At 52.7% G+C, this 110,659-nt stretch overlaps 4 protein-coding genes, 1 long non-coding RNA gene and 1 other non-coding gene across 16 annotated transcripts; 3 read left to right on the plus strand and 3 right to left on the minus strand.

The window, feature by feature from the left end:
- Positions 1–750: 750 nt before the first annotated feature.
- Niban2 (niban apoptosis regulator 2) lies at positions 751–50,474 on the plus strand. 2 transcript variants are annotated; one of them, XR_015683155.1, is made up of 15 exons: positions 770–997; positions 31,350–31,480; positions 35,289–35,417; positions 36,714–36,819; positions 37,788–37,955; positions 44,016–44,131; positions 44,548–44,652; positions 44,755–44,917; positions 46,047–46,234; positions 47,196–47,351; positions 47,712–47,828; positions 48,013–48,120; positions 48,203–48,314; positions 48,642–49,952; positions 50,088–50,474. XR_015683155.1 is itself a non-coding variant. In NM_001109885.1 (14 exon segments), coding segments are annotated over 14 exon segments (2,244 nt in total). In that variant the 5' UTR covers positions 751–942; the 3' UTR covers positions 49,232–50,474.
- LOC148006413 (uncharacterized) lies at positions 23,912–34,038 on the minus strand. Its single transcript, XR_015684251.1, has 3 exons — positions 33,802–34,038; positions 30,541–30,612; positions 23,912–24,765 (listed from the first exon to the last, which is right to left on the minus strand). It is a non-coding gene; the product is annotated as an uncharacterized LOC148006413 (long non-coding RNA).
- On the minus strand, positions 50,435–89,894 carry Lrsam1 (leucine rich repeat and sterile alpha motif containing 1). Of its 7 annotated transcripts, none has more exon segments than NM_001434259.1 (27): positions 50,435–52,082; positions 53,405–53,550; positions 54,053–54,134; positions 55,088–55,219; positions 56,860–56,958; positions 58,738–58,833; positions 60,092–60,172; positions 61,545–61,619; positions 65,860–65,947; positions 67,181–67,280; positions 68,574–68,644; positions 71,932–71,976; positions 72,717–72,856; positions 73,115–73,237; positions 73,350–73,379; positions 74,903–75,033; positions 78,040–78,130; positions 80,557–80,678; positions 81,278–81,362; positions 82,330–82,398; positions 84,492–84,546; positions 84,549–84,562; positions 85,760–85,804; positions 86,691–86,747; positions 87,889–87,985; positions 89,383–89,495; positions 89,823–89,894. In NM_001434259.1, coding segments are annotated over 25 exon segments (2,175 nt in total). In that variant the 5' UTR covers positions 87,961–87,985; positions 89,383–89,495; positions 89,823–89,894; the 3' UTR covers positions 50,435–51,956.
- A 73-nt stretch (positions 89,895–89,967) lies between these two features.
- On the plus strand, positions 89,968–92,342 carry Rpl12 (ribosomal protein L12). Its single transcript, NM_001109198.1, is given in 7 exon segments — positions 89,968–90,092; positions 90,335–90,408; positions 90,845–90,943; positions 91,221–91,302; positions 91,709–91,795; positions 91,938–92,050; positions 92,199–92,342. Coding segments are annotated over 7 exon segments (498 nt in total). The 5' UTR covers positions 89,968–90,055; the 3' UTR covers positions 92,205–92,342.
- Snora65 (small nucleolar RNA, H/ACA box 65) lies at positions 91,500–91,629 on the plus strand. The gene has a single exon (XR_015685111.1). It is a non-coding gene; the product is annotated as a small nucleolar RNA SNORA65 (small nucleolar RNA).
- An 8,492-nt stretch (positions 92,343–100,834) lies between the features above and the next one.
- Positions 100,835–110,190, minus strand: Slc2a8 (solute carrier family 2 member 8). Of its 4 annotated transcripts, NM_053494.3 has the most exon segments (10): positions 100,835–101,595; positions 102,660–102,805; positions 103,131–103,304; positions 103,749–103,857; positions 103,966–104,109; positions 104,864–105,063; positions 108,380–108,479; positions 109,496–109,702; positions 109,855–110,017; positions 110,092–110,190. In NM_053494.3, coding segments are annotated over 10 exon segments (1,437 nt in total). In that variant the 5' UTR covers positions 110,148–110,190; the 3' UTR covers positions 100,835–101,457.
- Positions 110,191–110,659: the final 469 nt, after the last annotated feature.

Raw genomic sequence — 110,659 nt, forward strand, 5'->3', positions numbered from 1 at the left:
ACCAGTTGGTCTCCACCGGCTTGGGAGGTCCAGAAACCGAAACACTTTCTGTTAGTGACCCACCCATGCCCAGCCCTACTGTCCAAGTACCCAAAGTCCGAGATCCCCGCTTTTCATTTCAGGCAGTCTTTTGCAAACTGTAAAGAGCCTTCCTGCTTTGCTTTGTCCGGCAAGCCGCCTTCGAATGAAACGCCCACAGTCCGGGCCAGAGGAATGACCTCCTGGGGCTGGGCCCTGATATCTTTGGGCTCCAACCATGCTCCCCCTCGCTCCCCTCCCATGTCCCTCCGTCCATTTCCCCTCCACATCTACTCCTATCTATTGTGAAAGACGGGCTGGCACACCTTCTAGGACAGGTCTGATCAAGGCTAGGGGACTTTCCCAGTGCAGGCAGCTGTGGGCGAGATTGGGGGCAGGGGACAGGAGGAAAGGGGCTGGAGGAATGCTGAATTCCCTCACGTCCGTCCAGGCGTCCCCTTGCAGCCCCTACATTGTCCTCGGCGTGAGAAGCGGAGACGCTTAGGCAACAGTCCCAAGGGCGCTCCATTTTCTGCGATACCCCCATCAGCCTATTCTTCGCTGCTATCTGAATGTGGAGCACACCAGGCTAGTCCGTCCCGGGTCTCCCTTCCGGGGATCTTCTCTTTGTCTAAGTCTCCCTGCTGTCTGGAGGTCCCCTCCCGCCTTGGACTGGAGAGGAAGGCGTGGCTCCGAGGGGCGTGGCCTGGCCTGTCGGGGCGGGGAGGGCGCGGGAGCCTGGGCGCGGGCTAGAGAGGCAGCAGCGCCGGCGGGAGGGACGCAGCGGGGATCTCGGTACCAGCGCAGAGGAGCCTAGGCGGCAGCCGGGCTACGGGGCGGCGGGAGCGGGGCCTGCGGACTCCATGGCGCCAGCGGCGTCCGTCTGAGTAGCGGTGGGCGGATCCGGCTTGGCTTCTTCTCGCCATGGGAGACGTACTGTCCACACACCTGGATGACGCGCGGCGCCAGAACATCGCAGGTGAGGACCGCTCAGCGCCCCGCCGGCCTGGGGCTGCACCGGGCACTCCGAGCCACGCCTCCGACCTCGCAGGGCGGGGGAGGGGGTCCCCGAGAGTCAAGGCCCGAGTCGCGGCGGGAACCGGTCAGACCCTTACTCTTCCTCTGAACTTGTTCCCTCTCGGTCTGGACGGCCCTTCCAGGCCCTTCCGTGTGCTCCCTTCCCCCTTTGAGGAGCCAGGGACCCAATTTCTCTACTGGAACTTGCTCCCCTTGGAGCCCAGCCTGGCCAGAACCCTACACTTATAGCTTAGATCGCGTAGCGAAGGGGTCGCGCCCCCATCCTTCCCAGCAACGTCCCAAGCCTAACCTCTACTCCGGACTCTGCCCCACACAGTCAGACCTTCCAGACTCCCCCCTCAGCTGCCTTGTCCCATCTCGCCCTGGTTTTAGCTCGGGTACACGTGGCTGAAGCTTACAGGGGGGTGGGCCCTTGGAGAGCTGGGACCGAACGTGCAGATTGGGGCAAAGGAGAGATGGGGTGCCCTTGAAGGGGCGGGTCCCTGACTTTTGGCTCTAACTGAGCAGAGTGCTGGTACTACAGCCTAGGTTTGTTTGTGGCCAGAGCTTGCTCCCTCAGAGCCGGAGTCCAGTCTCCCAGTACCTTCCTTCAGACAGCTTTGCTCTCAGCCTGTCACTGCATGGTGGACACTTCTCAAGTCTGTGGAGGAGCCCAGGATCCTGGGTTCATTGTGGGGAGTGGGAGATGGGGCGAGAATCCCAGGAGTCCTAAAGCTCAGCTTGGGCTGACTGACCGCAGGCAAGTCAGGCCAGGCAGTCCTGACTGTAATTTCGTTGTTTTTTTTTGTTTTTTGTTTTTTTTTCCCCAAGTGTGTGATCTTGAGCCAGTCAGCCTCTTTTGTTTTTGTTTTCCCAGCCAGGGTCTCCTATGTAGCTCTGGCTACCCTGGAACTAGCTCTGTAGATCTGGCTGTCTTCGAACTCCTAGAGAACTACTTGCCTTTGCCTTCCAAGTGCTGGGATTAAAGGCCTGGGCCACCATTGCCCTGCTTGAACCAGCCTCAGTGTCCAAGGGCTTCAGTGTTATCTTTGAAAGGGGTGGGTGTTGCCTTCTTAGGATGTTTGCTGGGAGAGCTGAGTGAGCCTTACTTAGTACAGGAGGCACTGAGACTTGGGGTGCCAGCCAGTCGGGTTTGTCAGAGCACATGAAGAGGAGACAGTTCCCTTGGTTCTGTTTGTCTCCCTATTCATTGAGTGTGGTGTCCCTACATTATCTTGGTGTCCTGTTGACACCAAGCTATATTTCCTTTGTAGCTATATTTCCCTTGATAGCAGAGACCCTAGAGCAAGGCAGGTGCCCCTTACTCTCCCCCACTTCCAGAGCTCTACTGTAGCAGGGCACAGAGAAGGCACCAGAGAAGGACTGTCCAGTCACTGGGCCAGGCCTGGAGTTGGGCCCAGGAGGGGGTGATTTAGACCATGTCTCACCTCTGAACAGTCAGGGGTTAAGTCCTGGGAGGCCTCCTTGTAGGACAAGGCCTGGGCTCAGGAAGGGCAGGGCGGAGTCTTCCTGTCCCTTCCCTGTTGGTGGCAACCTCCTGGGGTTCTGTAACAGTCTCTCCATTCAGGGCCTCCTCTCTGGGCTCTCAGCAAGCATGGGTGGGGTGTGCCCTACTTCAGTGGGTTTTTTCCTTTCCCCACATCCAGATCTCCCACCTTCCCAAGTGTTAGTCTGAAAACCCACCCCTGCCCTCTTGGCCAATTTCCTGAGTGGAGCAGGAGCCAGGGATGGTAAAGTGGCCCCTTCTGGAGAGGGCTGAGTTTGTTTTGTGGATGCAGGCTGGGGAAAATAGGGTTGTGCCCACTCAGAACCTGCTTACCTTTTCTCCAAACACTTGAAGTGCTATTAATAACCCTCTTCAGATGCCCTAGATCCCGTGGCAGGCTCACCTGAGGAGGGAGGCTTCTGAAGTGTAGGGGCGGGTGGGTGGAGTAGTGGTTAGTCCAACACTGGGAGAACAAACTTCCTTAGGAATCTGTTGGAGGGAAAGGGCTTGTGTCTTTGCCACCTCCAGCCTCCATTCAGTCGCCTCACCCCACCCAACAGGTACATGATTCAAATTCCAGAGCCCTTCCTACCTGTGGAAGTGTCAGCTGTGAGAACACCCCTCCCACAGGGCCCTAAGCTCCCAGTCCTGTTAGGGTTCTAAGGCTGGGCTGGCCACTTTCCACCCTCCCTTAGCAGGTGAGCAGGTGAATACCAGCTTGCAAGTCCTGGCAAAGGTCAGGCGTGCTCGTACCCAGGGTGCTGTTTTGCTGCCCCGGCATCTTTCATCCTGAGATTTCAAAGCCTCTGGCAAGCATGGGCTTGTTCCAACCCAGCTCTGGAGATACTGGTAGCTGGGTGGTTTCTGCACATTTGGTACAGAAGGGGCCTGAGAGCAATTGAGCCTCTGTCATCTAGGGGCTGCTTGTTTCCCCTAGATCTCAGTTTCCCTAGATATGAACGGAATGGGCGTGGCACCCTTCTAGCTACAAGGGCCACCTTTAACTGGAGCAAAGTGTTAGCTGGCTGATCTTGGGCCAGCATCTCTTTTTTAGACTTAATAATTTAATTTTATATGCATGAATGTTTTGCTCTCATGTATGTCTGCGCATGGAATATGTTCCTGGTTAGAGGAGGATGGGCCCTCAGATCCCCTGTCGCTGGAGTTACAGGTGGTTGTGAGCTGAGCTGCTGTGTGGGTGCCGGGAACCGAACCCATGACCTCAGCAAGAACAACTGCTCTTAACCACCGGGCTCTCTCTCCAGCCCACCCGCCCCCTTCTCTTTGTAAGCTATCCACCACTGAGCTACGTCACCTCAAGACTTTTTTATATCGCTTATTTCGGGATAGTTTTACTACGTTGCCTTGAGCTCAGTTTGTAGCCCAGGCAGACTTGAATCTGAGCTCCTTTTGTTTGTCCCTCGGACTCCTGACTAGCTGAAACTACAGTCCTGTGCCACCAAACCCTTCCGCCCCCGAGATTTACTGAGGACTGGATCTCAGTTTTCTCATCAGTGAGATGGGAGTCACAATGGTAGCTAGGCACTGCTGCTTAAAGCAGAGAAGGTTCTGCCCAGCCTAGTCTTGGGCAGCAGTGCTCAGCAAACATCGGATGATTGCGACTGTAATTGGCTTCCCTCTAGTGTTGGAGTTCAAAGGGTTGGGCAGTGGTTCTCCTGGGTTTGTCCTGACTCTGGAGACCGTGTGGCAAGTTTCCTGAGCATAAAGCAGAGTCTTTAGAAGCTTTGATTCCTTCCCAGTTTCCTTCTGCTGTGGTGGTTGGTTATGTGTGATGGCTGTGGGCTGTCTGGTGTGGGTTGAGTAACTGGTGACGGAGACAGTGTAGAAGGAGCCAGAAGACAGACCCGTGACTGAGCTGAGCCAGTCCACCTCTTCTTTCCATAAGGTAGGGGACAGGACTCTCATATGGCTTCTGAGCACTTTGGGGGGATTTTATGCAAATGACTAGAACCTCAAAACCAAGATGCTACAAGTGAGGGGCAGGGCCTGGAGCCTGAGCTGTCAGTGGGAGGGCTGGCGTTGGCTGTGATGGGGGAAATCACCTTTCTCCAGGACATCCCCACCCACCACTGTGGATCACCCCTCAGTCAAGGCACATGAATGCTCCCACAGAGGGCAGACTGTCCCAGCACCTCTGATCAGCTCCACCCACCCATCCTGCTCTCCCTTCTGGCTAAAACAACAGCTTTACTGAGACCCAGTTCCACACCCTGTACCACCCACCCACAGAAAAGGGTTTTCCGTGTATTGGCTGAGATGTGTAACCACCTCCATACATCTGAGGATGTTTTCAGTCCACTTAAAATAGACCCGGGACACATCAGCAGCTACCCACCCACCCTTGTCAGTCCTCTCAATTCTAGGCAATGCTGGCCGAACTGCCAAAGCGATGTGTGCCTGGACACCTCGGGAGGGGAAGTCTATAGAAATCATATCTCCCCCCCCCCCCCGCCTTTCTTTCTCAGCCATCGCTTGCAGCAGAAATCATTTGTATGGTGGCCTCTTCCAAACCAGTGTTCACTCCTCTAGTGGGCCTGCTCCTTTTTTTTTTTTTTTTTTTTGGTTCTTTTTTTTTCCGGAGCTGGGGACCGAACCCAGGGCCTTGCGCTTCCTAGGCAAGCGCTCTACCACTGAGCTAAATCCCCAACCCCGGGCCTGCTCCTTCTATCGAAGGTGCTTTTCTGTACCTGATGCAATGTTATTTGTCTAGAGCCCTGGTAATGGCTGCTTGGTTTTTTTTACTGACATCTGGCTAGTCCGGGCTGTGCTGCTCAGACCTCCCTGTATATATCTTGTGCTAGGAGCTGATATTAGAGGCTTCAAGGAGAACTTTGGGGACTATATCCATGCATAGCCTTTGGAAGGCGGCATACATTTCATACCCCTCGCCAAGACCTACTTCATCTTTGAGGTTATCACCTTCCTGATAACTGGGTATGAAAATGGGATCATGTTTATTTGTGGAGAAAAGCAAATAATACCTGAAAATTGATCTTAACCCTCTGCACCCGTTTACCCCTCCCCTTCTAGAAGTGGTTGCAGGTGCAGGAGTAAAGGGGGCGTGTCCTACAAGAGTAAAGGGGGAGGGTTCTACAGGAGTAAGGGGGGGGAGTTCCACTGGAGTAAAGGGGGTGAGTCCTACAAGAGTAAAGGGGGGGGTCCACAGGAGTAAAGGTGGGGAGTTCCACTGGAGTAAAGGGAAGGTGTTCCACAGGAGTAAGGGGGGGTGTCCCACAAGAGTAAAGGGGTGTGTTTCATAGAGTAAGGGGGGTTGTTCCGGGGTTGGGGATTTAGCTCAGTGGTAGAGCATTTGCCTAGCAAGCGCAAGGCCCTGGGTTCGGTCCCCAGCTCCGAAAAAAAGAAAAAAGAAAAAGAAAAAAAAAAAAAGAAAAAAGGGGGGAGGGTTGTTCCACAGGAGTAAAGGGGGGGTGTTCCACAGAAATAAGGGGGGGGTATTCTGCTGTCACCCTCTCTTTGCTTTGCTGAGCAGGGCTTTGCCAAGGGACTAGGCAGGCCAGATGCTTGACCAGGCTTGGGTCAGCCTCTGGGGGTGAAGCTGTCTGGGGACTTTGCTATCTCTGGTGTCGAGTCTTACATAATGTGCTTTTGTTGGCTTTGACCCTGCTCTCCCCTCCCCCCAACCTCTAGTCTTCTATTGGGTCCTCTCCCACCCTTTAGCCTGTGCTCTGGCCTCCTGGGGGCCTCCCACCTCACCCTCCAGGCCTTCCCACACTGGCTGCCAAAAGAGACCTTTCTAATCCCAAACTGGGCCACAGCCCTCCCTCCCTGCCTCCTGCCGCCTGAGGAATGAAGCTGAAAGACAAGAAGGGCCACTCACCCACCCCTGCCTGACCATGCTGCCCTTTTGTAGTGTTCACCCGCCTGTCCCTGTTTATTGTCATAGGTTGCCGGCATTGTGACTGGACACTGTGTTTTGCTTCTTTTTCTAAACCATTTGCAACAGTCATCTCTTCCAAAGGCCGCATGTCCTTCCAGGCGAGGACACACAGACATTTTTTAGGCTTCCTCCAAAAGTTGGCCTTTGGGTTGCTTCTGCTGTGTAGGCTTTTGGAGCACACAGAGTCTGCTGTGTGTGAGCCCTCCCTGACTGTGTTTGGCTTTCCTGCTGAAGACAGACTCATCTTACAGTCATACCCTTCTCCTACCCCGCCTGCTTTGATTCATCAGGACATGTCTGGGAAGGGTCCCTTTTGGGAGCCCAGGGGACCCCTTTGCATTAGAGGCTAGTACCCTTGAAGCCACTGCCATGAGTTGGTAGCGTGGACTGAAATCTGTGGCCTCGGGACATGTGACCACACAGTAACTGCTCCCTTGGCCTGCTGCCCACAGGGACTGGTCCATTTCCTGTCTGAGAATGGCGGGTGACAGAGAAGGGAGGGGCAGTTCTCAGACTGTGAATGCTAAAATAGGTATTTTTAAAAAAAGATGGTCTCCTGTAAGCTGGCTGGCCTCACACTCATTGTGTAGATGAAGATGATTTTAGTCAGGAATCTGGCCCAGGGCCTCATACGTGCTCTAGGCAAGAACTCAACTGACTGAGCTATAGCTCAGTTGAGCTTTTATTTTTATTTAAAGATTTATTTATTTTATGTACGTGAGTACACTGTAGCTGTCGTCAGACACACCAGAAGAGGGCATCAGATCCCATTACAGATGGTTGTGAGCCACCATGTGGTTTCTGGGAATTGAACTGAGGACCTCTGGAAGAGCAGTCAGTACTATTAACCACCGAGCCATCTCTCCAGCCCCCAGACCAAATCTTTTAACTGAGCACTTATTAACAGTGCCACACCATCCTCTGCTTGGATTAGCTCACAGAACTACCTCCACTGCGGGCAGGAGGCAGGGAGAGCAAGGCCTTAGCCACTAGGCCCAAACCCTACTGTGACTGCATAGGATGGACAGGGAGACAGTATGGGAAAGGCCCCAGAGAGACCCCTGCAGGGGACAACGGGCAGGGCGTGGGAGTGGGAGGAAATGAGTGGGGACTCTGCACAGATACATCCCACCCCGTAGTCATTACTCAGTCTGAGGCTCACAGTCTGCCTTTGAGCAACCACCCCTCTGCCTACCCCCCCCCCCCCCATCCTCCCCAGCTCTTGACTCAACCACTCACTGTCGCAGAAGCATCATCCTGCGGTTACAGATTCCTGCGCTGCCTTTTCCTTTCCGGGCCCCACCCCCACCCACTTCCCTGCCTGGGGAAGCAGGGCTTTCTGAAGCCCGGAGTGGGGAGCAAAGCCTCATTCCGCTCTTGGTGAAGTTTCAGGGCCTGAGTCACTGAGGAGGCTGGATCATGAAACTGGGAGAACCGGAAGTGCTGCCCTTTCAGTGCCTTGCCCACCTAGGACCCGGCTCCATTAGGAAGTGCGCTGGTTCCCGCAGGCTCGTCCTGAGCACCTACTCTCCACCCCCACCCCACCCCAGCAAGATTTTTGTGTGTGTGGGCTTGGACCCAAGTCTTGGCTCTGCCGCTATATGAGTTGGGTCTCCGGGCACACTGATCTGTTTCTGAGCGTCATGGCTCTTTGTAAAGAGAGGAATTGTTGGGCTACCACAGGGCAGCCGGGAGGATCCCGGATGTAATCTTTGGATAGTGCAGTGTATGGTAGGTGGGTGGTAACAGGACAGCAAGTGACAGCTGCTTTGTTTGTTTGTTGTTTAGAGACAGGCTCTCATGTATCCCAGGTTGGCCTTGAACTTGCTCTATAGCCAAGCATGACCTAGGACCTCCTGATCCTCTTGTCTCCACCATGTGATGGCATCACAGATAGGGGACACCGTGCCCTGTTTGTGTGGTGCTGGGACTGGACTGTAGCATTTCCTAATGAGCACCAACTGAGCTGTGCCGCCATCTTGAACAGTAGCTCAAATTTTTGTTTCTTTTTTTCGAGACAGAGTTTCCTAGTGAAGCCCTGGCTGTCCAGGAAGTCACTCTGTAGACCAGGCTGTCCTCTGCCTCCTGAGAGCTGGGATCAAGGTGTGAGCGTTCACATACTGTTTTTTTTTTTTTTTTAAGATTTTATTTATTCATTTTATATATGACAAGTACACTGTCACTGTCTTCAGACACACCAGAAGAGGGCATTGGATCTCGTTACAGATGGTTGTGAGCCACCATGTGGTTGCTGGGATTTGAACTCATGACCTCTGGAAGAGCAGTCAGTGCTCTTAACCGCTGAGCCATCTCTCCAGCCCTCATATACTGTTTTTAATCTTCTTTCTTTCTCTCTTTCTTTCTTTCTTTCTTTCTTTCTTTCTTTCTTTCTTTCTTTCTTGGCTCTGTATATGTGATGGATGTGTATGGCGCACGTGTGTCACTTTGCCATGTTTATGTGGCAAGGGCTTTTAAAATGTCTGGGCTTGTCCACCCCAGGTGACGGTTTTTTGGCTGTCACTCCTCTGGGCTCGTTTGACATCTCTGGAGACATGGCAGATTTGTCTGCCCCCTTTGAATGGCTGGCTTTGTATTCCAGGAAGCATGTGTGTCCCAGCCCGAGTTAACCCACCAGCCTTTGGTTCAGGATGCCTGAGCTATTTCAGCCTGTGTGTGCAGAGCTGTGAGATAGGACTGTGGTTCCCCAGCATGGACCACTCAGTGTCTGCCATGAGGTAGGACACAGAGGATAAAACCACTGTGTGTCTGGAATTAGACTTATGAGTCTGAACCTGGTTCTCTTGACTATTTGCTGTGTGATCCTGGACAGTGGCTGTGCCTATCTGATTGTTCTAGTGTGTGATCTCAAGATCTAAATCTTCTTTTGAGAAGTCCCTGGCTTTGAAAACCCTTTCCAGGGGTCTCAAGGTGCAGGACCACATAGGTTACTATGTGGAAATAGGGGAGCATGCCTGAGGCCTTCTAAAGGTGATGTGCACTGGCCCAAGACACATCTGGTCATTCTCTCCTTTATTCAATAGTTATGGAATTTCATCTGGGCTTTATGGTGCCTGCCTGTAACCCCAGCACTCAGGAAGCTGGAGAAGGAGGGTCATCCTAGGCTCCATAACCGTTTGGACGTCAGCCTGGGTTACATAAGACCCTGTCTCAAAGCAACAGCAAAGCAGTAGTTATGAGGACCCGTGAGTGGCCCAGCAGGTGCCACACCCACCGTGCAAGCCTAGCCCCCGAGTTCACTCCTGGAACCTACAGTGGAGGGAAAGAATGGCCACGGAGCTGTCTTCCCCACAAGTGCTGTGGTACTCTTGAGGGTCTCCACCCCCAAATACTCACATACAATTTAAAAAAAAAGTTTCGGTGTTTCAAACCAGTGGTAGAGTACTCACGTTTAAAAGGAAGCAAAGAAACGGTTACAATGCCCTTCCGGTGCTGGGACAGGCTAACCATAATTCTCAGTGGTCGCTGATTGCCTGGCCTTCCTGGCTGGCTGTGTTCTCACCCGGGAGGGGAGGAGAGGGGAGTGGGGCGGGGTGGAAGGAGCCAGGAGTATTGACCTTGGAGGGGAGGGGCCTTGTCCAGAGAGACCTGGGATAGCCTTGGGTCATTTCCAGGTGGAAGTGACTCCCAGGCGTGGTGGTAGGCAGAGCACAGATGGGGAAGGTGGCTAGAGGTGGGTGCAGTCAGAGCGTGAGTCCCTGTAGGGGGTGTGGCCAAGCTCTCTGACTATGACTGGAGCTTCCTGCTGTGCACCAGTTTTGGCCCTGCTGGGTTGAGGGAACCTTTGCAGGGCTGCCATCCTGCAGATTGTTGGGCTGAGAGAGTGACCTCCCCTTGTCCCTTAGCCTCTGCTTCTACCCTTCTGATGTCAGGAGGCTCACTCTGTTCCCTGCAGCTCCGAGTCTGAGAATTGGGCATCAGAGTACCTACCCAGCCCTGTTGTGTCCTCACACAGGGGCAGAGAGGCTGTGGCAGGGTTTCCTGGGGTCTTGGCTACTGTTGCAACCTAGAGACTCTTGTTCAGGAAGTCCCTCCTCTCAAGAGGAAGTGCAGGGCAGGGGGCCAGTGAGATGGTTCGGCAGGTAAAGGAGCCTGTCACCAAGCCTGGTGGCCTGGTGACCTGACTTTGATCCCGCACACACTGGAAGGAAAGAACCAACTGTTGCCAGTTGTCCTTTGACCGGTGTGTGTGTGAGTGTGTGTGTGTGTGTGTGTGTGTGTGTGTGTGTGTGTGTGTGTCCTCCCCAGACACATAAAATAAATAAAATATAAAAAGAAACAAAATAACTGGGTGGTAGAGGTGGCACAGGCCTTTAATCTCAGCACTCAGGAGGCAGAGGCAGGTGGATCTCTGAATTAGAAGGCAGCCTGGTCTACAGAGTGAGTTCCAGGATAGCCAGGGCTATACAAAGAAATCAGAGAGAAGGGAGGGGGAGGGAGGAAGAGGGAGAGGGAGAATAAAGTTGAGATCAGGATTTGTGTGTAGGACATGGTTGGGGATGCTCTAGCAGGTTCCTGAGCACCCGGGAGGAAGAAGAAGAAACAGTGGCTTGTACAGTGTGAACCCCACTGACCCTTTCCCCCATAGGGTACAGACCAGGAGCAGGCCACACAGTCTGAGTGCCAAGAGACGTTTGTCCAGTCTTTCCTCTTGTCTGTGCCCCATCTGTGTCCCTTCCTCTCTTGGCCTGCCCGCTCATCGGTCACTGGGCCCGAGTTGAGAGCTCAACCGTGACGAAGCACAGAATAGTCGTGGTGGATGTTAGTTGCACAAAGATCTTGCTGAGGGAGGTAGAACTTGTTTAGAAAGCCGTCGTGGACCCAGCATAAACCGTACACTGGAGACGAGGCTGTGACATAGCTTTGATTTCGGGGAACTCTTGTGCAGGCCAAAGGGGTTCCAACAAGCACTGTGGTTCGTGTAACAGGCAGCGTGTGTTTGCGCCTTTCTAAGTATCTGGCATTGAGAACTCCGTCTGCCGTTTTTATGTCTGCCTGTGATGAGGCGGTAGTAGGCTAATCCGAGGGACAAAGTTGTGTGGCTTTGGTCATGGCACTCTCCTTGGAGCCTCAGGTGACAGTAAGGTTGGGAACACTGACCCTATTTCTTGCCTGTGGGGTATCTACAGGTGCTGAGAGATGCCCTATAGAGTGCCTGGCTTATGCCGTGCTCATGTGATGACAGTCTAGCCAGATGACTCTAAGCTTCTGGTTCTTGTATTTTACTCTCTGTGCTGGGAACACAGGCATAGGCACACATCCCATTTCCTGGTGCTCAGCACCTTGTGCAAGCTCTGCAAGCAAGCATTCCACCAACTGAGGCACGCATGCCCTTAGCATTGAGGTTCTGTTTGGAGACCGAGTATCACTCTGTAATCTAGACTGGCCTTGAACTTGCAGCATTCTTCCTGCCTCAGCCTACCTCAACTTTCCACTCAAATTTCCTGAAATTTACGCTAGTCTATGTAGCTGGGCTTGTCGTAGAAATCACTATGTAGACCAGGCTATCCTTGATCATAGCGATCTTCCTGCCTTTGCCTCCTGGGTGCTGGGATTTAAAGGTAGGAGCCACCACACTCAGCTGTGTGTGTGTGTGTGTGTGTGTGTGTGTGTGTGTATGTGTGTGTGTGTGCGTGCATGTGAGTGTGTGTGTGTCTGAGTATGTGTGAGTGTGTGCATGTGTGTGTGTGAGTATGAATATGAATGTATGTGAGTGAGTGTGTGTCTGAGTATGTATGTGAGTGTATGTGAGTATGAATATGAGTGTGTGTGTGTGAGTGTGTGTGTGTGTGTGTGTGTAAGTGTGAGTGTATGTGGAATGAAGGGTGTGTGGGGTGAGCTTAAGCTTTGGGGACCCATGTCCTATTGGACTCAGGAAAATTTGCTCACAGTTGACTTGACTGGCACCAAAAGTCCCCTATCTTGATCTTGAGGTTTCTGGTGGGTATTGGATGACTTTTTTTTCCCTCTAGCCTGGATTCTAACGAGTCTCAGGTGGGAAGACTGAAATGATCTGAATGCCAGGAGGCCAGGAGGGTCACAAGGTCAGGGCCAGCCTGGAGTACATAGGCCCTGTCAAAGGAAGGAAGGAAGGAAGGAGAGGGGGGAAGGAGGGAGGGAAGAAGAACAAAAGGAAATACTTAACCAGTCTTATCCTTCATTTTTTTTCACTGAGGAAACTGGGGCTCTGAGAGGGAAGAGAGGAGCCCACAATCTCAGAGGCTGCAGAGCTGGACCCAGGGTGCCTGACTGCCCTCTGTACTGTGGCCCAGCCCAGAAGCAGCCAGGAAGGGTGGCTGGGCCCAGCCAGGCTGCAGAGGTTATAATTTTGAAAACTGAGTAAATAAATAAGTCTTCAGCAAGTAAGGCAGGTCCTGTGCAGCGCCACAGACGGGCCTGTGTCTGAGGACGGCCTGGGCTCGTCCACTCAGACAGAAAACTGCATCTGGTTAAAAATAGCCAAAGCACCACTCTCCACCCACCCCCACCCCGTATTTAAGGCTGCCAGGAAAAGGGGAGGGGGACAGATGGAGTTGGTCCAGGTCCCTGGGAACGACCATAGGACAGCTCTCCAGGCTTTGCCCAGGACAGTCATCGTGTGACTTTGGTCAAGTCTCCTCGTGTTTCTGGGCCTCAGTTTCCCCTTCTTTAAAGTGGTGGTGATCCCATTTCATGGTGACAAGATGATGTGTGCACACAGCAGACCTTTTGTGTATCTCTGACCCGGCTGGGGCCTCAAAGGCTGGTCTTTTACTCTTGGCCTGAGGTGGGGGCTTCAGCACTGAGCTGTTGTTTTCTTACCGCCCAGGGACTCCCCTCATCCTCAGAGGCCAAATCTCCTTCCAGGCAGAGCTGTTGCAGGCAGCACTGTTTAGCTTTCCTGTTTGCCTGTGGAGGTTGTCATCGTTGTGGAATCCAAGACTGGCTACTTGGGGTCCTGCCCTGCTGGCCTGGGCTCCTCCACCCAACATAGGGCCCTGCAGACTTCTGTGCAATTAGGGGCCGCCACATCCCCTCACCCCCACCAAGTCACATGAACAGCTTTTAAGAGGCCAGCTCCGCATATTAAGAGGCCAATCAGCAATAGACGCACTGAGAGCTCTGTGGTGCCTGGGACTATACCTCCCTCCAATCTGAGCCTTTCTCCCCATAATACCTTCTCTAGACCCTTCTAGGCTCTTCTGTACCTTGGGGTTATGTTATAGATACTAAATGACACTACAGGACTCTTGGCTTCATTCTGTAGTCCCCTGTGCTTGGGCTGGGGCCCTTGGCTGCCCTGGTGGCCATCCTTACTAACTTATTTGTAGCATTTGAGGGTGGCTTCTCTGGGCTCCCCCTGGGCTTCCCTGGGTGGATAGTGGCTTTGGTGATGACACCCTGCTCTTCCAGCTACTGGCCAAGCACCTTTAGGCCAGTAAGTTTCCTTTGCTGTAAAGGATGTCACTGATCCTTAATGGTTGTAAAAGTTGTGAATTTGTGTGCGGCTGGGAGTCATTGCTCCGGTGATGGTGGATACCATGGTGCTAGATAGTTGGGAATAAAAAGATGCCACTTGGAGCTGGAGAGATGGTTCAGGGTTAAGTGCACTTGTTCTTGCAAAGGATCCAGGTCCCATTGCCAGCCCCCATGTGGTGGCTCACAGTCATCCCCAACTCCAGATGGAAGGGAGCCAAAGCTCTCTTCGGACTTCGGCAGTTGTGCAGCTAGCTCTTGTACGCATGTACACACAGGCAAAACGTTCATGCAGACAAAACAAAAACATAAATACACAGAGAGAGATAGAGAGAGAGATAGAGAGAGAGAGAGAGAGACAGAGAGAGACAGAGACAGAGAGACAGAGACAGAGAGACAGAGACAGAGACAGAGAGACAGAGACAGAGACAGAGAGACAGAGAGAGAGACAGAGAGACAGAGAGACAGAGAGACAGAGAGAGAGAGGTGCCACTCTCCAACCTGGATGCATAGGGACCTGGGAACCCTCTGCATGAGCCTGGGGTTTGTGGTGCACAAGGGTGGGCAAGGGTGGAGGGCATGGGTTTCCCTGATTTCGGGTGCAGCAGAGCCCAGGCTTTCTCTCTGTCCCCCTTGGAAGGAGCACTCTGGGCCTATTGTGTTTGAGGCCATAGGCACAAGGTGCGTGCATCCACACAGGGCTTCCTTCCTGCCTCACTCCCCTTAACGTGACTAACTGGCGATCACATCTTTGTTCTTGTTCCGGAGGGTAAGGCTAGGGATTTGGACAGCCTGGTCCTCCTCCTGGCCTCCTGACCTCTGTCTCTGGACTTGGCTGAACTCTTAGTGTGACAGGCAGGGGCAAGGCAGACTCTCAGTCCCATTCGAGACCCTTGTGTACTGGGCACTGAGCTGGTGGCTACCAAACCCAGACCCTAGGTCCTGCTTGTACGAAGGCATGTCCAGTTGACTGCTGTGAAGTCGACGCCTTTCCTTGAGAGCTTGCTTCTGTCCCGTGGGATAATTATTGTCACTTGCTCTCCTGTCACAGATGGAACAGCTTCCTAATGGCCTGGGGTCCCCTGAGTGGGTTCAAGCTCAAGGCAAACATTTTTACCCTCTTAGTGACTTTATTCTTTGTTACCTACCTTAGGGAGGCATAGTAACGGGGGCCCTGTTGCTGCTTTCACAAAGCGCTGAGGTGGGGGGAGCTAGGAGTTTATGTCCCTACGGCAGAAAGATAAGTGCTGAAGTTGCTGTGACTGGAGCCCTGGGGACTTCTAAAGGTTAGGCAGAAGTGGTTACCTGAAGAGATTGGGTTAAACCTATGTAGCCACTGTACAAGGAGACTTAACCCTAGTTTAGTTTGTAGCCAAATGGTATCACAGGATAAGGCAGAGGGAAGTGAAACAATGTATCAGTAGGTATAATCCAGCAGTGTAACATGTAGCTGGACATGTAACATGAGAAGGGAAAGATTTGTAGATCAGGCTGGCCTTAAACTCAGAGATCTGTCTGCTTCTGCCTCCCAAGTCCTAGGATTAAAGGCATGCACCTCCCGCCCCTGCCTGCCGCCCCCTGCCTGCCGCCCCCTGCCTGCCGCCACCCGGGTCTCTCCCAGCTTTAACCCGGATGCTAGAGATCCGAACTCAGGTTGTCCTTGCATAGCTAGCATTTCAGCTGCTGAGCCATCTCCCTATATTTTTTCCTGATTTTTTTTCTAAAACAGTAAACATGTCAAATTAAAAAGAATATTGTGATCCTGTTGGTTATATTTCTTGGAGAACAATTCTAGGTCTTTCTCTCTGACTCCAAAGTCAGTGTCACCCCAGTCTGACAAGAGCCAAAGGTAAGTTGCAGGCATAGGGCAGGGTCTAGAGAAGAGGAGGAGGAGGGAGGAACATTCTGGGAAGAGGCTGGTGTTATCTGTCTGTAAGGTGGGCATGATTTAACTACTCATTGTAGTACTGGGAGCTCCACGAGGGATGCTGTGATTGGCACACAGTGACCACTCTGGAAAATGAGCTGAGCTCCCTGGTCTCCACTGTCTGAGCCCCTGAGGCTTTGGAGGAGGGGCCTCTGAGATAGGGCATGAAGGATGGATGGAGGAGAAGAGGTCCCAAGTACCGGTAAAGGAAAACCTTCTAGGAAGGTTGTATGTTTTTGCTGGCCACAGCCACAACAACAGCTCTGTGTACAGGACACTTGATAGTTGTTTTGCAAAGTGCCATCACGTGTCCCTGGGAGGGGCCAGGCAAGTGGACTGCTGTGCCTGCCCAGGTGAGTGGCTGCCAACCCCAGCCTTTCAGTGTTGGGGAGACATTGCTTGTAGATCTGTTCTGCTGCAGTCTCCCAGGTTCTTCAGGTTTAGGAGCCCTCGACAGTAACGGATCAGGAAGAGGAAACAGAGGTCTGGGCTTAGGTGACAGTTTTAGTTGGCATGCCTGGGTGGTGACCTTTTCTACCATTGATGTGTGACCTAGGGCTGGCCTGGGTATGTGCAGCCAGGGCCCTACCTTTTAGGCAGTACTGGAACTGTCTGTCAGACTCTCAATTAATCTAATCCCAGAGGCTGGGCAGGGGCTGTCCAAGAGCTAGAGTTAAGCTTTCTGGGAAAACTCAATTGTCTTTCTGTATCTTAGGGTTTCTGGGAGAGGGGATTGTGGAGCTCTGGTGTGGCCTCATGTAGTAAGAGAACAGATAAATATGTCTTCGAGATGGCTTAGCACTTAAAGCTGTTTGCTCTGTAAGCCTGGTGACCTGAGCTCGATCCCTGAAGCTCACATATGCCTGGAGGGAAAGCCAAACATGGAGGCACACCTTTAACCCCAGCTCTCTGGAGGCAAAGGTTAACCTCAGCTACAGAGTGAGTTCTAGGACAGCCAGGGCTACACAGAAAAACCTTTTTGGGAGGGCCTGGACCCTCCCCAAAGTATGGAAGACAATGGCTGTCCCTTCCCATGACAGTGGCAGGCCCAAGGGATCACTTGATCAAGTTGATCCCGAGTTCTATTCATCACGTAGGGTGCAGAAAGGGCCCTGCCCTTGACTGTTACCAGCCCCTTACTCAGGACAGAGGCCTGACCAATCATGAATACAACTTGACTTATTTTATTCATTTTGTTTTGTGGTAGGCTCTTCATGTGGGGCTCTGGCTAGCCTCGAACTTGTGATCCTCCTGCCTCAGCCTCCTGAGTAGCTGGTACTACAGCTTCGAGCCACCATACATGGCCTTCTATCTGTATGAATGTCTTTGTGCCTGACACCACAGCTTGGGGCTGAGTTTCTGTCAACTCAGCTGCAAGCACGCACAGGCGTTGTGCTGGCTTTTCTTCCTGTCTCCTTCGTTCCCCTGAGTCTTCTTCCTCCGTGGCTCGGAGAAAGCAGCATTCTTCTCTTGGCTCCATGCTGTCAGCTCTCAGGACCTTGGGATCTGTTTGAAAGCTGTAGAGAACAGTGAGTGAGTGAGTGCGTGCGTGTGTGCATGCGTGCGTGTGTGTGTGTGTGCGTGATGGGGGTGTGGGGGGGAGGGGCCTGACATTTCCAGGCAGCTTGGGAAGAAACCAGGCAGGCATGGACAGTAGTGTTATAGGGAACTGGCAGATACATGGCCGGGGCCTGTGGTCCGTCCTGTTGGGGCTGAAGTAACTGGAACTTTCTATTTATTGATTCCTATCAGACCAGCACTGGCACCTATGGGCTGTCCCTGTCAAACAAACAGGGTGCCAAGCGCTCCTGGCACATCTCACTGGGTCCTTGCAACTCGCTTTGTTGTTGGGACAGGGTTTTTGTTATGTAGCCCAGGCTGACCTTGGATTTGTAATTTTCCAGCCTCACCCTTTCTGGTGCTGAGACTAGAGATGTGCTGGCGCTGCACCTGTGTCGGTGGTCATATTTTTAAGTAAAAATGCTTGGGTTTCTTTTGGAGACAAGATTCTCCGTTATGTAACTCTGGCTGTCTGGTAACCCTCTAGGTAGATCAGGCTGGTCTTACACTCACAGAGATCCACCTGCCTCTGCCTCCCCAGTGCTGGGATCGAAGCGGGCGCCACCACTCCTGTCTGGAAGTTTTTTATTTTTTATTTTTCTGTTGTAGAAGTATTTATTTTATGTGTGAGTGTTTTATCTGAGTGTATGTGTGTGCACTACATCTATGCTTGACGTCTGAGGGAGTCTGAAGGACATTTATTGGAGCCTCAGATGGTTGTGAGCCATGGTATGGGTGCTGGGAATTGAACCCAGGTCCTCTGCAAGAGCACAAATGCTCTTAACTCTGAGCCACCTCTCCAGCCCCTGAATTACATTTTTTTTTTTGAGACAATGTCTCTCTGGCGGTCCTGGAACTCACTCTGTAGACCAGACTGGTCTCAAATTTGCTGAGATCCAACGGTTTCTGGCTCCAGAGTGCCATTAACCCAGGCTGGACCGTTTTTCATGCTCATTTTATGGAGAGAAAGAGACTCAGAATGCTACAGCTGGTGGTGGAGCTGGGCGTGTGCGGTCCAGAAGCCTGAACTGTCTCTACCTCCCCCTTGGGGCAGAGTCTTCTGCCTCTGGTGGCGGGGAGCTCCCTCTCCCTCTGCAGGTCACCTGCCCGTTCTGGTCATCAGGTGTAGGTAGAGCCTTCGCCAAGGCCCTGGGGGCTGTCTGTGTTCACCTGCAATCTGGCTTCAGTCTGGTAGGGTCACACTTTTTCCAGGGAACTTCCCAGCCTCTGTGATTGCTCATGACATCCAAGCATGGCCCTTCTTCCTGTCTCCTGAGCTTGCCCACTAGGAGACCACCCACAGAGAGGAGCTTAGACAGAAAGATAGACAGATAAGGAGCTAGCCTGGGGCACAATGGACAGATGATCAAACTCTTGAGGATTCTTGGATTCCCAGCTGGTGCTGTCTCTAGGGATGATGACCCAGCATCTCTGGTGACTGATGCTGGGTCTGGGATGTGGTGTGTGTGAGGTGCCCCCCCCCGCCCCATCCACAGTGCTGTGGGACTAGGGCTGTGGTTGGATGAGGTCTGCTGGCTGTTTTCTGTTGGGCCCACTTCCTTTTTCTGATTAATTAACCTTTGAATGACAAGGCTCTAGAAAAAGTAGAACCTAAACATGTCATGTCTCCTATGTCTGTCTGTCTATTTGTCTGTCTGTCTGTCTGGATTAGACAAGATGTGTCTAGAGATCCACCTGCCTCTGCCTTCCAAGTGCTGTCTTTAAAGATGTGCACCGCCATGCCCAGCACGTTCCCATCTCTTTCTTTTGCTTTTTTTTAAGACAGGGTTTCTCTGTGTAGCCCTGACTGTCCTGGAACTTGCTTTGTAGACCAGGCTGGCCTTAAACTCAGAGATTTGTCTGTCTCTGCCCTTCAAGTTCTGGGATCAAAGGTGTGTGCCACCCTGCTGTCTTCCATTTCTCCAGAAGGGCTGGGCAGCCACTGCTCCTTGACAGGAGCCTTACCCTGGCTATTAGTGTCGGGCAGATGAAACGGGCTCCTTTCAACCCTTCAAACCCTGCTGCAAATGGCAGTGTCAACTCCCGATTGTTCAGGCTCTGTGGGGTCACTCATTTCATTTAATTCTTCTGACACTCGGAGAGGTGGGGACTGCTTCAAATGTACAGCAGGGGAAACTGAGGTTCAGACAGAATGAAGCTACATGCTCAGTCTCCTGGACTCAGGGAGAGGTGGGCTTATCTGACATTGCCATCTAAGTCTGGAGCTTGCTGCGCATGGAAAGCGCTTGGTCTACACAGGGGCGGGATAACCATGTCTTGCTTCCTGTGTGTCTGCTGGGCCGGCAGACTTGTGATTCTCAGCTCCCTGCTTCACAGGGACGAGATGCCCTGGACCCCTCAGCCTGTGTCTTTTGTCCTCTGGGTTCCGAGTCAGGGTGGTTACCCGTTGTGGGGTCGGTTTTACACGTTATGTGTCAGGAGATAACTTGTGGGAGTTAGTGCCTCTTCTACCCTGTGGGGCCCTGATTGTACTGAGGTCATAAGCCTTGGCTGTGGTGCTGAGCCAGACATCATTTCGTTGCTGTTGCTATTTCATTTAAAATGTATGATACTTATTTTATGTGGTCCAATGTGTGTGTACCACATGCATGCCTCACACCCATGGAGTCCGGAAGAAGGTGTCCGATCTCCTGGAACTAGAGTTCTGACCAGTTGTGAGCACCACTGCGGTTCCTGGGAACAGAACCCAGGTCCTCTTCAAAACCAGCACGTGCCCTAAACCATTGAGCTACCTCGCCAGCACCACTGTGGTTTTCACTGACAGTCAATCTCCTTCATTAGCTTCCTAGAGCTCATCCCTGGAGACACACAGAGAGCTTGGAGGGTGGGCATGATGCCAGCCCCGTGACAGGCCTGGGGTAGGCTTTCCTGCTGTGGGTTGATGCTGCTGCTAGAAGCCTGGGCCTCCTCTCTCTGTCTGCTCCTCCACATGCAGGACGTCCGTGTCCCGGCCTCCTAGAGCCGGCTGCCAGCTGGAGGCTGTAGGCACAGAGCTGATGCCAGGCAAGTGGGTGGGGCCGGGAGGGATGAGAAGGCCTTTGTTTCTCCTGTTTGTGTCCAGATGGGAGCTCATTTTCCCGACAGAAGTGGAGGATGTGGAGCAGTCCCAGGTGCTCTCCCGCCCCACCCCTGGACATTTCCCCAGGCCTCCACCCCTCAGGCCCTCCTGGCTTAGCTGTTACCCTTCGTGAGACCTGTCTTGCTGAGTTCTGGTTAAATATTTGCTAACTGAGAAGTCTGCGAGGGAGGCGGCTTTGTGCGAAGTCCCGAAGTCCCGGGTGACTACTCCCGAGTCTGTCTTTGGATAAGGAGACCCAGCCCTCCTGGGCTTTCAGAGTCCTTTGCAGGTGGCCTTCTTGGCATCTGGAACTAGATAACCTTTCCCCCTGGGGGCCATTGTTTACATGCCTATTTAATGGATCGGGGAGAGAAGGCTGAGGCCAGGCACGGATCCTGGGAGCAAGGGTGGAGAAAGCCTGGAGACCTGCTTCCTAATCTCCGGGCCTTGGTCCCCATCTATCCACGGGTCAACTTTCCTGGGTCTCCGAGGGTCCCTGGTAACAAGGGGATTCGGCAGCTCAGGATTCAGTCAGCGCAGCCCACTAGATGCCTTGACCATTAAAATAGGACCTGCCTATCTCAGAGTTCTCCGTTACTGTTTGGAGTAGCAGAGGGTCTGTGTTGTCACGTCTGGTTTGCTCTCTTATGTCATGTCGGACAAGTCACCTAATATCGCTGAGCCTTGAATCCCTCATCCATAGAATGGGTCTGTCAGTTTGTCCTGGTGAGGCTTAAATAAAGTCACAGGGATGATTCTTGCTCCAGAAAGCTGCCTCAGTGCTGGCTCTGGGCAGCTGTGGCACGCATTAGCTCATGCTGCGATGATGATAATTATATGCAAATGTGTAACCAAAGAGCCTTGTCGGTGGGGAGCAGGGCAAGGAAGTCTAAGATTCTGAGCCTGGGAGCCGAGGAAGGGTGTTCTGCCAAAGGGTGTGTCGTAGGAGTGTGCAGAGTGGGGATACAATTGGTGTCATTGGGACACAGCCAGGGCAGGGGCTGGGAAGGGCACCATTCCTGAGAACCCCTACTTTGGATTCCATTCATTGCTACCGGATTGAGGACTTCAACATGTCATGACATGGGGTAGGAGCTGTGTCATTGCGGATGGGGAATCTACACTCTCCTGGGGCTGGTGAAGGCCAGCTCATCCTTAACAAAGCAAGTCACCTGATCTTCTGGGCATTTCCACAGCCCTTAGAGTCAAGGGCCTGTGGGCCTGGGGACGGTGACAGCAATGCTCCTAGAAGCTTCTGGGCTCTGGTAGGTCAGGATTTGTTACTGCTATTCTGTGACCTACATGAGAAATGCCCCAGCCAGCCTGGTGCCTCTCCACCTGTGTCTAAATAAAAAAGGACTTGTCACTTGTAGTGTCAGGGATTGAACCCAGGCCTCACTCTACCTCTATACCGTGTCCCTAGCCTTCTACATATAATAACTCTATGCATCCTTCTCTCGCAGTCTGTCCTCAGTGAGACAGCAGTCTGTCCTTAGTGAGAAGGCAGAGTCCCTAGCCATCCACCCCTTGTCACTTAAGAGTGAGTCATGTGGGGCTGGGGATTTAGCTCAGTGGTAGAGCGCTTACCTAGGAAGCGCAAGGCCCTGGGTTCGGTCCCCAGCTCCGAAAAAAAGAACAAAAAAAAAAAAAAAAAAAAAAAAAGAGTGAGTCATGTGTCTGGATACCTGGCGTCCCAGCCCACAGCAAGTATATACACAGGTACACCGTGGAGCTGTGTTCATAGGAAGGGGGTTTTCTTTGTTAATTCCTGATCTTCAGGAAAGAAGGTTAACCCAGCAGGTCTCTTCAGGACACCTGCAGTGAGAAGGGAGAGAAAGCTCATGTGACACCCACTTCCCAACAAAGAAGACCTGTGTTGGATGTGGGTTCATCCTCGGAGCCTCCGAGGCCCCAGCTTCTGCACTGCCTCTGGCGTGAGAATCTAGGGTGGGTGTGAGAGACTTCTTATAAGTGGATAAGTGGGGAGCACCCTCCCATCCTGGGGATTTCCAAAGGAAGAGAATCGGGGAGGGGGCGAAGCTGAAGTATCAGCTCTTCAGAGGAGGGGGAATATTCAGAATTTAAAAATTCAGGGTACTGTGGTTACAATAAGAGCTATACCTTTACCCTAAGGGCAGAAGGAGCCTTAGAAAGTTCGTGAGCCTGGAGGACCAGGTAACTCCCTACTGCTCCTGGTATGGGGAGGGCCAGAGGGAGTCAGGAATAAGTTTGAGGCTGAGGCAGGTGGAAGCGGTCGGGGGCAATGGGGGCTGGTGCAGGCTGAGCTGAGGTGAGTTGGCTTGTGGACTGACCTGCGTCAGCTCTCAGTTCTCATGATCTGGGGCCCAGAAGCAGGACCCCACGCACCCTCTTTCTGGAACATCTCGCCTGCATCAGCCTCTGCTCTCTGGAACAACTCCCTTCCAGACAAGGCTGACCATCAGGCTTTCTCTTCCTGGCTCTGGCTCTACAAGGTCCTGGCCTACTGGTCCCAGCTCTTTGCATGGGCCAATTTTACTCCCTCCCTCCCCCATGCTGGATGGTGAAGCCTGTCATTACCCTCCCTCCCAGCTTATACCTGATTACAGGTCCCAGGCAGGAAACCTGCATCAGCCCTCCTGACAGGGCCACCCACAGGCTGCTGCATCCTCCTCGGAGGCTGACAGTGACGGTCCTGATAGTGGGTGTGAAAATTCTTTCCCTGATTTTGTTTCCCCGTTAGACTCAAACTGTCCTGAGTCTGTGTCACGTATGTATGTATGTGCATATGTGCAGTGTATATGTGTGTGTCTACATATGTCTGTTTGGATACCTATATAGATATTTGCCAGTGCAAGTTGTGGCCGGAAGTGACTCCCACAGTCACTCTGTTCTTGTGAGACAGGGTCTCTTTCTCAATCTGGAACTCCTTGGTTCAGTTACGCTGGCCAGCTAATAAGCCCTGGGGCCTCATTGTCTCCTCACCAGGGACCTGTGTGTCTCTGCTCTGAGCACTAGAGGTAGAGAACTGGGGTGCCACGCCTGGGTATGTGGGTGCTGGGTATTTAAACTCAGGTCTTTGTGGTTTCATTACGGGCATTTTTACCATCTGAGGCGTTTCTCCAGTGTGGCTCCCACACTGCTTGCTCTCCCTTTTAGCTTCTCCCCTCCCCCATATTATTTATGTACTGTGTGCTGTCCAAGAAATCTCCGAACCTCTCAGAGCTTTTGTAAGTAAGGTCCATGCAGGGCAGGGGGCGTGGCTTAGTTGGTAGTACTCTCCTTGCAATGCTCCCCCTGTGGTGCTCCCCCTGTGGTACTCCCCTTGCAATGCTCCCCCTGTGGTGCTCCCGCTGTGGTGCTCTCCTTGCATGTGGGAGGTCCTGAGTTTGATCCTCAATTCTGTAGGGAAAAAAATGTTCATACTTTGAGATGGGTGTGGTAGCTTGTGTTTTTAATCCTAGAACTTGGGAGGGGGAGACAGAGGGCTCAGGAATTCAGACTCATTCTTGTGTTACATAAGAAGCTTGAGACCAGCCTGGGCTACATGAGACGTTATCCTGGGTGCCAAGGAGACCCAAGTGGTTAACTGCTAGAACGTGGTCAATAGTGAGAATTCAGCGAGAATTCACTGAGACCTGGTACTCCTGTCCTTATCTGTTGGGCAGTGCTGTGTGACTCCAGGAGTATGTGACTACCTCTCTGGGCCTCAGTTCTCCTGGGTGTGCCAGTCAGATAGTAAAGTTACTGATATTTGACTTCATGGCATGGGGAACCCAAGTCCCACGCCTCCTTAGTTTCCGGGGTGAGTGGGTCATCATCCTAGCCACCTCCCCCACCTCCCTATCTGGAGTCCTCCCCAGTGGTCCAAGAACCAGGCAGGCCAGTTCTGAGTCTGCCCCACCCTACAGGTGCTGTCACCTGCTAGGTTTCAGTCCCCATGAAACCCTGAAACTGGGCTGGGCCTGGTAGTGAGACTTGTTCCACAGGCCCACTGGAGGGACTGGCCAGACCAGGACAAGTTTGGCTCAGCGCCCACATCTGAGTCCAAATCAGGGCAGGGCTTTGGTGAAGTCCCTGTGGTCCACACGAAGTCCGCTGCCCTCCTGGTGGGAGATTGTCTTCTTTGTCCGAAGGCCATCGTTGTGGAAGGAGACTCAGGCACTCAGGCACGGGCTGCTGGGTCTCAGACCTGGGTTCAGCTCGGCTTTCTGACTTGTGGGAGGGGCCAGGTTCTTTGCACTGAGGCTCCTTGTGTGAAGCGTCTGACGTTAGGGTCAGTGCACCTGTGGATAGAGATCATGTGGGGTTTCTACCCGGGTGCAGCATGCCGGGGGCACACAAAGTAGAAACTGCTTAGACCAGCATTCAAGCATTTAGGGTACTGGTCCCTGACCTGTGGGTCTCTACCCCTTTGGTGGTCAAATGACCCTTTCACGGGGGTTGCATATCAGATCTCCTGAATATCAGGTACGGTTCATAACAGTAGCAAAATCACAGTTATGACATAGCAATGAAAATAACGTCATGGCTGGGGGTCAGCACTGCATGAGGAACCGTATTAAAGGGTCGCAGCATTGGGAAGGTTGAGAAGGGCTGGGTTAGGGGTCTTCCTGCAACATGTCCCCCAAAGGACCTGGTACCCCTCTCACAGCTCCCCAAGGCTTCAGGGGACTTCAGGGCACCCTGGGACCCTTGTTCTTTGTGGCTTCTGCTATCTACACAGGAACTGGTGTGATCCCCAAAACTGTCACTTTGGAAAATCGGAGATCAGCACTCTTCCGACCACTGAGCTGCTGTTAGTATCAGTCATGTGCGCTATCCTTGTGAGGGCCCCGTGCTTTCTGCTCATTGGTTTGCTGATTTCCTCATCGCCCAGTCAGGCGGGGACTGATGGAAACAGAGAGGGAAAGTGCTTTGGCCACATAGCCCTGTGGGTGGAACTGGGACTTGAACCCAGGGCCTGTGCCAGAGAGATGCCTCACCCTTGATGGAGCCCTTGTTGTGGGTTTATGTAGTCCACTTCTCAGTCCCTCTATCTAGCCCGAGCTGGCTGTGGTCAGCCCCTAGTCTGCTTGACTTACCAGGACATCAGTGCAGGTGCTGAGGCCAGTATCCTGGTTTGCTCCCAAAGCAAGGGCTGAGATTTTCATTGAGACCTTAGGTCATCTAAGGCTTACCTGCCCATTTAGCCCAGAGAGGATCAGCAAGGGAGGGGATCCCCATAGGCAGGAAGGAGCCCTGCCAGCCTTGACCACATGGCAGCAGGTAGGGAGTTAGATCAAAGGCTACTTTCTTTGATCTGACTCTCCCAGATGCGTGTGCTTGGGAATGTCTCTTGGCTTTTCTGAGCCTGGGTGTCCTCATCTGTAAAATGGGTATAGTTAAGCCCACTTTGCTTCCTCCTGGGCCTGGGTAGGGACCTAGAAAGTAAGGCTAGAGCCCCATAAAGGCACCGTGAGGCAGTGTGAAATGCCCCTGGACAGGCGTGGGGGAAGTAAGATTCAAAGCCAACTTCCTGTTGGCCTGGGAAGAAGCTCACTTGTGGCATGCTCACCTGGCATGCATGAAAGCCCTAGTCCAGGCCCTAGCAACACAAAACCAGAACAACAAAACCCCACTTCTAACTTGGTGTGGTATGCCAGTACTTGGGAGGTAGGAGAATTGTCTCAAGTCTGAGGTCAGCCTGGGCTACATAGTAAGTTCTAGGCTAATCTGGGCTACATGGTAAAACTCTCTTCACTCAACAACTCTAACTTCTCCTCCCAAAGTACCTCTTCTCTTTCCTTCCAGGCTGTGTGCCTCAGAACCACATGGGCTGAGAACCCTGTGAGTGGGCACACACAGGGAACTCTGGGAATTCTGGGCTCCATGGCAGGATTGGCTGGTGAGCCGTCTCTCTGGCTCACCCTTGACCATGGTGCAGCTCTTGATGTCTCTAGCTGCGTCAAGACTCTCATGACTCCATACTCAACTGGCTCACTTTAAGACTGAGTTCTTCAACATGAGATCGTGCGTGCGGGGGTAGGGTGGGGAGAACACTATTTGTTCTGGATCCCTGTCCAGGGAACAGCATTTTCAGAGCTCAGTGGAGTGCCCTCCCTTCTTTAGAGATGGTCTAGAGACCAATGCCTGCAGCTCTGATGCCCAGAGGCTGCCCTGACAGAACCTTCAGCCCAGTTCTGGATTTTCCAGCTGTCCTCAGGGTGAGAGAGAACCAGGCAGGAACCCTGGGATGACCCACATGGGCAATTTTGTTTTCTGTTGCCTCACAGTGGAACATTCTAACCTGAGCCTCTCCTTGTAACCTGGGAAGTGGGAATTTGTATGTAACACATTCTCCTGGGGCCAGCCGAAAAATCTGTGTGCTGGAGGCAGAGACGGGTAGCCCAGCGTCAGTGTGAGGTGAGCCCAGGTCTGAGGGATAGTGCTGGCAGAGGGGAGCAGCGATGGGGTACCCAGCCCAGGTTGGGGACGGGATCTTGAGTGTGCACACTGGGGACACACTCTACTTCCTTAACTCCCATTTTGCCTGATCTTTGGGTTTGTTTGTTTGTTTCTCTCTTTCTTTCTTCCTTTCTTTCTTTTCTTTTGTTTTTTTTTTAAGTCTTTATTGGTTTTTTTTCAAGCTATAAAAGTTATACCTGGTAATAAATAGCCCAGCCCCACCATTTGCCCTATAGTTGCACACTGAGCACTGGTATAATTAAGGCTAGTGTTTTTGGTGCCCTGGGCTGTGTGGCACTGCCTGCCGCCTGCCCCTTCTGGCCCTGTGAAGCGGCTCTGGGATGCATGGTTTCTAAATGAAGAACTTGAGGGTCTAAGAGAACTGGGCAGCCCCCACCTCACTCTCACCTGGCAGCTGGCAGCTAGAAGGCGGGCCCATCAGTTTGCAGGTCCCACTGCTCCTCCAGCAACAGTGTCTAGGGCTGAGTCAGTGCACGAGGGTGGATGGAAATATACAACCTGGGCAGGTGAGGCCAGCCCACGCCCACAGACTGCCCCACCCAAGCATCTATAGCGTTGAACTAGCCTCTAGGTTCTGGGCCCAGGGTCCCTGAGGTTGGCCACAACTTGCCTCTCCACTGCCCTCTGAGGTTCTGTGGGCAGTGGGCAGAGCCCACTCAGATCCTAACTGCCCCCATCTTCTGTGGTCTGGTGAGCCCGTCACCCTTTCTGGTTCAGAGTGGCGAGCCTTGGCCTTGGAAACCCTACTTAGTGTCTACCTCAAACCCATGCACTGGGATGTCTCCAGAGGCCGTGAGGAGACTTGAAGCTGATGTGGGCGGGTGTGGAGAGAGGTCTGCCCAGAGCTCTAGGTGGTACCTGCAGGTACCTAGGTTGGATGCTGAGTCAGAGTCCTGGCAGCCCCCTGGAGCTTGTGCAACAGGGGAACAAAAGTAGAAGCTGTGACAGCTGCTTGTGACCCCAATAGGGTGGAGCAGATTGCTATGGATTACAGGCCATCCTGGGCTACACAGTGAGTTTCAGGCCAACCTGGAGTATACAGTTAGACACTTTCTCTAAAGGGTTACTAAGTAGCATTTGTGGGATTGCTACTGTGAAGGGCCCCTAAGGAAAGGGGACTGCCTGGGCTTGGGTTACAGAGCCCAGTAGACAGGAAGAGAAGGCATTTTGTAGGCCCATGGTACCTACTCAAGTCTCCTATGTGCCCATGAGAGGCTTAAGTCTAGGTTAGAACCCCATGGAGTGCTGCTGACCTTTGGGGCCTCCTTTGTCCCCCAAATCCTGATTCTTTACCCTTTGTGTTTTGGGAGCACTTCCTTGACCCGTCAGCCGAGTGGCAGTTCTTTTCTGTCTGACTGGCACATCTCTCCAGAGTGTGCCTGTGGCCTTCCGTGCCAAGCCTCTTTCGTGATTCTGTCCACCACTGTCATCCTCTGCCAGCTCTTCCTGGGGTGGTGCCAGCTCACAGATTATCACGCTTCCTGCCACTTGCCTGGCATTGCCCGTGGGTCCTGTTGCTGCCCCCCAACCTCCCACGCCCACACATTCTTATCTTTGCTCCATAACCATTAGCCATTAGTGCACTCCCTGCGGTCCTTTCCCTTAGTTAAGCTCCTGTTATGCGGCCCCGCCCCTCCCACCACCACCCGTGTGAGGTTTGTACATTAGCTGCCATCGTACCCTGCCCCATCCCATCCCATCTGCTTCAGAACTGAAAGCAGACATGTAGTGAGCGGGTCCTGCCCCTCACGTATTGGTTGGTTCTGGAAGATCAGCTTGCAAAAGGGTTTGCCAGATTCGGGTCCAGTTCACTCTGGTTCCTGAGGTCAAATTGTGGGGAGTGCAGAGTAGGCTTGCAGTCAGGTGCGGGGTTCCGGGCTAGCACTCTGTTCTTGGGTACATGAGCCCTCTTTCCTCACATCATTTAATGGGGATGTGTCCCCGCCCCCATTCTACTCTTTCCTTGGACCCCGTGGTTTCCCCTCTCCTCTACTGAGCTTACTTGGGTAACTTATGCTCACTTTTGTGTGGACAGACAGACTGCCTTTCATCCCAGGCCCGTGGGTGGTCCTGGCTACTCGAGCCCAGTCAGTGCCTTGGTCTAGGGAGCTGAGATGCAGCCTCTTGCTGGCTTCCATTTGTCATGGTTCTTCTGATGCTTCTAGAACCTTCTTCGACTGCACACCCTTGTCTCAGACACCCTGGATGGGGTGGTGGGACGTGACTGATCTTCACCTGGCTCATCTTCACTCTCCTTGCTTCCCTCACAGGTCAGCCCAGTATGCCCTTTGGAGCACAGCTCTCCCTAGACATTCGCCCAGTAGCTGAGAGTTGCCCTGTGCGGGACAGACCCAAGTTCACGTCTTTATTTTCTCGTATATGGCAGCTTCCTCCCGAGCTTGGCCTGGCATTGGGCACACAGATTTGCCATTATTGTGACAATGCTCAGTTTGATGGTGGGCATCTGTGGCCTAGGTTGGGCCTCAGAGCTGTGGCTGAAGCTCTAAGCCGCCATGTTGGCAGGACACTCATTGCTTGCAGGAAGTCAAGGCCAAACCCTGGGCAAGGAGTGGTCGGTCCACTAAGCCTCCTTCACCTGGAACATAGTGGTACCATTTCCCGCTCTCAGGAAGCTGTGCACCGCCTGGGGTTAGCACCTGTCAGCAGTAGCCCCGGGGTTGCCTGTCCTGTGGTCATCCCCCACCCTCCCCCTTCCCCTGCGTTGTTATCCCCTCGCTCTCAGAGGGACTGTTGTTCCTCAGGGTTTTCACCAAACAGGCGCTGCGAATGCATTCCTCCCTCCCCCCAAATCAGAATCTGGCCAGACACCACCTCATTCCAGAAAAGCCTGTGTGGTGGGCTAGCTTTGTGGAGGGGCGGGTGAGCTGCCCCCAAAGCCCTTGCCCCTCTCTCCTGTCCCTGAGGTAGGCTTGGCGGTGCAGACCAGACACTGAGCATTGTAATGTCAGGGGGAGCCCTGGGTTCTCCTGGGCCACGAGCTCCTGGCTGGGTCCCAGGGTTACACCCCAGTTCCATCACCCACCCTCTGTGTGACTTTGTGCCAAAGAAGGAACCTCTCAGTTTCCTTCCATGACGTGGGCCCTGCCTCACAGACCCACTGAGAGTCCTCTCTTTGTCTTGGGCCACTGACTCTAGGGACCTGCAGATGGGCATGAGGTCCGGATGAGGGACCAGGTCTTTAGAACTTGTAATCCAAGATTGTGACAGGTTGGTCTGTCCTTGCCTCTAGCCCTCTCAGTGTGTAGAGAAACTGAGGCCCAGGGAGCGAAGCTTCATAAACCCCAGGTTGAGATTCTAGGGTGGCTTTTTAGGGCTGGGAGGTTCCTCTTCTGAGCCCTCTTGGTGTCTCAGTTTCCCCATTTGTCAACAGGAAGACGCAGGCAGGGTTAATACCAAGCCTGCTGCCTGCTGCCTGTTCTGGAGAGCACAGACCCACCCTTCTCTGTTCTGAAACCAGATAAGCAACAGCTAGGAAGGGCAAGCTGGACTGGGGCCGTAGCCCATTGTGGAATGTACTTAGCAGATCTCAGCGTTTGATCCCTGACTCATGAACAGGGCTTGGTGGCCCATACCTGGAGGATCAGGAGTTCAAAGTCATCGTCCACTGTGTAGAGAGAGGCCGACCTGACGTCATGAGATCTTGTCTCAAAGAAGGAGAAGGAGAAGGAGAAGAAGAGGTTAACTTGGTAGATAAATTCAAGATGTATTTGAATCACGAGTAAATGACTCAAATGTCTGAAAGTGAGGAGGCTTATCTGACCCCATGCCCCGAGGCCAGAGCCTGCTGCCTCTCTGTCTTTCCCTCACCAGTTCCTTTTCCCAGGTAGGAATCGTTTTTTGTTCAGAGACTGGGCTCAGCCTATGAGACTGTTACTTTCCGCAGTCATAGGGTTTGCCAGTCACTTCCAGCGTGGCCTGGCTTCTGTCCTGGGAGAACAGGTTTGTGCTGGTTGGTTCTGCACTGCACGGTTACCTGGTGCTTGCTCCACCTGCAGGGTATCCTAGGTGTGAGCACTCGGCCACCTTTGGGGCCCTGGCCGCTCTCACCACACCCCTGCCCACCCAGGAAAAATGGAGTCTTCCCCACTTGGTTCTGGTTTGGTCACTGGTGAGGCTAAATCTCTCTTAGGCCTGTTGGGTGTGGTTTTCTGTGTGCGGCCACTGACCAGCTTCCTGTCAGGAGTGGGTACCTACCTTGTGCAGACAGCTCATGACCAAAGCCCTTGTCTAGGGTGCGAGAGAACAAGGTGACCAGCCCCAATTTGGGTGAAAGGGTATTTGTGCTTTGTGTGGACGGTTTTTCCTGTGGGACTTTGCAGGCCTGATTCCCTAGCTGTCTGTCTGTGGCGACCTTACACTCTCATGCATCTTTCCTTTCCAGAGAAAACTGAGAAGATCCTGAGAGAGTTCCTTCGTTTCTATGAGGACCAGTATGGTGTCTCCCTCTTCAACAGCATGCGCCATGAGATTGAGGGCACCGGGCCTCCGCAGGCACAGCTGCTCTGGCGCAAGGTGAGAGGCATAGAGAGGGTTCAGCCTGGGTTCTGCTCCCCTTTTGCTATGGGCCTTAGTTTCCCTATGCTGCTGGTCTGGTCTCTAAGGGCCTTCATTAGTTGAGCATAACCTCCCCTTACTTGCTTCTTAGTCCCCACTTCCAGTGGCACCCTCCCCCATTGCCAGTGGCACCCTCCCCCACTGCCAGTGGCACCCTCCCCCATTGCCAGTGGCACCCTCCTCCACTGACAGTGCCTCCCTCTCCCACTGACAGTGGCACCCTCCTCCACTGACAGTGCCTCCCTCCCCCACTGACAGTGCCACCCTCCCCCACTGACAGTGCCACCCTCCCCCACTGACAGTGCCACCCTCCCCCACTGACAGTGCCACCCTCCCCCACTGACAGTGCCACCCTCCCTCACTGACAGTGTCTCCCCTCCCCCACTGACAGTGCAACCTCTTCATTGTCACAACTGCATTCTGCAGTCTTGACAGCTCAGGCTACACACCTGTCAAGAGAGATGTGACAAAGCCCTAGTCCTGCTTCCTCCCCTCCAGAGTGGAAGTGGAGTGGTCCCTGCCTCACAGAGCCATTGACACTGTCCCAGGCCACATGCTTTAGGTTCCCTCCCCTCAGGACTGTGAGAGCAGATGCTTTCCCTGACCTCATCGTTTATTGCCCTGTCATTAGCGTTAGGGTTGGGTTTGCTGAGGAAGCTACCTGGATCTACCCTGGGGTGTCAGACTGGCCTGGAGTGGGGACCCTTGTGACAGGCCTGGAGGTGACAGGCTAGGGTGGGTTTGGCTGCTGAGTTACCCAACTTGAGGCAGAGGGTAGGCAAGTGGCTGTCCTCGGGGCTCTCTGAGGAGAAGTTTTGCTGCTGACTGTGCTGGCAGCAGGGTCAGGTGCTAAGGCTACGTGGGCTTTTATAGTTCTACAAACAAACAGTCAAGGTGACAGTGAGCAGTGGCTGTTTACAGGATAAGGTGGGAGCTAGGCAGATGACTGGGCGGATCCAGACACCAGAGTCTACTGGTCTGGAGGAGGGCTGCTTCAACAAGGCCCGAGGGCTGGGAGGGGTGGACAGTGAGAAGAGAGTGACAGATAGAAGGAAGGGACTGACAGACTTAAGGCCTTCTTTCCAAAGCCCCAAACTTAACCCAGAGTTACAGGGCCAGGCTGGGGAGGCAGACAGAGCTGGCTTAGATGTCTAGCCCACCATCCTTTCTCCCCGTCTGCAGCCTGCCCTGGGAAGAGAGAAAGGTTGGGCTGTTTGTTTCTGCTCGGGGTGTCAGGACTGACTGTACAGCAGAGGTGTTTGGATGTGGCCTGGTCTCAGGCCTGGCAGCTGTGCCCCTGCCATGTAACAAGGAAAGGGGGGCTTGAGTTCAGCCCAGATGAGCAGGACCTAAGCTACTTTTCCTATCTAAAACGAAGGTCACAGGCAAGTCCAGTGTGGTGACACAGCCTGTAATCCCAGTATTTGGGGAGCTGAGGAAAGGCTAGCCTAGGCTACAGAGTAAGCACCAGGCCAAGGAGGGCTATATCCTAGGACCCTGTCTTAAAACAAGAGCAAAACCAAACAAAAACCAACAGTATAGGCAGTCCCGTTCCCAAGAGCCCAGGGCGAGTGGGAGCCGGTGTTGTGTTAAGCATTTTCTGTGTTTGACTTGTCACACTCACAGGGCTGTGTGCTCATTCCGATAAACAGGCTATGTAGCCAGAGCAATGGCCTGAAGTCGCTCAGGGTCCCTGAAAGGACCTTGGTGTCTCATGAGACTGACCACCACGTGAAGTCATGATAGAAGGGAAATGATGTCAGTCACAGAATGATCACAGTCATTTTCTAAAGAAACAGTCACAGCCGTAATAAGGGCATACTGGTCTGGGTGAGGTGGCAGCCTGTCATCCCGGCACTCAGGAGGCCGAGGCCAGCACAGCCACGTTCAGGGCCAGTCTGGGCTACACACAGTACAACAGCCGAGTCACCTCCCGCCCCAGCAAGCAGAACAGTCAATGGCTGTTTTGTGATAGACTTTTTCTCAGCCTCTTGCCCACTCCCTGCTCTAGGGGTCACTAGGATACTGAGGGGAGTCACTTCTTCAGCGGTCAGGTAGGATCTGAAATATTTTGCACCTCCTGCAGGCCTTCTGCTCAAAATAGGACCCTGTCATTTGATAAAACCTAATTTTCCCATTTTGAGATAGGGTCTGCTGTAGCCCGGGCTAACCTCAAACTCCGTTTGCAGTAGAGGACGACCTTAGGGTTTCTGGTCCCCCTGCCTCTACCTCCCTCTTGAATCTGGGATTATAGGCTTGGTTGTAACACCTCAGCTTACCTTTGAAAAAAATCTTTAAAATAAAATCTAAGCCGGCAACCAGGCAGCCTGGGGAGATGGCTCAGGATCTGGGGGCTATGCTTGGAGGAGGGGTCCAGGCTTTGCTTCTGCATTCACTGTACGGCTGTCCCTACTCCCAGGGCCTTCCGTCCCACAGATGCCCAGCTGAGCTAGCGGGGCGGGGTCTTCCCAGGGTGTTAGGAAAACCCTGGCTGCTCTTTCTAGAAAAGACAGAATGGAGGACTGGGTTTCAGAAGTCTAAATATAGACCACCAAGTGGGAGCCTTCCGACTTGGGCAAAATCCACGGTGGGGGAGGGGAGCAGACCCATTTTTTTCCTGTAAATATTTTCCTCTTGAGAGGAAGCTGGTTCTATTGTTTGAGCACAATGGGCTCTCCTTTAAGAGGGAAGCTTTCCCCTGAGGAGCAGCAGGGGGCAGCTAGGGAAAGGAGCCAGGGAAGAAGGCAGAAGGAGGGGCAAGAGCCACAGACACTGGAGGCCTGAGCCTGTGGGCTCAGAGTCACAATTTCTCCCATCGATACATCCAACACTCGGTCCGTTTTGTAACTGGCACCGTGTTTATCATAGAATAAACAGAACTTGCCCAGAACTGGAGTTCTTTCGATTCTCCTGGTTCCCATAGTCCATTGCAGCTTCTGTACCTCCCTTCCAGAAGCTTCCTTGACCTCTGTAGCTTCAGCTGGAGCTCCCACCCTTGGTGTAAACCACCCCCAACACCCCTGCCCCCGACTCAACACCCCTGCCAATGTTCAGATCAGTCCGGAAGCTGGGAGTGTGTCTCCTGCACTCTGGCACATTTCTGATGTGGCCACTGTTTGCCTGCTCCTGAGTGCTTTGCCCAGTGCCTGCCTCAGTCAGCTACACACAGATGAGGGAACAGGCCGCTGCAGTCCCCCACGTCTTTGTGGAGTTGCATAGGACCGTCAGAGCGTGTCTGCAGCCCACACGGGTTACCTCTCTGCCTGGATGCTGACCCAACATCTCTCCCTACCCAGACTCAGGGATGCTGGCTTGGCTGAGCTGGGAAGCTCTGGATACAAGTTCAAGTCTTCATTGCGCTGAGGGGAAACTGAGGGCCAGAGCTGGGCAGAGGCTTCCCCAAGCATTAGGCCTGTGGTTGTGTCCTCCAGCTAGGTGAAAGCCCTGGGTAACAGTGGCAGGTGCTCCCCAGTTCCCTCCCCAGGACCAGGAAAAAGTGGGCTCATATTGCTCTGAATAAATGTCTAGAATGGGTTCCACTCGTATCCTATTTGAACCTCAGGCCTTCTTCATCTGTGCAGTGGTACAGTGCAGCCTAGCTTTGGGGTCCTGATGAGGCCAGGGATTTAGGATTTAGTGGTGGTGGTGGTGGTGGTGGTGGTGGTGGTGTGTGTGTGTGTGTGTGCTGCATGAGGAGTTACAATGCAGGCACTGGTGGCTGTGCTCCCACCTTGTTGTGACCTCCCCTGTTCCCTCCTGCCCACAGGTGCCCCTGGATGAACGCATCATCTTCTCCGGGAACCTTTTCCAGTACCAGGAAGACAATAAGAAGTGGAGAAACCGCTTCAGCCTGGTGCCCCATAACTATGGGCTGGTGCTGTATGAGAACAAAGTGGTGAGTTCAGGGCGAGCCTGTCGCCCCCTCCAGGCTCCTTTTATTTCATGTATGTCACTGTTTTGCCTGCATGTGTGTCTGTGTGAGGGCATCAGATCCTCTGGAACTGGAGTTACAGACAGGTGTGAGTGCTTTGTGGGTGCTGGGAACTGAGCTTACGTCCTCGGGAGGAGAAGGTAGTGCTCTTAACCACTGAGCCCTCTCCAGCCCACTTACCTAGTGCTTACCCAGCAACTCCCATTCCGCCGTCTGACGCTCCAGACGCCATGCCTCCCCTTCAGGCCTACCTCAGGCTATCTCTCCCTGGACGTTCCAGGTCCAAAGCAACATCTCTGATCCTTCTGCACTTCTCCAAGTCTGCTTGGCCTTGGAGACTCTCAGTCATCTCTCATCCTACGTCCAGGCGTCCACCTCATCAACCCTTCTTGAGACCATCTCCCTCTCTGGTCACTCCCAAGACCCACCAAATCCCTCCATCACCACAGAGCCCACCCTCTGCCTGCCTCTGTCTCCCTCCTGGCTTGCCTTCCCGCCTCTCCCAGACCTGGCTCCAGTTGCTGTGCAGTCTGGCCCTCCGTCGAATCTCGGGATGGGGTTCCTGAAATCTCCCTCCCCTGCCCCCGCCCTGATGTGTCTGAGAAGAGGTGGGGACTGACTGTGACTCGCCTTTGCTTTGGGCCCCTCCAGGAAGTCCCACCTGCTTATATTACAGACTTTATTTCATCGGCCAAACATTTCTCCAGCGCCGCCCTAAAGGCGAGCCTGTCTGACCTGTTTCAGAGTAGATCTGTCTGCCCCCTAGTGGGCAGAGTTCCGGTCCCTTTGCATCAAAGAAAGCTGCCCACTCTGTGTCTCCTTTGAAACACTGTCACGCTTAGAACCTAGACATTTGGAGCCAGTAGCTCAAGGCAGTGGTCCAAGACCTTGGGTTCTGGGGACAGCCCTGGTTCATAGCCAACATCTACTTCCTGTCTGTGTGAATTGGAGAGGAGCCACCTCCCGTGAAACGAAGCATACAGTGTCCCCAGCGCAGTGTCTGATATGTAAGGGACAATGCAGACTCACCGGTCACAGAGGCGTTAGTGACAGCCGTCACAGAGGCTAACAGCTGCCCCAGCAGTGGTCCTAACATGCTAAGGCACCACGCTGAACATTTCATGTGTCTGCTCCTCCTTCATCCAGTGTCCCCCAAACCTTGAACAAGAGCTGAGTAGCCCCTGGGGCCAGCTGCAAGTGAGGTTTGTGCTTGGTTACATTCTCAACCCTGAGGTCCCATTTCTCTTGCTCTCTCTTCAGGCCTATGAGCGGCAGATACCACCCCGGGCCGTCATCAACAGTGCTGGCTACAAGGTTCTCACCTCTCTCGACCAGTACCTGGAGCTTGTGGGGAATTCCCTACCAGGTAGAGGATCAGTGGTCTCCAGCCATACTGTCCTATGGAGGCCTAAGGATTGGCCAGGGAAGGGGGTGACCTGAGCCCATTGTTTGGGCCCCATTCTGCAGGGTAACCAGCAGGACTTAGGATGCCTACAGATCTCTTGAACAACCGGAGCCCTCAAAGGGAAGGCTCTAAAGGCCCGCAACGTGGAGTTTGCTCCAGGCTGTGTATAGACCCAGACGCATGTGTGCCTGGGGACAGATGATGGTAACCTTGCAATGCAGATGCCAAGGATTTCTTCCTGTTCCTCTCAGCCTGCTGAGGCTTCCAGAGTCTTACACAGTCCCCACCTGAGGTTAATGTGGCAGAAGGTGCTGGGTAGGAGTCCAGCTTCCTGGATTCCAGGACTGATTCTCTGTCCTTTTAAGCCCCTCCTCCCCTGATATCAGGTTCCTGAGCATCAATTGAACCCTGGCGCTGAGAGGGCCTGAGGGTCCCATGTGAGCTGCCGTGAGCAGCTAGCCAATCGCAGCCACCCAGAGCTGGACCATGCATAGCTGTTACTGCCCTATTACTGACCACAGTGGTGAGCCCAGGGCCTGTTATCTGGATCTAAACTATCTGAGAGAGCCAAGGAGATAGAGAAAAATTCCTTTGTATTTATTTTGTTTGCCCACATGCCTTCCTCCTTCCCTGGATATTTAAACCACCAGCTTGGCTTCTGCCATTGAAATTTGAAGAGAAACTCAAGACGGTAGTGAGCTAGAGGCCTGACTCGTCATAGTGTCTTATACACAAGCAAGGTGGATAAAACCTACTTCTAGCTCTAGGAAGAGACTCCACACCGATGCCAGGTTTCTCAGTTACTGTGGCTGGGCCATGGAGTCAAAGGAAGGCCAGCTGCTTCCTTGCTGATGCTGTGTCCCCAGGACAGGGCGGCCATCTCTAAGCCTGAGCCTAGACCTCAGCGGCAGCTGTTCATGTCTCTACAGGGACCACGTCGAAATCAGGCTCCACCCCCATCCTTAAGTGCCCAACGCAGTTCCCTCTCATCCTGTGGCATCCGTATGCCCGGCACTATTACTTCTGCATGATGACTGAAGCGGAACAGGACAAGTGGCAGGCGGTGCTTCAGGATTGCGTCCGACACTGCAACAACGGTGAGACGCCTGCAGGCGGCAGTGCTTGCTAATGTGCTGGATGGCGACACCTAGTGGTTGGCTGCGGAATGGCGGTCCTGCTCTAGGTTCTGCTCTCATTTCCCTGCTGAGGCTGTTTATCACTCTTAAGCTTCTTCCTTGATGAAATACTTCTGTGTTGCCAAGGTAACGTTGCAGAACTGTTCTCGGAGAGCTGTGCTTATTGATTCCGTGGACCCCAATCCCAAAATCATCTTGATTTTGCCAGGCTGGCCTCGAACTTACAGAGATCCACCTGCCTCTGCCTCTGCCTCCTGAGTGCTGGGATTAAAGGCATGTGCTCCACTGCCCGGATTTTGCCACTTTCTAGCAATTGGTGTTAGGAGACTATAGTAGGTATTAGTGTTGCTGCAGAAACAAAAATACCCCCTAAAAGTAACTTAAAGTAAGAAGAGGTTTATTTTGTCTTTCATTTCAGGGTGCGTGTAGTTCACTGTGTGTGCGTGGGGGTGAGGGGTGGCATGTACATGAGCCAGCTGCTCACACTGCATTTATAGTCAGAAAGCAGAGAGGGCTGGAGGCTGCCGTCCCCTCCTTTCTCCTCATTCAGTCTGGAAGCCCAGCCCATAGGGCGCCACCCATATTAGGGTGACTCCCACCTCAGCTAGCCTACTCTAGAAACTTCCTCACAGATGTGCCCAGAGGTTTGTTCCCACCGTGATTCTAACCCCTGTCACAATTGCAACCAGGGTTAACGTGCATAGAGACTGACTTCCCTCTTGGGTTCTAACTAAAACAGTGATGAGGGTCCCTTGTGTATTTGAGGGTACTGTAGCAGGAGTCTGCTTGTGCTTGGTCAAGATTTTTTTGACAGCTGGATATAATGGTTTCTGGAGGATCTCTGAGTTCCAGGCTAGCCTGGGCTATGTAGTGATTCTAGAATAGCCTGGGCTACACTGGGATCCTCTCACATTACACATCAAAATATTTCTAACAATGTAGTTTCCTTCTTTGCACGAGCTTATCTAGAAGGTTCCTCTCTCCTTCCCTCCTTTGTAAACTTCGGCTCTGACCTTTCAGCTCACTCATGTGTCTGCTATCATTTATGGCCTCTCTTCTGAGTTTATGAAAGGGGGACAGTGCATGCACCCTGCCCACATACAGCGAGCTGTGTGATGGAGACAGAGGGGCCACAGATGAGCTACCAGGATGGTGTCCTTTGTGCTGGGCACTGGGGGATATGCGGGGGGAGGTGCTTCCCTGCGTGGAGGGAGGAGGTGAAGGGGTAGGCTCCACTGATGGGCACGGGTGGGTAAGTGCTCCCCGTAAGAGGCTGTGGCTCCCATAAAGGGTGGCTGGGAATGGGGACAGTACTCTGTGTGTGTGTGTGAGTGTGTGTGGGGGGGATAAGAAGACAGGGAGACAGATGCAGTGGGGATGTGTGAAGTGAGGCCAGAGGGGGGCCCTCAGGCCAGGTCTAGAAGGGCCTTATATAGTCCTGAGGAATTAGAAAAGTTTAGGATGGTCCCCCAGTATGAGGTAGTGAGGGTCTTTCTGCCCCTGAAGAAGGAATAGTCCTGACCTGGTGATGTGGTCTCAGAGGCAGAGGGACGCCCAGAGCAGTTTCACCTTGCTCTCTCTCAGGCACAGCTCTACCTGGTAGTGAGGGAAGCGTGGGCACCTGGGCTGAACCCAGCTCACCCCACCTCTCTAGAGAGGCTTCCACCCTCTGGCATCTGTCGGATGGGAGGCAACCAGTTCTTCAGCCAGGCCAAGCCCTGCCACCTGGGCTGGGCCCTGCCCTGCTGCCCACAAAGAGCTCCTGTTCCCAGGTCCCTGTGGCTCTGGCTCAGGTTCTGGCTGCCTGGCCTGGGACACCCTCCTTTCTTGTTGGCCCATGAGTCCTCTGCAGGTTCTCAGGTCTTACTTGCTATGGCAGAGTAGGGGACCCCAGGCCAGGTAGGGGAAGAGCCAGGACAGACTGAGTAGGGAGGAGACACCGCTCAGTTCCCTAGAGGAATAATAGAGTAGGGACTGGGAAATGGAGGTGTGGGGAGGGATCAGCTGGTTCAGACAGACCTGTGAGCCTTCAGTCTGGCACACAGCAAGCTGGAAGGTTATGTGTGTGATGGACTGGACAGGACATACAAGAATGTGACAGAAAGCCCCACCCCCAGGCCAGCTCTCTTCCCCCCTGCAGAAACTGACAAGGCTGGTTCCAGCCTTAGGCTGGTCCTTCCCTCCACCCCAGGACTGTGAGAAAGTTCTCTGCTTCCTCCCCCGTTGAGGCTGGGCCTGGAATTCGTGGAGCCTGGAATTGCTCACTCCTGGCCCTGCCAGGAAGTGGGGGTGGATGGGGCGGGGAAAGGAGGCCAAGCTGGTTGGCTGCCAGCCTAGCTAGGGCCCCCTTCACACACTGCATTCCTGGAGTGGTGGGGGTGTCAGGAGGCAGCTGGGGCACTTACTCTGTCCTGGGCTTGGAGTCCATGTCCTGCTCTGTCCTTGGCTCTGCCTAGACTAAGGAGGTCCTGGGTTCCAGCCCCATTTAACTGTCCCCTAGCTGTATGTTCTCAAGTCAGTGGTTTTGCCCATCCTAGCCTCTTTTGTGACAGAGTCTTGATACTTAACCTGGGCTGGCCTTGAACTTGCTGTGCTTGCTGTGTTCCTCCGCCTTGACCCCCCAGTGCTGGCGTGATACACACCATGAGACTCACAGTACACATGGGGTTGGAACCTCAGGTTCTTTGAGACTGAGACCAGCCCCTCACCCCACCCTGCCCCCACTGACGTTTCAGCCCAGGCCGGGGTGGCTTACACAACAGAAATGTGCATTTCTTCTAGGTCAGGAGGTTAGAGAGGACCGGGTTGGTGTCTGTAACAGGCTCATTCCTCTGCCGAGCGCCTGGTTTTGTTTTTTTTGTTTTTGTTGTTTTGTTTTGTTTTGTTTTTTGAGACGGAGTCTTGCCCAGTCTGGTCTCAAACTCGTAGGCTTGGAGTGATCATTCTGCCTCAGATCTCTGCCAATTCAAGGCCAGGACTACATAGTGAGACTGCTTCCGATGAACAATCCTTCTTTCTGGGAGAGGTATGACGGCTCAGATCTGAGCAACAGAGTGAGTTCCAGTTCATTCCGGTCTAAGGCTGTCTCAAAAGCAAGTAAGTGAGTGGAGCACAGGGCAGACTCGGCGAGGAAAGCATTTCTTGTGTGAGCCTGAGGGCCTGGGTTTGGATCCCTGGCCCCCATATCAAAGTCTGGCATAGAAGTCAGGGGCTCGATGGCCAGCCAATCCAGCTGAAATGTACTCCAGGTTCAGTGAGAGACTCTGTCTCAAAACGGAAGGTGGAGGGGCCGAGACAGCTCCGAGGTTAAGAGCACAGACTGCCTTCCAGAGGACCTGGGTTTGCTTCCCAGCACCCACATGTGGCTCACATCCAGTTTCCTACTTCTTTTTCTGGACTCCTCAGGCACCTGGTACCTAGACATACGTGCAGGCAAAATGCTCATACACATTAAATTAAATTAAATTAATAAATAAAAAAGGGAGAGTGGTACACTTCACATTGACCTTTGGCCTCAACGTGGACATACATGGATGAATGAATGCACACACATGCACTCACATACATACATACATACACACATACACACACACGGACATGTACATATACATACATACACATACATACACATGCATACATACGCATACATACATATATGCACATGTATACCTACATAGACATATATACATACACACATAGACATATACATACATACACATACATACAGACATACACACATTCACATACATACACACATACATACGCACACACTAAAAAAAAAAATAAATTTTTGGGCTGGAGAGATGGCTCGGAGGTTAAGAACACTGGTTGTTCTTCCAGAGGTCCTGAGTTCAGCTCCCAGCAACCACATGGTGGCTCACAACCATCTGTAATGGGATCTGATGCTCTTTTCTGGTGTGTCTGAAGACAGCTACTCATACATAACATAAATAAGTCTTTAAAAAAATTTTCACCAGGAGGTGGTTAAGTATGCTTTTAATCCCAGCTCTCTGGAGGCAGAGGCAGAAACAGGTGGATCTCTGTGAGTTTGAGGCCAGCCTTGTCTACAGAGTGAGTTCCAGGACAGCCTAGGCTACGCAGAGAAACCCTGTCTTGAAAAACAAAACCAAGAACCAAAAAGTAAAATAAAATAAAACTTTCCATTTTTATAAAGATACCAGTTCAACTAGATGTGAGCTCAGCCTGACCTCTCAGTTGAGCTTTGGAAAGATGAGTTGTTCACGTTGCCAGGCGAACACAGTTGGACACCAGGCAGGCTCACAAGTGGCTGGTTGTGCAGAATGGGGAAGGTCCTCAGTTGGGAGCCTCCCTACTGTTGCCCCGCCCACCGTCCCGCCCACCACGCAGCTTTCCTCTCTGGGACACCTTACCCTGCAAGCTTGAAGGGCATCTTCCTTGCTATGCGCAGAATGGGAATTCCTAGCCCTCGGGAGAGGCTGAAATTTATATATTGCCGGATTTTCCAGACAGAACTCAGACTCCAGGAGAGTGTGTCCTTCTGAAAGCCTGGCGGGGGCTTCCTCTCAGGCCCACACTGGCTGCCCTGACCTGGGTACTACTTCTGCTGAAGCACCTCCGCTCTGCCCTGGCCTAGCCCTGTGGGTCCTGAAATGAAGGATTGGGTACTGTTGGCTCCGAGTGAGGCTCTGAGTCCGGTGGTAGAAAGCACTCTGGCTCTGACACGCAGTGATTCCTCGGGCGGGCGGCGGGCTGTGGGGAAGGGAGGGGCTCTTTACCGTGGGGTGACTCAGCCCGTTGTCACTGCAGTGGGCGCTGTGGTCTGTGATGCGTAAACTGTAGTTTCCCCTTCTTGGGTTCCGGGGATACCGTGGTCAGAGGCACGTGGCTAGGGTTAGTGCATAAACCATGTTTCTCTCCCTACCCAGATCTGGCCACTTCCCACCCTCGTTTCCTCTTGTTTTCCTAGCTAGTTCCACAAGTTGTTTATTAACTCACCCTCCCTGTGACACAGGCCACCGTCACCGCCGGTAGCAACAGCAATGCAGAAAAAACATTTTCCCCTACGTGTTAGCAATGGTCACGCTTCCATTTCACTCTCGCATCCTTTCCCAGCCCAGAAACTGAACTCAGGACCTTGTGTATGTTAGACAAACTGCACTGGGCTGTACCCAGCCCTTTGTTCAGTAAAGTTCTAGTGTCTGGACATATGGTACATAGACAAGCCAGACCCGGGGCCCGGGGTGCTGGGAGAAATGGCTCTTTAGCTTCTGATAGAAAGTGTCCTTCAGGGGCTGGGCCTGGTAAAGTGTTTGCCCTAGGTCCCATCTCTAAGACCTCAAAAAACTGAAACCACACAAAATATCATTCAAGGGCCCCTGGTGCCACCCTCTGGGCTTCCTGTGGCTCACCGTGTGCCCATTGGAGCTCAGAGAGGGCCCTAGAGCATGTTGGGGGCCAGGGTAGGGCCATTGTTCCATAAGGGGAAACTGAGGCTCTTTTGGGGTTCAGTGATGTAGAGCAAGGCCCAGAAAGCAGTCCATGGATCAGGTTCCGCCCCTGGCTACTTTCGCAAGTATAAGGCAAAGAGTGCTCTGGTGTTTGCAAGCTGGGATGCTAGGTCTAGCACTGGGACACAGGTTGTATGACCTATGCAACTGGAAGTATTCACCGTCCCTCACTCGACGGGAGGGCTGCAGCACACTAATGCAGCCAGATGTGGGGAGCAGGGCTAGGATGTGTGTCCCAGGTCTCCTAGAGCCATGTTGTGCAGTCTCTAGGGCTGGACAATTTCCCAGCTTGGCTGTTCCTTACTCTTGGCTGTTCTTCTGTGGGGTAGGTTAATGGCTGTGCTGGGTCAGGATGGTGCTATCCTAGAGGACGTAGGTGATTCGGAAGGGTAGAGGGGTGGCCAGAGTGTTGCAGGGTGAAGCACAGCTCTTTCCCGCTGTGTGTTGGTCTTGGTGGCTGGTTGGTCTTGATGGACAGTCCTTTGCTGATCCCTTTCTTTCCTCCCTCTCTCCCTCCTTCTGTCTTGGTTAGGGATCCCGGAGAACTCCAAGGTGGAGGGCCCAGCATTCACAGATGCCATCCGTATGTACCGCCAGTCGAAGGAGCAGTACGGCACCTGGGAAATGCTATGTGGGAACGAGGTGCAGGTAAGGTCACAGGGCTGCTTGAGGGGTCCTTGGGAGTCCCCCTGGGCCCTAAGGAGTAAGACTGCATCAGAAGTGGGGTTCTAGGGTACAGCAGGTTTTGGGAAAGAGAGGGCAAGAGCAGATTTGGGTAAATGGGAACCCCTGTTAATCTGTCCATTCACGTCCCTGGGTCCTGGAGGGCAGGACAGCTCTGAACAAGATGGCTACAGGCCCCTTCCTCAGGAGCTTTGCCTCCGGGTGACACTAACACCACAGGCAGATAAGTGTGACCCCTGCAGGGTGTGCTGGAACAGGGTGCAGCTCCACAGAGGTGTGGAGGACGCCCAGAGGAGGGTCCCAGAGTGGCTGGAGAGATTCAGAGAAACAAGCAGACGGATGGGTGCTAACCCTGCCCCTCTCCTGTCTCCTGGTCCTAGATCCTAAGCAACCTGGTGATGGAGGAGCTGGGCCCAGCGCTGAAGACAGAGCTTGGGCCACGGCTGAAGGGAAAGCCTCAGGAGCGGCAGCGACAGTGGATCCAGGTGGGTGAGCCTGGGACCCCCTGGGCAGGGACACGGGTGTTGACAGGGAACAGCCAGCACTCAGTCCTCAGCCTGGCGCCGACACCTCCATTGTACCCGTAGATCTCGGATGCTGTGTACCGCCTGGTATTTGAACAGGCCAAGGTGCACTTTGAGGAGGTGCTGTGTAAGCTGCAGTTGGCCCGGCCAGCCATGGAGGCAGTTATCCGTACAGACATGGACCAGATCATCACCTCCAAGGAGCATCTGGCCAGCAAGATCCGAGGTAGGCGGGTCAGAAGCCACTGGCAGATGTTTACACACGGCCCTCCAGGGGCAGGCCAGCTTCTCCGTAGTGCAATCCATCACCACCTGCCTGCTATTCTACTAAATGATCAGAATCAAATCCATGACCCTTCGACTCCTGCAGATTCTTCTCTAAGTTTTATTTTTCTATGAGATTCGAATCTGTCAGTGCTGGGGATCGAACCTAGGGCTTCACCCACGCTCATCCACACTTGATGAGCACTCTGTCAGTGAGCTGCAGCTCTAGTCTCTTTTTTGCTGTTTGAGACAAAGTCTTACACATTACCTAGGCTAGAGTTGAATTTGTAATCCTCCTGCCTCAGCCTCCGGAGTTCCAAGAATGACATGCTTTTGACACTAGGCTCAGGTTTTGAATGTGGAGATTTTTGTCTTTGAGGTTCAAACCTCTGTCCGTCCTTGGTCAACTCAGGTGTGATGACGCGTCACCCTGGTGGACAGTCATGTCACCTTGGGATTACCTAGCTTTTCTGGGTGGCATACGCACACACCTTTCATTATCCACGTTGTGTTTCTTTGACACTGTGCTAGCAGGTGGTGGCTTCCTGAGGGTGGCTGTGGGTCATCCACATTCACTGGGAGCTTAGCGGGATACTGAGAGTTGATGTTTATTGTGTGTGGTAAGCATTGTCTGGGCAGAAGTGGGGTAGCCTTCAGAATACCCTCTGGGTAAAAAGTGCTGGAGTTGGAATGTTCTGAAGAACTGGCTGGAAAGAGCCAGGCCACCCTGCTCCAGGGCAGGCTCAGCTTCCACAGAGCTCACCTGTGTCACAAATCACTTCCTTTCCTCTCCCCCTCTCCCCCACCAGGCCGGCCTCAAACTTATATAGCTCTAAATATGTACATAGCAGAGTTTGGCCTTAAACTTCTAATTCTCCTGCTTCCACCTCTGGAGTGTTAGGATGGCAGTTGTATCTTTTCTGCTTTGATCTGTTGTCTTTATAGATCCCTCTCTGAGGTCGGTGAGCTAGTTCACGTCCCCAGCACCTATAACGGCAGCTTCCCTGGCATCCATGGGCTGGGTGGACAGGATGGGGTGGAGTGTGTCCCAGGCACCGCGCACCAGCAAAGTCCTCTCCCTCCCCATACAGCCTTCATCCTCCCCAAGGCAGAGGTGTGCGTGAGGAACCATGTCCAGCCCTACATCCCATCCATCCTAGAGGCTCTGATGGTGCCCACCAGCCAGGGCTTCACCGAGGTGCGGGACGTCTTCTTCAAAGAGGTCACAGACATGAATCTGAATGTCATCAACGAGGGTGGCATCGACAAGCTGGGCGAGGTGAGACCTGGGCTCGGGTCTGGTGTACCCCAGCACCTGCTGTGTGTCTCAGGGTGAGCTGCCCTTTCTCAGCATCCACAGAGACCATAGGCAGAAGCCACAGGGCAGAGCTCTCCAGGCTAACAGGGGCCTGGTGCCTAAAGGAAAGAGTGGGTCTTTTTACTCTGCACCATTAGTCTTTATGGAGTGAGATGGCTATTAAAGTAGGAAATGACTTCCACAGAGAAGGAGTGCAGGAAGGAGACGGCGGGCAAGCTTCAGGTGTGGGCTGCATCCTTTTTTTTTTTTTTTTTTTTTTTTTTGGTTCTTTTTTTCGGAGCTGGGGACCGAACCCAGGGCCTTGCGCTTTCTAGGCAAGCGCTCTACCACTGAGCTAAATCCCCAACCCCGGGCTGCATCCTTTACAAGTCACACACCCCACAAGAGCACAGTGTGTCTGTCCAAAGATCCTTTTGACCCAGCTCTCGGGGTCAGTGTCTTTCTTAATTTCTTTCTTTTTTTAAAAAATTATTTATTTATGTATGCAAGTACACTGTTGCTGTCTTCAGACACTCCAGAAGAGGGCATCGGATCTAGTTACACATGGTTGTGAGCCACCATGTGGTTGCTGGGATTTGAACTTTCTATAGTCCTTCGTTGGCTGCCTGTGCCTAGAGTCTGTCCTGAACCTTAGCCGCCTCCTTCAGACTTCAAGTTCGGAAGTCCCGGGCAATAATAATCAGAATTTGAGAACACAGAAGGACCTTAAAAACCCTAAAGAGATGTCTATTGATTTGGGGCCTAAGAGAGTGAGGGGTCTTTGCAAGGCCACTAGCACCCAGAGGGGAGGAGAGCTGTCTTCCAGTGCCTGGCCTCAATGCCTTCAGGTTCCTGCTCCCTTCTTTCTTGGGCCCTCTTTGGCTTTCTCTAATGTGGGTATGTGGTGGCCGTGTACTCACCCATGTGGCCCTGCTCCCTGCAGTACATGGAGAAGCTGTCCCAACTGGCGTACCACCCCCTGAAGATGCAGAGCTGCTACGAGAAGATGGAGCCGCTGCGGCTCGATGGGCTGCAGCAGCGCTTTGACGTGTCTAGCACTTCTGTGTTCAAGCAGCGAGCCCAGATCCACATGCGAGAGGTGTGCACCCTGAGCCTGCACCCTGCTGGCTTCCTTCCATGCCGCCCCACCCCCACACCCCCAGCCCCCCTCCCCCGGCACCAGGAGACCTCCCTCCCCATGCTTCTCAGAACACCTGTGTCTCTCACTTACCTGGCTGCCTGTTAGGTCTCCTTAGGACCTGCCCCTTCCCCCTAGTCTCTTCCTGGGATTTCTGCACTCAGGCATTCACCTGCACCTAGATACCCAGACAGCATGCAAGCTACAGACCGCCCCCGGCTCCTCGGTGACAGGCCTAGGATGGGGGGACTGGCTGAGGGTGCAGGAAGGGACCATGGCCACTCCGGAAGGGTCTCATGAACTCTGCTGTATGCCTTGTAGCAAATGGACAATGCTGTGTACACCTTCGAAACCCTCCTGCACCAAGAGCTGGGGAAGGGACCCACCAAGGAGGAGCTGTGCAAGTCCATCCAGCGGATTCTGGAGCGGGTGCTGAAGGTGAGCCAGACGCCATGGGGCTGGAGTCTGCAGGGCCAGCCAAGCCCAGAGCTGACTGGCCAGCCGCCATCCCCAGGAAGCACTGGTGCTTAGGGTGCACATGGGTGCTCTGGGCTTGGATCTGACCTGCCTGTGAGCTGAGCCCCTGACCCAGGGTCCCTCCTGCACCCACCCCTCCCTGCAGAAATACGACTATGACAGCAGTTCTGTGCGCAAGAGATTCTTCCGAGAGGCGCTGCTGCAGATCACCATTCCCTTCCTGCTCAAAAAGCTGGCCCCCACCTGCAAGTCGGTGAGTCCCCGCCTTGCCGTAGCCCCTCAGGGAGCGGCCATCTGTACAGCCTCTGACCCTTCTCTACCCGCTTCCCCGGCAGGAGCTGCCACGCTTCCAGGAGCTGATCTTTGAAGACTTTGCCAGGTTCATCCTGGTGGAGAACACATACGAGGAGGTGGTGCTGCAGACGGTCATGAAGGACATCCTGCAGGGTGAGCAGGGGGCAGGGGCAGCCCGGGAGAGACATAGGCGGCCCCAGCTAAAGGTGCACAGAGAGGCCGAGACTCCAGGAGGAGGCCGCAGCCAGGCACTGGCTTCTCTGTGCCTTAAGTTTCCTCTCTGGTTCCTGGCTTTGCTGAGAGTGATCAGTGAGGGACGTAGTGGCTGCCGGCTTGGTTTCCAGGCTTGAGTTATAGTTTTGTGGCAGGGAGACCAGGGTCCAGGCATAGATCACACTGGGGGGTGAGAAAGGGCCCGGGAGGATGTCAGGTTTGCTATGACGGTCCATGCTGAGTGCTGTCTCTCTTGGGGTCTTGCAGCTGTGAAGGAGGCGGCAGTGCAGCGCAAACATAACCTCTACCGGGACAGCGTGGTTCTGCATAACAGCGACCCCAATCTACACCTGCTGGCTGAGGGTGCACCCATTGACTGGGGCGAACAGTATGGTGACGGCGGTGACGGCAGTGACAGTGGTGGCAGCCCCTGCCCCTCCGAAGCAGCCACCCTCACAGAAAAGCGCAGGCGTGCCAAGCAGGTGGTGTCCGTGGTCCAGGACGAGGAGTCAGGGCTGCCCTTTGAGGCTGGCTCTGAACCGCCATCACCTGCATCCCCGGACAATGTCACTGAGCTCCGAGGCCTGTTGGCCCAGGATCTGCAGGCTGAAAGTTCTCCACCAGCCAGCCCCCTCCTCAATGGGGCCCCGGTCCAAGAGAGCCCCCAGCCCATGACAGTCCTAGAGGCTTCGCCACCAGCCTCACCCCTCCGGCACCTCCCACCTGGAAAAGCTGTGGACCTTGAGCCCCCTAAACCCAGTGATCAAGAGACCGGGGAGAAAGTGTCTAGCCCTGGTAGCCGTCCCCCCATCCATACCACCACCGAGGACAGCGCAGGAGTGCAGACGGAGTTCTAGGCATGGCCTCCCAGCTTCTGTTGGACTCTGCACTGGGGCGCTTCTCCTTGGGCACCGCAGCCTCATCTCTGGGGAGGGGTACTCCAGTCTGTGCCTTGTGGAGAAGGTAGCTGGGGTGGTGTGGCACCTCCAGGGGTCTGGCCTATCCAAGTCACTTTATGGGGTTTAGTACACCTGTTACTGCCTCGTTTTCTGTGGGCTGGTCTCCGATGCTAGGTCTGGTTTTGAGGGTTTCCTCTTTGTGCAAGGGGCTGGGGAGCCCCTCCATCCTGCCCTCACGCTGTTACCTGTTTCCCTCCCGGTGGTTCTTGACGGAGGTAGATGAAAGCATTGGTGCAACTCATGTCTAGGAAGCTGGAAAGCTGTCATCTCACTCTGGGGCCCCTTGCCTAAGTGGCAAGGAAGAGGCGGAGGCCTGGCCTCTGTCCTGCCCACTCCCTGCAGGTCCCAAGGTTAGACAGACACTAGAGTGCTCACTGGCCACACTTTGCGGGTTACTGGTGCGGGAGGGCGGGGCTTAGGGGTCTGGTAGGGGAGCGATGGAATGAGAAAGGCCCAGAATGTGTTAAGTCTGTGCAGGGGAAGTGTCCTGAGGGGAGGGTCTTTGGGAGGGTCGAAGGCCAGGATGGCAAAGTGAAGGTAGCTGAGGTTGCAGTCTTGGGTGCCCACTGCTGTGCATCTGTCTGGTTATCTACCCCTACTTTGGGCTGACAACTGCAGGGTTGGGTGTAGGCTGTCTCACTGCATGCCGGGAAGCTGGAGAAGCTCCACGGGAACATTGAGGGCCATGGCTTTGAGACACTGCAGAGCATCCTTGGTCTCTGTAACCCACGTCACCTAACCCTGACAATTCCAGACCCTTCTTCCATTGTCCTTGTGAACCATTTGGGCTTATCTTTCCCTCTTAGTCGCAAGGGTCAAACCAAGGGTCAGTCAAGTAGATGACTGTCACCTTGGGCCTCCCCAGACTCTGCTGCCGGGGTTGGGAGACCAAAGTAGAAACTGCCACTACAAGGCCCCAGGATGAGGTCTCTGTTCTGTGGACCTGCTCCCCAGATACAGGCCTCAGACCCATAGGACGTGGCCGGTGCTCAGGGACACCCAGTCCCCGGCCCTCACTCCATCGAGTACTGACTTCTTTCTCTAGTGCCTTGGGGGTCTCCATCCTTCCAGTTATGGTATGAAGAATCTATGCAAACTGTATAAGCTTCTGCTCACCAATAAACGCTTTATTTAAAGCTCATTTTCTTATGTGCTGCTGGGGTGGGGGAGAGCTGGGCCTAGGGTATCTAGGGATCCATTTACCTCAGCTCTCTTGGGCTCATCATATGAGCTGCCAGGTCCCTGATCTGCGTACCTGCACGTGTGTGTACAGGTACAGATTTGCATGTGCATGCAGAAGCCAAAGGATCCAGGCCATTCCGCCTTGTGGTTTGAGAGGTCGCATTAGCCTGGAACTCACTAATTCGGATTGTCTGGCTGTCTGGTGAGGGCCAGGGTCTGACTTCAGCCTCCTCAGTGCTGTGACTGCACACTGGCCTGGCCCTGTGAGTTCTGGGGATGCAGACTTCCAAATGCCAACCACTTTACTGAGGTCTCTTTCTCTAACCCGTTCTCACACTGTCCTAGAGGAGGAAACTGAGGCTCAGAGAGGAGGGGAGAGACCACAGCTTTTGGGTGACAGCCTCCTAATGGCTGATCAACTCCAGTGTCCACCATGAGGGTGGGTTCCCGGTCCATGCTAGGTGCCAATGGCTAGTCCCCGCCCCCCCCCCCAGCCTGTCAAGTGGTAGTCATTGCTGAGCTCATGCCTTAGGCCATACACTCTACTGGGAGGGGCAGAAGGGTCTCATGTCACAGGGACTCCTGTACAGCTGGTGAGGGCGGACGCCCACCTGAGCGTTAACATGCCTTCCGGGTGCTGTGGCAGCCCTCACCTAGGATAAGCACTGCAGGGAACACAACCTGCCCCATCCCCTGAGTGCAGGCTGCTTCCCAGTACTGAAGCCCGTCCCTGGCTCTGCTCCCCATGCTCTCTGTTTAAGAGGGCACTGCCTAACTCTCCACTGGGCAATGTCTCACTGCCTTACCTTTACCCAGGCACAGCAGCTCTGGCCCTTTTCCCCAGAGCTCGCCTGGACTCTGCCTACTCCTACCTCCCCCAAGTTCCCACGGACCCAGGGGTGACTCTGGGAGGGAGTCGGACTTACTGGTACTCCTGTTTTGAATCAACCTGCCTATGCGGTGCAGATATGGGAGGGCGGGTGTTCAGCATGAAGCAAAGGAGGGCCGAGGAGTCTTGCACAGCCCACTTCTTCCCAGAGACATTGCCCCACCTAAGGACAGGACGGCTGATGCATTCCATAGATAGGGACACCTCCAGGAGGGGCAGACAGCTGGCTGCAGCACTGAGGCTTGCTTGCCTAGTATCATGGATTCCTGAGTCCTGCAGGGCCACCTCCATACCCTGGATCTTGATCCTGTGCCACAAGGTTCCACCACCAGCAGATCTGCCCTGTTTCTTGTTCACTATTCGGAATAGCTATGCCTCAGGCCAGGGGCATCGGACCTGCCTGCTTAGTGCTCAGAGCAGGGGGTGTCGGGGTGGCGGGTGGTGGCTTGGCCTATGGCAGTCTTGCCCTAGTCTGGGGAATGTGGGGAATGGAAGTCCAGCAGAGGTGGAGATGGTGCTGAGGAAGGGCCAGGCTGGTGGGTGGCTGTGCGTTCAGCTGCTGTGGTAGATCCGGAGGCGCTGGGAGATCTCCTGGCGGCACAGTGGGCAGGTGCGCAGCGGCTGGCAGCACTGCTGGCAGCAGCAGACATGGCCGCAGGTGAGGAAGACCATCTGGGCCTGCGGAGAGAGCAACCATGGCTGCTCAGCTTTGGGGCCATGACCACATCACAGCCCCAGCGGGTGTGAAAACCCAGTCAGGCCTGTTGGCAGTTTTGTACCTGTTTCTCTACGGATCACAACAGCAGTCAAACATCTACAATCCAAATGCTCTTTCCTCAGTCCCTGCTAGGCCAAGTGCCTGCTACTAGGCCAAGAGCTGCCTCTACTCCCGGTTCTGGGATGCCAGGTGTGTACCGCTCCTGGCTCTCCACTGATTTGTAACTATTTTGTGTTCACACTTGCCCAAGTCTGATGCCTGGCCTAAAATGACTTCAGCCTTACAGGTCACTAGCCTTGTGTGTGTTCCCTGACTCTGCCTTAGCACAACCCCTCAGTATATATAATGTCCTGAGACGTCTCCAACTGCTTCAAAGTCATCTATCATATCAAGAAATGGGGGCTGGAGAGATGGCTCAGCGGTTAAGAGCACTGGCTGCTCTTCCAGAGGTCCTGAGTTCAATTCCAGGCAACCACATGGTGGCTCACAACCATTTATAGGGGAATCTGATGCCCTCTTCAGGCAGGTGGATGCATATGCAGCAGAGCACTCATACATTAAATAAATAAAATATAAAAATAGATTACAAAAAAAAAAAAAAGAGAGAGAGAGAGAGAGAAATTGGGAGTCCCTTTCAAAGCCTGAGGATAGGAATTTGGTTAGAGTTCTAACCACTGTGCCCTCCAGCACCCCAGGCTTCTGAAGGTCAGAGAGCCATGGAGCCAGGCAGCCTTATTTACCAATGTGCATGTTCTATTCAAGAAGTGTAGAGAGGGTGTCGACCCCCTTAGATTGTGAGCCACCTGACTTGGGTGCAGGGAACCGACCTGGGTTCCTGGAAAAGCAGCAGACACGAGCCATCCCCCCAGCCAGGGAGACAGGGTCTTGCTACACAGCCCTCAGACTCACAGGGCTCCTGCCCTTTTCACGTCTCATGAACTACGATTGCAGGCCTGTGCCACTGTGCCAGCCCTGGCTACACTGAGGTCTGATCCCTCAGTGGAGGTGAAGGAGGATCTGTGCTTTAAGCACTGGAATGTTGACTTTTTGCAATAAGTGTTAATTTTGCAACAATCTTAGAAAGGCCTGGTTAGGAGAACCATCTTCTTGCTGAGTCATGATGGGGAAATCTTCCCTAATATAGTTAATAAGCTGAGGGAAAATCCTTCCTCTGGGGGAAAATAGATTCTAGACAATGTTAGCATTGCGCATATCGGGTCATGGGACTCGGGTCATTTTGGTGTCCCATGTTTTGGGATCTGTAGCGTCTCCCCACACTTACCTCACGTTCCAGGCACACAACACACTCTGAGGTCGGCACGTCCAGTTCAGCTGGCGGGGCAGATGGTCTCACGGACTCAGGAAGCTCCTGAGGGGCTGTGGGGGGCTCAGAGACACCAAAGACCTCATTCTTGGGTGGTTTCAACTCTGAGGAAATCAGAGGAGCAGGCTAAGCCAGGGGGTCATCCCCAGATGATCCCAATCCTGGCTTGTGGGAGTGATCTGAGGGGGGGCAAAGGAGGGGGTGGCTCCAGTCCAAGAGCAGGGGAAAGCTCTTCCTCTCGGCCCCAGTCATTCCTCGTGTCCATCTGTGAGATGCGAGTGAATTCTCTACCCAGCTACTGTACACTCAGCTTGAGGACATTGTGTGCTTAGGGCCATATCGCCACCTAGTGGTGGAGCTGCAGAAGAGGACCAGTGTCTAGTGGCTGAGCTTCTCTACCAGGCTTCCCAGGAAACAGAATGGGTCCACCAGGTGATGGCACAAGGGGATGCCCCAAGGCTGCCTCCTTAGTCCGAAGTCCTCTCCCCAGCACAGCCCACTCTGTGCCTATAGCTCTGCCCTGGAGTCAGCGGCCCCTAGGCTGCCAACTGCAGCCCGATATAGCTGGGCCTCCAAACAGCTCGGGGAAGAGCCTAGCATAAGTACCTGGTTGGACCCTGGCCACATCCAGCAGGTCCCGGGCTCTTCGCAGGATTTCATGTTGCAGGCCTGCTTCTGAGACACCCACCTGTGGCCAGACAGGACAAGTAGACCAAGGGCTGAGGGAAGGGAGTCAGCTTTCCTGCACTGAGCTGCTGCACTGCCCGAGCCCATAGGACTGCCTCGGCCTCCACCTCTGGCACCTTCAGTGGAGACAGTGAAGCCAGGGCCTTGTGGTATGAGGTAAGGCAGAACCATAGCCCCGTAGGTTCTCACTCAGGCCTGGTGCGACAATCGTTGTGGCAGAAGGGAGAACTGAGCCCCCAAAGGAGGTCTGTGACACATGTGCTACTGAAAGCTTCAGAGGGCAGAGACCGCCCAGATAGTGTCACCTGCACTGAGGCTGCTCTGCATCGGGCCCCACGGTCACTGTGCTTGGTGAACTTAGGAAGGACAGAGCTCCTGAAGCTACAGTGCTGAGAAGCGGCGGTGTCTGAGCCTTACACCCCCACAGCCCAGAGCCCAGAGTGCACAGCCTACAGCTGAAGGTCATGGAGTATTTCTCAGTATGGGCCCTGCATCTGTCCCGGGTGAGGCAGGACAGCAGAATGGATGAGAGCAGGGACCCTGGGACGAGACCGCATGTGCGTATCCCAGGGAGGTGTTGACGACCGTCAGCATTGTTTTATTTTAAAGAGAAGTGGGTTAATTCCATGAATAAGGAGCTCTTATTGTGATTAGGATGTAACTGGAGCTCAGGCAGGGATGAGACTGTGTGGCACCATTGCACAAGCTGAGGCTGGCCCAGAGCCCCGCATTCAGGATCCAGAGTCCTCACTGCCAGTTAGAAGACAGGCTGAGTGCACAGGTGAGCAGAGGCAAAGGGGGCAGCGGTTCTGGCCATGAGATTCATGGAACCCTAGAGTCACCTGATCTGGACAGACCTCAACTCACTACAAACTGACCAAACATACCCCTTTGTGACACTGAGTCCAGGCCTGCTGGGCCTTCCTGACTTCCCCCAAGACAATGGCTGCCCACCTTAGCCAGATCTCCAGGACCCATCCGGCTCAGCATGTCCAGTGTGATGCGGTGGTGGGCGAAGAGGGGCAGGTAGTGCTCAGCAGACAGCTCCACCAGCAGGGCCACCAGCTGCCGCTCCATGCCTTCTTCCTGCGGGATGGCCCAGTGGGAAGGCCAAGGGTGTCAGAGTGAAGGACCCAAAGATGGGACAGTCTGCGTATAGGATACCCAAGTGCGTCTTTGACCTCTTCCCCACCGAAAGGTGTGTAAGTGCACAGAGATCCATCCACAAGGGAGCTCGCTGCTGTTCTACAGTGGAAATAGTCATTTAAACACCCACCGAAGGGAGCTGGGTAAAGCCAGGCCACACACAGGGCACAGGTGGGCACCTGAGAAAATGGGGAGAGGCATGGCCATGGGCTGGAGACTCCATCAGTAAACACGAGAGAAAAGCAAGCCACAAGAATGGTGTAAATGAGGCTCGGGCTGAGAGAGCCTCTTCTTGCAAAAGACCCAGGTTTGAGTCCCAGCACCCATATCATGTAGCTCCTAACTCTGTAATTCCAGTTCCAGGCGCCTGAGGCCCTCTGGCCTAGGGACCACCTGGTACACATGGCACACATAAGCTTACACCTAAGTAAAAAATGAATCTAGGCTGGGCTTGATGGCTCACGCCTTTAGTCCCAGCACTCAGGAGGCAGAGGCAGGTGGATCTCTGTGAGTTTGAGGCTGACCTGGTCTACAGAGAGAGTTCCAGGACAGTCGGGGTCATGCAGAAGGACCTTTTTAAATCTGTTGTTGTTTTGAGGCAAGATCTCTCAGTGAACCTGAGACTCATCAAAAAGTAAAACAAAACAAAAATCTTTTAAAAAAGTATTTGGGCTGGAGAGATGGCTCTGTGGTTAAGAGCACTGGATGCTCTTCCAGAGGACCCAGGTTGATCTCCAGCACCGACATAGTGGCTCCTAACTGTCTATAACTCCAGTCCCATGAGCTAAGCCCTCTTCTCAGCTCCAGGGTATCAGGTGTGTAAGTTGTACACAGACTCATAAGCAGGCAAAACACATACATAAAATTAAAATAAAAGACATCAACTGTGAAAACACTCGATGTCACTTCCCAGTCACTGCATGCACACACTGGCACACCAGCACACCCCTGCACACATGCACACACCTACTGCAACAGCACACACATACCAGGCACACACATAAAACACAAAAACGTAAGCCAGGCAATGGTGGCACATTCCTGTCATTCTAGCCATCAAAAAGCTGAGACAGGAGGATGGCACATTCGCAAACAGCCTGGGCTGTAAAGAAAGACTATCTCATAAAAACCCCAAATCAGGCTGTCCATGATGCCCTCTGTGAGCTCCAGTCCAGCCTGATCTACCCATCTCACACACAGTGAGACCCTGCCCAAAAACAAAAAGCAAACAAACAAAAAAATTATGTGTATTAGGCCAGGAGTGTTGGCGCACACCTTTAATCTCAGCAGGCAGAGGCAGAGAGATCTGAGTTCCAGGCTAGCCAGAGCTACATAGGGAGATGTTGTCTCAAAAGCAAACTAAAACCTGTGCATGTGTGCATGCGTGCATGTGCCCAAAGAGATCGCAGCCACGTCTGCCCTGCCCACTTGCTCAGCAGTGGCCAATGTCTCACCTCCTCTCTCATCAGAGTGAACACTCACTCACTTTCTCTGCAGGCAGCTGGCCCACTGGAGTCGCCTGTGCAGATGACCCTCTTTGGAAAGAGACCCACTAAGTTCCTGGGCCAGATGGTCCTTACCTGCAGCTTCAAGGACAAAGGCTTCTGGTTCAAAAGCCGTTGGTACTGGATGAGCCAGTAATTTTCCTGCTTCGTTTCACTCTTGGCCTCTAATTCCGCCTGCCAAGAACAGAAGCCAGCACCATTAGCTACTGGCTAACTTCTGGAAACAGAGACTACCAGACCATGGTGTTGCCTACTATGCTCCTGAAGAGTGTCTGACTTTTCACTGTCCCTGATTTAAGTCACAGGGCAAAGGCAGGAAGCCCAGCTGTGCCCAACAGCAGGGAGTGGGCGTGGGGAAGGGCAGGGAGCTGTCTAAGTCACACGTGTGGCACCGGGAGCCTGCTCCTTGCCTCCCGCACTGAGTCCCACATTCTGCTACACCTCTGAGGGACCCCCTTAGTCCATTTGTGGAACAGAAAAGTCTTGTGCAGCCATCTTTGTCCCCAACAAGGGCATGCCTACTTCTGGATGACAGCCAGCAGCTACAGGACCTCCAGGACTTCTGAGCGAGTTGTTTTGCTGGACACAGCTGACATGCCAACGGCAGGGATGTCCCCACTCTCCTATGTGGGGACCACTCATAAAGGGTTGTTCTGAGTGGGTGCTACCCAGGCTCCAGGATGAGGCAGTGAGCTAGTGATTTTGAGTGGTTATCACCATAGCAACCATCACTGTGGGCCATGCTCAGTCTTGTGTCTGACTCTTTTAATGGTTCCTCCTTGAGAGAGCCAAGAACTCCACTTTCTTTCCTTCCCTCTGTAACTACATTAACAGTGTGCATGCACTCCACCCCCGTAACACGTGTGTGGAGGTCAGAGGACAACTTGGGCGTTGGTTCTCTGCTTCCACCAAGTGTCCCCAGGAGGAACTCAGCTCATCAGGTCTGGCAACAAGCGCTCTTACTGCTGAGCTGCATGTCGCGAGACTGTCATGTCTCTGCACAATTACTCTTCTGAAAGAGTGTCTTGCTATGGCCCTGTGCTGACCTGGACATCACCATCTTCCCCATTGGGCTCTGAGGGGCTGGGATTACAGTACAGGATGTCCCTCCTGAGCCCATGGTCCCGACTGTATGCTAACCTGGGGCTTCCTCCCTTAGCCTGTGCTCATGCGCTATGGGTATTGGGTCAGTTTGGATGGGCTGTGGGTGCTTTGTAGGAGCTGGCTTCACTCTCCTCGGCTGGCCTAGGACGTTTGAGACGGTCACAGAAAGGAGTGATTCCATCTTTTCAGCCCTGGCCCTCTATGTAGGCACCCAAAAGTCTGGAGCAGTGTTTGTAAGTGGGGCTCAGCCCATCTGACATATACCGGAGTAAAAGGCAACGAGAAGGGTTAGGCTGCTCCTGCTAAAAGTAGTGGTCTGTTCTTAGTATGTCCTGTCCTGTGCTGAAGAGAAGAGTCAGAGCTGTCTCCGAATCCTGAGGCCTGGGGAGCACCGGCCCAGGGAGGACCGGCCCAGGGAGCACTGGCCCGGGGAGCACCGGCCCGGGGAGCACCACCCTGGGGAGCCCCGACCCGGGGAGTGCCACCCTGGGGAGCACTGGCACAGGGAGTACTGTGGACAGAGGCTAACACTGGCTGTATGCTCATTACACCCTACTCTTGATTCTGGAGATGCTGTGCTGTCTCAAGCTCTGTGGCTGCAGTTTCCCCACAGGAGGGACTGTAATCTCGACTGTGAGTGAAAACAAACTCTCTCCCTTATAACAAGGGTTCACAAGAAGCTAAAACAGATGCCGAGTGGCGCTGTCCCTTCCCCTTTAGCTCCCCTCTGATGAGCACCTACAGTGGAATAACAAGTGTTTCAAAAGCACAGTGAGCACGCCCAGGCCACGCACGCCAGTGTGATGCACACAGGCCCAGGGGACGTGTAGCACAAGTCCAAGAACATACCAGGATGCCATGGAGCTCCTCTTCCCGCTGCTTCTTCTCTTTGAGGAGCTGCTGGAGCAGGTTGCTGAGCGCCCAGCGCTGCTCTGAGACCATCTCCTGTAACACAGCATCCGACCCGAGACACCGTGAGCCCTCAGTGGTCCCCACCATGTAGCCTGGCAGGGCCTGGAAGCCCCACTAACTGAATTCAGGGCTCTGACTAATGCCTCAAGGCTGAGTTGAGGGACAGAGCCCAGAGGCACCCCTAACTCTGGTATGCTGCCCACTTCCACCCAAGCCCTCAACCCTCTTCTCTGTGGGCTTCAGGCCAGGATGGAACCCTAGGGATGGTGACCACAGAGGGTGAGAAATGGCACACAAAAGGAACAAGCCATGGGTCTTGATGGACCACAGCACACAGTGGAAGCAGATGGCGAGGAGGCTCATGTGGAACCTGCACGGTGAGGAGGGCACCACATACAGATGAGGGGGCTGCCACACAGGGAGACACATGCCAACTGCCCTGTGTGTGTGGCCACAAACTTATCCTCTTGTCTCTGGAAACCCCATGGCAGTTCTAACAGGGAGAGACCTGTGGCTTGAGCGAGCTTGGACAAACATGGTGGCAGCTTCCTTGAGGAAGCCAGTTCCTCATCTGTGGAAACCATCAGAGGCCACCAAGAACACTCTAATGGGCTGATAGCATAGGCTAGCCATGAAGAGCAGCCTCCGCCTTACAGAGGGGTCAAAGAGAGGCCCAGTAGGTAGGGACAATGACTCGTCTAAGGCCACCTGGCAACTTGGGTAGGCCTCGGGGCAGCAGCACTCTCAGCATCGGAAGGCCATGGGTCAACTGAGACTTGCCCTGGGCATAGCCAATGACAGATGAGCACTCTCAGAGGCCTGGCATGGACACACATCCATGTGCCATCCTACCTTGCCCCTTTGTGAGTCTGAGGGTCAGGGAAGGGAGAAGGGCACCTTTTTTCCATGTGCCAAGCTGTGCTGCCCTCGGGGTCTGTGAGCAGGACATCCGGGGCCAGTTTCTGCTCACATGCCCTTGGGACTCCAAAACTCCCTCCACGGGGAGCATCAGCCCAGAGAGTGGGACCCAAAGCCCACCTGACCACACAGCCACCAGCCCAGTCAGGGGAATGCAGAGATGGTGATGGCCCGGCAGGCCTGGCAGTGAAACCCTCCTTCCTCTGACCCTCTCGCCCTGCACAGAGCTACCTTTGCCCATGGACCACATCTGTTCTACTGGGGCTGGGCCGGCTCTCTGTGTGCCGGAGAAGCCTGTGTCTGGAGCTGAGGAGCAGCCGCCCTGGGGTCGGGAGTGGAATGAGGGTGTCGTCTGGCTGGGAGCCTCACATACCTGAAGCGTCTCTGTGTCCAGGGACTTCCTCTTTAACTCCAGCTGTGTCAGCTGCAGTAACTCAGTTTCTATTAGCCTAATCTGAACAGAAGATGAAACAGGGGCATTGATTCACAGTCACCACGGTTCCCTTATGTGCTGCTGCCTGGCCAATCAGGGACTCAGAAACCTTTGTCAGGAGGCCGGGTAGCCCGGGACAGAGTGGATCTTGCGGGCCTTGGGGCCTCACTGAGGAGAGTAGAACGGGCTACACCTCGGAACATGGACGCGCATGTCTCAGTCAACAGCACTGACCAAGAGCCCAGCATAAGCATCTCAGTGGGTGCTGGGTGAGGTCTGAACGATGGAGAGGGGCTTCCTTCTGGGTCAGCACTGAGCCCTATACCTGTGGACTACGGATTATCAGTTTCTTCATGTAGCTGTCAGGGGGCCAGAGGGTAACAAAAACGACCCAGTAATGAGCCTCAGTTATGTACTGATCACCTACTATGTGCTAGGCCTGGGCCGCAGCAGAACCATCAGCTCTGGCTCTCAGGTGTTTCTCTGCCTTCGCTTACAAGGACAAGGATACCAATGCTCAGTGTAGTTAGTAATTTGCCTAAGGACAAAGTGCAGGTATCTGAGAGACCATTTTCCTGGAATATCCCAACTCAGGGTCTGAGGTGGAACGGGGCCATTGAGAATATCTGGGGTCACCACATGCTCTCAGAGACCACAGCCAGTGACTTCTCTATCCCACGTCAGCCAATGATCCTGTGGCCTCTTCCAACCCTGAGTATCTGATGCCACCAACCCCTGGTCAGAGGAATGAGCTTCATGTCCGGCAATGTGGGATTGAAATTAAAGAAGGAGGTTTAAAAAATTAAGTTGGTTGAAGTCAAATAAGAAAGAAAAAGAAGAGAGAGCATGCAAAAAACGTGGGATTCAGTGTGTAAATATGAAGCGACGTGTGTTCCCATAGCCTGACTGTGTGCAGCGCCTCTCCACCCAGCAGGGCCTCTGCCCAAGGCTACTCCACAGGTTGGTAGTGGAGTCTGGGCTGGAGGGTGGTTTCCTCCTCCCAGGCCAGGGTCCGTCCTCAGAAGGTCTCAGGACCTGGCTTCCCAGTCAATCGGGAACTCCAACCCACCCCAAGAAGCCATGTGTCCATCAGTCATGATGACAGGCACTGGGGTCTGAGCTGGAAAGTTTCCTACAGAGTCATTCAAGTAAGTGCTGCCCTTTCTCCAGCCCAGGCATTATGGAAACACACTGCACTTGCCCAGCAGGCTTCTGGTCAGGCTCTGGGATGAAGCCACCACCTTCAGCGCTGTTCAAGGCACAAACCATCAGCCCCATTGTTGAGGGAAAGAAAGTCTCCAAAGCGGTAAGCCATGGACTTGAGTTTTAATGACTGCTGGCCCACAAGCCAGGTCTGTGTGTGGGAGCAGATGAGCACCCGGCCAGCACTCACCTGGCTCCTGATCTGCCGATGCGTGAGGTCTTTCTTTACCTGGAGAGCCTCGAATGCAGCCTTCTGCATCACACTCTGCGGGAGACAATGCACACACACTGAGAAGAGGCCACCCTCCCTGGCTCGCCAGCCACGTGGGAGCCACATCTGCCTAAAAACACCTTAGAATGTGGATCTTGGGTGGGCGGGAAAATAACTGTTCTCTCTCCCTCCTTTCAACGCAGGGTCTAGGTAGCTCAAGTTGGTTCTGAATTCAAAGCACCCTCAACCTCCTGGGCCCTGGAATTATAGCAGATACCAGCCACACACAGCTGGAGAAGTGACTTCTGATCTCCTACGTTAAATTTAAACAAACGAGGATGAACAACGGAGGTTCTGAGGTCAGACGCTCATCTGACACATCCACATGACGCTGACTGCAAACAGCCAGGTGACTGGCATTCTGAAGACGGAGAAGAGCACCCGAAACCACAGGTGGGACGAGGACAGCCCCAAACACCAGGGACAGAAGGACAAAGAGGGGCCTCCAGTCCTGGGTCCTCTGTGGGGGAAGGATACGTCACAGCCGCATCCACTCCTGTTTCCCTCCTCCCCCATCCCAGTACGAGAGACTGAGTCCCGAGAGATGTCTGCCCACTAAGGAGGCTCATATTAAGCCAGAGCTAATGCTCATTCCAAGAGACGTGTGTGTCACTGGGCACACACAGGGTACTCCAGACTCAAGGGAACACGACCGCTTCAAAGGCTCCTCACCCCCGAGTAACACGATTCAAAGTCGCCAGCAAAGAATTCAGAGTCTAACCCAAAAGAAGTCAATGTCCTTTTCAGTCAAATAGAAGATAAGAACAAGCGAATGGATGAAGGAAAGCGGCTGCTTCCAGGTCTGCATGGAAACCCACCGACCGGATGAGAAATTCAGCATGGAAAGAGAGATTTTCCAAAAACAAAAACCACAGAAATGTCTGACTTGGGAATGTCAATAAATTGACAGACACCCAGTCACCTGGATGCACACGTGGACAAATACACCACATACATATACGTCCTAAGTTAATTAATTAGTAAACTGAAACAGAAACATATGTGACCATAAAGTCAAAAATTCTGGAGCAGGAGTGAGAGACCAAATTTAAGATTCCACGAGACGGAGGACCCGAAGATAAGAACCCGGGGCACATGAGACCCCTTCAGCGAAAGTAAAGCTGACTTTCGAAGTTGAAGTTCAGCAGTGGCCAACTGACACCTTAGCTGGAGAGAGGGCTCAGTGGTTAGGACCATTGGCTGCTCTTCCAGAGGGCCCAGGGTTGGTTCCCAGCACCCACATGGTGGTTTACAATCGTCTGTGATGCCAGTTCCAGAGGATTAGAGCCCCCTGCTGGGCTGCATGGGCAGTGCATGAATGTGCTGCATAGACACACATGCAGGAAAACACACACACACAATTAAACTGCCGAGACTACAAAGCAAAACAAAATCCAGATCATAATGAAGGCAGGCAAGATGGCTCGGGAGGCAGAGGTGCCAGGGGCCCACATGGTGGAAGGGAGAACTCACACCCACAAGTTGTCCTCTGACCTCCATGACACACGCTTGTGTGCTCCTCCCCAAAGAAACAAACATAGAGTGACTGAAAACGTGAGCTCACGTAACAAAGGCAAACTGAGATCACGTCCGACTCCTGGGCAGAGCCCTCGAGGCCAGGAAAGTGTGGGATCCTCACGATACAGAGAGACTGAAGCAATTTGGGACCACGAAGCCAGCACTGCATCCGGTTCTTAAGTAAATCCTCCTTGTGCTGGAGGAGAGTTCAGAGGTTAAGAGCACTGGCTGCTCATGCAGAGGACCTGGGTTCAGTTCCCAGCACCCACATGCCAGCCAGCAACACCTGTAACTCCAGTTCCAGGAGATCCAAAACCTTCTTGTCTCTAAGGGCATAGCCCACACATGGTACACACACAGGCAGAACACTTATACACATAAAATAAAATGAATAGATCTTTAAGAAGAAAGAGAAATGACAGAGTCGAGAGATCAGGAAAGTAAACTCCAAGAGAGAAACAGACGAAGTAATGGCAGCCAGGGGGGTCACATAAAGGAGACCCCCTGAACCCCTGCTATGAGTGAGGGGGAAAGAGAAGAACAAACCCCTCGGGAAAGAGTCAGCGAGCCTCACCAACTCCACATCTAAACGAAAATGGATGGGATTCAGCTGCTGTTGCCTGTAAGAAACAGCCTTCAGCAAAGACAGGACTGGACACATCGCGTGTTTGTAATCAACTGCAAGCAGCATTCGAGCCTGACAAAGTAGACACCCAAGCCAAAAATGAGTCAAAACCGACGAGGCCCTGCCAAAGTGCTAATAAGGGGACACTCTATCGAGAATGTATCACAATTACATGTGCACCAAATACCGGTTCACTTAATTTCGTAAACAGACAGGTCCTGATAAAAAAAGTAGTGGGTGGCCTCAATAGTCTCTCTTACCAACAGAGAGAGACCATCGAAACCACCACCACCAACTGAATCAACAGAGAAACTCCAGTTACACTGAACGGACACTGACAGGCCACTGGGTGAAAGAGCTGGGTGTTCACACAGCGCTGGCTCACGCAGCCATAAAAAAAGAACTAAACTATGCTGCCTGCAGGGAGATGGCTGGAAATGGAGATCACTGTGCTAAGTGAAAGATGAATCTCATGGCTTTCTCTCACATGTGGACGCTATGCCTAAAATACATATTTATATATAATAACATTGTGTATATTATACTTATGCCTATGCATATTAAACTCACAGGCACATATATATCATATATGAATAAATAGACAATGTATATTAATACATTGGTATACATATTTCACATATGTGTATTTATGAGAGAAAGCCCTGAGGGCAGAAAGGAAGCAGGAAGGTGAAAGAGTGAATATCCGGCCTCCCTGTGCTAACGGTCATGGTAAGTCAGACCCGTCCTTTCCCAAGGGCCAACCACCATGCTCTCTGTCTGCTTCTCACGCTGTGCACTCCATCTTTTTTCTTCCCTTCGCTTTACTTATTCATTTAACTTTTTAGGGCAGGGTCTCTCTGTCTCCTTGGTTGTCTTAGAACTTGTTTTGTAGACTAGGTTGGCCCCAAACTCACAGAGATCTGCCCGTCTTTGCCTCCTTGGTGCTGGGATTGAAGGGGTGTATGCACTACAACACACAGACTTTTCTTATTTATTTTTTGAGGTGAGGTGGTCTCATGTAGCCTCATGGAGGGGTGGTCTCCCTATGTAGCTGAACTTTAAGGACGACTCTGATTTCTGGTCCTCCAGAATCCACCCTCCACACAGTAAGATTACTGCTGTGTGTTACCACACCCCTCAGGTGGTATTGGGATGGACCGGGGTCTTTGGGAATGCAAGGGAATCCCTTTACCCACCAAGCCACCTCTCTGGCTTGAACACTGCATTTCTAGAATAGATGGCATGGCTGCTTCTGCCCATTTCACAGATGAGGAACTGATGACGAATGCCGTATCTACCCAGATCCCCAGCCAGAACTTAGCCACAGGCAGGTGCCCTCTCTGAGAAACAGGGTCCTCAGCAGACATTGAATCCTCTTAGTCTGGGAGAAGATGGAGCTAGAAAGGAGGGAAAGCCGGCTGAGCAGGGCCGGGATGGGATGACTCCAAAGGCAAAGGCCACGACAAGCACAGAACTGGCTTCAGGGAAAGGCTAAGGGAGCGCAGTGGGGCCCTTGCTGGTCCACGTGGCACCTGCTAAGGCTCCGCAAAGATGAAAGCTGCAGAGAGCAGCAGTGCGAGTGGGAAACGGGAGACAGAGGCCCCGCCCCTGCAGAGAGCAGCAGTGCAGTGGGAAACAGGAGGCAGAGGCCCCGCCCCTGCAGAGAGCAGCAGTGCATGTGGGAAACGGGAGACAGAGGCCCCGCCCCTGCAGAGAGCAGCAGTGCATGTGGGAAACGGGAGACAGAGGCCCCGCCCCTGCAGAGAGCAGCAGTGCAGTGGGAAACAGGAGGCAGAGGCCCCGCCCCTGCAGAGAGCAGCAGTGCATGTGGGAAACAGGAGACAGAGGCCCCGCCCCTGCAGAGAGCAGCAGTGCGAGTGGGAAACGGGAGGCAGAGGCCCCGCCTCTGCAGAGACTGGAGACAGAGCAGGGACTGTCACTTCCAGGCACCAAGTCCTTTGGCTGGGGTCCATACTCAGGTAGGATGTTGTCCCCAAGGGGAGGGGAGGTTGCTTCTCTAGAGCCAGGGACCAGAGGGCTATCCCTGGAATCCTACAGGAGGTTGCAGTCAGGCCCCGGGCAAGGGCTCACCTCCTGAAGGATCTGGCTGATGGCTTTGTTCTGGTCCATCTGCTGCCATGACAGAATCTGCTGGAACCGCTTGTCCATTTCAGCCATGCTGCCAGAAAAACAGCACAGTTACTCACTGCGTATTTCCTGAGCACCTACTGTGTGCCCGGCACGTTGGAGGAGACAGAGATAACAACCACTCAGCGCTCCTGGCAGGGCAGTGTGTAGAATCTTGTGGACGACAAGGAGGACGGCAGGGCTTCCATTTGGCAGAGTCACCGGGCCTTGGGTCCATCGTCTCCACTGGACCTCTGCAACACACCCTGAAGTGCATGCTGGGCTCCTGCCTAACCACCTCTTGACGCCCTGGTGAGCCACTCAGCTTCTGGAATGTTCCTCTCAGCATTTCCTCACTCTGTGTATAGCCCTACAAGGCTGGTAACTGGCACAGAACCTGTAACCTCAGACTGCCCAGGTATAACACAGCCTTAACTTTCACATTAACTTAATTTTTTTATTTTTTGGCTGGGCAGTAGTGGTGTATAACTTTAATCCCAGGACTTGGACCTCTAAGTTTGAGGCCAGCCTGGTCTTCAGAGTAAGTTCCAGGACAGCCAGGGCTTCACTGTGAAACCTTGTCTTGAAAAAAAAAAAACAAAAAAAAACAAAAACAAAAAAAAAAAAAAGACTTTAAAAATTTTGATGCATGGGCATTTCCCGTGTACTATATGTGTGCAGTTCCCATGGAGACCAGAAGAGGGCACCAGATCACTCAGAACTGGAGTTCATGTGGGTGTTACCAACTGAACCCATCCATAGGAGCAGCCAGTGCTTTTAACAGCTGAGCCTTAGAGAGAGGGTGGGGGGTTGGGGGAGAACGCATGCGTGAGTGCAAGTGAGTTTGTGAGTTCTGAGGCGGGATCTTAGGTAGCTCCCATGGGTCTGAATTCACTCTGTGGTTTGCTGTGGAACCCCTGATTTTCCTGCCTCTGCTTACCAAGTGCTAGTACCAAGTGGAGCAGAGACTTGAATTTCTTGTTAGTTTTGTTTTGCTGTGACCATGGCCTCAGACTTCAGCTTTGATGTAAAGCAGGACAGATAACTTCCACCCCCACACACAGGCCAGCACCTGGCACACAGGATGGGTTCCGAGGTGAGGGCCGCCCTCACTTTATCACTGACTAAGCCTGACTCCTGAGTCTGCCCAGGGAATCCAGAGGCTGGCCCTGGTAACGTGAGCAAACCTGGGTGGACCAAGAATTCAGAATCCAGCTCTCTCAAGTCTTGGGCTCCCTGCTGACTCCCTCGGAGCCCTCACCTGAACGCACACTCCTTACCTTACCTGGAACAGGCCTGCTGCACCAGGCTCTGCCTCTGGGACTCATAGGCCATCTGGATGAGCCGGCTCTTACAGCTCTCGGTCAGCATCTGCTGCATGGCGGCTGCAGAGAGAAGGCTGTGAGCCGCTGAGAAAAGGCTAGGGTTCCCTGGGTGAGGCCCAAAGGGTTCACTTGATTACTGGTGGATAGTCACTCTTAAACAAAGTCCCTCCTTCCATCTTCCTTCCTTGACAGTCTTGCTAGACAGCCCAGACTGGCCTTGAACTCTCAATCCTCCTGTCCCAGCATCCTGAGTCATGACTGCACATGAGTACCAGTACCCAGCCTTAATGTCTACATGGCTGGACTGTGCTTTAATCCCAGTACTGGGGAAGCAGAGGCAGTCGGATCTCTGAGTTTGAGGCCTGAGCACCACCTACATGCAGAGCCTGGGGAGGCCAGAAGATGGCACTGGATTCCCTGGGACTGGAGTTACAGACAGTCCTGGCATTAGAACCCAGGTCCGTTGGAAGAGTTACTACTGAGCCAACTCTCTAGTTCCTTTGTTGATTTTTTTTTTTTTTACTTAGTAGAGAAGTAAAGGGTAGGGGGCTAGAGAGATGGCTCAGTGGTTAAGAGCACTAACTGCTCTTCCAGAGGTCCTGAGTTCAAATCCCAGCACCCACATGGTGGCTCACAGCATCTGTAATGGGATCCGATGCCCTCTTCTGGTGTGTCTGAAAATGGCCACAGTGTACTCATATATAATAAAATAAATAAATCTTTAAAAAACACAACCCCCTGGATGCCAGCCCCACCTCTATGGAATTAACATCCCTCAGGTGATTTCCACTGCTGGTCTTTGGTGACCCCTCTGTAGCTGTGGTGAGCACATGTATGCCAAATGTCTGGCTCCGAGTCTGGCACATAGACAGACCTTCCATGACAAAGGACCCAAAGATAAGGATACCCCATCTCCACTTTGACTAAGGGCAGGCACTGCTTCAGAGGCCTTCCTCAGTCCCTGGCTGCAGGCTCTCAGACCTGTCTGGAGCAGGTGTCATGGGTGGGTACACGTGGAGCTCTGGACCACACTGGGCACATCAGGAAGGGGCAGTCTGCCCAGGAGCCCATGTGACACTGGCTCTCAGTGGCAGGAGTCAGAGTAGCTAGGCTGTGACCCAGGCCTGACCCCTAGGATCCTCCTCAAAGTCCCGTGTTTTCTCTGTAACTGTAGTTTTCCCCATTCTACAGACAGAAACCTTGAGACTCGGAATCTAGGCTTGTCTGACCCCAGGGCCTGAGCTCCATGGCAGACTTGGCTGCCCTTCTTCAGAGTGGACACTCAGTGCTCTGCATGGCTAACAGAGCAATGGTCCACCTGAAGGTTCTGGCCACAAACCTCGCACGACTCACCGGCGATCTCACGCTGCCTGAGGTTCTCGGTCTCCTCCTGGGTAATGGACATCAGCTGCTCCATTCGTATTCTGGAAAGAAGTAAAAGCAAAACACATCCATTCATTCTTCAGATGCATTTCAACAAGAATCTTACCAGAGCCAGGCGGTGATGGCGCGCACCTTCAATCCCAGCACTTGGGAGACAGAGGCGGAGGGGATATCTGGGAGTTTGAAACCAGCAGTTCCAAGATAGCCAGGGCTACACAGAGAAGCCCTGTCTTGGAAAATAAAAAAATAAAAATAAAGCCCACTTATGGTGCACAGACAGACATCAGCCTAAAAGCAGCTCACACAAGACCTTTATTCTTTCTTGTCTGTCAGGCAGGGTCTATTATGTAGCCCTGGCTGCTGCCTTTGCCTTCTGAGTGCAAACAAGGTTTTAAAAATGATTACGTGTATGGGTCTTCCGCCTACGTGAATATCTGTCTTCCCCATTTGTGCCTGGGGCCCATAGGGGCCAGAAGGTGTCAGATCCCTTGAACTGGAGTTACAGATTGTTGTAAGCAGCCATGTGGGTGCTGGGAATTGAACCAAGGTCCTCTGGAAGAGCAGCCAGTGCTCTCATCTATTGGGCCATTTCTCCAGTCCCTATAAGCCAGGTTTTTGGCATAAAACTCCATCTATGACATAAGAAGTGAAGACATTTAAAGGTAATTTTGCATATACACGAGCACACTGTAACTTTGCACACATACATGCACACTGTACCACATACATGCACATACATACATGTATGTACCACATACATACACTGTACGTGCTGCCTTGAATTCTTCTATCAGGAGTGGCTCAATTGATTAGTATCCTGCATGTTCAAAGTCTGGATCCTCTGAGAGGCTCCATTTGCTGCCGCTGATACCGGGCTGTCCTCTGGGCCGGTCTAGCCCAGCACCAGATATGGTCTGTCAGTAAGGCCTAGTTGGATGGTGGCGCCAGTTACTGCTCAGCTGTGCCTCAAAGGCACACAACTGGATTGGACAAGGCAGACCCAGGGAGTACTCTGAAGGTCTTCCTAGGTGCTGAGGGTTAAGAAGACTGGGGAGGGGAGGTTCCCAGCATAGCTCAGAAAGACCATTACTGTGGGGCCCAGGAGACTCAGCAGTTACAGCGGACACCCCGGGAAGGAAGAGGCCAGCCCTTCCTACCACCACTTATTTTTGTTTCTTTCTCCTTCCTTCCTCTCCTTTAAACATTTATTTTTCTTTTCTTTTTTGGACAGGCCTCATTATGTAGCCAAGGCTGGCCTAGAACTTCTCGTGTTGACCAGGCTGATCTTGAGCTTGTGATCCTCTTGAGTGCTAGGGTTACAGACATGCACCTCCATGCTCAGTCTTACTTTGGATGAGTGTGTATACATATATGCATTCGTGTGTGTGTGTGTGTGTGTGTGTGTGTGTGTGTGTGTGTAGGCCATGGGTCAATGCCACACGCCTTCCTCTATCCCTCTCCACCTTATTTTTTGAGACAGGATTTCTCATTAAACCTGAAGCTTATTAGTTCCGGTAGGCTGGCCAGTGAGCCTTTCAGGTTCCTGTTTCTGCCTCCTGTCCTACAATCACAGGCACGCACTGCCATGCTTGGGTTTTATGTAGATGCTAAGGCTGGGTCTAAACTCTGCACTCACGCCTGTGTGGCAGGCTCTTTACTGAGTCCTCTCTCAGGCCCTTTCTGGTACGATATGGAGTGGAACTGACTGGCCTTGAACTCCTGATCTGAACTTCTGCTTCTACTTCCCCAATGCTAGAGTGACAGCTGCGTCCCAGGCCTGACCTACTCTCCCTGAGGACAAATGTCTCAAAGTAGCCAACTTGGTAATACCCATGGCAAAGTGAAAAGGGCCACGACTCTACTTCATGTCCGTCACAGCCACCCAGGGGCAATCCTCAGGAGGGTCCCTCTGCTTTCCACATGAAAAATATCCCAAGCAGGAGGCTGCTCCACTTTAACCCTGTCCTGTCTAGCAGTGGAGGGATGTGGTCAGTCCTGTGTACCTGTGGGTTCCCTGTCTGTAGATTCAACCAACTGCTGATCAACTGTACCTGGAAAAACCCCACGTCTGACCTGGTATGAGCACATTTCCCCAATGGAGCAGAGTTGTTAATTGTGTTGTGTTGTCTCATATTGAGCTTTACAGGGCTCTGGAGAGGGTTTAGAGCAGACCGGGGAATGTGTGAGATTCCAGGCAAATAATTCACTTACTTGAGGGACTGAAGCAGCTGTTGCTTGGGGCACAAAAACAAACAAACAAACAAACAAACACCCACATTCTTTTTTTACAGTTGTGGACTTTAAAAAATTTCATTCATTTATTTTTGGTTTGCAACAAGATCTCTCTATGTAGCTCTGGCTGCTCTGGAATTCACTATGTAGACCAGGTTGGCCTTGAACTCACAGATAACCAACTGCCCCTATCTCCTTCATGCTGGGATTAAAGGCATGCACGGCCATACCTGGACTAATTTTTTAAGAATTTTTTTTTTTTTTTGGTTCTTTTTTTCGGAGCTGGGGACCGAACCCAGGGCCTTGCGCTTCCTAGGTAAGCGCTCTACCACTGAGCTAATCCCCAGCCCCAAGAATGTTTTTTTTTTTTTTTAAAGATTTATTTATTTATTTCATGTGAGTACACTGTCACTGTCTTCAGACACACCAGAAGAGGGCATCAGATCCCATTACAGATGGTTGTGAGCCACCATGTGGTTGCTGGGAATTGAACTCAGGACCTTTGGAAGAGCAATCAGTGTTCTTAACTGCTGAGCCATCTCTCCAGCCCCCAAGAATGTTTTTTTATACCTGAGGTACAGATGGTCATTACAGATCCAGCTTTCTCCCTTCAAATTTCTGAGTTTTTCCCACAAGGGTACATATATTTTAAGACACTCGAAAAGAGTCATTATTAACTAGATACTGAGGTGATTCTACCCTAGACTATCAGGGAGACTACACAGCACAAGCTGGAGGGGCCAGGGCTGCCTTTCCCCAGAGTGTCTGTTTCCCAGAGCTGTGAGCACCCCAGGGCGTCTGTTTCCCAGAGCTGTGTGTCCCCCAGGGTATCTGCCCCCCAGAGCTGTGAGCACCCCAGGGTATCTGTCCCCCAGAGCTGTGAGTCCTCCAGGGTATCTGCCCCCCAGAGCTGTGAGTCCTCCAGGGTGTCTGTTCCACAGAGCTGTGAGCACCCCAGGGTGTCTGTCCCCCAGAGCTGTGAGCACCCCAGGGTGTCTGTCCCCCAGAGCTGTGAGCACCCCAGGGTGTCTGTCCCCCAGAACTGTGAGCACCCAGGGAACTTTCTCTAGACGTGTGGTCCTAGAGGCCCACTCACCTCTCATTCTCCAGTGATTTCAGAATCTCAGAACTCTTCTTTTGCCTGTGGAAAAAACCAGAGATGGGTCCTGTGGGCACCAATGATGCTGCTTCCAACCAGGCTGCCTGCCTCACCACACTGGCTGAGCTCACCACCCCAGAGCTCTGCTTGGGCTGGGAAGCCCCCTCTAGCTCTCCTGTGGCACGGTGAAAGCCCTTCTTAGGTGACTGGGTAAATGCGTGGGAACACAGCGCTTGGCCCAGAAGGACGTCTGGCCCAGAAGCACCGGCAAAGGTTCCCTCTCCCGCTGCACTGACAGATGACAGAGGAACAAGGCCTGGAAGCAAGAAGCCTGGAGCTAGTGGGGCATGTGGCCACAGCCAGTTTCTAGAACCTTCTGCAGTGTACCCCAAACTAGATGTTTTCAGGCCTCTTGAGATCTCTGTTTGGCTCCTTTCTCTCTAAGCCCACCATGAAGTTCTTATATTCGACAGTCTATTCTATCTAAGACAGTTTTTTGCCTATATGGTCAGTGGCTGACCTCAGAAACAGGCTACTTGGAAGCCAAATGCAGGAAGGCTGTGATTATCACCTGCTGAAATACAGAAGGGAAACGGACTGCAGGAGTGGAGACTGGGGTGCTGGCTAAGTAGTCAGAAGTCTCGTGACAGAACCCCATTCTGTAATCCCCAGGGCAGGTTTCCTGCATCCTAGCTGAGGAATGCTTGAGCAAGGATGAAGACTGAGGCGAGACCCTCTGCCCCTGGCCCTCAGAGGGCATTCTGGGGCTGGCCAGGACTGACCTCTGATTGTCCTGCAGGAGTCTCTGGATGCGGCTGGCAATGCTCTGCTCCGACTGCTTGAGCTGCTCCTGCAGCTGCTGCCGTTCTGCATCCAGGCAGCGCTGGCGCTCACTCAGGCCCTGCTCGAGCCGTGTCTGCTCCTGTAGTGGGGGAGGCACAGTCGGGATTTTGACTGGAGGAAGGGGAGTGGGGTTCCTCTCCCTTTGCAGGTTCCTTTGTGACCTTGGGCTGGTCCTTCCTGGGCCCACTGTGGTCAAGGATGCTGCCCACGGTATCTAGTGAAGGCCTCCATTCCTGCTGCCAGGGGATGGCAGGGCAGAGCAATCCCCTGCTTTGTCATCTGGTAGGTGCCATAGCCTGTTCCAGGAGGCCAGGCTTGGGACACGTGTGTCACACACCTGCTTGACCGTCTGCAGGATCTCGTCCTTGTGGCTGTGGCTCTGCTGGAGCAGCTCAGCATGCTCCCGCTGCCCGAGGTCCAGGCGCCGCTCGAACTCCAGCTTCTCCAGCATCTTCTGCTCCTGTGGGGACAAGATGTCTGCCCTTCATGATTAAATCAGAGGGAAGCCACCCGTCAACTCTGAGGAGCTGCAATCCTCGGGGAGAAGCAAAGGGGCAGGGGAAAGCCCTTACCTTTCGCTTCTCGTAGTCGGAGAACCGATTCTGCGGGAGAACAACAGAGGTGAGGCCAGGTCGGTGACTGTGGTTTCCACTGGGCCACAGCACACCCAACCTGCCCCACTGGATGAGGAGATGGAAGGAAGAGAGCTGGTCTCGGTCCCGGGCTCCACGGCAAGAACCACTGTGTGCTGACACCACGGGGAGGAAGGAGCCCTCAAGACAGCTCTGCAAGGCAGTGCTGGGCAGGTGACCTGGGGCCCCGGAAAGATCAAAACAGGAGCCGTCTGCCTCCCTGGCTGTCTGTGTAATGAGACCAACTCTGGTCACCCAAACCTCTGCAAGCACAAAGGTACTGTATATGTTCCTGGAGAATTATTCTACAGAGAAGGTGGAGACTAACTCAGATAAGGCCCAACAGGCACTACAGATGCGTTCATATTTGAAAGGCGTAGGGTTCCCGCTTAGTCAGCTCTTCCGTGTCCAGTTTCCATTAACACCTAAAGAGACAGGCTCTGGAAGACTGAAGCCTACACTGCAGGCAGCTGGAGTTCCTACCCACGGCCAGCAGAGACCTGTTTTGTGAGCTGGGATGACCACAGAGGTGGGCAGAGGCAGGTCCTGCCTCCTCCAGCAGCAGGTGTGTCCAGATGGCTGTGGCAAACTTTGCTAAGCACTGCCCCCTCCCGGGCCATGCAGGCCCACAGCTGGGGACATCGAAAGCCTTCCTTCCACTGGTGCTGACCTATGTGTGTCCCCTTCACTATCTGTCCCCCTCACTATACCGGAGTCACTGGGTCGTCCTGGCCAGTGAGTGGCACGTGGTCAGGAAGCACTGGAGAGACAAGGGACAATGTGGACATGCTCTTGGCTTCCAGAAGCTGTCAGGCATTGGGGATAGACTGTAACCAGCTATTTAGCACACAGTCCTTTACTGAGTTTGGCACTGCGGAGCGCTGTCAGGACAGTGGGAAGAACTCAGAGCCCAGAGCAGGTCTGACCTAGGCTGCTGATGCTCACAGCACGTACTGTCTACACTGAGAGAACCAGGGCCAGAGACATGGCTATGCCGCCAAGCCTGGTGACCTGAGCTTGATCCTTAGGACCACAGTATGGCAGGAGGCCTCTGGTGGCCATGTGCATCCTGTTACACACACACACACACACACACACACACACACACACACACACACACACAGAATAATAAGTTTTTAAAGTTGATGTCATCCTTGGCTAAATATAAAAATATAAAAAATTAATAAGATAAAATTAAAATCAAAGCATGAGCAGGGAAGAGTTCCAGGTAGGAGTGGCTTGCCCCAAGATGCTGTGGGGACAGGGATATGGTTTGTTCAGGGAACAGAGAGGAAACCTGGATAGCTGAGCTGGTGGCCTGGGGCAGCCATGGTCGCTGAGCCTGCGGGTCTGAGGGGGAATCTATGGGCACAGCTCTGAACACTTCTTATGCCGGCAGCTCTCAATGCCCACACAGGCACGCCCACGCTGGTACCTCTGGCACGTCCATGCAACCCCCCAGGCAGGCTCGCCACGCAGGCAACTCTCCTTACCTGCCATTCAGCCTCCTCCCTGGAGAATCTGCGTGTGGGTCCATCAGGGCTGTCCTGGGAGTTCTCGGCTCCATCTTGCTCCAGGACTGGCAGCAGGTACTGAGAAGGTGGGTAATAGTCCAGGCCTGACTCTGTGGGGAAAGAGGCACTAGCTGGCCAGGAGACCCTGGCTGCAGGCTCCTGCCATCCTCACCTTCCCCAACTGTAGCCACCTTTGCTGACTCCATCCATTCTCATCTCCCTGAGCTGGGCTGCGCTACTGTCTCATGATTACAGCTTGGTGTCAGGCCTGGTGACATAGGCTTGTAATCCCAGCTACTCAGAAACCAGAATGACGGCAAGTTCTAAGCCTTCGAGGGCTACAAAGCAAGTTCAAGGCCAGCTTAGTAACAGCAAAACCCTGTCTGAAAGTGAAAAACAGAAAAAGGGCTGGGATGCCTTTGTTTACCCCCGCCCCCCACCCGGGGCAGTATATGCCATCATCTATATTTAAGCTCTGTAGTTGGGAATATCTACTCCTTTATTTGTATGTCTATTGCTTACATAAACGTTAGAGGATCTTGAAACATTACTTTGGTATTGACCCTCAGTAGATAGCCCGGGCTGGCCTCAAATTCGCAATCTTCCTGCATCTGTTTCCCCGGGAGTGTAAATATTATAGGCATATACTACTCTACCCAGAAAAGATTTTTTCCTTTATTTTAGCAGCTAGGAACTCAAGCCAGAGCTTTGTGTACCCTAGACAACTGCTCTGCTATACCTGGAAGAACATTTAAAAGCGAACACACCCTTACGAGCAGGGGCGGTGTGGGCTCAGTGCAGGGGCTGCCTGACACAAACACTTGCCAGTGCCTGCTTCTCTGCCTTTACTCCCCCTCAGAGACTCTTGTAGCATGCTGTAAACAGTCTGCTCTGCTCAGGGCAGTGTGGTGTTCACATGTGAGTATGAAGTAGTTCACCGTCCTACCGCTGGGCACCACTATTGGGAAGTGTGGCTGTAAGCAGGTGTAGACAATATGGCTTCTCTTTCTGTAGGACAAACAGCTAGTCAGAGTACTGAGCTGAAGGCCTGAACACTCAGCTTGAACAGATACAGACAACATACAGAGAGGGAGAAGGAGACAGGGTCTTGCTACATAGCTCAGGCTAACCCTGAACTCCCTCCATAACCCAGGCTGGCCCAGGACGGACTCTGATGTCCCTGTCTTTCCAAGTACTCGTCCTCGCACCCCACAATAGTTTATTATTTACTTGGAAATGGGGTCTCAAATGTCTCGGGCTGGCCTGGACTGTGTACCTGCTGCCACCTCTGGAGCGCTAGGATTACAGATCTGGGCTGCTACACCCATGACGCGGTACTGGGATGTGAACTCAGAGCTTCACGTACAGCAGCCAGCACGCAGCAGCTAAGCTGCTTCTGCAGTCTCTCCTGAGACAGGACTGTCAGGTGCCATAGCCTGACCTCAAACTGCAGATCATTTTGCCTTGTCTTTTTAAGACAGGGCTTCTCTGTGCAGCCCTAGCTATATTGGAACTCACTCTGTAGACCAGGCTGGCCTCAAACTCAGAGATCTGCCTGCCTCTGCCTCCGAGTGCTGGGATTAAAGGTGTGGACACCACCACCCAGTTCTCCATGGACTCTTTTTTTTTTTTTTTTTTTTAAAGATTTATTTATTTATCATAGATGAGTACACTGTAGTTGTCTTCAGCTGTGCCAGAAGAGGGCATCAGATTCCATTAGAGATGGTTGTGAGCCACCATGTGGTTGCTGGGATTTGAACTCAGGACCTCTGGAAGAGCAGTCAGTGCTCTTAACCGCTGAGCCATCTCTCCAGCTCCCTCTCCATGGACTCTTAATGAAATTATTGAGTAGACATTGGAGCCTGGCTGGAGGAGGTAGGCCAGCAGGGGGCTGTTTAGGTTTTAATTTTAGTATTATCTATTTTACATGTCTTAGTGTTTTCTGTGTCCGTGTGTACGCATGGCTGGTGCCTTTAGAGGCCAGAAGAGGGCACTGGATCTCCCAGAACTTGAGCTGCCAGGTCAGTGCTGGGAATTGAACCGAGGTCCTCTAGAAAAGCAGTCAATGCTTGTCTCTTCAGTCCTGCGGGGAATTTGCTTTTGAAGGACCAAAACTACAACCCCAGCACTCAGGAGGCTGAAGTAGGAGGATTCTAAGTTCAAGGCCAATACAATAAGTTGGTATAATAATAAGTCAGAATACAAATAAAAATAAGTCCCATTGGACAGGACAGACCCTCTGTTCCCTGGGTGGTACTGTTTGAAGAGAACTTTGTTTAGTTAACTCGAGGCTCACTGGCCTTACTGATGGCGCTGTCTCCTATTCAGGAAGGTTTCAGGTGTGGGCCTTTCTTCAGGAGATGGAATCCAGGCCTTACATACCAGGTGAGTGCTCTGTGCTCTATGGACTGCCTACAGTCCCAGGCCACAAGGTATGGCACCTTTTGCTCTTAGAAAAGATCTTCCCTCCCTGCACTTTGCACCAAGAATAATGCAGACGACCAGAGGCTATGCCCTGATAATGTCCCAGGTGACAGGAGCCATAGATGACAACAGCTGAGGCTGCTTCCTCATGGTCCTAGACCAATGGGGGCCCTAGGTTTTAGTCCTTAGTGATGCTTAACCTCATTCTTTCTCCAAGCTCAGGCCACTGGGGTCTCCCCAGGGGCCTGCCCAGCTCACAGCTCTCCACTTTTTCTCTTTATGATGACTCTTTATGATGTGATCTCTGTGAAACCAGCTCTCCTGCTGGGCTCTGCCCCCTCTCCTCAGTTTTGCCTGCCTCCAGCACCCCAGCTACCCTGGCCTTCTCTCCATCATCCCTTAGGATCTCCTACTTGCTCTAGGCCCCCAACACTGGCCTCCGGTGCTAGGAGCACAGTCTTTTCCTGGCCCTCAGGTGTCAGCTGTTTCTCTCACAGGCCTTCCCTGGCCCTTACCTAAGCCAATGCCCGACTCTGCTCTCTAAGCTCAGCCTGGGTGCTCACTTCCCTGTGATTGTTCATGACCTGTCTCCCTCACGGGACCCTGACCTCCAGGCAGGCAGTCTGACCAGCTAGTCTTTGCTGTCCCCAACCTGGTGGTGGGTGATGGCCAGCGGGGTGGCCTGCCTTTACCTTTGCAGAGGAACTGCTGCACGGCCGCAGTGCCAGCGCCACACACCTCTGGTGGGGGGTAGACCATTGACAAGGCATCGAGGCTCAGCGTCTGTGGACACAGGGAACCCCTTCTTTACAGCGTAGTTGAAAGCCACCTGGTTTTGTTATTAACTTGGGTGCTTACTCTCTCCCCTGCCTACTGGGAGCACCCAGGGAGCAGAGAAGCCAAGTTTAAAGAGCAGTAATCCCGCCTAGGTGACACTAGTTATCATTAGCAAAGTGTGGTAGCTGCCTGTGGGTGTGGACTCTGGGCCACACTGCCCAGGGTGGTGGCTGGAGGTCACATGTGGCTGCTTATACTTCTTGAGTTGTGTGTGCATGTGCGGAGGGCCAGGGGATACCGAGTGCTGGCCACTAGGAACCATCCTCTGCTTTTTGTCACTGGTCTGGAACTTGCTTAGTCAGCTAGTGAGGCCCAGGGACCCACCTGTCTCTGCCTCCCCACGGCTGGGATCAAGGGTACTGGGCTTTTACGGCACCAGCTCTAGGGACCAAATCCAGGTCCTTTTCGAACACTCTCCCCACTGAGTCACTGCCCCAGACCATTTTTTTTTTTCTTGAGACAAGATCTTGTTCCATGGTTCAGACTGCATTGAACTTGTGGTCCTTCTGCCTCTGCTTCCCAAGTGTCGTGATTACAGGGGTGCATGCACCGTCACAAGCAGGCCTCATTTCAGTTTTTTTTTTTTTTTTTTTTTTTTGGAGCTGAGGACTGAACCCAGGGCCTTGTGCTTGGTAGGCAAGCGCTCTACCACTGAGCTAAATCCCCAACCCCCTCATTTCAGTTTTAATTAGTTAGGGTCACTTCGGCTATGTGAGCCACATCCTCAGTCCCCTAGGACTCTCAGTGTCTCAGCACAGCCTCAGGACCAGGGACGTGCTCTGAGCAGTGCACACACACGGTAACTGCAAAGCACATGCGACTATTTACCTAAGACTTGGTAAAGACTCAATACCACCATTTAGTTCCTTGGTCCAATCAAGCACATTTCAAATGCTCAAGAGTTGTATATGGCTAACGGCCACTGAATTGGGCTCCACAGTCAGGAGAAAGTCCCATCGGCATAGAATGTTTTCCAGGGAGACAGAGGAAGACTGAGTACACCAAGCTTCATCACCTTGCGATGGGCACCAGACACAGATGCGCTGTCCCTGCTCACCTGCCACTTCCCCAGACACTGCTGCTCCTCAGTCTGGCTTGACAGGGGTGATTCACAAAAGCAGGGGGAGCGGGGACTGGGATGCTCGGCCAGGTTGTTACCACTGTGACAAATACTAAGCTTTGCAGAGGTGACAGCCACAGGGTTGTTCAGAACCATCTATGACCAGCTTGTGTGGCCTCTGAGAAGTCCAGTAAACCGTTTGTACCCTAGTTTCTTCATTGGCATAGTCTAACAGGATGTGTCTCACAGGGGTTCTGGGAGGGTTCAAGGAGCTAACACAGGCCCAGGTTCCCACAGTGCTGAGTGGGTGGGGGTGAGGGATGGCTCAGTTGGCAGAAAGTACTTGCCTAGCATACACAAAGCCCTCAGTTTGATCCCTAGCACCACACAAAGTGAGTGGGTTGGTGCACATCTGCATTGGTGCACATCTGTAATCTCAGCACTCTGGAGGTGGAGGCAAGAGGATCAAAAGTTCAAGGCTATCCTCAGCTACACAGTAGATTCAAGGCCAGCCTGGGCTACATGAGACTTTGTCTGAACAAACACACAAAAGAGCCCGAAGAGCAGCATGGCTCTGTGTCATGACTGAGAGCTGTCCCCGAGTGCGCCACCTAGTGCACCCTGTGGTGGGCTGAGCTGCATGCCTGCTTTATACACTGAAGTCCTAAGCCCTCCAGAACGTCACCTCATTTAGAGCCAGGCTGCACCCTAACCTAATCAGACTGGTGATTAAAGAGGAGACTTGACACAGACAAGCAGAGCCAGAGGATGGACACAGCCCACATGCAAAGGGGCTCCAGGAGGAGCCAACCCTGTTGACACTGGGATCTGGAGCCTCATCCGGATTGTGAGGACATAGAGTTCCTTTCTGTGAGCCGCCTGCGGTGGGAAGCTTAGTTGTGTCACCCTGAGGTGACTCATACCGAGTCCCAGGATACACTCACCCTACCTGCCCTGCCGTTGTTCTGCTGCGATGCAGTGTCTACCCTGTCAGACTGAGGCCCACAACTCCACATGTTCCCTGCCTCTCTTGTCCTGCTTGCTCCACAGGATGCGCCCATTTCCACGGCTATGTCCCAAATCTCACTCCTCTCTAACGTCTGGCTCGAAGGCCACAGGGTGGGACACTTCTGGATTCATCCTCCCTCCTTCACTTAAGCCCCCCCACCTCCATGACTGAAACAAAGTCACAACATGACAAGCGTCCACATGGCAGTCTCTCCATTAGCTCCACATGAGTCTCTGAGACCAGGCACTCAGGGAGAGAGGGCAACTCCAGCAAGCAGCACTGGAGAGAATGCCCCTGCCTCACCTCCAGGGTCCGCACATGAGCCAGCATCTGGGGAAGTCTCTGGATCTCATTTTCACTGATGTCGAGGGTACGCAGGCTCCGCAGCTCCCCCAGGGTGTCCGGAAGCTCCTTTAGCTTGTTGTCTGCAGAGACCCAGATGCAAACTCAGTCCTGAGGGCCTCTCCTGCAATACAGCACTACTCTCTCCACTACTCTCTCCCATCAGGATGAGCTGTGTCTGTGCAGAGAGGCTACAAGAGTACATGAGGAGCTCGGCCTCTTTGGAGGATGAAAACCCTATCTCGGCACCTCAGCTGGACGCTACCTCACTGTGGGTTGTGGGGGCTCCTGAGCAGGCACTGCTCTAACCTTCACTTCTCTCATGTCAGCTGAGCAAACCCCATCCTCTGCCTGCCTTGGGGACTTATCAGATCAGCCAGTCACGGGGCCAGCATCCATCAGAGTGTCCCAAGCCACAAGGAGCCATTGCAGCTGCACCTCCTTCTGTCTTGCTCAGCCAGCATTGCACCTCGTTCTGTCACTGTGATGGTCTGTCTGTCTGTCTTCTGCCCCACAAGTCTCTGACTCTCGGGCTCATAGACATACTGCTTCTGGTTGCCATGGAGACAGACTGATCTGGGAGGAGGTCAGTCCGGTCTGTAGCGTCACCCGTCACCCTCACACTCGGTGGCCTGACTCTGGAGTTGCCTGAGGGTAACGTGCACAGGGCTTGTGTCCCCACCTTTTACGTTGAGGGTCTGGAGCTGCAGCAGGTTCCCAACAGAGCGTGGGAGGTGTGTCAGTTGATTCCTTTCTACATTCAATACCTAAGAAAGAGAACAGTGACACAGCGCCCCTCGGGGCAGCAGTGGCTATCTGCACGCCCAGCCCCGGTCCACCAGGCACTGACTATGTTCTTACTTCTCCCAGCAGCCCTCAGAGGGAGGAATCGGTTGCCATGGTCCCACTTAAGACATGAGAAAACTGAGCCTTACAGAGGTTAAGTCACGCGTCCAAGCCCTTGGACACACTCCTTCCTACTTGAGGGCTCAACATGGATACTAACACAGGATGCCTAGGAATTACATGAACCAGTGTGGAGAGAGAAAGGTGTGAGGGCTGTGATATGGTTATCTGTTGAGCAATGGGGAGGTCTGGCTCGGGGCTAGCCTTAAATCAAGCACTCAGACAGGGCAGAAGCAGCTACAGACAAAACATCAGGAAGCCTGGGGAGTAAAGGATTTGTCCTTTAAAAAAAAAAATTGGGGTTGGGGATTTAGCTCAGTAGTAGAGCGCTTGCCTAGCAAGCGCAAGGCCCTGGGTTCTGTCCCCAGCTCCGAAAAAAGGAAAAAAAAATTTAAAATTTTAGTTTTATGTGTATGAGAGTGTTGCCCACACGTAAGTGCACCACCTGTGTGCAGTACCTGTGGAGGCCAGAAGAGGGCACTAGATGTTCTGAAACTGGAGTAAGAGATGATTGTGAGCTGCCATGTAGTTGCTGGGAACCCAACCAGGGTTCTGTGTAAGAGTAGCCAGCGTTCTTAACCACTGAGCCATCTCTACAGTCCCTGGAATCTGTTTTTAAGATAGAGGCATTTGTCTGGGTATTTGTCTTTTTGGGGAAGAAGCTAAAGCTATGAAGCCATAATATATAAAGGAGTACAATGGGGTACATGCTGAATCCTGGAAGGCTCACAGCCAGGCTGTGACAGTGAAGGCTGCACAGCTGGGCTCACCGCTGACAGCATATCAGGATGTCCCCTCATTACAGAGGTCTATGCCCTGCAGCCTTACCTGCAGGGCTGTCAGCTGCCCAATATCGTCAGGAAGGGCTGTCAGCTGGTTGTCATGGAGATCCAGAACCTACAGAACAAACATGTCTGTCAGCCTCCAAAATCCCAGACTCCAGAGCAGCTGACAGGTGATAAGGCCACCTCACATCCTGGCAGCTTCATGGTGACCCTTCCTCCTGCCCACTGCATCCAATCTCATAATCTTTTATATATTTACTTATTGTTTGTTTGCTTGTGTTTCTGAGATGGGCTCTCCACATAGCTCTGGCTGTCTGGAACTTACACTGTAGATCAGGCAGGCCTCAAACTCTGAGATCCACCAGCCTCTGAGTGCTGGGATTAAAGGTGTGTGCACCACCATGCCTAGATCTTTTTTTTTTTAAAGATTTATTTATTTTATATATGTGAGTACACTGTAGCTGTCTTCAGACACACCAGAAGAAGGCATTGAATCCCATTACAGATGGTTGTGAGCCACCTTGTGGTTGCTGGGACTTGAACTCAGGACCTCTGGAAGAGCAGTCAGTGCTCTTAACCACCGAGCCATCTTTCCAGGCCCCCCTCCCCCTTTGAGACAAGGTCTTAGTATACAGTCCTGGCTGGCCTTGAACTCTGACTGCTTGAACTTGAGATCTGCTCGCCTCTGCTGGGACTAAAGGGATGTGCCAGCACACCTCGTTCCAGCAGATTACCGTCACAGCCATCTTTTTACAGTTTAGAAAAAGGCTCTTACGATGTAGCACGGGCTAGAGCCATTCTCTTGCCTCAGTGCTCAGGATTGCAGATATGTGCTACCATGTCTGGCTTCAGTATTCTCTTTTTACTGAATATAAAAACTATTCACGCCCTGGGGTGTGACTCAGAGGCAGAGCAGGTAATCAGCATGGTGAAGGCCTGAGTTCATTCTCTCTCTCTCTCTCTCTCTCTCTCTCTCTCTCTCTCTCTCTCTCTCTCTCACACACACACACACACACACACACACACACACACACACACACACACACACAGGAGCAAAAGCATGGAGTAGGGTAGAGAGATGGCTCAACTGTTAAAAGCAGCTCTTGTGGAGGACCCAAGTTTGGTTCCCAGCACCCTCACTGGACAGCTCACAGCAGCCTCTGGGAGATGTGATGCCCTCTTCTGGCCTCTTTAGGCACTGCATGCAAATGGGTTACAATACACAAAGTCAAATAATCAGACACATGAAATAAAAACAAGTAAGTTTCTTTTTTTTTTTTTTTTTTTGGTTCTCTTTTTCGGAACTGGGGACCGAACCCAGGGCCTTGTGCTTCCTAGGCACGCGCTCTACCACTGAGCTAAATCCCCAACCCCTACAAGTAAGTTTCTTAAAAGCACTGAGTGTGCTGAGCAATGGTGGTGCACGCTTTAATCCCAGCACTTGGGAGGCAGAGGCAGGAAGATCTCTGTGAGTTCAAGGCCAGCCTAAGCTATAGAGCAAGTTCTGGGATAGCCAGGGATCCCTAGAAAAACCCTGTCTTGAAAAATGGAAGAAAAAAAAAAAAAGCATTGAGCGCTGGGTGTGTTGGCACACACTTTCAACTCCAGGACTTAGGAGATAGATCTCTGTGAATCTGAGGTAAGACTGGACTACAGAGCCAGCTCTAGGCCAGCCAGGACTACATAGAGACCACCTCTAAAAACAAAAGAATCACCATGGAGCAAAAGCTACCCCCACACACCTGCTGGAGCTCGTACTGGGGGAGAGTGTGTGTTTTCAGTCTTTGCTCTTAGGGTAGGACCCACCCTTCCTAGCTTCATCTTCACATAGGTCAGCCCACAGCTGACCTTGTAACTATATTATGATTCTACCATGTCCAGGAGGGAGTCCATGCAGGTCACGGAGGTGTCAAGTTACCCTCTCTGGATGCCCGTCCCAGTCCCTCGTGTTTGGACCATCATGCCCATCCCTTCTGCTGACCCAGCCTGAGTTTAGGACCATCCCATGGGGCGGGCAATGGGGTTGGTTTCTTTACCAACCACACACACTGCAGTACTTAGAAACACACGCTGCTCAAACAACACCCAGCACATTCTATGAGGACTGTCTGGTGTAAGCTGTACCAGAGGACACTCAGGGAGGGTGTGGAAGGTCAGCTGCCACCTGGACCCCAGGGTCCCTGGTGCCTAGAGGATGCCCATTACCTTGATGGTGGCGAGGCTCAAGAGGCTGCAGGACTTGGGCAGCAGGGAGGTGAGATGTGGACAATCAACACCTGTGAGGAAAGACGAGCGAGGTCAGGCCAGGCTACAGAAGAGCAGCAGGCAGGAGGGCTGAGGGCGAGGTAAGGGAAGGGCCCAGGGCAGCCATGCTGTGCTCCCTGAACCTTTGCTCGACCAGACCCACAATGGGGGAGACTGTTAAAACCATGGACGCTTCTGAGATTCCCAGGGAGAGAGGGAGTCTGGGAGTCTAACTATCCTTTGATTCTGAGAAGGAGTCAGGAGCTTAGCCTTTCCTGGGTCACAGAAACTAGAGTAGTGCCTTTCTTCAAGAGCAGCCGTGACAGTAAGCTAACTGGCTACCGTGGCTGTATTTGTTAGACATCAACTCCTGCTTGGATGTTTTTTTTTTCTTCTTCTTTTTTCTTTTTTTCGGAGCTGGGGACCGAACCCAGGGCCTTGCGCTTGCTAGGCAAGCGCTCTACCACTGAGCTAAATCCCCAACCCCGCTCGGATGTTTCAGAAGTCAGAATTTCACCACACTGTTGGCAGGAAGCATGCTCCCAGGTGGTGTGCACGTATCCACCTGTATGCATAGCCTAGAACAGTCTTTTATCTCCTCCTAACTGAGGGAGTGCCAGAATGCACTGAGCGTCCTTCCTATTAATGGCACCAGTGGCAGGGCCTGGGGTGGAGAGGCTGGGGGTTAGGGGTGGGGAATGGATGGACAGTTGGACTGTGTATGACATCTCTTGTTTAACTCACACAATACCAAGACACAGCTATAAATGTCTTCTTTATTCCACAGATGAAGGAATTGGGGTGTTGGCTGGAGATGGCTTAGCAGTTAAGAGCACTAACTGGTTTGTTTCAGGGCACTCAGGTTCAATTCCCAGCATCCACATGGTGGCTCACAACCATCTCTAATGGGATCTGATGCCCTTTTCTGGTGTGTCTGAAGACAGCAACAGTGTAATCACATATATAAAATAAATAAATCTTTAAAAAATTAATAAAAGAAAGAAACAGAGGTGTGAGCATGTAAGGAAACTATTTAAGTCACAGAGATATCGAAAGTAGATCCGTCCAGAGCCTGCTGTCCTAACTGTGGCAACCTTTACTGCGGGCTGGAAGGGTCAGGGCCAAAGAGAAGGATGGTGGCTGCAGGGACAATGGTTTCTCTAAGTCCCGTGTGGTTTCCCCCCAGGCAGACATTCAGCAAGTGAGTTCTGAGCAATGACTCTGCTCACCTTTTTCTGTAGAACTTTGCACGTTGCAAAAGCCCCAAATGGAATCTAAGAGAAGACAAAGAAGGGTCAGCACCTTGTCACCTGCCAGTGTTTCCCCTCTCTCTGCATCGCTGGTGTTGGGAGCGGGTGACTGGTGACAGTAAGTCACTGTCCCGGAAAACAGTGCTGAGCTAGGAGAGGGCTATGAAAGAAGGGAGCTAGGGGTGCTGTCAGTCCTCCTCTAGCCAGCTGGCAGGACACTGCCCACTGCTCTAGCCTACCTACTCTGTGGTATCAGGAACCATCAACAGGTGGAGAACCGGCTCTTCCAGCGCCTCAGGAATCTGTAGATGTGTTTCCCCTTCCCCCACAGCACTGGGGATGAACACCAGGCAGTTTGTGTGCTTAGTAAATGCTACCTCTGAGTATTGCCCACAGTTTTCCTTCTTGCCTTTCTCCAGGGTTTTACGATGCAGCCCAGGTTGACCTCAAACTCCCTACTTCTGCCCTGTGAATGGAATGCTGGAAAGAAAGGCGCACTCCACTCTGCCTGGTACACTTTCTAAGTAGGCCCTGACTTTTGCACATTATGTTGAGGCCATAAGATCATCTCAATTCTTTTGGAAAAGAACTCGATATAAAGAATATCTCTTAGTGCTTCTGGATGTGTCTGTGTGTCTGTGTGCGCACACTTGCATGTGGGTGAGGCAGACGTCGAGCATGTTTTGAGACAGTCTCTCACGAATGTAGAGTTCACTGACTCAGCTAGGATGGCTGGCTACCAAGCCCCAGAGAGGTCCTCATGCTCACAGGGCCAGCATTTCATTGGTGAGCTTCCTGACCGTCTTGACTTCTGCGATTTTGAAAGTCTCATTGCACATCTGTTTTTTCCCCCAAGGACACAAGAAAACAGGACAGATGCAATTTATAGCCCGTATCACGCTCGGTTTACCTCGGAAAGCTCGCACTTAGAGATGTCAAGGATGTCATCTGCCCCAGCTTCTTTTGCCTGAGGAGAAAAAGATGTTTTTAAATGAAATGTTTTTGAGACTGGGGTCTCATGTCTCTTCAAACTCATCATGTAGACAAAGCTGGCCTCTGACCCTCCTGCTTGTACCTCCCAAGAATTAGCTCTCTGCACAGCTTCAAGAGAAAGGCTTTTGAAAACAACCAAATCTCCTGTACAATGGTGGCACACGCACTTTAATCTCGGCGCTAGGAAGGCAGAGCTCTGCAGGAGGATCTGAGTGTGAGGCCAGCTTGATCTACAGAGCATTCCAGGATAGCCTGGACTACACCTGAGAGAAATCCAGTTCCACCTCCTATTCCCCCAATTGTGTGTGTTTGCAAAGTTGTGTTCATCCTGTGAGCATTCACAGTGTTTCTTTTTTTTTTAAATCAACTTTTTTTAAAGATTTATTTATTTATTTTGTATATGAGTACACTGTAGCTGTCTTCAGACACACCAGAAGAGGGCATCGGATCCCATTACAGATGGTTGTGAACCACCATGTGGTTGCTGGGATTTGAACTCAGGACCTCTGGAAGAGAAGTCGGTGCTCTTAACTTCTGAGCAATCTCTCCAGCCCACAGTGTTTCTTTTTTGCTTGTTTTGGTTTGCTCTCTGCGCTGCCTTCCTGGATTCTTGCTCTTCGACTCATGCCCTCAGTGGCTGGGTTAGTTACTGCCTGGGCACATGCAGCACTGCATCTCCTGGTGATACCTTCTGCAATCGCAGCCATTTTTACAAGAGAGGATCTCTATAGCTCAGGCTGACCTGGAACCCTCAATGTAGCCCTCCAGAGAACTGAACCTGGGCAGTCTTCTTGCCTCGGCCTCCCAAAGGCTGGGATCACGGGTGTAAGACACCACACCCAGGCCCCAAGACTTAAAAAAAAAAAAAGCACTCGGGTAAAACATACTTGTAGAATGGAGAAAATAAGAAAAAACTTCACAGATATAAGGAACTGGAAGGGGCCACAGCCACAGCCTCCTTCTGTGGCCCAGTGACTGAGGTCCAGCAGGGAAAGAAAGCAACAGGTAGTGCCACACAGTGATCCTGTGAGGAAGGGCAGTCCCAGGGGCGGGAAGGCAGAGCAAGCACCCCTGGAGACATTTCAGGGTGTCAGAGACAATACTCTGTGCCTTACCAGACACATCTGATACTCCAGGCGTTTCCGAGCTTCCTCACTGGGTTTCCGCTTCCGAAAGAAGAGAGGCATCCTCCTGCGAGAGTTCTTCTGGACCCTGGAACACAGGAGAGAGGCCAGCATCTGGGAACTTGCACTGCAGCTGACACCGCAGACAGGCAGCTCAGAGATGCAGCAGCTGGTCCTCCAGACTGAGTTCCATGTGGGCAGGGCTGTCTGCCGCATCCAGCTGGGCCCTGAGCCCACACGGCAGCGCCCCCACCCTCTGCAATGTTGGCACCACCTTCCCGGTGCAGAGCCCGTTTTCCCCACCGTAGGGAAGAGTCCCCCAGGTGCCTTCCTAGGATGTTCTCTAAAGACTCTTGACAGACTCTGCTGATGAGTCAATTCTAGCTCTATAAACTGTCAGAATGGAACCATCAAGACCAAACTGGAGGTAGCCATGACTTGGGGGAACTCTAGACATTAGATGCAATCTTTAGGGACCTTGTCACGGTTACAGCTGTTACTCATTTGATTCTCACTACAGCCCTGTGGAGAACCTGAAGCTCCCTAAGTTCAGTGATCTGGTTGTATGACCTGGATTGTAGAAATACCAGCCTGGGACACTTGCCTTTCAAGTCCTGATCCCGTGCAGCTTGCCCAGCCCCCTGGACCTCCCAGTTTCTGTCCTGAGTTAGAAGCTGGCTACCCATAGCTGGCTCAGAACCTGCAACTCTCAGTGCTGTCTAAGGGTCAGTGGCAGGAAGGAAGCAATCATTTGGAGGAAGTGTGTAGCTAACAGCATGGGCTTCGACACCTAAGACGTTAGCTGTGTCATGTTGGCTCACCGGTCAGAGCCGGTTTCCTCATCTGTAATATGGAGCAATGTTGCCAATGCTGGGTTCCGTGGGGCTCAGTGATTTCATGTAGACAGGTCTGTGCCATAGAATCTGCCACAGGGTACCACACACGTGGCAAACAGATTCAGGGACTATTACAGTTGCCAAGGAGAAGAGGGCTCGAGGGGTCTTGCAGCTGAAGATGTATTTGGTCCTTAGAGATTTCAGGTCTCCATTCATGGGTGTGGACTGTCAGAGAAGGTTGCTGGCCCTGCAAGGCCAGCTCAGGGCTCCTCCCTCCCTCACTTGCAGGCACTCCTGAGGAATGATGCAGAAACTGCTCTTCTCCATCCCTTACAGATGGCCACAACTTACCCTTCTCCTCACTAATGACCTGCCCTCCCTTACCCTATCCTCCAGGTCTACACTTCTAATACCCTCTTTATGACCATCTCCCCCAAGTCCCCATTCCTCATTGTTCTCAACAGGGCTCTATCAGTTCTGGTTTGAACTTTCCTGATGGTCCAGCTTGGCTGGGAAGAACCTTCCCTGGGAAGGCTGGCCAGTGGCTGACCTGGTTCTGTGTATGGGGAGGTTCTCCACCGATGTTCCGACTCTGGGGTGAACCTCAAGGTGGGCCAATCACTCTGAAAGCTTGGCCACAGATACCAACCTTAGGCCCCAAAAAGCTGAGCTGAAGTCGGGTCTCCTTCAAACATAGGAAGTGAGGACAGAAACTCTAAATTCAGAAAGATACGCAACTCAGGATGACAAAGTCTTGAGATTCTAGAAACCAAGGAATTGCAGAATTAAGAGTCGTGATTAGACCGGAATAGTTTGCTCCCGTAACTAACATACACAAGCCGCAAACGGGTTAGAAGGGTACTAGGGTGGCGTTGGTACAGGGGTCCCGCAAGCCAGGTGCAGCAGATCACTTAGGGGAGGGGCGGGGCCCTGGGTTGGGTACCAGGGACTTCAGAGTCACCCTCAAGAGAAGGGAACGTGGAGTACATCAGGAACCAGGGCCTCTGCTGCAGCCCTTCTACTCTGACTGTCCCCAGGTAAGGTGCTCCGAACATTCACCCCTTCCGAATCCCGAGCTCACCCACTGACCAAGCGCTGCAGTCCTCAGCCGCAGACGCCTGCCCATAAAAAACAGGGATGCAAGGGTGTCGCCCAGAGACTGGGTGGAGCCAGGAGTTATCGCGAGAGTTGAGCTTTTCGGCCTATATCCGGCGTGGGCGGAGCAACATCCGTCTTTTCGGCTTTCGGTTCGGAGGAGGCAACGGTGCAACTTTCTTCGGTCGTCCCGAATCCGGGTTCATCCGACACCAGCCACCTCCACCATGCCGCCCAAGTTCGACCCCAACGAGATCAAAGTCGGTGCGTGCCCTCGCCCCGCCCGGGCTGCCGGTGGAACCTTTTCTGCCGCGTGCTGTCCCGGGGCCTGGCGGGTCTCCCTTGGGCCTTGTCCTCCTCGTGTGTGAGCTGGGAGGGAGTCCCGACGATCTGGCAGCCTGCGTGCCTTAGGGTAAGGCCTGGCCCTGGAGGTCTGCGGCCCGACGGCAGCGCGCAGGGCGGCCTGCGGCGCACTCCGCAGAGGTTCTGACTTTGCTTTTTCTCAGTGTACTTGAGGTGCACCGGAGGCGAGGTCGGCGCCACATCCGCCTTGGCCCCTAAGATCGGTCCTCTGGGTCTGGTAAGTCGTGGCTACTGATGGGAGTCGTAGACATGTAACGTGCAAGCTGTTTGGCCTGCATGTGTGTTGTGTGCCTGCGGAGGTCAGAAGAGGGCAACATGTGCTTGTTGCGGCCTCTAGTATGTGGGTGCTGGGACTTGGGACTCGTGCCGCGGCTTTGTTGAGTGGCTCGTTTAAATCCCAGCCAGCAGCCTTTAAAGGCACACATTCCATAGATAACACATGGGAAACTAGTATTTAAAGCTCTGACTCTGAGCGTGCCCCATTGCAGATCTAAGTGATTGGCCCTTAGTGCAGAGTTGGCTTAGCTGAGACGTGGAGCCATTGCGGGTGGGCTCGTGTGGGACGGTGAGGAGGGATAGTCCAGGCTAGCAATGAGCTTGAGGCTCTGGCTTCAATTTTGGGCACATGGTAACTAATGCCATTATTTCTACAGTCTCCCAAAAAAGTTGGTGATGACATCGCCAAGGCTACCGGTGACTGGAAAGGCCTCAGGATTACAGTGAAACTGACCATCCAGAACAGACAGGCCCAGGTATTTCCGTTGGCTAGTGCGTGGGAGGGCTGAGGTAGCATCCCTCAGGAATTGTGGACAAAAAGATACTGCTGTTCTGATGAATCGATTGTATCTGTGGGGAGGCATATAAGACAAATGTTCGTTGTACGTGAGTCTGCCATGCACGACTCTGCTGCTCAGGCCGGACAGAAAGTACTTTAATCAGCCGAGTAGTCCTGCTGGCTCCTTTAACATGCCTGGTTGTAGTATTGTTACTGGGTTTCCTGGGCTGTGTTCATATCAAGTCTCTTTGCAGATTGAGGTGGTGCCCTCTGCCTCTGCCCTGATCATCAAAGCCCTCAAGGAGCCACCAAGAGACAGGAAGAAGCAGAAAAACAGTAAGTTGATTCCAGTGTCTTGGTGTCCAGTGTCTGCTACTCGGCTGTGTTGATCCATTTCGTGGAACCTAGGGTTGGAATGAGATCACATTGGGCCATTTGCTGCATGCCTCCAGAGATGACTAGTGCCCCAGGGTTGGTTGACATTCCACCCTTGGCCTCAGGGATTTAAGCTTGTCTGTTTCTATCCCTAGCCACCCGCCACTGCACCTGACCAGTATTATTGGCTGGTGCAATCCAGTGGTGAGCTGACAGTAAGCCCCAGCTTTTAGGAAACAGGGTTGTCCTACATGTGGGTGACTCTGTGCCGAAAGCGTGGGGACAGCCTAGACATAAGATGGGACCATGATCTTTGCTCAGAAGATAGGCGGAAGCTTTAAAAAGCCCTTGGGTTTTCTCTCTGCAGTTAAACACAATGGAAACATAACTTTTGATGAGATTGTCAACATTGCCCGGCAGATGAGACACCGGTCTTTGGCCAGAGAACTTTCTGGTAAGAGCAAGTTTTGCTGTTGAAGATCCAAGATTTGGATCCAGTATCTTTTGAACTTGTGGAGCCATGCTCTTCCCTCTGTTCAATGGGACTCTGGGGTTCCCCCTTCCCCTGGGATCTGAGGCCACCATTCTCACTGTAGGAACTATCAAGGAGATCCTGGGTACTGCACAGTCTGTGGGCTGCAATGTGGACGGCCGCCACCCTCATGACATCATAGATGACATCAACAGTGGTGCGGTGGAGTGCCCAGCTGTGAGTGACTTTGCTGTTATATTGGAGGAAAGCTGTTAGGGTGGGGGAAAGCTGGCCTTTTGTTGCCCCTTGTGTCTTATAGGGGCATTGTTAATTCTGTATTTATATTCCCCATTGTGACTGACAATTTTTCTTCTCTTTCCCACAGAGTTAAGAAGCAACGAGAAGGGGTTGGGAATTTAGCTCAGTGGTAGAGCGCTTGCCAAGCCCAAGGCCCTGGGTTCAGTCCCCAGCTCCGGAAAAAAAAAAGCAACAAGAAAATATTTAAATAAAAGACTATCTGATAAACCAGTGCGCTTGGATGCTCTTTTTGGGGCAGGGGAGGAGTTCCCTTTGGCCTATCAGTATAGCTGCTGTGGTAGCAGGATCTAGGAAGCACTAATTCTGGTGCTTTTTCTGTGGGCGTGGTTAGGGAGGCCCAGGTGCTGAAGGATCTAAGAGTCTGCTCTTAAGAGGCAGTGAGTGGTACAGGGGCTGGAGAGATGAATGGTTCACCGGGTAAAAGCACTAACTGCTCTTCTAGAGGTCCTGAGTTCAATTCCCAGCAACCACATGGTGGCTCAAAACCATCTACACCACAATCTGATGCCCTCTTCTGGTGTGTCTGAAGAGAGTGACAAGGCACTTACTAAAAAAAAGGAAGTTGCCTGACTAGTAAGTTAAAATAAAAAACTCAGTGATACAGTAAAGCTTGCCCTGTGCCTGTCTCAGTTCTGGGGGCATAGTGGGGTCTCAATCAGCTTAATCCTCAGCAGTTCCACAGAATAAGAAAGGTCCCTTCTGTGGGTTTCTAAAATTGACTACAAGTAGCACAGAGGGCATGTTGAAAAAAGCAGGTCTAACATGAACCAAAGGCATTGACAGTGACTGCATACAAGGGGAAATGCTAGCTGGGACTAAATCTGTATGTACTTTGAGGAAAAAAAACCCAGTAAACCCAGTGCAATTGATAGAAGGGGCTGCAGCAGTGCCTGAGTGTTGAGCCTGGTTCTCTGCACTCACAATAGTGAGATGGGTGACAAGCTCATGGTGCAACGCACCCATCTGTCCTGCTCTGGGGGATTGGGTGGAGGTGCCAATGAGGTCTGCTGCCTGTGGAGTCCTGTTGGGTGGGTCAGTGTTACCAAGGTCCATCAGTGAAGCAGTTGGGTGTTATATCTGTGTAAGGATTTCTAGAAACCAATTCTCTGGAGATGACTGCAAGACCAGCAACTGGATCAGAGCAGACAAGCTTCCCTTGTGGTACAGGCTATAATTGTGGCCACCTTAGAGACTAAAGTAGAAAGATTCAAGGGCAACCTGGAGAAATTAGTCATAAACGCGATAACTCAGAGGACCTAGTCAACTCCTGACCCACAGGTTCCCAAGGATTTGCTGGCTTCTGAGAGGGAGTCATATGAATACAGGCAACTAACACTAGAGTAGCAAAGTTTCCTTTTGCTGAGGACCCGAGTGTTTCCCAGCACCAATGTCAAGTGGCTAAACAACTGTGATAACAGCCCTTAGGGATTTGCCTCTGCTATGTGGGGCCTGCGCACATGTGGCATTCATACAAGCACAAAAAGGGGTAAAATTTGACTAAAAAACCTAAGGTTAAGCCTAAGTACTAAAAAAAAAAAACTTGAACCACTGACTAAGAAATACATCTGCATGGTGGGATGTGGGACTAACCTCGGACTTCTAAAGACTGAAGGCATTTCCTCAAAATGAGGCACACTGAGGCTGTCCTCTTCTTTTGGCCCCAAACACAAGATGTGACTCCTTTGTTGCTCTTACAGAGAGCAGGTTTTTCCCACTACCTACAGAGTGGCTCACAATCACCTGACCTTTAACCTCAGTTCCAGGGAATTCAACACTTTCTGGCCTCTTAGGGCCATCTAAACACATGTGATGTTCTCAAGGCATGGGGTGCATGCATTGGAGTGCATACACCTCCAAATGTCCATCCACTCAGGAATAAACAAAATGTGATGTGTCTACATGGGGTATTGAAGTGTAAATATGTACAACTTAACATGGAATCTTGAGAATGCACTGGCAGAATAGACAAAAAAGGCCATGTATTGAGTGAGTAAATCTATGTAAAATGACCTTGGCAAGTCTAGATAGTGGATTGTTGGTTTGAGGAACTTGGCGGTAAGGTCTAGGGAGTGACTAAGAGTTAAGTTTCTCTTCCAGATGATGGAAGTGTTCTGGAATTAAATAGTGAGGTCTACATAACTACATGAAAATACTGTATGGCACGCCGAATGCTAAAATAAACATGAAGCGACTACTCTGTGTGGATAAAAGAGGTTAAGGACTGGACCCTGGTTTTAGCAGACCTATTGCTGATGTGCACCTGATCCCACTGCGCGTCGTCGTCGTTTGTGCAGGAAGAATGCAGGAAGGACATTTACACTTATTCTGTTCTGTGCCTTCAAACGTCATTTCATTTGGCTACAGTTCTTAGAGACACAAAGAGTAGCTAAGATCTATAGTCTACAGAGGAACACATTCCCCTGTCCTCCACGAAGTCACAATGCTGCCAGGCTGAGCTTGTCCTCGAAGTGTCCCGTGCTTCCAAGTACCCCTAGCTGCTTCCAGCCCGCGGAAGACTAAAGTCGGCCATCTCCCTCACAGTACTGGATAACAGACAGACCCGTATGCACAGACCACTCGGGCCGGAGGCCCTCAAACTCCTCAGGTCCCACAATTCTTCGCTCAGACCTCGTGTGGAAAAACGTTCTGGTCCGGGGCTACTGCGCACATCTGGGTAACAACTGCACAGCTCTTCGCCTCTTCTCGCCCATCCTGCAAACAGGGGACAACTGGCACCGCCGCCAGAAGTTACCAGGACGTGTGGGTCCCACGGCAGGCGGGCGCGCCAAAACGGCGCCACTTCCGGCCATGCGCGGTCCGCACACCGCAGCCCACTTCCGACAAGACTCCCAGGTAGACTTCTCTGCAGTCCGTTCTCTGTAGCCAGGAGTGTGACCCTCGTTGCCTCATGGGGTGTGTTTAAGACATGCGTGGGTGTAGCCTCCCCTTACCCCAACCCCCGTATGCCTGTCCTTGCTCCCAGAGTCCATCTCGAGAGCCTTTCATCTTTCAGGCGCACCAGGATCCGGATGTGGAACCTCGGACAGGGAGGGACCAGACCGCCAGGGATGTCGGGAAGGGTGCTTATGCTGGCTGTAGACTCGGATATATGAGGATGTTTTCAGTGGCCTTCCCTAGAGAACAGGTGGCCATTTTAATCCCCGGTCACGATTGAAATTAACTTCGCAAGCAAGTTTGTGGTGGAGCATGGTCGGGGAAGGTCAGGAAGAAAGAACTACCATTTAGAGGAAAAGCAACTCGGACCTCACCCTATTCAGCTGACTGGCCTTGTTTAGCTGGCAGGATGAGCTCTGGAACCAGAGTGATCTTGTTCATGGCTCCAAGGTCTAGTAGGAGCTAACTAACCTCTGTAAGGGCCGCCGGGAGGTAGCAGAGTGCTTCAGGTGTCAGGTGATGTCATTCTGTATATGCCTACTTAAGGGTGTTAGGCCACTTGTGCACTTTTTTTTTTTTTAAAGATTTATTTTATTTATTATATATAAGTACACTGTAGCTGTCTTCAGATACACCAGAAGAGGGCATCGGATCTCTTTACAGATGGTTGTGAGCCACCATGTGGTTGCTGGGAATTGAACTCATGACCTCTGGAAGAACAGTCGGGTGTTCTTAACCACTCAGCCATCTCTCCAGCCCGCCACTTGTGCACTTTACCAGGCTTTGGCCCCGTTATTCTTGGCATGATAGTATGGATGTGGTAAGGGGTAGTTGAGCAGCAGGGTGGAGGATAAAATAGGAGAGAAGTTTTTAGATATTTCAAACCTCAGGCTAGGTAGTCTATATCTGGAATCCCAGCACTGGGAGACTAAGGATTGAAAGTCAAGGCCAACCTGGTTTATAGTGAAGCCCTGCCTTGAAAACTACCTTTCAAACATCCATTTATGGTGTGTCCCCCAGTTTCACACTGCTTGCAGCCACCTATCCCCCGTCACCAGCAGCTGCCTCAGACCCAGCCCTTACTCTGTCATCCTCAGTTCCAAGCACTTTACGTACCTCAGCACCATGTGTTTAAAGATGAATAGCTGGTCCAGAGAGGTCCAGTGATGGTCTAGGTCACACAGGCTGTGAGCAGTAAGTACACTGAATCTGAACCAAGCACACTGATTTACCCCTTTTCCCATGCTGCCTGCCTCCTGCCCCCCCCCCCCCCCCAGATGACAGGGCATATATATGATTTGAAGCCACAGTGACACATTGCCTACATGTTTAGTCACCTCTCTGATGGCCTATGGGTCTGACTTCTTCTCCTGCCTGCCTCCTGGTCCTTTCACTGGCCTATCCACCAGGTTGGACAGTAGCCAAGCTAGTCTTCCTTTGTGAGGCACATTCTTCTGAGGCCGAGAATGGGTGGCCTGAGGAGATGGTGGTGTGGGCAGGCCACTTGCTTCAGCCAGTGTGGCACAATGTGTCGAGCCGAATGGCTTCCCTAGTCATAGTGAAAGACCCCAGCTTAGCAGCAGTAACGCCATTTTGCAAGGCTGTACTTAAGATGACTGGTTCAGGGAAAGGTTAGAACACTGAGTACACAGCGGCTGCCAAGCAGGATGTGTTTGGTTGAAGGCCTGGCAACAGGACGACTTCTGTTGAGCACCTGACAATGAAAAAAAAGCCCCGGGAGAGGTCCCACACCCTGGTGGGGGGCCGAGTCAGTCGTTATGTTCCAAAAAGGTAGCTAAGAAACTTGCCCCCGGGCTGAACCCTTGGGGGGCTGAGTCAGCCGTTATGTTTCAGGAAGGTAGCTAGGAAACTTGCCCCCGGGCTGAACCCTTGCCATATTAGAATCCACCAATTATATCCCTGTAACCATGCATCTGCTTCTGTATGCTTGCTTCTGCTCCCCAAAATCCTATAAAAAGCCCATCCTTGGTTCCGTGGGGCGCGCCAGTCCCCCGAGTGACTGAAGCGCCCGCAGGTGCCTGTGCCTGTGTATCCCGACAATAAACCAAATCCTCTTGCTGATTGCGTCCTGTGGTGTCTCGGTCTGGTCTTTAGAGTTGGAGGGTCTCCATCCCGAGGGAAAGTTCTCCCTGAGAGCTTTTCAATAGTCACATCTGTACCTGTCTGAGGTCCTTACTCTGTGGTCCTTGCTGCTGACCCCTGAGAACGGCCTTGATCATGAAGGGAGGCTCCTCTCAGACACAGCCCACTGTAGCTTGTCAGGAGGTATGGGTTGCTTGGTGTGCACCTTAGGGACCAGCAACGACACCTGTAAGGCTTCTGTGAAGGTTTTCTCAGACATCTATTCTACTATTGTCACCCCCTTCGTGCCCATCCCCACCTCACCCCCCAGTCCTCTGTCAGTGTCTCTGCTTCTCCACTAATTCCTACCAATGCTGGCTCCCTCTTTACCTCCACCTAGTACCAGCCCCTCCTGTTTCATTTTATGAATCTGCATGATACCTGAATTCTCAATAAGCAGGAGACTTATTGAGATAAGTCCAACCCAATGTGGAATACTGGGCTCCATATTTGATATAGTGTTGACCTAAGTACTGATGGAGCTATAGAATGGAATAACTGTACATAAATATCTGACCATCCGTGTTGCCAGGTGCCGTGTCAGCATAGTAATTACAAGTACTGATAGTGGACTAAACTTACACACTTAAGTCCATTTCTTCCCTGCCAAATCCCAACCAAGTGACATGGGAAGTGTATAAGTAGAAACAAATCCACAGTGCCTCAGGGAGGGCTGTGTGCTGACTTGGGAGACATATGCCAGGTACTGTCATATAGCCTATGGTTCTTCAACCTCAAGCCTAGGCATGGACAGATCATGCCAGATATGTGAGACAAATCAACTGAGACGGGCCAAGATAACCAGATTGACCCATTAGAGGAGAAATCAGAAAATGGACAACAGCTTTCAAAAAGTTAAAACCTAAGGCTTGCTTTATTTATAACAGGGAGTGAAGATAAGTACAGGGGCCTCCAGAGCTCTGCCGGTGGGATAGGAAATGGTACAACTTCAGGAAGTTGAAGCAGCCTCTAAAACTTAGCACGTGGCCCAGCAGCTCCACTCCACACAGATTTGTCTGCAGAAGTGTAGCAATGGGGCTCCCCCACCCCAATAATAGCTCCAGACAGGAAATAGCGCAATGTCCAGTGACAGTCTATCTACTGGGAAAAACAGACGTGAACTGTTGATGTGACTGAACACATGGACAAGTCCAAAAGGTGCTGTGCCAGCAGTGAAGCCAGGCGCAAAGGCCGCAAACAGGTTACATCTTCATAAAATTCTACAAGGCATTGGTTTCTAGAGCTACAGATGCAGGGGGGTGACACAGGAGGTGACACAGGGATGCACAGGGATGATAGAAGCATCCTGTACTTGGAGTGTGGTGGCGGCTTGTAACCATGTTTGCTATGAGCCATTATTATTTATCGTTGAATTCTGTTTATGTAAACAATGCCTCAATCAACTGGATTTTCAAATGGTGGAAAAGACAGAAGAGGCACCCATCCCCTTAAACAGCATAGGGTGCTATAAAGGCACAGTAAGAAGAAATGAGGTGGGATGGCTCTCTGGAGGGATGGCTATCAGTAAGATGCTTGCTCTGCAAGCCGGCACAGGGAGTGCCCTAGTTTGGATCCCCAGCACCCACATACAGAAGCTGGCTATGGTGCCATTTCCTGTGTCTTGTGCTTGCCTTTGGGCTGGTGTCACACTGCTAGCACTCCCAGGACACTACCTTGCTGACTCACACGGTCTTAGGCCTTCTCGGCCCCTTGCAATAACTCTCCGCATATCGTCTGTCTCTCTATGGGTTTTGTTTCTCTGGAGAATGGTGCCTCATACTGAAGATCTGGGCCACCCAATAGCTCAGGGAAGAATGTCACCACACAAAAGCCAACTCTGATTCTGTTCAAGGATCCTTCACCAGGAGTGTTCTCATAATCCTTAGTAAATTAATTGCTTTAAAGCATGATTGGCAAACAAAATATTTGCAGAAGATAAAGTGGAAAAACAAATGCAGAGCAATGACACAGAAAAGGGACAGTGAGAGCTGGTGTGGAGTTGCACACCTGGGACTGCACACTTTGGGCTGCACACCTGGGACTTCACACCTGGGACTGCACATCTGGGACTGCACACTTTGGGCTGCACACCTGGGACTTCACACCTGGGACTGCACATCTGGGACTGCACTCCTGGGACTGTACTCCTGGGACTGCAGCACTCAAAGTGGTAGAATCTCTACGTTTGAAGCCAACCTGAGCTACATGTTGAGTTTTAAGTCAGCCCAGACTACTATAGAGTAAGACCATGTCTCAATGTCCTCCCTGCCCCTCAAAAGAATCTTAGGTGAAACATTGAGAGGAAAAGCATCAAACCAGGGAGAACAGTGGCCCCTAGACAGTCTGGACTGTAGGGAGAATGGTGACCTCACAGTACAAGAGGGAATGGGAGAAATCAAGAGGTTAAGAGACAGACTAGAGAGTGAGACTGCCCCCCACCCCAATTCACAAGCAAAAGTAGATTTGCAAGTGTATTCTTCCTTGCAGGGGACTGGAGTTCTTTTCCCAGCCCCTGAATTAGGCAGCTTACAACTGCCTATACTGGCTGGAGGATCAGCTGCTTCTGGCCTCTGTGGGTATCTACAATCACACGCAATTAAATCCTTAAGAAAAGGGTGGAGAGCAATTGAGGTAGACACTATGTCAATATCTGGTGCCCGCACACATACAAACGCGTACATGTATACCCACACACAAAAGTAAAAAGCAGAAAATAAAAATGGCTGGTCAGGGGCGTAGCACGGTGCCGGAGTGTTTGGCTAGCTAGCATGCACTGGGCTCTGAGCTCAATAACGAGTGATGGAGAGAGAAAAGCACGGCAGGAGAACGAGCACCTGGGAGCTGCAGTAAAATAATGCCTCTCCAGGCACTCACAGACAGACAGCTCCCTCACATCTGGACTGTGAGAAACCTCTGCGATCCTCTGAGGTGATTGCTCTGGGAAGGTTTCAGCTACTTAAATGGGCTCCCAGGAGCAAGAAACAGTTGGATTAACCAGTTTGATGATTGAAAACCTGGGACCACAGCTTCTCAAGTTGGTCAGCAAGAACAGAATGACACTTAAGAACCCGAGGCAGGAGGATTGCAGTCGGTCCCAGGCTGGCGTGGGACACATAATACATTTTAGGCTATCCTGGGTTACATTGTGAGTCACTATCTTAAAAAGAAAAAAAAAATCAGCTGAGCATGCTGGCACACACCTTTAATCTCAGCAGGTGGATCTCTGTGAGTTCAAGGTCAACTTAGGCTACACAGTGAATTCCAAGACAGCCAGAGCTCCACAGTGAGACCGTGTCTCAAAAGCAAAGCAAAACAAAACAAACTCCCCCAAACCTTAGGTGGGTACCATTAACAGCTAACATATCGTGGAGAGCACTGTTCAGTTGGATGGTAAGCATCACGATTCTTAAGGGAAAAACAGTCCAGTCTTACTGTTGCCTTAAGTAGGGCAGAGCCAAGCCTGCTGCTTTCTGCTTTCAATAACTGACGGTCGAGAGTGGCTATCAGGGCAGCCACAGTCTTACCTGGGTAACTTACCTCTGGAAAGGAGCAGTTTTTCCCTGCAGGTAAAGCGCCCCACGGATGACCGCCTGCTGAACACATCCTGTTAACGTATCTCTAATGTACTCCATGAAACAAGTGACCCACAAAAGACTTCTGGCTCCATTAAAGTTGAACGGAAAGAGGCCTTTTATTTTCTGAAACTCAACAAGACCTGGTGACTAATGATCCAGGACACTGAGACCAGGGAAGAGTTGGAGAGAACCTGTAAGTGATGGGTAAGCTGGCTAACCCCAAGGTGAATCCGGAGGTCTCTGGGCACTCTGAGAAGGACTTGGTTGACAAGACAAGAACATTCTCTTTTCTTCCTGGACTCACCTGACCTTGTTTCTGAGCCCAAATCTTATGTGGCTAAGTCCCTTTCTCATCCCCCAGTCAAGTGAGGTATGGGCAGTTGCTTAGGACCAAGCACCCCAAAGATGCCCAGCCAGAGCACTAGAGCCAGGAGCCCGCAGTCTCGTCAGTTGCTTTAGTCTTAGGAAGGAGACCCGTGGGTTAGGCGAGACTGCATGGCTCCGCAGATGTGCTGTGTGTGCAGCAGGCTGCAGAGCCTCAGAATCTGGTGAAGCTCATGGTGTGGATCTGGGTTGAGATCTGGACAAAGCTGGCCCGGAGATCTGAGGAGTCAGGGGGCCCCTGGGCTCAAACTGTGGTCACTGAGGCCACTCCACTCCTTTTGAAACCCGAAGCCAGCTCAGCTCAGGGCTGCCAGTCACAGAAAGGGTCCGTCACCGTCCCTCGAAATGGGCTGTGATTTGTTCCAGAGTCCTGCCTTTAGTCTCAGGGACAAAGGTGAGCGTGAAAAGGACGCTGAGGATACAGAAGGCAGCGGTGAGCCAGAAGGCGCCGTAGGGTCTGAGGATCTCCTGCAGAGAGAGGAAAGGCACAGGCAGAGTAGCCAGAGGACAGAGGGCCCACAAAATCCAGGGGCACCCTGACCATAGCCTGACACCCAGGTAAATAGGGAGTAGCTCACTATCACCCAAGGGGATGTGTGCCTGGGAAACCAAGGCACTGCCCTGAAATCAGCAACGTCAAGGGACAGCGAGAGTCCTGGCCATGTCGGGCTTGCTGCCATTACCCCTCTCCCTTACCCCGTTCTTTGGCCCTGCCTTCCAGTGTCCTATGCTGTTAGTTCTCCGTGTGATGACAAAGGGAGAACCGTCACTCTCGAGAGACGGTAGAGTGATGGGGTAGGGGGAGTCTGTGACCTGAGGGAGAGGACACCAGGTGACCCTCCCGTTCTCAGCCTCTTAACAGTGCTCTGGCCTGGGTCACTGTTGGGTTTGTCTGTCTCCTCCTTCTAGGCTTCTTTCCCCAGGTCCTTTGCTGTCTGTCCCCTCTCACATTCCACGGTGGGTCTCTGCTTGCCTTCCTCTGGGCACCCTGTGTGCCCGAGCATGTCTCTGGCTAGCTGGATATACATGCCACCCACTGCCTTCTTGGCACCTGTCAGGAGATGGACCCTAACACTATTCAACCCAGCTGCTGCCATCTCTAAAGCCTTGAATAGGCCTGAGCATGGCACATGTCAGGAGGTCTGAAGGGCACCTGTGATGGAGCAGATGGCCTGCTCATCTGCCCGGAACCTCTCTAGTGGGGAAGCCAGTGGGCTCAAGCCTCAGCTAACACAAGAAGGTTACGAGGGAAGTGAAGTATTGAATGACACAGACTCCCCCTCAGCCTATGAGGAAGGTGCGTTCACCTCAATACAGACTTAAGACTTAGGGGATCACAGACCAGGTTCATTGTTTTGTCTACCTCTGGCTCCACGTCACCCCTGAGATGGCAGTGTTCCAGGCACGAGGGGCCCTCAGCCTACATTCAGGGTCATGGACCTGGCAATGACCTGGCAATCACTGGCAATGAAGAATGAAAGGCCCATGCCTTCGCTGACAGTGTGAGGGGGAAGGCATGGGCCTGCACTCACCATGATGCTGTTAAACTCTTTGGTCACCAGAAAGGCCATGAACCAGTTGGTGAGGACACAGACGCCGGTAGCCACACCCTTGATGTGCAGAGGGAAGATCTCTGACATGAGGAGCCAGGGGATGGGTCCCCAGCCTACTGCAAAACCTGTGGGGACAAGGCAGTGTCACAGCACACATGCTGGGCTAGTCCTGAGGGGTCCTATCAGCCCTCAACCCTGCTGGGAGGCCTTGCACTAGACCTTTCCCTTTTAGGTATCAGGACAAGGATGGGACCTGCTTGCAAGCTGTCATGGAGATTATGTGAAAGGGTTTAGCTCAGTTCCCAGCACATGGTCAGAGCCATCAGCACAGAAGTTATGCTCCGAGGGCAGAGGGGTAAAACTCGATTTGAAGCTGAGTGCTCCGGAACTTGGCATGGCGGGTTAGAGGGACAACAGCCTTCACCCAGTGTCCCTCTAGTCTCTCTTTACCAGCGATGAAGAGGCACATGCTGCCTACAGCCAGCCAGGCCAGCCCCAGGTGAACATCAGCAGGCTCTGCGGAGATGGGCACCAGGAGGCCTACATGGGAGGAGTTGCTGGGGCCACTCTGGGTCAGTTTGAAGTAGGTACCAAAGGCGCTCATGCTGAAAACCATGATCACACCTGCAGGCAAAGGCTCGGGCTTGCTGGATGCTGGGGACACAGCAGCACCCAGGACTTAGAGGGTGGTGTGTCTCTCAGAGAGAGGCATGCTAGGCACAATAGTCTTGTGCCCTGGCCATGGAAGCCCCTGACTGGCCAGCATTCCTACCCTGACCTCAGACCTCAGCAAATGCCAGGAAGTTCCTGAGGAGTCTCTCCACTGCAGAAGCAGCGTTCAACCCCACACCCACAGTGGTCTTCACAGCTGCCAGTGGGCACCATGGATGTGTAGGCCAAAGCTACTGCCCAGGACCTGACCTCACCACAACCCTCTCCCCATTTCAGACTAGGAAATAGGGGGACAGAAAGTCACTTGCTCAAAAGAACCAGTCATAATGTATCACCTCCCTGGCCCCGTCTCCCCCCATGAGCTGGGGAGGCTGGGCCCTCCCCATCAGGCCTCACCCGACAAGGCCAGAAGCAGTTTTCGCCCTGCTCTGTCCATGATGAGGGCCGCCACAGCAGTGAACAGAACCTGGATGATGCCCACAGTGACCGAGGCCAGGCTGCTGTCCTGGGGGAGGGGAGAAGCTAGTCTGCTAGAGAGAGACAAGTCCTTCCCTCTCTCTCTGGCTGAGCTGGGTCAAAATGGCATGAGGCAAGCTGAGGAGGAGCCTCTCACCTTGAACTTGGCCTCCTCAAAGATGGTGTTGGCATAGAACATGATGGCGTTGATCCCTGACAGCTGCTGGAAGACCATGAGGCAAATGCCGATGATGAGGGGCTTGTGGACACCAGGGCGCCTCAGCATAGCCAGCTGGAAGCCCTGTCACAAAGATGGCCTGTCAGTGTTTTCCTGTCCTAGGGACCCTTCAGCGAGCCCAGAAGCTTAAGTGGAGGGGACTGAGCCTTCTTGCTGTCCCCACCCCACCTGTGGCCCTGGGTGTGCAGACAGGCCCCTGCAGCCTCCTCATGTGGGAGGGGAGTTGTGAGGGCTGCAGATTCCAGCACCTGGGTAAAGAATCCCACTCCCCAGGGCTGGAGAGATGGCTCAGTGGTTAAGGGCACTGGTTGCTCTTCCAAAGGTCCTGAGTTCAATTCCCAGTAACCACATGGTGGCTCACAACCATCTGTAATGGGATCTGATGCCCTCTTCTGGTGTATGTCTGAAGACAGCCACGGTGTACTCACGTACATAAAATAAATAAATATTAAAAAAAAAGATATTAAAGAATCCTGCTCCCGGAATGCCAAGCACGTTTGTGCACTCAGGGTTAGCTCCTCAGATCTCACAGATCTCAGCACTACTGGGGAATGGTGAGGCCTCGCTAGAGATGAAGGCACCAAGACTCAGAGATGGCCAGGCCACACAGCTGCAGTGTCTGTGTCCTCCTGCTTCTGAGGTCTCCCCTGCCTATGGTTCCCATTAAATCTAAGCCCTTACCCATTTCCCCTCACAGGCCTGGCCTTTCACTTGTTGGGGGACAGTAGGAAGCTGCGCAGACAGCACTGGTCCTCAGTAAGGGTGGAGGGGGCTGCTACCTGGCCGTGTGGCCTTGGCTCTGCTCTCAGCCTCTCACCTGGTGCTCAGCCCCAACAGGGGGCTCTTCCCAGCCCTCCTCAGAGCCCCACAGGAAGCGCAGGGCAGCCATGGCCTCCTGGTACTGGTGTTGCGTCAGGAGGAAGCGTGGGGTCTCGGGCATGTAGCACATGAGCAGCAGCATGAGGGTGGGGGGCACACAGCCCAGCACAGCCAACCAGCGCCATTCTAGGACCCAGCCTGCAAAGGCAGATGTCAGAGTCAGGGCAAGCCAGCCCAGCCCCCTCGCAAGCCCCGGGAGGGACTCACTCCGACGGTGGCATCTCACCGCCTGTGCCCACATGTGGGTTAAGGAAACAGTTGCTACTGGGATTGTTCCATCAGGACATTAGCTGACATCTTTGGTGGGCTGCACAGAAAAGACGCTCACCGTAGCCATGGTAACTACACACAGTGCACTGCAGTAGATATGCTAGGGTAAGCCAAATGCTGTACTCTGTCATGTCAAATGCTACAACATACTTGACAATGGTTAGAAATGACTGCTAGGGCTGGAGAGATGGCTCAGTGGTTAAGAGCACCGACTGCTCTTCCAAAGGTCCTGAGTTCAAATCCCAGCAACCACATGGTGGCTCACAACCATCTGTAATGAGATCTGATGCCCTCTTCTGGTATGTCTGAAGACAGCTACAGTGTACTCATATATAATAAATGAATAAATAAAATATTTAAAAAAAAAGAAATGACTGCTATTGCTTTGATGTGTGTGCTACATTAGACTTTTAAAGTAATTTTTAATTTGTGTGTGTGCGTGTGCACACACATGTGCCCATGCACGAGTGTGGAAGGCAGAGGAGGGCACCCATTGTACTACTGCTGTCTGCCTTTTTCCCCTACTGGGGTGCTCCATTAAATCTTGAGCTAGGCTAGTGAATGGCAGGCCCCAGCACCATCTTGTCTCTACCTGATCACAGAGCTGGGGTCACAAGAACTCATGACCACACTCAACCTTTTATGTGGGAGCTGGGATTTGAACTCAGGTCCTCATGCTTGGGCAGCAAGCTCTCCTATTTGTTCAACTATTTCCCAAATCTTATGTTATACTTGTATCATAATTTTGTCTTTTAAATGTCATTACGTTATTCAACTATCTTGTGCATGGCGGTCTGAAGGAGAAGGCCATGCTCATGTTTGAGTACCTGGTCCCCGGTTGGTGGAACTGTTTGGGAAGGACTAGGCATGGCCTTATTGGAGGAGGTGTGTCACGGGGGCGGGGCTTGCCTTCCCAGTTAGATCTCAGCCTACTGTCTGTGGACTGATGTGAGATCTTAGCTACTGCTCCAGCACCACGCCTACCTGCCTACCTCCATGCTCCCAGCATGAGGATCCAGAGGTCATGGATCCTCTGGAACAGCAAGCTCCAAATTAAATGTTTTACATTTATAAATGGCCTTGGATCATGGTGTTTTGCCACAGCAACAGAAAGTTAACTAGAACAGAGTCTGTGGGATCACGTGCATGCATTCCTGATATAGCACTCATGTGGAGGTCAGAGGTCAGCCTGTGAGAGTCTGTTCACTTTAGCAATAAGGTAGCTTGTAGCTGTTTTGCAAAGTCTAATGACGAAGGCATCACGGTTCCCACCGTGTCACTTTTTGCTACCACAGTTAACTCAAAGCAGTGGGCCAAAAGGACACCGTAGGATCACTGCAAGGCAGCGTGAAGCCACACTGGAGGTAACACTGTGGGTGGTAGACACCAACTATCCCCACAGCACGATGTCAACAGCTGTGCCTAGTAGGGGCTCTGGTTCACTGTAGGCTCCTAAGGCAGCCAGGCTGCTGGGAAGACACTGAAGAGCCAGGACAATAAGGAGTTAAATATGAAAAGCCAGGACCCCTGTGAAGAGCCAGTACCACAGCCAGACTAGGTGAAGCCGTCAGTGCTCAACCAGCCCCGACCAGCCCCGACCAGCCCTGAGGCTGGGGATGTGTTATCAAGCACTTTTCTTACACTACCAATCTCCTGGCCCTAACAGCTCTGCAGATGTGGGGATGGTGAACGAGGCTGCGGGGAGGGGCAGGGAAACCCAGCCGGAAGGGGGGGGGGGACAGGGGGGCATCGTGTCAGGTCTGAAGAAGGCTGCCCTCTTTCCAGCAACGCCTAAGGAGATGCTACAGGATTTTAGTTTATCGTACGCAGAAAACCCAATTGTTAGCAGCCCACAAAAAGCTTAGCTTGTCGCACGTAGCTGGATGTGTCTAGAAGAGAGGCGGTTTGGGTGTGTCTCTGAGAGCCTCCATAGATACGTGTGAAAGAACGTAAGTCCTGCCTGCTTTAAGGCAATTTGCTTGGGAGAGGTCTTGAGGTCTTTGCTCTGTAAGCCGGGGACAGCTGGGTAGCCTTGAGCTACCAGCCCCACCTTAAAGGTTGAGCTAGTATGGCCGGCCCCTACTGGCTTGGCTTAACTGTGAAGGGGACATGGCTCAGCCTGCCAAGGGTGACTTCTTGTACAGCACTTGGACCTTTGAGAAAGATCTCTCTCACTGGCTCTCCCTCTTCTTTTGGCTTGAAAGAACTTCATGGAAGCGGCTCCAGATAAGAGACTCTCTCTTTGGGCTTGCAAGAGCCACAGGGAAGCAGAGGTCAGGACACAGATACAACAGTGTTCTAGGCAGGGGAGCCAAGGAGCCCTCTTGGGCTTGGAGGGGCTCGGAGAGGAAGGTAGACCACTCTGTAGGGTGACACAGATTGAAAGAGATTTCTAAAGAGCGAGCTAGTTTAGTGTAGGTAGGATCAGGCTTATGAATAGACATCTTGTACATAGGTCAGAAAAATAAAATAAAAATCACCTCACTGAGCTAGTGGGTTTTTACCTCAGCTCACACCTCCCATGTCTTTATTGGTAGAAATGTTTGTTAGACTTTGAAGAACAAATATGACAGGGAGACAATTTCGGAAACCTCCCCAGGCCACCAGCTCTGCCCTTCACCTTTGGGAAGCAGTCTCCTTTATGCGGCACTCTGCTGAGAGCCCAGTGACAGCATGTGGAGAGAGCCCGGTTCTTTTTTTTTTTTTTTTTTTTTTTAAAGATTTATTTATTGTATATGAGTACACTGTAGCTGTCTTCAGACACACCAGAAGAGGGCATCAGATCTCATTACAGATGGTTGTGAGCCACCATGTGGTTGCTGGGATTTGAACTCGGGACCTCTGGAAGAGCAGTCGGTGCTCTTAACCACTGAGCCATCTCTCCAGCCCCGAGAGCCCGGTTCTCCGAGTGACTGAGCTAAAGCATTTCCCTACCCCCACCCCTCCTTGCACTGGGACCCTCTACTGAGTCCCTCTAGGGTGTGGTGGGATTCTGGCCCAAAGAAATCACCTGTTCTACTTCTTCTTGGCACCGAGTCACCAGGACCTCCCCTCCCAGGAGTGCGCCTGAGAACCTGGCACCTTGGCCAGCGGCACCAGGCAAACCCTTGCCCGCTATGACCCTCAGTTTCCAGAGTGGCCACAGAGGCTCTAATAGGGATCAAAAGAGAGCATACAAATCTACCTGCCACGTAGGCCAAGAGGATGCCAGTGACAACCATCAGCTGCACACAGGAGCCGAGCAGTCCTCGAACGGCTGGGTAGGCGATTTCCGAGATATAGACCTATTGGTGGTTAAGGTTAGACTTTACTTGGCTCTTCTAATGGAAAGGTTTAACCCTGCTATGGGTCAGCAGAGTGCCCTGCCCCATTTCCTGGAGATTTTAAAAGAGGATTGTGGGTAATGGGTTGCCACTATGTGCGTGAGCACTGAGAGGAGTGCAGAGCTTCCTTCCCTACACTCGTTTTAAAAATTTATTTATTTATTTATTCATTTATAGATAGAGTTTCATGAAGCCTAGGCTAGCCTCCTGAGCTGAGGATAACCCTGAATTCCTGGTCTTCATGCATTTACCTTCAAGTTATGGGATTACAGACATGTGCCACCAGGCCCAGCACAGCACACGTTTCATATGCACAGATGTGAGTTAAAACGGGCTGACTCCAGTCTGGGACACTAACTTGTTCAGCCTAATCCTACTAGGGGAGCCATTACTTCTAATCTCAGGACTCACCAGGCGTTATCCATACATACTTCTAGATTATTCCATACCTTATGCCCTCGTTTAAAAAAAAAAAAACAAAACCATGCAGATCTCCAGTCTCCCTTTCCTCTAACTCCTTCACACCTCCAACAGGTGAAGAGAGGAGAAGCAGGAGGCCACGGAGGGGGGGGGGGGGATCATCCGAGTGTGTGGCCACAGGTTGCTGGCGATCCTCAGTTACTTGGGTCTAAATCTTTCCAGGGACCACTCCTGGACCAGCAAACCACCTCAGGACTCGGCCTTACTTTAAGGGGAGCAAACTGAGGCTGGGAGAGAGGCCTGTGTCCAGGTAAGTGATCCAGGTGTGTGGGCTGCAAAGTATATGCAGCCGTGGCTGCAAGCAGTGAAGGGATATCCCAGGGACAACCCAGAACAGAGCTGTTAACACGAGAATAGGGGCATTCCAGTTATCGCTGCTAAGCATACAGGGACACCACTATTAGTAGAGTAAAAGAGGCACAACCAAGGTCAGTGAGGAATAGCTTCACTGTTGCCCCTGCCTGGCGAAGATCATCTAGGAAGCCCAAACCACTCACCGGTGCCACTAATGAGGCGACTCCGCAGGCTAGGCCGGTGAGGAGGCGGCCTCCGAGCAGCATCCACACATCCCGGGCCGCGGTGATGACAGCAAAACCGGTCACGAAGGGCACGGTGCAGAGCAGGAGGCTCAGCTTGCGCCCTGCACGGTCCAGGAGCCAGCCGCCCAGCACGCCCCCTGCCGCAGCGCCCAGGGTCACGACGGCCTGGGGACCCGGACGCGCTGAAGAGGAGGCCACCAGGGACCATGGCCCACGATCCCTCCACCCCACTCCCCGCAGCCTCAGAGGAAAGAGAATGAGGAGGACCCTGGTGTGCGGCAGAGAATGGGGGACCCGGGACTCCCCCGCGGGCTCACCCCGAACCAGGAGGCCGCAGTGTCTCCGAGGCGTAGGGCAGGGGGTGCGGTGCGCCGCAGGCTGGGGATGGCGGGGGAGCTGTAGCCAAGCGCGAAGCCGAAGCTGAGCGGGCCCAGGGCGGCGGCGAAGGTGGCAAGGAAGACCCGGCGGCCGCCGGGAGCCCTGCGGGTACAAGGCCGTGCGTGAGCGGCGTCGCCGGGCGTGAGAGAGAGGTCGCGGCCCCCGGGAGTCCGCACCTGGCGCCCGGCGACCGCAACAGCGGCTGTGTTTCCTGGGGGTCCTCGGGCGACATGTCAACAGGGTCTGACCCGCGAACTGTCGCGGCTCGGGCGAGCGCGGCCTCCGCGGCAGGAGTGACCAATGGGACGCTAGAATCCGGCCTCCAATCAGAGCTGACCAATGGAAGCACAGAGCCGGTTGCAAAGCTCAATGGAGCTGAACTACGCCCATGTATATGTTTGCAGGGAGCTGGGGGACAGAGATGACAGCGCCCCTATGCTGGTCCGAAGGAAGCTTTCTTTTCCTTCCACCAAGTGGATCTTCCAGATCGAACACAGGCCATCAAACTTGGGGACAAACACCTTTACAAGCAGAGTCATCTCGCTGCCCCTGTTTTGGTGGTTTCTTTTGTTTTTTATTTTAAACTTTATCTGTATGAGTGTTGTTTACATGTTTACACACAGATATATTTGTGAGTGGTGTGTGTGTGTGTGTGTGTGTGTGTGTGCGTGCGTGCGTGCGTGCGTGCGCGCTTGCTTGCTTGCTTGCTTGCTTGCTTGCTTGCTTGCTTGAGGAGTTCAGAAA

Source organism: Rattus norvegicus, chromosome 3 (assembly GCF_021556685.1).
Source record: "Rattus norvegicus strain SHRSP/BbbUtx chromosome 3, alternate assembly SHRSP_T2T, whole genome shotgun sequence".
In the NCBI taxonomy this organism is placed as follows: domain Eukaryota; kingdom Metazoa; phylum Chordata; class Mammalia; order Rodentia; family Muridae; genus Rattus; species Rattus norvegicus.

What these genes read in the sequence shown, in the direction of transcription:
- Lrsam1 (XM_087652723.1), bottom strand. Translation starts at nt 87,960, where the DNA reads ATGCCTCTCTTCTTTCGGAAGCGGAAACCCAGTGAGGAAGCTCGGAAA. An exon ending in GTCCTGGAGATCTGGCTAAG is followed by an intron (nt 54,135 to 55,087) that starts GTGGGCAGCCAT and finishes GTCTGGCCACAG; the next exon opens with GTGGGTGTCTCAGAAGCAGG. An exon ending in TTGTGTGCCTGGAACGTGAG is followed by an intron (nt 52,083 to 53,404) that starts GTAAGTGTGGGG and finishes CTCTCTCCGCAG; the next exon opens with GCCCAGATGGTCTTCCTCAC.